This window comes from Callorhinchus milii, unplaced genomic scaffold (genome assembly GCF_018977255.1).
Source record: "Callorhinchus milii isolate IMCB2004 unplaced genomic scaffold, IMCB_Cmil_1.0 Scaffold3, whole genome shotgun sequence".
In the NCBI taxonomy this organism is placed as follows: Eukaryota; Metazoa; Chordata; class Chondrichthyes; order Chimaeriformes; family Callorhinchidae; genus Callorhinchus; species Callorhinchus milii.
The window spans coordinates 53561312-53705490 of record NW_024704744.1 but is presented as its reverse complement, the minus strand read 5'-3'; the positions used below and the strand labels follow the sequence as shown (position 1 = coordinate 53705490).

At 40.6% G+C, this 144179-nt stretch overlaps 1 protein-coding gene across 2 annotated transcripts; it reads right to left on the bottom strand.

The window, feature by feature from the left end:
- Nucleotides 1-48515: 48515 nt before the first annotated feature.
- Nucleotides 48516-111074, bottom strand: mrps5 (mitochondrial ribosomal protein S5). Of its 2 annotated transcripts, XM_042333458.1 has the most exons (11): nt 110998-111074; nt 94465-94608; nt 91084-91209; nt 89516-89749; nt 82808-82842; nt 63524-63614; nt 59500-59546; nt 57607-57664; nt 52551-52613; nt 50637-50773; nt 48516-48922 (listed from the first exon to the last, which is right to left on the bottom strand). In XM_042333458.1, exons 1-11 carry the CDS (start codon nt 111041-111043, stop codon nt 48698-48700), a joined length of 1206 nt encoding a protein of 401 aa, XP_042189392.1. In that variant the 5' UTR covers nt 111044-111074; the 3' UTR covers nt 48516-48697. The 2 variants fall into 2 exon arrangements, with proteins under 2 accessions (XP_042189392.1, XP_042189393.1); XM_042333459.1 differs by lacking the exon at nt 94465-94608.
- Between the last annotated feature and the right edge of the window lie 33105 nt (nt 111075-144179).

Genomic DNA, 144179 nt, shown 5'->3' with positions numbered 1-144179 from the left:
TGAAGTTTGTGAGGATGGAGGGATCGAAGGTATGCTTTTTAAGGAGAGGAGTTATGACAGCGGTTTTAATGATAATAATAATCCTTGCATTTGATATAGCGCCTTATCATGTCTTCAAGACGTCTCAAAGTGCTTCACAGAATATACTGTAAAGAGAATTGACTGTATATTCTGTGGGCGAAACGCAGCAGCCAATTGTGCACAGCAGTATCCCACAAACAGTCATGGATCGAGTGACCAATTTATTATTATTTTTTGATGGAATTTTTGAGGGTGAGTGGTCCAGAGCCTGAGGAGAGGAACTGGTTGATTGTGTGTGCCACCAGTGGCCAGAGGAAGGGGAGTGGAGTGACCAAAAGCTGGGTGGGGAGGGGTCGAGGCAGCAAGTGGTGGGCTTCATCTGGGTGATGGTGGGGGAATGGGAGGAGGGGGAAATGGGTGCAAAGGAGTGTAGGGTGGGGGCTGTGGTAGGAAACCTGCCCGAGAATCGAACCTGGGTACTTTCGCTTGCAAGGCGTGTGCTCTAACCACTATCACTCCAAATTTTGTGCAAATAAAAAGTAGATCCACAAAATTTGAAGTATTTTTGAACAGATTGTAAGCTAAGGAGAAAAACAAAGCCCTGACTGTAATGCCGGTGAATTGTTTCATCACTCGGAGTGATTGTTTGTTAAATTTTCATTGCTGAGCAAGTATGTCTTTTGTAAACCAGCATTAATTGGAGTCCTGTAGCTTAGTGGTTAGAGCACTCGCCTCGCAAGTGAGAGACTTGGTTTCTTTTCTTGGCAGGGTGAAACCTTGGGCAAGTTTCCTTACTCCACACGCCTAATAATAATCCCCCGAAAAAAATACAATAATTTGTTCAGTCAATCCATGACTGTTTGTGGGACACTGCTGTGCCCAATTGGCTGCCACGTTTCACCCACAAACATACAGTCAATTCACTTTACAGTATATTCTGTGAAGCGCTTTGAGACGTCTCAAAGTCGTGAAAAGTGCTATATCAAATACAGGGATGATTATTATTATTTTACTATTATTAGCTCCTAAAGAGGTGCTGTGCAATAATTTCTGGTTAATCACAGGCTGATTCCAGAGCCGTGAATAAGGGAGAAACAAACAGCCCACGTAAACCGGTTTGGGTATCATGAATTATGGTTTTTCTCATTCTTGCTTTAGGTAAAGTGCCATCAAGTCTGATCAGAGTCTGGAAACAAAGACCTTTGTTTATCAATAGATATCAATAGAGATTGAAACAACAATGTAGACCACAGCAAGAGTTTAGCTGAAACTTTTTAGTCAGTTTATTACATTTCAGGAGTGACTTGGTGCAAAAAAAGAAATATATTCGTACAACAACAAAATACAACAAAATGACATTTTAGAGAGCGCCTTTCAAGTCGGGAGGACATCCCAACGCACTGATTGTAGTAAGCTTATTGTAGTGAGACATCACAATGATCGAATACTAGCACACGTGATAATTGTTATTTGGGCTGATTTTCTCTGAACCTCTAATTCAAAGATGCTGCGAATATGTTAGCTTCCCTGCTCCCACCTAGAAGCAATAGACAAAGGAAAATGAGTATTGAGCAATATTGCTCAATCAGTATTCGCAAACTGAGAATAATACAGACTTAATCCAAGTGTAATTATTGATTCAAGCTAAGGATTTAGGTATGTCACCCCTCCTATTCAACCAAAGTAGAATTATGACTTCCTCATTTTCATAAATAATATTTTAAGATAGACTGCATAAGTTAGACCTTTTTCATAGAGAAGAGACATTTAAGAGGGCACCTAATATCATAAAAGAGTTCTGTGAAGTTAACATAAATAGGCTGTTTCCAATGGTTGGGGAATCCATAATCAGCGGATACAAGTATAAGGTACTAGGGGATATAAAAGAGAATTTAGGAGGAACTACTTCCTGAAGAGGATAGCAAGATCTTCCACTTTACAGTAAATCCTGTGAAGCATTTTGATCTTCTTGGCTTGAACCACTCTTCATAGCAACCTGTTCCAGTCATTAATTATTCTCTGGCTAAAGAAAAACTTTTTAAAATCTACTTTGAAATTACCCATTGCAACTTTGAATCTATGTCCTCTTGTTCTACTGTCTTGGTGCATCCTGGGTTTACTTTTTCAATCCAAATTAAAATGCTATACGCCTAGTCGATTGGCGGATCGCTTTTCTGGGTGTAATAATTCCTTCAAAAAAAAATAATAATAAATTGGTCACTTCAATCCACAACTGTTTGTGGGAAGCTGCTGTGTGCAATTGGCTCCCACGTTTCTCAACAGCAACTACTTGGACTTATATAGCACCCTTCACGCAGGGCAGCATCTCAGAGCACTAACAATGGTGGATATCGCTAGGTTCGGTAGAATGTTGGAAAAAAATAAGTACTTGGTAGTAATTTGAAGAGTAATGACATTGAACAATTCACCCTAGATCACAAAGCACCAGAGCAAAGCAGAGCAGGTATCTATTGGGAAATCTGACAGCCACGTCCGAAAATAAGCTTTACTGGGCGGTAAATCCTTCTCTCTGTGATTTATGCAACATGTACTGGTAAATGGATGATAGCATTACATATCACAGTGAATGGACATGGCCAGGACATTCCATGCTGCTGATCTGTCTGCATTTAATGAACAAGTACCAGCTTGGCTCACTTGGTAGCCACTCGCGTGGCTGCATCAGTGAGTAGACTAGTGTAGGCTGACACTTAAGTGCAGCATTTTGGCAGAGTTGCATTGATGGCGATGCCATCTTTGGAAGAGCCGTTAAACTGATCTCCTGTCAGAATGTCCTCTGGTGGACGTTAAAGATCCAATGGCACTATTCAAAAACAAGAAGTGAGTTTCTCTTGGTGTCCTATACAAAGATCCCTAAGGTCATTGTGTATCAGCCTGGGTCAGGTGATAGCACGGTTACATCTGAGTCAGAAGGTTGTGGAATCAAAATCTACGTTGGGACTTGGAATTCATATAATCTAGGTAGAGATTCCAATGTAATGCTGGAGGTGCACTGCAATGTTGGAGGTGCCATTCTTCGGATGAGATGTTAAACCTGTCTGCCTGTTCACGTGGACATTAAAAATCGCACTGCACTACTTGAAAAGCGAAGGGAGTTTCTCCCGGTATCCTGGTCAACAATTCCCAAATAAAATTGGTTATTCACTTTATGGCTCTTTGTCGGACATCTCTGTGTCCTGACCAATAATATTCAGATAAAAGTGACCATTCACCACATGGCTGTTTGTGGAACACTGCATTTTACTCCAAATACATAGTTTCAGTAAATCCTGTGAAAGACTTTGAGACGTTTCAACGATGTGATACTGTGCTGCATAAAATGCAGGGATTATTATTGTTAATCATATTTTCTCTGTTTATTTTACTACCCCAGTAATAGAGATTAACACTTGAGTGCAGCAAAAAACAGGACGGATTTCAATCCGGCAATAGTTTGTAAGGTAAATACCTTAGACAAGGTAGGGCTCTATCTTCAACAATGCAAATGAAAGAGCGACTCTCAACCATTCACTGTCAAGCTCTAAAGTTACACTAACCTGGATCATGACCAAATAAATAGTAATAATAATAATCTTGCATTTGATGTAGTGTTGTATCACATCTTTGAGACGTCTCAAAGCACTTCACAGAATATACTGTATAAAGGGAATTGATTGGCTATACAAATATAATTTTTGTTGTTGTATATTTTGTGGGGAAAATACAGTAGCCAATTGCACACAGCAGTGTCCCACAAACAGTCTTAGATTGAGTGATCACATTTTTTAAAAGAGATAATTACTCCTGGAAAAGAGATCTGCCAACCAACTAACAATCAAGTTACTACTTACTGTATAGGCACAGGTTGGTGAGAGTCAAGGCTTGGGGACCCCAGTGTGTACTTTGGCAAAGCTTGCCATTGAGAGCACTATCTGGCAACCTTCCCATTGCTTTTCTAGCTAGGATCACCCTTCCCATTAGTACTTTATCTTGCATGTTTAACAAGAGTCAAGCAGGGAGAATTCCTGCCCTCAAAGACTGGTCTACCCTTCCATGGCTTGTCAATGTCTTGCCAATGAGTCAGGCTGGCTGTACTGTCATCACCAGTGTCTTGGAGTACAGCGGACATGCCTGGCTCAGGAACTGGCCACAAAAATACCACACGGTAACACCACCCATGCCCCCATCCCTTTCCAGGATTCTCACCTAAACAATTGCAACAATTGCTTCTGCCTTTTTCCTACTTCTTCTAGTGTTTTTCTCCCTCTATTTGCAATCACTGATTTACAGCCATGAGGGGGAGCTGTAGGCAGTGGGGAATTTTAGTCCTGATTTTACTGCAGAATAACTATATTTTCTCTGCAGAATTGCAACATTTGCTGGATCAATCAGGCAGATTCCCATTTCTTTAAACTGGGATGGGGTAGTGAAAGAGCACTTGTTTGCATGGCCGTGGAATGTAGGGAGACCCGAATAACAAGTATTGTGAATGACAAGCTACAAATAAATGTCAACACAGCAGGAATTCTTTGTGCAGAGATTGTCTGCCTTATGCAGGAGATGGGTGTTGAAAGACCTCTGGTGCTATTTCAAAGAAAAGCAAGATTTCTCCTGGTTGTCATGGTTTAAATCCCTCCTTTGACCAAATTCACCCTGCAAAATGTAGATTAATTAGCAATTTATCTCCTTCTTGTTGTAGGTTGATGCTGATGCAAATTAGCTGCCGTGTTTACTGCATGACATTATTTTCTTAATTTCTTAGAATTGCTAATTATTCCCATATTGTAAATCTCCTAATTATTCCCATGTTGTAATCTCCTCTGACAATACTGTAGAATTGTGAGTTGCACGTCTGATGCTAATTCACTCTATTTTGAAATATAAGCAACGGGAAGGAGACAAAAAAGTATAGCATTAAATAATGCATTATGATTTACAATGTGTGGTTTAGGAATACAAAAAGAATACAAAAAGCTGCAGTAATACACAGGGGCTGATAATCCAGTTCATTCATACAGCTGAAGGGAAAGGTTCCAAATTCTTACCACATACCCTGGGGTGCATGTCTGCTTTTGAGATTGCAGCCAGTGTTTCTGTTTTGCTTATTCTATTATTTTTTGGTTGCTAACTGCATGTGGCTCTGGCAGTTGAATCTCAATAGAACCTGTATTTGATTTTGTTTTGGAAACACTCAGCTATGGAGCACCACCTTAACTGAATAGGAGTGTCTAATACCTTGCAAAATTGATGCTGTAATAGGGTGGACGTTCTGAAAGAATGAGATCAGATGAGCTGAAAAGCCTTCTTTATCTGAACTAATCTTGTAATCACATGAATAGGTCGCAGCTCAACCCCTTCAGGAGAAGAGGAGAGAATGGAGAGAAAAAGATTTGAAATTCAAATTAATAATGTTTGCATCACCAAAAAGGAAGGCTGGGTCATGTCAGACGGAGCTTCAAAGAACTGAGCAGAAGTCTTGAGAATGCTTGTGAAGTCCTGTAGTTTAGTGGTTAGAGCATTCGCCTCGCAAGCGAGAGGAACTGGGTTCGATTCCCAGAAGGGATGATATGTTAGGCAAGTTTCCTTACTCCACACGCCTCTGTTTACTTAGCAGTAAGTAGGAACCCAGTTGTTAGTAGATTAGCTCATCACTTTTCTGGGGCTAATAATCTCTTCAAAATAATATTAATAATAATTTGATCACTCAATCCCCGATTGTTTGTGAGACACTTCTGTGCGCAATTGTCTGCTGCGTTTTGCCCACAAAGTACAGTCAATTCACTTAACAACATACTCGGTGAAGCGCTTTGCGTCATCTCAAAGATGTGAAAAGGCAATATATCAAATGCAAGGCTTATTATTATTTTTATTACTATAACAGCAACCGATTGGTAAAGAAATCTATACCGCTCAGTACTCAATACAATACAATATAAATTTACATTTATACAGTGGCTTTCATGTTGGGAGCATGTCCTAAGGCACTGGACAAACCAGAGTTTGCACCCAAGCTGAGTGTGGGAGTCAATGGAGTGAGTGTGGGAGGGTGAGAGGGGAAAAGATAGCCAAAAGTGTGATCAACGAGGAAAGTCTTGAAGCGGACCTTGAAGGAAGCGAGGGAAGGGACGAGCAGAAGGGAGTCTGGGATGAAGAAGGCTCTTTGGCCCACCTGATCTCATCTTTTCAACATATCCACCCTACTGTCATCCTCTTACATCATCAAGCTGTTTCTTGAATAAGCCCAGTGTATTGGCCTTAACTACCCTTTCTGGCATCCTGCTCCACGCATTAACTGTCATTTGGGTGAAGAAACACTTCTTGATGTCTATTGTGAAATTGCTATAAAACAATAGGAAGTTCAGCAACAAGCAAAGCAAATCTTCCTGACGTGGTTATTTAGACTCACATGCAATAAATCAGGGAGGACTGTCACTACTGAGATGAGAATCATTTCCTCCACATTTTTATGTATATATTCATCAGTGAATCTGATACATGGCCTTTTTTCAATGTCAGGTTGTGCAATGCAACTTATCCGAGAGGCAGTGTAACCTGTCTGCTTAAGGGATAAGATCAAAACCGTATCATCACCCATGATTTCTTTAACGAGAACACATCTGCTTTCCAAGGTCAACACATCAACAATGCATTTCAGTGACAGTTGTGGTGCCCTGAGCATGGAACAGGTGATACCATTCCTTGTTGAGAGGTTATGGAAGCGATAAGCGATAAGGAGTGAGGACTGTCACTACTGAGATGAGAATCATTTCCTCCACATTTTTAATGTATATATTCATCAGTGAATCTGATACATGGCCTTTTTTCAATGTCAGGTTGTGCAATGCAACTTATCCGAGAGGCAGTGTAACCTGTCTGCTTAAGGGATAAGATCAAAACCGTATCATCACCCATGATTTCTTTAACGAGAACACATCTGCTTTCCAAGGTCAACACATCAACAATGCCTTTCAGTGACAGTTGTGGTGCCCTGAGCATGGAACAGGTGATACCATTCCTTGTTGAGAGGTTATGGAAGCGATAAGGGAGAGGTTGGAGTATTGCTGACCTGAGGCGTAAACAGAGGGAATTATAGGTAATGAGATCAGTGGACCCTGGCTGAGAAGAGGGATGTGCGTGTTTTAGAGAAAGGAGGGAGGGAGTTCTGCCATATTTTTTGTTCTTGCACACTTTTCCCATTATGTATTCATCCGAACTCTGCCACATTGCATCAATTCTTAACAACCAGTCACTTTTTCTCTGTGTTAGGTAAAATCTCCCCTGGCGTTATTCCCTTTTTCTCAGTTTTATTGTGGTTTTCATTCTATGTCTATTTGTGTCGATGATGGGGGTTGGGATTCTTCCCACTGCTGTTACCATTGCAAGCCAAAGCCTTAGCTGGCCGAGCAGCAGGAAGCTTGCTAGTTAAACTCCAACAATGCCCCAATGCACATTCTGAGGTCCCCAAGACTTGAGTCTTGTAAAACTGCACTTAAAAGTCTCTGGGTAAGCAAGGCACATATCTTTGGGAGAGAGATGTGCCCCGTTTATCATGCAAAGTGAACTTAATATGTGAACCTCTCAGTGATTTGGTTTGGAGACTGTTTAGATTGTGTCAGACATCATGGTGACCAAAAGGCAGTCATCATTGGAGTAACAATTTTGGTGACACCAGGATTTTAAACACTGTTTTGGCCATGTTCATCTTTTAGAATTGGTTATTTATTGCAGTGTTTAAGTTGTAGTTGTTTCGCCCAAAAATATACAGTCAATTCTCTTTACAGTACATTCTGTGAAGTGCTTCAAGATATTTCAATAATGTGATAAGGTGCTATATCAAATGCAAGGATTATATTATTATTATTGTAAGAAGGTTACACTATCCATACCTGACCTTGACCAGGTAATTAGTCACAATCTCCCCAAATATCAAGGGATTCTTTCTGCGATCAAGCCTGATGTTGTACTGGAGAAACCCTTGCGGTTTAGTGCTAAGTAAACAGCGACTGATTCAGATGCTTGCACATAATTCCTTATCGTACAGCAAGTAAATCTGCTTGAACATTGTCCTTGATGCTTGCCCTAGAAGAGGAACATTGTGGGGAGGACAAGTTTGCAGGGCTATGGGGAGAGAGCGGAGGAGTGGAATTGAATTGGATAGCTCTTTTCAAAGCGCTGGCACAGACACGATGGGCCAGATGGCCTCCTTCAGTGTTGTATAATTCTATAATTCTATGATTCTATGAGAGCTGGTGGAGAACTAAAGCAGGTTTATTTGCTCATCCCTCTACACTCCTTTCTGGTGAGTTTATTTTAATAGATTTGCCAACACATTATTGCAACCTTGTAATTTTTCTAACACAAGTAGCAATTGTATTAGACCCATCAAAGCAATGGAAGGGGTTGGGTGGTTTGGAGGGGGGGGCGGGGGGTGCGGAAGCAGGGGAGAGATGTATCTGTGTCTAGTCCTTGACTCTTTTCGTAGTATTTCAGAGCCTGCAAGTTTTGCATTATCCTTAAATTTCAGTCGGAATTTTGAAGCTGTTCTTCTATAGGTTCTTTTACGAACTCCAGGAAACCAGTGCCAAAATTAATACTGAGTTTAAGAATTATTTAAAACTTGTACCCTGCATGTCTATTCACGGGAAGAATTTCTCTTTGCATTCCTGCCCCTGCCTCCCCTCCCTCTGAGTTATGGGTTAGGCTAATAATACATTATTTTACCAACTACAAATAGAGCGCTTGACCAGCAACAACTCTTCACAAAACATCCCGATCAAAACATTCCATGGGTTCATCCAGATGAAAAAATTTCCCAGAGAATATTTACTCAGTGAATAGATCAGTGGGAAGAGATTCTATCGGTGTCTAGATTTACTCTATTTATGTAATGTTTTAAAGGTTCAGAAATTGGCAAATTGCTGAACTCAGTATTTATTTTGAAGATTTTTTTCTGCAATTTTTGCAGAAGCAAAACAGCTTCAAAATTAAATTATGCTTAAGGACGCGCTCATTTCTGGATGCTCTAACAGGTTTCACAAATAGAGTAAATTTAGACTCAGGGGGAATTTCTCCCTAGAAGATGCTAATAAAATGAATACTGTAATACAAATCATAAGATATAAGTGATCCTTTGCTTAATCAGAAAGCAAAGGTTCACTTAATTTAATTCTAAGCGTTTACAGTGTAACCACCATGATCTAATGATGATCACTGCTAATCAAATTAAATAATTGATCTCTTCACAAACCTTAGCACTAGTCTGATTAGATTCAAGACTCAGGGGAGTCCTCTACCTCTCACATTACCGTCTCTCCACTTGAGAAAGCTGACACATTCACTGCTGTGCGTTTGAGCCTTACAGTATCAAACCTCAGGTGGATGCAGATCATTCATAAAGCCGAGGTTAAGTTACCTTAAAAACAAGTTCTTTACACAAAATCCCAAATATTTGACAAATAACCCTCAACTAAAGTAGCTGAGAATCTCCTTGTGCCTGCATGACAATGGAATTTAATTTGTGATATTTGCAAACTGGGTTTGTTGTGTTGGCGGCAACTTGGGATTTGTGATTACTGGTTTGGGAAATAGGCAAAGTCCAAAAAAAGACCCGAGCAAGACAATCTGTCTGCTGTCACATTTTAGTTCCAGAACTCTCTGGACTTTGCTGATCATAGACGGATTTTGTACACTGAACAACAGGAACTGGGAATCACAATTAATTTGACAAGTGTGGTTTGTGAATATTACAAATGCTTTGTTCATAATCATAATCTACTGAGGTTGCCTGAGTATTTTGGATGTACTGATAAAAAAAACTTATATTTGACATAGCATTTTGCATGCCAGGAGGATGTCTCAAAACACTTCATAGGATTTACTGTGTAGTGATTGTGTATTTTGTAGGCAAACACGGCAGGTAATGTATGCATGTATGCGATGTCCCACAAACAGCCTTGAAATGAATGACCAATTTTATTTGGGAATTGTTCGTTCAGGACACCTGGAAAAACCTTCTCTTTTCAGATAGTTGCCATGGAATCTCTCGGTTCAACGTCTCATCTGAAGCATCACAAGATTAGCTTCGATGAAGAAGGCCCTTCAACCCATTTTATTTCATCCTCGCTGAATAACCACCCTACTGCTTCCCACCACAGCAAAGAGCTGTTTTTTTTCAAGAGGCCGGTGTTCTGGCTTCACCCACCTTTCTAGGTAATGAGTTCAAATTGTTAATTGCCCTTTGTAAAGAAATTCTCTGTTTTAAAACTACAACTCAGAAAGTGTCCTCTTGCTCTACTATCCTGGTGTATCTGAAAGTATCTATATTCTCAATCCCATTTATAAGATCCCCTGATGTGATATATCTTTTCAAGGCTGATTAGCCCTCGCTTGTCTAATCAATGCTCATAGCTCAATTATAGGGAATGAAAGATAAAGTACTGTGTGATTATTTTTGGAACTTCTTCTTATGTTGTCCAGATGTTTGCATTTCTTTCTCCCGTGAATGTATAGGAGAGCCATTAATTCTCAGAAAATCCCTCTTCTGATTAACTACTGTTATTTCTCTGCAACTATTTTTCTGCAATCTCCTAATAAGTCTCCTTTCTTGATATTTGTCCTTTCCCATGAATTTTACCCAGCACCAGCTGGTATCAAAACATTATCATCTGTTTTATGTATTAATCGTGTTGTTTAGAGGCAACCTCTTTTCCTTAAAGGTCACACGTGAATTCTATTCTTTATGCTGTAACCCAGTTCTCAGTGAATATATAGACACAGTGTACACAGAAACATTTCCAATTTAGTTACTGAATTTACAGGCATATATTTGAAGATATCCCAAGCAAAAAATGCAGGGGAAAAGGGAAATACATCATGTAAGTGGAAAAGTTTGCTCCTGAGAGACTGGGGCTGATGAGGAGATGCGGGTTATTGCCATGAGCTTTAAATCAAACAGACACAATCCTATTAACTGAGTGCCAGAACAAGTTAACTTTTGCTACCCTGTCACTAGCACTGCTCAGTAATGCTGCACTATCACTGTCTGGAAAGAGCTAGATGCTGAGGTCCCTATAGCAACACACTGAAAGATAGAAAACACACAGGCAGCCAGAACATTAACTCATGAATGTCTAAATAATTCTTGCATTTGATATCACACATCGGGAGGATATCTCAAAGTGTTTCACAGGATATCCTGTAAAATGTAGTGACTGTACATTTTGGAGACAAGTGTGGCAGCCAATTTGTGCACAGCAATGTACCACCAACAGCTAAGAAGCGAATGACCAATTTTATTTGGGTGATTGCTCATCAGGGCACCGGGAAAAATTCCCTTCTCTTTTTGAATAGTACTATGGTATCATTAATGCCCACTTGAACAAGCAGACAAGACTCGGTTTAATGTTTCACCTGGAGGACAGTACCTGCATTGCAGTGCCAGCCTAGAATATATGAGCTCTGTTCCAGACGTGGGGCCTGAAATCAAAATCAGAAGCAGGTTGTCGCCCTATAGAGATAGAAGACTGGTCACGCACTCTTTAAAGAAGCACAAACTTTACTTAAAAATGTTTGTCAAATGGTTTAGATGACATAACTGGTGTGAGGACACTGGTATTTTAAAATTCAAGTAGTTGATTCTGTCCCCATGTTTAACTGACTTCCACATTAAAACAGAAATTAAGAATTTTCCAAAATTTTGCACAATCTTATGAGCAGAGACTGGAGGAACTGCGACTTTTCCACTGGAACAAAAAAGGTTGAGGGGTAACCTGACTGAGAGCTTTAAGATGATGAGGGGTTTTGCTAGGCGTCAAAAGGGAGAAATTATTTCCACTGGTTGGTGAGTCAGTGAGTGGAGGGCATCAATTTAAGATTGCAAACAAGCAAATGGGGGAGTTTAGGTGATTTTTTTTCACTCATAGAGTAGGTAACATATAGAATCACCTGCTGGGAGCTGCGATTGAGGCAAAATCCATATTGGTTTTCAAATGGAACTAAATAAATATCTAAAACGAATTTAAACCACAGGGGTATGGGGAAAGGGCAAGGGAAATGGGACTGAAAAGAACAGCTGCAGACATGATGGGAATAAGAGGGTCTTCATCTGTGCTGTAAATTTCTATGGTTCATACATCATACTTGGTTAAAGCTAAGACTGTGACAAATTTTGGCTTCTGCACTTAAAATATAATATTGTAATAATGCTCACTAACAGTCATATAGTGCAAAAAATGAATTTGCTCACATCATAAAGACTTTGGAGATATCTGAGGATGCTCAGAGTGCTAGTAAGTCCCACCGTTCCTTTATATTGTGAAACAGTGAGTTAAAATTTGTGATATGTGTGGGGTACAAATCTTATTAATGCAGCATTTCAGAATGTGCAGTATTTAGCAAGTTGTTGAATTTAGTTTCAAATTTGAAGCCCATATTCTGTAGTTCTTAAAAGAAACTTATGGAAAGCCGGATTCAAAATTAAACACCACTAAAACTGTGTTGTTTGCAAACAACACAAGCTTTTGTTTTGTTAGATCTAATCGCTGTCAGATTCACCAATCTAACGGCTCTATCTGCTCATGTGAATTAGGTGCATGAGTGGATTTTAAAAAAATTCCTAAAAAACGTTTTTCTGAATCGTAACAATTCCTGACCTTTTATATTTGGGAATCCTGTTGTTTTTCAGGTTTCCATTTCAACCGTAACATTATCGCAGCTTATCTGCTAAGCAATATGTTAGTAGCTCGCGCTCAACCAGCTGGAACTGCTGTTTGGTATTCTGAGTTATGTATTGCCTTTGGTTACTTCTGCATCTGATTGTTTTCACACAATCTGGACTCTGCAGTCAGCCGAGCTGGAGTGTCTGTGTGCAGCAGTACGCAGTAGCGAAGTCGGCACTTAAGAGATGTGGAGGAAAAGGGAATCTTTTCTTCTAATAAAACACAAACACTCTCTATCGCTGGTTGGAAGTTCCAAATGGCTGTGCCAGTGAGAAAATGTGCAAGTGGTAACTGTTGCCAGGAACTAATACCATTAAATGCATCACTCCACAAAAGTTAGGGACAGATCCATCTTAATTATGTTAAGGTAAAACAAACAAAGGAATGACTGAGCCTTCAGATTAGCACAGCACATCCAACCTTGTCTTGGCAATTGTGCCCATTACTCATCAACAAAGGTCTATGTCAACCTGAACGGGCAGCTATAGTGCTGAGGTTACCATGACAGCACAATAAAAAACATTTCAAAATGAAGCAGATCTTCAAACTCATTGGATGACAAAGGTTGAAACTCACTTCCAAAAGGAGTTTCATCAGCTTTCTCTTCTAAAAGGCCTCTTGGTTTTAAGGACAAGTCGTTAAGTGTCATTTTCATTTCTTGCTGCTTATTTTCCATTCACCTCTTTTGCCTTAGGTTTTTCAGTAACGTATATGTAGAAAAATGACTTGGCCAAGGATATGGTAAGCCAAATCTGCAGGTTTGTAGTTGATGCTGAAAATCACTCGGTAGAAGAAATAATGGAGCATAATGTGATCAGATTGAGGAGGATAAAATGAAACAGTCATTCTGCTCAGGGCGATCAGGAATTCAAGATCCTCATCCTCACCTACAAGGCCATTCACGGCCTTGCTCCCTCCTACCTCTCTGACCTACTATCCCCCTACTTACCTGCCTGTACCCTCCGTTCCTCTGGCTCCGGTCTGCTCCACGTCCCCCGCACCAATCGCCCTACCATCGGTGGCCGGGCCTTCAGCCTCTCAGCCCCCAGGCTCTGGAACTCCATCCCCCAGTGCCTTCGCCGCTTCCTCCCTTTCCTCCTTCAAGGCCGGTCTCAAGACCTTTCTCTTTGACTGTGCCTTCAGCTCCCCTCTCGATTCTCTACCCCCTCCTCGCTCCCTCCCTTCCCTCACCCTGACCATTTCCCCCCAATGCTCGGGTCCTGACCCAACTGTACAGCGCCTTGGGACGTCCTCCCGACTTGAAAGGCGCTATATAAATGGAATCATGTTGTTGTTGTTGTTGTTGTTGAAAGAGATATCACAAAATCACAAGATTAGTTTGGATGAGGATGACCCTTCGGCCTTTCTGATCTCATCCTTCTAGAATACCCACCCTACGCTCCTCTCTAAAAGCAATTTTTTAAATAAGTTCAGTGTCACAACCTCAACTACCTTTCCTGGTAACCTGTTCCAGACGTTAATTACCCTCTGAGTAAAGAACTACTTCCTGGATGTAGATACAAGGATTGTTGTTGATGAATCAATTAAACCATCAGTCTACTTCTTTGAGTTAGAATAGGCAGATTGGCTGTATTATGGGAAGGATAGAATCCAACTCAACATATGTTTTGTTGTTTAAATACTGTGTAAGGTCAGAATCTCCAATTCTGCCTATATGTTTTGATCAATTAACCTTAGGAGAGGTAACAGAAGCTTGTGATCAAGATGAGACTAGATCTTGTAAGACTATGTTAGGAGAACGAGTTAAAAAATGTGAGCTTTCTCTCTCTGGCAGATGGAGCTTGAGGTGAACTGACAGAAACTTTCAGATTGTGAAGGTTCGCAAAGTTGATCCAGGCAAATTGATTTATAATAATAATAATCCTTGCATTTGATATAACGCTTTATCACATTGTTGAGAAATCCTGTGCTTCACGGGATATACCGTAAAATGGATCGACTGTGTATTTTGTCAGCAACTAGCTAATAACAGGGGACACAATTTAACAATAAGGAAATTAGGAGCAAGAAAATAGTTAGGCAGAATGGTTTTACATGAAGGGTAAATAATTAAAGAATGATTTATCAGTAAAAGCCATTGAAATGGACAATGTAAATGGATTGCAGAGATAATTAAATGGATTCCTGGAAAATAGAGGATTTGAAGGACATGGTGAGAAGGTAGGTAACTGGGGCTGAACACTACTCGGAAAGGTTTGTGGCACCTCACGGCACTTTGCAATCCCAAAGTATCTTTTGTTCTTATTCACTACCCACTGCCATGAAGCTCACAACTCGCTCAGGGAAGCTCAGGCAAGCCTATAATAAAGGGTACTTTGGCAGCTTTATGAGAGTGGAGAGAGCATAAGCCGAGGAGCAGCTTTAGCTGTGTGCAAATTAAAAGTGTATCGGAATGTAAAATACATTTGAAATCCTATCACTTTTGGTCCGAGCTTGATATTCAACCATATAATACGCTCACTCAGCTGTGACCTGGACGCGAGCCGTGCATTATTTTTTCTCTTCTCTGGTTGTCATCTCACTAGGTACTTGGCTTTAAAAGCTTCTTGATGCTACTCCCCAGAAGGTGTAATAAGCTGCCATTTGAGAAATATAAGGTTATTAGAAGAAAAGAAAAGTTGTCAGCTACTGTCGAAAATCACTTCAGATAGAAGAGCCCAAATCATCCAAGTGACAAAGCTAAGTACTGCTGACTTCTGCAATGCACGTATGATCCAGCTGTTTTTATTGTTTCGTATTTCTATGCCACCAGTCCACCTGATCAGCCATAGAGTCCGCCACCCTTATTTATAATGGAGTCTTTCTCTCTTCTTTGGGTTGGCAGTCCAGTGGCGTATTGGAGGAGGGTTGCATTGATGCATTGATGGAAGCGCAATTTTTTTGATAAGATGTTAAACTTAAGTACTTTGCTCTGTTGCCCTATTAGGATTTCATCACATGACAGTATTTGCGGAATTCAAGCTTCTGAATGCAGATATGAAAGGAAGTGGGTTTTGTCCAGTATCGTGGTCAGGAAAGGAATTTACTTCAACGCTGTTTGTGGGGCTTTGCCGATGTAAATGGCTGCTATGCTTGTTCACATAACTAGTCACTGTAGTGCTACCAACTGAGATGTCTCAAAGTGCTTTACAGGATACACTGTAAAGTGAATTGACTGTGTATTTTATGGGTGAAATGCGGCAGCCAGTTTGTGCCCAGCAAAGTCCCACAATCAGCCATGGTGTAAGTGACCAAATTTATTTGAGGGATTGTTGGTCTTGAGAAATACTGCTCTCTTTACGAATAGTGCCATGGCATCTTTAACATCCACTTCAACTGGCAGATGGGACCTTAATTTAACATCTCATATAAATGATGGCACCCACAACATTGCAGCACCCCCCCCTCACTGCATTGGAGTAGCACCTTAGACTATATGAGCTCCAGCATGGGGCTTGAACCCACAACCTTCTGACTCAGAGGTGAGAGTGCTCCCAACTGAGCCAAGCTGAGACACTTAGTTACCATTATTTTGGGCAGCGGACTTCACAAAACATTCTAGTATTGATTGGTGCACATTGGAAAGTCTGTCAGCATTGCAGTACTTACACTTGATGTTAAAATACCCGCCCATGTGTGGAGCATCAACAACAACAACAACGAATTTCGATTTATATAGCGCCCTCCACGCCGGATGGGGTCTCAGAGAGGTTCACAGTAACGGATCCTGGGGCTGAACCGGGGGAGGGGGAGGAAGATGACCAAAGGCACAGTCGAATAGAACGGTCTTCAGCAGAGACCTGAAAATACAAAGAGAGGGAGTGAGGTGAAGGAAGTGAGGAAGGGAGTTCCAGAGTCTCGGGGCATAGTGCCTGAAGGCACAGCCGCGAGGGTGGAGCGGAGGAATCGGGGGACGAGGAGGAGGCCAGACCCAGAGGAACAAAGGCAATGGGTACTGTTTTGAGGAGAGAGGAGGTCAGAGAGGTAGGGGGTGCAGAGGAGTGGAAGGATTTGAATACAAGAGTGAGGATCTTAAAGTTGATCCTCTCTGGGACTGGCAGCCAGTGCAGTCTGGCAAGGACTGGGGTGATCGGGGAGCCGAGTTTGGTGCACATCAGTAGAGCTTGGAGGAGCATCGCCTAATCTGCTCCTTGTGGAGTTGAAGCTCCTGTATGCAGACGCGATAGGAGATCCAAATCCAAATAGGACTTAGTGAAATTTGGGTCTGAAACAAAATGGCCAATTTACAGTTGAAGTTGCTTCCTGAGGCAGAGTTGTCCCAGGAGACAAATTTATGAAATTAAAGTGATATGAAACTAGGCCAACCTGCACCCACTCCTCCGGCATAAGTCACTTTTGCTGCACCTGGTTGTGTCCTACATTAGCAACACAAAGTATTTTAAAACCAATGTGTAAATAAGTCACCTTCTAAGTAGTGGCTCAGAGGTCAAGAAGTAACAGTCTTACTGAAAATGTCCACATTATGCCTATTTACATTTATTAACTTTGAATTGAACCGTGTTAGATTAGACAAGAAATATCTATTCAGGAAGAGACAAAAATTGTATCCATTACTCATGCATCAGACACAAACTCTGAGACACAATATAAAATTTTATTTCATTTTAGAAACCATGAATAATACAAGAGAAACCATTGCGTTCTTCACACAGTGGAAATGTGCAATTTCTGGTTTACATAGTAGAATGTTTAGAAAACATTTTCTTGATAGCTATGCAATTCTGAGGTGTGAAAATCTATCATGTCCTATCTTGTAAGCCCCTTTTGTCTTTAATTTTAAGATGCCCCAGAGTTGTGGAAAATTCTTGAATTCACTGTTAATTCTTCAGTCTTATCTTTTATTGCAGCCACATGATTCAGTTCCCTGACATTCGCTTTCAATCTCAATCACTTTGTATTCAGCAGTTGATTTTGTTTCTAACAAAAAACATTTGAGCAATGTATTTTTAACCTTATTTATGCAGAAGGTAGAAAGGTCATTGCACGCTATGTAAAAACAATTGCATATATCTCTTTCCAAAGGAACAATATAGTTTGAACACACTAAACGGATCTTTAACATGCACAGCGGGATAAGGGTCATCCCGTTTAATTGGCCTTCCCTTCACTTCATTGCAATGCTGCAGTCTGCTGGGCACATCAGTAGAGCTTGGAGGAACACAGCAGTTACTGGGGCCAGGGATTCTTCCCACTTAGCTCTTGTTAACCCTGCAATCCAAAGCCCTGATGGGTAGATCGGTCATATTTGGACAAGCAGCGGGAAAGCTTGCCAGTGTTATCAATGGCAAGCTATGCAGTTTTAAGTGGATAAACTCTAGAAACACCCGAAAGGGCACTCCGGGCTCCCCGGGCTCCCCAAGTCTTGGCTTTTGCCAACCTGCACTTAATACTCTATGGAATTAGAAAAGCAGGATGCATCCCTCCAGGGATAGAATATGCATTTCATTCCAAACACATGGGATGCATGGAATTCTCAGTTTGGTTTGGATACTCTTAAGCATGGTGATGGGTTTCTCACGTGTCAGACACCTGGCTGACAAAAAAGAAAGTCTTTGTTGGTCCTTGAAAATGATTGCTGCATTTACCTACAAAACCAGTCAGTATATGCTATGCTGATTTCCTTGTCAATCACAGCCTTCGTTAATCACAGCCTTCATTTTGAAGCTGTTTTTCAGTAAATTATTTTAAGAACTCCAGATAACCGATCGCAAAGTTAAGAATGAATTCAGCAATTTGTCAAATTCTGCACTCTGAAAAACTAAGAGAATAGAGTATATTTAGATCCAGGTAGAATTTCTTGCTTTGTGTGGTGAAAGCATTAAGAATCTGTTCAGGGAGAGCGCAAGAATGATGTGACATTTGACCTGACAACCCAAATCGCTGAGTGACTTATTGATGTGTACTTATTGGCTACTATTTACCGCTGTGTTTATTGTGTATAAATATTTGGACCCTGTTTGTTGAATGCTTCATACCTGAACCTCTGGAAATCCCTCCGCCTTGAACCCTCTTTGCCCATTTTCTGATCACATCTGAAGACTTTCCACTTTCTTGCCATCTCAATGTCAAACAATTCTATTGTTAAGTGCTCTGATGTGCTACCTCATACAAAGCGGGCTATATACACGTATTTGTTGTTTTTCAGTAAACAGGTAGTTATACTTCTGTATTGTTTGTAAAGTTTATCTCCTGTCTTTAATTAGATATATGGAGAAACTATTTTGATGTTAACAGGAGAGTCTCTCCTACTAAGCGTTCTATGGTTGATGGGTAGGAGCATGAGCGGCTAAAAGCAGAAGGTTTGAAGCAGTGTCTGTGAATATTGTAATAGTGGGATAATGGTTAGTCCTACAGTTGTTTCTGCAGCTGGTGTTTGAACAGTGTGTGGGAGTGATCACAAGGAGGCCCTGCCTGAGGGAGACCTCATTGAGGAAGACTCAAACAGGAAAATGTAGAAGCAAAAAAGACATTCTTCATCAGTGAACTGAGAAGGGTTTAAAACAAATAAAGAGCCTCTTTACTGAAGAACCTTTCAACCATCACTAACCATTTCACTACTTAACGTGTACACATTGTGCCTTTGGTATCTGTCGCTTACCCTACTGTGTTTTATATTACAATTTGAGTGTTCAAGCTTATCAATGTAGACTAGAGCATAACTATGAAGGAACCACACAGGATGGCTGCATCCTAGACTTGGTACTTGTGAGTGACCTGATATCGACTGTCTAATAGAGAACTATGCCAGGAGAAATCTGTCGAATATATATGGATTTCCTTTAGGAAGCAGGCAGGACAAGCAGCAGGAGTGCAGCAGGAGCAAAAAAACTTACAAATGCTTTAAAATAGATCAATGGGAAATTCAAAAGGAAAATTGATGAAACTTTTAGGGAGAAAGGAGAGCGTGATCATTGAGCTGAGTACAAGACCATACACAATTTTCGTATATATATAAAAACATACAAGTTTCGCCCACAAATATATGGTCAATTCACTTTACAGTATATTCTGTAAAACTCTTTGAGACATCTAGAAGACGTGAAAAGCTCTGCATCAAACGCAAGGATTATTATTATTATTTATAAAAAAAGGTTAAGGGAAGCCAAGAAAAAACTGGAAAGGGACATTAGCAGATGTAAAACAGAGCACCAAAACATTCTAACAATATTACAACATTCAGGGTAATCACCGAGGCACCCAAAGGGAGGTGAAATTGAGGATAAACAGGAGATAGTGAACATATTAAATAACTATTTCTTGGAAGTTCTTAAAACAGGGAGGATACTAAACACTTGCCATCCAACTTCCAACACATGTTGTGTGAGCTGTGGAGACTTGACATGAGTGAGTCAGTGGCTCCAGATAGACATAGAGTTGTAAACTAACGAATGCCCTGAAGCAGCTAAACTATCCCCCAGGGTACTTAGACAAGGCAGGAAATTTGTGAAGCTTTGAACTTGAAGAAAGGTCATAGAGGAAACCTTATTGAGAGATATAAAACTCTTATAAATAAAAAAAATCATTCATTTCATATACTGTCAACAATATCTCAGGGTTGTGTGAGCAGTCTAATGACTGTGTTTGTAAATGAACACACCAGCCAATTTGTACATAGCAATACCACACAAACATGAAGCAAATCTGGACCAATTTACCTGAAGGATTGTGGACCATGACAAATTAAAGTCTATTTGAACAGGCGGGTAAAGCTTTATACTTTATAAAATAAGTTGTTCCTGTGATAGAAATACCAACTGACTCAATCACAGTATTGAATTCACTTTGGATCCTAAGATTCAGTGATAGACACAGTGACGTATTAGGCAGACCTTATAGGCAGACCTGTTATCACTGTTTGGTTTATTTGAGTATCTTGTCTCATGCTGTATTGGTTGTCACTGGTGAGGGGGAGTTCATGTTACAGGGAGTTATTGATATAATCTGTGCCACACATTGAGTGTGTGCATGCTATGGATTGATGAATGGACCAGTGGCTCTAAAATGATAGGCTCGGTAATGGAATGCCAGAATCGAATCGAGCCAACCCACTGTGGTGGTATCGGAAGTTCAGTTCATGAGCTAGGGGGATCTGCAATACTCCAGGACACTGCTGTCGAGAGACCAGAGGCAGACTGGTCACTTACTTCCATTCAGCTCCCATTAACCCTACAAGAGTAGGGTAGTCCTACATTGACAAAAACCAGCAGGAAGCTTGCCAGACAGTACTTTCAATGGCAAGTTTTAGCTGGGAGAGAGTGCACAATCCATTTCAGACACAGGGAAATGTCCAAGTGTAGGTGCAATACACATGTGGAAATTTGTCTGTTTTGGATATTCCTCAGCATGGTTTTCACAGATGTCAGATACTCGGCTGCCCCCACCACCACCCCACCCTGACCAAAAAGGATTTTAGACAAGCAAATAGTACTATGATTGTAGCTTTATCTTAGTGAATCTGTATATTCCACTGTGGAATCTGAATTCCTGGCAGTCCTTAAATCAGAAGCACATGTGGTACCAGTTTCACAATGAAGAGCTTTGTGCTTTACTTCTCTCAACATATAATGATGATATTGTACTTTGACTGTAAAGCATGCATTTGATGGGCTACAGGATGTGGAGTCCTGTAGCTCAGTGGTTAGAGCACTTGCTTTGCAAGCAAGACACCTGGGTTCAATTCCAGGCAGGGCGAAACCTTGGGCAAGTTTCCTTACTCCACACGCCTAATAATAATCCCTCCAAAAAACCCAAAACAATAATAAATTGGTCATTTTCAATCTACGACTGTTTGTGGGACATTGCTGTGCGCAATTGGCTGCCGCGTTCGCCCACAAATATACAGTCAATTCACTTTACAGTATATTCTGTGAAGCGCTTTGGGACGTCCTCCCGACGTGAAAAGCGCTATATCAAATGCAAGGATTATTATTATTATTATTACGTCCAGATCAGGCTTCAATTACAACATTCACTTATCATTTAAAAATCTATTCACTGCTGAAAGCTATATTTATTTGTGAAAGAATAACTCAACCTGTGTGTGTGGTCTGCTGAGAAGAACTGCTGTTTTCCAGTATATCATAGCTTGTTTGGAAACAGGGTCTGAGTTTAGAAACAAAGACTGAGGCAGAGCATTTCAGGATTGAGTCCCTCCAACATGTCTGTTGAGTAGAGATTCACTCAGCCACTAAGAGAAGCTCAGGCATGAATTGATTCCGGAGCATCTCCCAGCATATTAAAAATTACATTCTGGCAGAATTTTCACAGACTCTCAGGAGGAGAATTACATGAAAGGTGTACTTCCCGGTCAAGGTTAGAATTATTAATTGACAATAGTGGTATATACTCTGCTCTGGCAAGTAATTATTCTGAAAGGGAGCAATGTTCCACAAACAGCCAAGAAATGAAGGATCATTTTTATCTAGGGGATTGTTGGCCAGGACACTGGGAGAAACTCTCTTCACAACAACAACAAATTACATTTGTATAGCACCTTTTAGGTCAGGAGGATGTCCCAAAGCACTTTACAGTCAGGGATCCGCATGCAAACTGGTGGTTGTGAATCAACAACAACAACTTGCATTTATAATTTATATAGCGCTCTTCATGGGGGGTAGCGTCCTGGAGCACTTAAACATTGTCATGAGATCTTTAACGTCCACCTGAACAAGCAAATTGGGAGCTTAGTTTAACCTCACATCCGCAGGAATGGCACTTCTGTGAATGCAGCGAGCGGTCACCCCTATTAGCATTTCCTACTTCCACAAATTGGACCACTTGTCCCTTTTCCATATATTGTGTCCCTTGTACTTGCCAATTTCTTGTTATTCATCTTATTTCACTTGTAATGATACCAGCACATCCCTTTCTCTTCTCCCCCCAGTCCTTGCTGAGTTTGCCGATCTAGGCCAGTGATCTCATCTCCCAAGGATTGGGGAGAGAAAACAAGCCAAGTACTTGGTCCTGATCTCTTTAAACCACCCTCCACGAGTACTGCGGGTATATGACAGCCTGGTGAAGAGAGATGAGCTGAGACTGTGACGCCCTCTACAGCTGAACGGCCAACACTTACTGCCAAGGCTCACACATAGTCACTTGGGAAGAGGTATTGGAGGGCTAATGAAACAACACGCCAGGAGGCTGGGGACCAGGAGCAGAGTGGCAAAACCTGATTGGGAAAAAATAAGAAAAATAATAGGACACATTAAATTAAAATAAAGAAAATGTCAAATGACTCCCTGTCATAAAGGGAAAGTAACATTCTCTCCACATTTCCGGATTCTCACCTGAGTTGCTATACAACAACTTGCATTTATACAGCGTCCTTAACACAGGGTAGAGTGTCAGAGCAGTGGTGGAGCCTGACACTGAGGCGGGGTGGGAGGTGTGGTTGGGGTTGGAAGTACAGCATAAAATATGCCTCCGAATATCAATGAGCTAGAGAATCAGGATGGCTACTGCTTGCAATCAGCCTGTTTCTGATTTGTAACATGTAGATTCCTTATAAATATTTACATGTTTTCATTAACTCAGTAGCTCCCATGCTATTTTCACATATCTCAAAGTTGTCTCTGTTGTGCAACAATAATAATAATAAAATAAATTCTAATCCTTGCATTTGATTATAGTGGCTTTCATGTCGGGAGTATGTCTCAAATTTACTATAAATAAATCAATCCTACCCTCATCAATGATTGAGGGCATATTTAGAATCATATTACATACAGAATTACGTGGAAGTTTCAGCAAAGAAATAGGCCATTCAGTTTAACTAGTATTCATACTCCATGAGCCTCCACCCCTCATAATCCCCTCTCCGATACTCCTCTATCCTCTTCTCCCTCATGCATGCATCACAACAACAACAAAATAAATTGCATTTATTTAATTTCAGGTCCATGACCCTTCATCAGAACGTTGACCTGAAACGTTGACTCACTTTCCTTTCTCAATAGATGCTGCCTGACCTGCTGAGTGTTCCCAGCGACTTCTGTTTTTGTTTCAGATTTCCAGCATCTGCAGTATTTTGCATTTATATCTCGCTTTTCACATTGGGAGGATGTCCCAAGGCACTGGACAGTCAAGGGTTGCACCTGAGCTGGAGGTTGGATTCGTGAAGAGTGGGGTTGTGGGTTGGGAGGACGATGACCAAAGGTGGGGTCAAAAAGGAAGGTCTTGAGATGGTTCTTGAAGGAGGTAAGGGTCAAGGCAAAGGAGTTCCAGAGGGTGGGAGCAGAAAAGCTGAAAGCTCGACTGCCGATAAAGATCTAACAGATTGTTATTTCAACCTCATTGAAACTGTAAACCAAAATTTAAATGTGTTTTATATCGAAAGTACAGCTTTACTGCTGTTTCCAATCTCCATTAAAGAGTTGAATTTCCACAAGATTGCAATGTGATGAACACAGGTCAGGGGGCTAACACTGGAAAGCTACAGTATCAGAGAATTCCCATTCCACAGCAACAACCCTCTCAGCTGCTGCAACACAGCATTGCTCCTCTGCGGACACAGCTCTAGTGAATAATTTATAACTAATGCAGCGCTCAAAATGCGCTGAAGTATACTCTTGATCCTCAAAAGAATTTGATTAAACACGTGTTACATAACAAGCTCAAAATGTCCCATTTAAGCTTCGCTAATTAATGTTTAGGCACCACAGCCATTCTGCCTAACTCATGAAAAATTCATTGAAAATATGTAACAATGCTCCACTGCACGGCTACTCAGTGGACTCTGCTTTTTCCAGCATTCATTAGTAAAGCACATGCGTATTGACATGAACAATTAACTCCGCAAAATGTAGATGCTTGCTTTAATAATGCACAGAACACTCAAATTACCAGCTGCAGTTGCCAGCCAAAAAAGTCAGAAAAAATCCTCACATTTGATATAGTGCCTTTCACGTCAGGAGGATGCCTCAAAGCGCTTCACAGGATATACTGTAAAGTGGAGTGTGTATTTTGTGGCTAAATGCTGCAGCCAGTTTGCACGCAGGAACGTCCCACAAAAAGCCATGAAGTGACTGATCACTGTTTTATTTGCGGGATTGTTGGCCTGGACACCGGGAGAAACTCTCTTCGATTTTTGAATAGTGCCATGGGATCTTAATGTCCACCTGAACAGGCAGTTGGGGACTCCGTTTTAACGTTTCATCCAAATGACTGGCACATCCCCAGCACTGCATTGTATTGTCAGCTGAGACTATATGAGCTCCAAGTCCTGATGTAGGCCTTAATCTCACAGCCTTCTAACTCAGAGGTGATAGTGCTACTAACTCAGACACAGAAGCCCTGTTTAGGTTGTGAGGAAAAACAATTCTTAACAACATTTTCAAAAAAATTAGTTGCCTTAGCGTCTCCGGTCACCCAGGGTAAATTTGTGGCATTTCATAGTGATTCAATGTGATATTACACGATGAACTGTTGGAAATTTCATTCCACTGTCATTTTCCTCTGCTCTTCTCAGTTTGCTTCTCAGTTTACCTCTGCGACCTCCTAACTCCCTACCATCCTGCTCGCTCCCTCCACTCAGAGGGCTCTGGCCTGCTTTGCGTCCCCCGCCCCACTCGCCCCACTATTAGTGGGCAAGCCTTCTGCCACTCTGCCCCCACCCTCTGGAACTCCATCCCGCAGTCCCTCTGCCTCATCCCCTCCCTTGCCTCCTTCAAGACCCATCTCAAGACCCTCCTCTTCGACCGTGCTTCCAATCTCCCTGCTTCCCCCCCCGCCCTCCACACTCCCCGACCCTGACTCTCAGCTCAGCTCCAAAACTCTGTCCAGCGCCTTGGGACGTCCTCCCGATGTGAAAGGCGCTATACAAATGTAATCTTGTTGTTGTTGTTGCTATACTTCACTATCACTGTCCTCTTCTAACTTGGCTAAATCCCATTGCTTATGACTTGCTTGAATCACTTGCTATTGCAATTTGGTAGATGCAGTGGACGAGCACAATTAGATTACTTCCCCAGTGGCTCAGTGGATAAATGTACCATGTAGCGGTACATATGTTGGGGATGAACATGTGCTGGTCAGAAAATTGAAGGAAATCACTGCTTGACGGCAGGAAAATAAACATTGAGTTATGAACAACTTCGCTAGGCATCTTGTGGTGTAATGGTCAGAGCCCTCAACTTGCAAGCGAGGCGACCCAAGTTTGATTCCTAGACAGGGCGAAACGTTAGGCTAGTTTGCTTAATCCATATGCTTCTGTTTACCTAGCAATAAGTAGGGATCTGGTTGTTAGTTGATTGGAGGATCACTTTGCAGGTAATAATTCCTCCAAAAAATGAATAATAATTTGGCCACTAAATCCATGACTGTTTGTGGGACACTGCTGTGCGCAATTGGCTGCCGCATTTCACCCACAAAATATACAGTCAATTCACATTTCACAATTCACATTATTGAACATATTCAAGACTGAGATCGATAGATTTTTAAAAAACAAAGGCATTAAGGGATATGGGAATAGGGCAGATAAATGGAATTAGGTTAGAAGATCAGCCACGATCTTATTAAATGGCAGGGCAGGCTCCAGGGGTCGAATGGCCTACTCCTGCTCTTATTTCTTATGTTCTTATGTACATTTCAGAAAATTCTATAAAGCTCTTTGATACGTCTGAACAATTTGATAAGGCTCTACATCAAATGCAAAGATTATTATTATTATGCTTGCAAAGGGGTCTCAGTAGGGACTTTATGAAAGCATATAAGATTCTAAAGTAAATTGTGAAAGCAAACCCAGAGCAATACATTCATATTTAGCCAAAGCAACAGAGCAGGAGTGCAACTCTGATACAAGGAACCAAGAAGGCTGTTCGAGGCCAAGGTGATGGATTTATTTAAAAAACAGCTTGCTGCTATAATGATGGGAAGAGTATTCTGGAGGGATGAGATCAAACGGGTCAAATGGCCAAGTAATTTGAAAGTCTCTTTGAGCCTTTTGACCTTAGCCTGCTTGGCAGAGATACAAGAGGGCAGTGGAGCAGCAGTCTTTATAATATATCAGCATTCAATATACGTACTATTGCAAACCGTTAATGATTTTCTTTCAGTTGGGAAAAGGACAATTTCTTCCAATTATTGAATGAGAAAGCATAAATAAATGATCTGCTCAGACGAGGGGCACTCAAAAATGAAAAAAATATTTTCACTCGTCGGCCAGTACAGGCAATTTGAATTGCTGCCACTTCTCATTTAATTCATAACAGGAAATATAACCTGAAATATAAGCTTAAAAATAGTCTAAGCTACCCTTGTGCAAGTCACTCAATTCATAAACAAGCTTGTAATTTGTGGCACTTACTCTTTCCACAGCACATTGGCCCAAGCAAGCTTGAAACACTCGTAAAAGCTTGGCTCAGTTGATAGCACTCCATGTCAAAAGATTTTGAATTCAGAGTCAAAGCTGCCATTCTAGTGCAAGGTTGGGGAACTGCTGTATTTTTTGGTTGTGCTATTCTTTAGATGAGGTGTTTAAAGATCCCATGATACTATTTGAAAAGAGAAGGCAGTGTGTCCTGGTGAACAATCCTCCAGATAATTTGATCATTGAAATATGCCATTCAACTCATCTCCATCTCCTACCGCCCCTGGAAAAGAATCTCCCTGCACTTCCTCTCCACTGGCCTGGAGTCGTCTGAACTCCTCCCCCTCTGCCCTACCACGCGCACCGATTTATCTTCCTCGGTCACTCTCCTCCACAATTCCCTGCACTATTCTCGATGCCTTTGCCCTCCTCACCTCCCGAACCACCTCCTACTCACGCAACTCACCCTGGTACAACAACAACAACAAGATTCCATTTATTGAGCGCCTTTCACGTCGGGAGGACGTCCCAAGGCGCTGTACAGTTGGGTCAGGACCCGAGTATTGGGGAAATGGTCAGGGTGAGGGGAGGGAAGGGAGGGAGCGAGGAGGGGGTAGAGAGTCGAGAGGGGAGCTGAAGGCTGAAGGTCAAAGAGAACTGGTACACAAGCCACCTCCGCTCACTCAAGGTGTCACTCGCACCTGGCCCAATCTGATTTAATGATCCACCAGCAGATGTAGCTGGACCACATAAAAACTTACTACTCCGCCATCGCCTCAGCTAAACCGTCCTTCTAATCCAAGATAATCTTGGAGGCCAAGGGCAATCCCAGGCATCTCTTCACTACCAACCGGCTCCTCCATCCACTCTCTCATGCCTCACCCATTCTCTACTCCAACTGTGAGATGCTGGATTTCCTCAAGATGGAAATCGAGCAGATCCGTTCTGCCGCCTCTGCCTTCCCATCCGCCACCCCCTCCCCATCTATCCCTCACACTCCAGCCCCTACCCATACTTCCTTCCGTACTTTTGAACCTGTCTCCCCCTCCTCCTCTCACCACTACTGCAGTCTGCATGAAGCCCACCATCTGCTCCCTCGATCCCATCCTTACCCTTCTCCTTACCTCTCAGCTCCACCTCCTTGCCCCTTTACTCTCAGACCTTGTCAAACTTTCCCTGTCAACTGACACCGTTCCCACCCCCTTAAGAACAGCTGTCATCACCCCTATCCTAAAACAAATCTTCCCTGGACTTGTTGGGTTCAGGGCAATGAACAGAATAAAACCCATTTATTCTATTCAGCCCACTTTTAATAAAGGTCCCGAGAACAAAGGAACCAAAGACACTCAGTAACTCCGGCTTTAAAATTTTCTTTACTTTATATGAAATGCAAAGTTTGTTAGTTCAAGTATCACAAAAACAACAGACAGGTCAGTAGCATAGACAAATGTCCGTATCAAAGTCAGTTGGTAAATTCACAAACAACAGGCAAAAGACTTGCATCAGATGAAAGGTCTCTTGCTTCAGACCTGAAACCTCCTGCTTGGGTATATTGATCACAAAGTCAAAGTTAATGATGGACAGCTGAGTTGTGCACTTTAATCGATAATTGTTACACGTTGTAATTCTTCATGATAGTTGTTATGCGTTGTTATTTCTTCTCGACCATTGTTATACATTGTTATCCTTCTCCTCCCATTAATTTTAAAACGATTTCGGAAGTTCAGGAATTTCTGGAGTCTTCTTTCTTCCCGAAATAGCTGGAGTTAACATAAGTCGATGAAACAATGGAATAGTCTAAGTATGGTGGATTTTAACTCCGAAGACAACATATTGGCTTCCCACTTCATATCGTCAAATGAAATATGGCTTTTTGTGTGGTCTGCACCTGATATGCTCTGTCCTAGGCCGAACAAAGTAAAGTTCAGCCATACATCTTTTATAACCGAGTTTCCTCAGGATAAGAGTAAACAATCTATTCTTTTTCACGTACATGAAGCAATTATCTCACATAAAAAAGAATAATAAAATACAATACAGCAGAATTGCTATTACACCTGCAGATTGTTACTGTTATAGAAGAATATGAATTGTTATAAAACTTATATTGTTATAGAAAACATCTTTAACACCGACATGAATTTGTTATGGGGAAAAACCTCTTCAACTACCTCATTATTAACACAACAATGATTAAAAGATGAATTTGTTATGGAAAAACATCTTCAACAATCATAAACAAGTCATCTTGACATTTTTCTGGCTACATCATCATTTTTAACCATTGATCAAAATGTGTCTAATCATCATAAGCATTTCTAACCATTGGTTAAAGTAATTCTTTCGACTACATGGGTTAACATATATTCACAATTTCAGTTATGAAGCGGGATCACAATAGACCCATCTCTGCTCACAAACTATCGCCCCATCTCCAACATCCCTTTCCTGTCCAAGATCCTTGAAAGAGTTGTTGCTTCCCAGCTTCACTCCTTCCTCTCCTGTCACTCCCTTTATGAACCCCACCAATCAGATTTCCGTGAAACAGCTCTGGTCAAGGTGACAAATGACATTCTGTCCATCTGTAACCAAGGCTCCCTCTGTCGCCTTGTCCTCCTTGACCTCTGCTGCCTTCGACACTGTGGACCACTCTATCCTCCTCTACTGCCTCTCCTCTCACCTCAACTTTCAAGGATCCGTCCTTGAATGGTTCAGATCCTATCTCCTACACTGGCTCCACTTTGTCTCCACAAACAGCTTCTCCTCCAGCACCAGCTCTTTCTCATGCGATGTTCCTCAGAACTTTGTCCTTGGTCCTCTCCTCTTCAACTTTACATGCTCCCTCTCGGTGACATCATCCGCAGATATGGGGATCAACTTTCACATTTCACAGATGACACCCAACTCTATCTCTCTGCCTCCACCCTTGACTCAGCGCTTTGGGACCTCCTTCCGACGTGAAAGGCACTCTATAAATGTAATTTGGTTGTTGTTGTTGTTGACTCCAGGACCACTGGTGTCCTACAGACTGTCTGTCAGACATCAAGTCTTGGATGAGAGCCAACATCCTACAGTTGAACGTCAGCAAGAGCGACGCTCTTCTGATTGGCTCCTGTCAGTGCCTCCACACCTCAGGCACTGGCAGCATCAGCATCCACAGATGAACACTCCACCTCACTAAGCCAGTCCAGAACCTACGCGTCTTGTTTGACCCTCAACTGTCTTTTCTCCCCCACATCCATGCCATGTACTGTAGTTTATCATTGTTGTGTTTCAGAGAGGAAGGAATGATATTTGGATCCATGGTCACAATAATCTGAATCCTGTAGCTGCAGTGGTTAGAGCACTCGCTTTGCAAGCGAGAGACCTGAGTTTGATTTCAGGCAGGGTGAAACCTTGGGCAAGTTTCCTTACTCCACACGCCTAATAATAATACCTCCAAAACCAAAAACAATAATAAATTGGTCATTTTCAATCCACGACTGTTTGTGGGACATTGCTGTGCACAATTGGCTGCCGCGTTCGCCCACAAATATACAGTCAATTCACTTTACAGTGTGTTCTGTGAAGCGCTTTGGGATGTCCTCCCGACGTGAAAAGCGCTATATCAAATGCAAGGATTATTATTATTATTATTATTATTACCCGCTCTGCCTTCCTCCACCTCCGTAACATTGCCCAATTCACTACTGCCTCATCCCTATTTTATATTGGATTGGATTGTGTCATTTACCTCCTGGTCATTCATGGGACTTTGCTACATGAAAATTAGCTGCTGTATCACTTTAAGACATTTCAGGCCCTATATAAAATGCAAGAATTATTATTATAAATTAATATGAATGTCCCAATGGCTGCTTTAGCTGCACAGACCTGATCTGCTAGCCAGAGAGTCCTAGTACAAAAACAAAGACTGAAACAAGACTTTTGTCTTAGCATGACCATTCTTTTCCTATGCCACGGCCAAACTCTCTCTGATCATGTTCTCTAACTTCCATCCTCGTCCATTTAACTCTGGGTTGAAAACCAGGCTGATTTATAACACACTCAATATCACATTGAATTAGTTGTGAAACATTGTGTTTTTCATCCCCTCAATCCCCAAAGTTATTGGAGACAACTCCAGATTTCAGTTCCTATTCCCCTGATTGACATTTTCACTTGGCTTCCCTTATTGGTCCACTAGATGGATCACTTTGCATTAACATTACCCTTGCATCTCAGGAGCAAGAAAGAATCTGGTAACAATACTGTCCAACACCTCCTATCTGACACTTGTGAAATGCCCTTTGCAGAATTTAAGGCTGCAGATCTTCGCTCTTTGCAAGAGAGAGTAGAGTGGAGGCAGCAAGGACCCACAGCTACAGATTTAAGGAAAAATATGAATTACAATAATGCTATTAACTCCCTAGCTAATGATTGTAACTGCTGCATTTCTGAGCTTGCTTGAGGCTCCCGATTATATTATTTCCTCATGATTGTCCTCCTCATTGTTCCACAGAGCTATAAGGAAAGGTTGCTATCTGGGACTTTTCTCTCTTGAACAGAGAAACCTGAGGCTTGAAAGACATACTTATGAAGTTTTTCGCAAAACATCTTTATATAACTGCGTTTGTCACCTCCCGTCTGGATTACTCAAACCCACTCCTCTCCTGTTTCCCCAGCTCCACTATTCAAAAAATCCAGCTCATTCAGAACTCTGCTGCCCACATACTGACCAAACTCTATACCCACATCTCATCAGTTCTGGCCAGGCTCCAATGACTCCCCATCACTGAACGGATCAACTTCAAGATCCTCACACTTGTGTTCAAATCCATTCACTCTTTGGCACCTCCCTGTCTCTCATATCTCCTCATTCCCCAATCCACCACCCGGCGCCTTTGCTCGACTGGCACCAGCCTCTTGCTTGTCCCTCGCACCCTCCATTATAGAATTTTTTCATTGGAGGTCACGCTTTCAAAACTTTGGAACACTCTCCCTCGATCCCTCTGCTTGACCCCTCTCTCCCCTTTTTCAAGTCCCGCCTGAAAACCTTTCTTTTCGAGCGTGCTTATGGTCACCTCCCACCCACCCCATCCCAGACTCCGACACTGTTAAGTGCTCTGAGACGCTACCCTGCGTAGAGGGTGCATGTTGTTGGTATTAATGTTATGTCATATGCTTTCAGATTGAACCCTGAAGCACACACTGACACCAGTCACTCCATACATCCATATCTCCATATCCATAGATATTATAAATCCCACCAACCAGAGGACACAACAGTTGCCTGAGGACATAAACTATAAATAGAACACAGCAGATAACCACAGATTCACATGGCACTGGCACTATCATGGATGTATTCAGTGTCACTGAAGGGTAGCATGAAATATGTGCAGCAAAAGAATAGGTGCAGAACTGACCCATCATTGTAATGAGGTCGGTGCTCATCTATGCACGAATCTACATGATCTAGAACACTGTCTTGGGGGATGAGGTACTTAATTTGCTTATATGCTTCAGGAGTTCTGCCTGTAAGACAAGAACATCAGGTCAAATAGAACGGTTATGTTTATTTTTAGACTCGATAGTTGTCCTGGGAATCACTCATTAATGTCTTAATTGGATTTTAGCCAAGTACATTATGTACCAGCAATAGGACACATTTGCAAAATATTGTGTATCCCCCCTCAGCACCCCATCAAGCCCCCTACATTCTATGAATGAACCTGAACAGGCATGAAAAAAATATGACTCTTGCCTTTTCTCAACTGATTGTTTATATTGACTTGATATATTGCAAAACACATACATCCTCCCCTGAGATGTCCAGGCTGAGGACTTACCCTCCCTCAGAGGATTAGAGGTTGCTTAGTGTATACACACATAAAGTTCAGATCACCTCCCTGTGAGGAGAAAAAAGTAAAGGCCCCAGATGATGAATGATCAGCTAAGAGAGCTATTGATCTATGTACAGAGTCACACCTGGAAGCATTTTGTTCCACAGAGGGTAATGAACAGCTTGGAATGGTTTATCAGGAAGATGGCTGAGGCTAGAACTAAGACTGTCCAGCACGGAAACAGGCCATTTGTCTCAACCAGTCTATGCTGGTGTTTATACTCCACATGACCCTTCACCAGTCCTTACTCCCTCCCATACCCTTCTATTCCCTTTCAGTGATGTGAAGAACTGGGCTCATTTAAGAATCAGCCTCATGTTGTTGTAAGAACATGGTAGTTGTTTTTCAGACCTGCAGAAGACAAGCTTTCAAATTAAGACTGAATTTAAGGATTTTCCCAAATTCTGCAAATCATAAATTGTAAGACAATGGTCTCAAGGCTAAGACCATGAGAAATTTATATCTTTGATCACTATCCAGAGGCCTCTGCTAGAAGGTATGTGTGTAATTCAGTTGTGATGAGGAGGAGGCCAGACCCGGAGGAACAAAGGCAACGGGTACTGTTTTGAGGAGAGAGGAGGTCAGAGAGGAAGGGGGGTGCAGAGGAGTGGAGGAATTTGAATACAAGGATGAGGATCTTGAAGTCGATCCTCTCTGGGACAGGCAGCCAGTGCAGTCTGGCAAGGACTGGGGTGATCGGGGAGCGGAGTTTGGTGCGGGTGAGAATGCGGGCGGCTGAGAGTTTTGAATGATGTGGATTTTATGGATGGTAGTGGAGGGGAGACCAGCGAGGAGGGCATTAGAATAGTACAGCTGAGAGGTGACAAAGGCATGGACTAGGATTTCAGCGGCTTTCGGGGAGAGGTATTGGCAGAGAGAAATGTAGTGTGTGTATGGGTGTGGGGGAATTGAATACGAGGAGATATAGTTGTCAAAAATGACCAACACTTTGTTGGATGCTGAAGACAAGGCAGCCTTGTTCGGAACCTTTGCTGTTCCATAAAAAATATCTAAATTAGTTTAAGACGGTTCTGCGAATCTCTGAGACTCTTTGAGGAATGTAAAGCGCTGATTACAAAATACTGTATCTATGCAGGAGGGAAAGAAGAAGAAGGATAATACATCTGGCCACGTCCTCATGAATGATTCATGAGCAAGAATCTGCCGGCACAGACACGATAGGTCAAATGGCCTCCTTCTGCGCTGTATAATTCTATGATTTTACGAGTTCCTGGGGCTCTCAAACTATAACTTCTCTCATCGTGTGATGCAGGGTGCACATAACACATCAGATCTTGATTAACCACTATATAGACAAAAAGAGGCCACATTTTTCACTATAAAAAAACGTAATACATGTAGTATTTGTGGAGTCCTGTACATGTGGAGTCCTGTAGCTCAGTGGTTAGAGCATTCGCCTTGCAAGCAAGAGACTCGGGTTCAGTTCCCAGCAGGGTAAAACCTTGGGCAAATTTCCTTACTCCACATGCCTGATAATAACCCCTCAAGAAAAAAAAGCAATAACAATTTAACTGCCTTGAGAGTCTGAGCTATAAAATATAACCAGTGAAACCTATAAAATCTAAACAGTGCTGTGATAATTTAGCAGCTGTGGAATCAGGCTGTTCCGCTGCATTTTAAGATGTGGAGTCCCGTAGCTCATTGGTTAGAGCACTTGCCTCACAAGTGGGAGGACCCAGCTTCGATTTCTGGGCAGCGAGAAACCTTAGCCAAGTTTCCTTACTCTACACACCTCTGTTTACCTAGCAGTAAGTAGGAACCCGCTTGTAAGTTGATTGGCAGATTGCTTTTCCGGGGGTAATAATCCCTTAAAAGATAAATAAACTGGTCACTGAATCCACGACTGTTTGTAGAACACTGCTGTGTGCAATTGCCTGCCACATTTTGCCCACAAAATACACAGTCAATTAACCTTACAGTATATTCTGTGAAGTGCTTTGAGAGGTTTCAAAGACATGATAAGGCACTATATCAAATGCAAGGATCATTATTATTATTATTATTATTATTATTATTATTATTATTATTATTATGTGCTTGCACTCGATCTTCCTCTGGGATGCACTACCAGAAGTTTCAATGAGCCAAAAATTAACAGGTTGAATTAGAAATACTGTTTACATGATAAAATATTCTGTTTTCTTCCACTGTGCTGTGCTTCCTTTGTCCTTGACCAAGGATTCCCATCTACGATAGTAGACAGGGCCCTTGACTGTGTCTGCCCTATTTCCCGCACCTCTGCTCCCACCCCTTCCTCCTCTTCCCAGAACCTCCCAGGTCCCCTGAGTCCCCAACTTCCACCCCACCAGCATTAATATTCAACAAATAATTTTCCATCATTTCTGGCACCTCCAGCATGATCCAACCACTATGCGTATCTTTCCCTCCCCTCCCCTCTCAGCATTCCGAAGGGACCTTTCCCTTTGTAACTCCCTGGTTCATTCCTCCATCACCACCAACAATTGCTCTCCTCCCCCCGGCATCTTCCCATGCCAGCGCAGGAGATGCAATACCTGCCCTTTACCACCTCCTCCCGTACCACTGTCCAGGGCCCCAAACACAGATTTCAAGTGAGACAGCGATTTTTTGTACTACCACCAATGTAATTTAATGCATTTGCTACTCACGATGTGGTTTCCTCTACACTGGGGAGACCAAACGCAGATTGGGTGACTGATTTGCCGAACACCTCCATTCTGTCCGCAAACACAACCCTGAGCTTCCGGTTTCTTGCTACTTCAACTCTCCCTCCCACTCGCACTCTGACCTCTCCATCCACGGTTTCCTACACTGTTCCAATGAACCACAGCGCAAGCTCAAGGAACAGCACCTCATCTATCTGCTAGGAACCTTACAGCCCTCTGGCCTCAATATTGATTTTAACAATTTCAGATCATAACAGCTTACCTTCCCCCTCCCCCTCTTCTGTGACCATTACCACATCATCTGGGTTCCAGATACACCTTTTCTCTCTCTGGTCTGCCTGTTTTGATGCAATTTCCACCCCCTCCATTTGTGTTGCATCATTAACACCTCTTTAACCCATCATCCACTGTCCTCCACACCATTTTCTCCTTTGTGTTCCTTGCCCTGCCTCCCCCCTCTCTGTTAGCCCCTTTTAAGCCTCTCCCTCCCAACAAGCCCCAGTTCTGACGAAGGGTCATGGACCTGAAACGTTGACTTACTTTCCTTTCTCCATTGATGCTGCCTGACCTGCTGAGTGTTCTCAGCGACTTCTGTTTTGTTTTTGATTTCCAGCATCTGCATATTTTGCGTTTTGCCAATAATCTTCTAATTTGTTTGTCACAGATAAATGGTATTTGATACATTTTTAAACATTTATGAACAGCAGAGAAAACTCAGGGATCTCTTCTCTTCCTTTTAGCATCAGAAATATTGCTGCTTCAACGCTGTACATCCAAGACACCCCTGATAATAATCCTTCAAAAAAATAATAAATTGGTCATTTTCAATCCACGACTGTTTGTGGGACACTGCTGTGTGCAATTGGCTGCCGCATTTCGTCCCCAAAATTCAGTCGATTCACTTTACAGTATATTCTGTGAAGCGCTTTGAGACGTCTAGAAGCACTATATCAAATGCAAGGATTATTATTATTATAAGACGATAATAGTGACTGTCATAGAGTGGATCCCATCTGGAAGGGAACGTGTTATAGAAATTAGACATTGAGACCTTAACCTGTGCCTGTTGACATCGATTTATTAACCATTAGAATCTTCCTCAATAAGATCGGAAAATCTAAGAGAGCCCTGCTCCTCTTATCTAATTTAGCAAAGCGGCAGTGGATGTCAGGAGAACTCTTCAGCCCTGGTTTGTAAAGAACTCAAAAGCATTTCCTACAAATCCATGGGGTACCAAGATTACACAAAGGTAAAGTATTCTGCTTTGCAAAATAGCTTGCAGAAAGCTTTCAATTTGCATTCAAAGAACGCCTTTCATGTCAAGAGGATGTGTCAGTACAATTCACACAGCGCCTAGGCACCTGAGCTGGAGGGAGGGGCAAGAAAGAGATGAGTGGGGAAAGAGATGACCAAAAGCATGGTCAAAGAGGTAAGTCTTAAAGTGGGCTTTAAAAGTGTGACCCCTGTTAACAGGGACATATCCAGGATTTCATCCTGTAGTGGGGTCTGAGCTGCACTTTTTATTACAAAAGTGGTATGTTAAAGCAGCATTTAAGAATGTTAAGAAATGTTACATTTATTCTTTCGAATAGACAAGCAATGGATAATTTTTCAGTCATCGCATATTGAAACTTGCGATTGTGCACCACCTGTTCACTTTCATTTGTCTCCTGTCCTATGGAAATGAAAAATTTCCCGTTGTCTGTATAGGAGTGGTACCCCCATACTGACAGCGGGAAATTCAAAAAAAGAAAGAAGAAAACCCCATTTTGCCTCTCTGTATCCACCAGAGCCTCTAATCTGTCCCTGCCACTCATTGACAGGAGCAGACAGAGACTCCGATAGATAAAGAGATTGTTTTTCATTTATAATTTTAATTTACATTTTTAAAATTTATGTTTTGAATTTGCCACTGTTTGTAATGATGCTGGTGTCAGGGATACCGATCGGCGTCATTATAAACAGCGTAAAAAGCCCTGATTCAAATATAATTGAGGACAGTGCTGAAGGCTAAAGGTGGGGCTTTATTTCTACTGATGTTTAAACATGATCAAAGGTCAAGAAACATTTTATGCTTGAGAAAAACAGCTTAGAAATAAGATAAATACTTTGGTCGGGGTTGGGGACCTGTGATTAATGTAGTATTTCAGAGCGTCCAAAATTTGCAAATTCTTAAACATACCCTTAATGTTGAAGTTGGTTTTCTGTACATTTCTTTTAAGTACAACAGAAAAATGCCTTCAAAGACATTTGACTGGATTCAACTATTTGCCAAATTCTGGACGCTCTGAAATGCTACATAACTTGAATAAACCTTGGTGGGATTTCTCCCCTCTGATTTATAGTAGCATAACAGTCCTTGACTGCTGATGAGATCAAATAATCTGGAATTAATTGTTTGTTAGAAGAAGATCCTTGTAACACTATTCCTTGTAACATTTTTGTGCTATGTTACTCAGTGGCAAAACCTTATTTTCAAAATAATGAACAATCACATCAGCAGCTGTCTTCATAAGACCTGTTGCAAGGCTAGTTTAAGTGGTTACATTTGAATGGCCAGACATTGTTAAGAATAATTAAATCAGGACACACTCGATACTGAATTGAAATATTTTTTTGGACAGAAGAGCAATTTAAATTAAGAATTTTTTTTGCATGTAAATGATACGCTTTGCTGAGAATTCTTAGTGTTGGTGATCCCTATCACTAAGAATGTGGTGCAGACAATTCAATGGCATGTTTGGAGAGAAGAATGAGATCCCGGAATAAAGCTTTAATCAAAAGCTTAATTCAAAATTATTCAACAATTCCATTGGATAATTACTCAAGGCTCATCTGTTGCTGAGAACACTTTTAGAAAAATGCCAAACATTTATAACCATCAGACATTCTGAGATGGCCTGAAGGATACAGCTATTTGGACAAACACAAGCTTAGAATTCTTCAGTAATGTGAATTATGAACTGGTCGAGATCCTTGATTCATCTCTCAGGGGAGATAACAATCTTGTCCAGTCCTGCAGCTACTCTGAATGAGTCCTGAATATAAAACAAGATCAACAACATTATGTTTACATGAGAACGTGCTTTAAACATGGACCCAGTTTCACCTATAGACACATTTTGTGTTGAATTGTAACTTGAGTGACCTCCTCCCTCCCCTGCCCACAGCACAGAGACAGCGCTCGTCAAAGTAACAAATGACATCCTCTCTCTCTCTACCAGGGCTCCCTCTGCCTCCTCGTTCTCCTGGACCTCTCCACGGCGATCAACATAATCAACCACGCCATCCTCCTCCCTCATCCACGTTACTGGGACCGCACTCGCATGGTTCGAGACCTACTTAACCAACCGTCTCCACTTCATCTTGGAAAATAGCTTCTCCTTCCACCCTCGGCTAGTCACCTGAGGGGTACCCCAAGGCTTCATCTTTGGCCTCTTCTTTTCCTTATCTACGTATTTCCTCTCAGTGATGTCATCTGCAGACATGGGATCAACTTCCACATGTACGCGGATGACACTCAAATCTACTTCTCCTCCTCCTCCAGCTGCGAATCCCAATCCTCTTATGTCCTGTCAGCTTGTTTGATGGACATCAAAGCCTGGATGAAAGCAAATTTTCCTGCAGCTGAATTTTGGCAAGATAGGAGCCATACTCTTTGGCTCCAGTCAACATCTTTTCTTCTGTGGGTTTGAACTCCTCAACTTCCCCGGGCTCTCCCTCAGCCTCACCGAAGCCGCATTCAACTTAGGTGTCAGGTTCGATCCCCAGCTTTCCTTTCTACCCCACACCCGTTCCATGACCAGGACCACTTTTTTCCACCTCATTCACATTGTCCACCTTGTACATACCTCATAACCAATACAGCTGAAACCCTCATCCACGCCATCGTCACTTCCTGGCTGGACTATTCCAATGCCCTCCTCGCTGGTCTCCAGCTCCACCATACACTAATATACTATATAATATAATATACTTACACAACTAATTCAAAACTCTGCCGCCCAAATACTCACCTGCACAAAACTCATCACACCAGTCCTTGCCAGGCTCCACTGGCTCTCAATTACCGAATGGATCGATTTCAAGATCCTCTTGCTCATTTTCAAATCCCTTCATGCCCTTGCACTTCCTATGTATCTGACCTGCTAACTCCTCTCTCCACTACCTGCTACCTCTGCTCAGCTGGCTCTGGCCTCCTGTTTGTCCCTTGTCTCCTCCATTCCACCATTGGTGGTCGTGCCTTTAGCCACTGTGCCTCCAAAACTTTGGAACTCCCCCTCAAACCCACTGCTTTTGCCCCTCTCTCCCCACTTTCAAATTCCATGTAAAGACCTTCCTTTTTGATAGTGCTTACGGTCACCTCCCCACTCCCGTCTCCTCCTGGCTCAGCATCAGACTCTGCCACCAAGAAGGACGGTACCCTGCGTGATGGGCACTAGATAAATGCAAGTTGTTGTTGTTGAAGTTGTTGTAGCAAAATTAATTGAAAAATTAATATTTGGGGGATTTCCAGCTATAGGTCTTGTCTATTCTAGAAATCCTTTATAATCCATCCTCCAGATGAGACGTTAAACTAAGGTCTCACCTGCCTGTTCAGGTGGACGTTAAAGATCCTATCGCATTATTCGAAGAGAAGGGCACCTAATTGCAGATTACTTACAAATTTGAGTTCCATCTTGACTGAGATTATACAACCCTGTTCTATTTCGTCAGATAGTTTGCCACTTGAAGCATTGCACACCAATGTCAAAATATGTTCAGGAAAGTGCCAAAAAAACATATTGTGATCAATCCTGCCTTGCATTCAGGTGTCCTAGTGAGAATGCCGCTTAGGCACCAATTTAGCACTCTTACAACCAGTAGAAAGAGGTTTTATGCTGCTGTCTTGTCACCATAAGTAAAAACGGCAGGACAGTAACTCTCAGCACCTCCCAATTCTGGCCTTTGTTATTCAAACCAAAACAGCTGTGAAAAAGTGAAAGCTTACTAGAAATTGCACGTTAATATTTTTACCAAATATCTCATTCCCAGTCTGATTTTAGGAATGTTTCCATTATTTCCAAAGGGAATTCACAGCTATTTTTAGAAATTCTTTGATGGGAAAGGTTTAGGTGATTGTGGGAGCCATCAGCCAACACTCAATTCTCCAGCAGTTCAATCTCAGTAATTCTTTTTTTAGGAAAAGGCAGGCACGTGGAAAATACTGCATTGTTGATGGAACATGGAATGATAATCCTTATATTTGTTACAACGGCTTTCATGTTGGGAGGTGTCTCAAAGCATTTCACAGATTATACTGTAAAATATAGTGACTACGTGTTTTGTAGAAGAACAAGCCAGCAATGTCCTACAAACAGCTATGAAGTAAATGAACAATTATATTTTGGGGATTTTTAGCCTGGACATTGGAAGAAACTCCCTTCTCTTTTCGAATAATGCGATAGGATCTCTAACGCCCACCTGAACAGGCAGGTGAGAACTGTTTAACGTCTCATCTGGAGGACAGATTATAAAGGGCTTCTAGAAGGGACGAGACCTATAGCTGGAAATTAAGTTAAAGATTATTAGTTGATGAGATAGTCGTGTCTTTTGAGAAAGGAATCTTTTGAGAGGTTAGATAGGTACCTGGATGGACCAATTACTTATACTTACCCGGGTATACTTGCCTTGCCTGGTGCTGTTACTAGGTTCCTACTCTGGAGTTCCTTCGATTCACTCTCTCTGTCCCTATATTCAAAACCATCTTCAAGACGTACCTCTTTGACCACGCTTTTTGGTCATTATTGCCCTATCCACACTCTTCGGCTACCATTCCCTGAGCTCGGGTGTTCAACTAGAATTGTGAAGCACGTCTTTCCGATGTGAAAGGTGTTATATAAATGTAAATTGTATAGGTTAATGATCCAACTGGTGACTGAAATTCAGAAGCCAGCTCTCACTTGAATTATATCTGCATTCAGTCATTGTATTTCAGTACAATGCTGAGCAGGCTGGGATATATAATCTCTAAAGAGATGCTGACTTTCAACCATTTAATTAACGAAGTACAAATCTGCTGTTGGCTTTCTCGTTCGTGGAATTAGTTGATTGCTTTACACTATAAACAAGAAATATTATGATGTCTGCACTAAAGTCTAGGTTTCAGACAGTTTTAGTCAGCAAAATTGCCTATTGACATGGAGGTAAAGTCCAGAAGAACACTTTTACAGTTGACACTCCAGGGCAGTGCAGAGGATGTGCTGAATTATCAGAGGTGCCTTCCTTCAGATGAGACGTTAAAGCAATATCCCATCTGCCTGTTCAGTTGGAAGTTAAAGATCCCATGGCACTGTTCAAAAAAAGAAGGGAGTTCTCCTAGTGTCCTGGCCAATAATCCCCCAAATAAAATTAGTTGTTCACTTTATGGCTGTTTGTGGGAGATTGTTGTGCGCAAACTGGCTGCCCCCAATTCACTACGGAGACTTCTGCATCCAGTCATGTTCAGGACATTGCCATTAAGTTTAGTGAGATGTGCCCAGGTCCTCCCTGTTAAACAACATCACATAAGGTGCTGGAAGAGCCGGGTCGATTGTATTGCATTAAAGCAAGGGAAACAATATTGTTTTCTCTATATCTAAGGGGAATACTTTAAAGAGAAACCACGGTATTTCCTCCAGTGTTTATTTCCCCTTAAGCTAATCTTTTTTTAGATGGGAAGTATTTTGATATTCAGTATGGAAGGTTCAATATTGATGTGCCACTGACAAAATCCTCTTAACACTAAAATCAAGTAACATAAAGAATTGTAAATCTTAAACACAATTCAGGAAGCGCATTCTTCCAGGAACAGCCAAGAGATAGAGCTTTTCTCCATAGATCATTAGACTTACCATTAAGGCTATAATAGTTCTCGGGTTAGATGTTTGCAGGATATGATCATAATCCATATAAAGTGGTGATGTCTCCATTCACTGAGCATTACCAGCTGTATTGCCTCCATTTTGCTGGGTGGGATTTCCATAATCATAGTGAGCAAACTATTCAGCTCAGGGTGAATAGCACAATACATAATTATTTTTATTTTTAAATGTAGATATTTACTTCATCCTATTTGTGGAATACCTTCACATACAAATACAATTATTCTACTTCACAGTAAAATCCTGTGAAGCACTTTGAGACACCGTCCCGCCGTAAAAGGCGGTATACCAAACATAAGGATTATTTTTATTATTACGTGCTTGAGCCAATTGGTTGCCTCGTTCACCTTCAGAATGCACACTGGACTCGACAGTAAATCCTATTAAGCACTTTGAGATGTTTTGGCAACATATTAAAACAGTACATCAAATACAAGGGCAATTATTATTAGCTTCAAGATTTATTCATGGTCTGTTGAAATAGACATCATACATTATTGATGAATTTATTGTATTTTTAACAGAGCAAGGAAGGAATAAAGAGTAAAGCACATTTATTCTTTCAATTCGAATGTGAAATATTTTGTTTCAGGACTGTTTGCAGCTGCTGTGTCCACAGCTACTTGAATTTAAGATGAAAACATCTGCCTTGTTAGAAATCATGTCCAAAGGTAGTTTTGAAGCACAGATAAAACTGAGTTTGTGACATACATTTTAATGTGCTATTCACACGACTACTCTCTGTTCTCAGATTGAAATGTAATGTAGTGGAAACTTTCCAGAAGTACACTGAGCTGCAGCAGAGATTGTAAAGATGTTGTGTTGGAGAACAATTGAGTAGTATAAGGGATTGAGTATTGTAGGATAATCTTTAAAATGTGGGAAAAGCCAGCAAGTGATATTTTGGGGCAAAAGAGAACTCAATTTTAGCTTAAAGGCTCAGCTTATTGACCCTATTCTTGGTGTTTGTTGTGGTTAACTAGCTTCCAAATAAGGCTGAATTTGGAGAAATCTTCCCAAATTGTACACAATCTGAAATTTGAATTCAATTATCTCAAGGCTAAAAGCCAGAGATTTACTGGGCCATAGAAGCAAAATTACAGTAATTATATAGTAAACTGTTTTAGAAAACATGATTTACCTCGATATGAACACTTTTAATAATAATATCCTTTTATAAATAATACAGCAACTTATCACATCGTCACAATTGTCACATCTCAACATGTTACAACATCTTCAAAGAATTTACTGTAGAGCATTGTGACTGTGTATTTATAGGTGAATGCAGCAGCCAATTTATTAACAGCAATGTCCCACAAACAGTCACGTATGATGAATTTTATCTGGGGAATTGTTGGCTATGATCCCAGGAGAAACTCCCTTCACTTTCTTTCTAATGGTGCTATGAGATCTCTTTCACACCCACCTTAACAGGCAGATGGGAATTCGGTTTCACAGCTCATTTGAAGGATGGTACTTCATGCATCACAATGTAGCATCTTCACAAAACTGTCCTAGAATATCAGCCTAGACTATGTGGAGTCCTGTAGCTCAGTGGTTAGAGCACTCTCTTTGCAAGCGAGAGACCTGAGTTCAATTCCAGGCACAGGGCGAAACCTTGGGCAAGTTTCGTTACTCAACACGCTTAATAATAATCCCTCCAAAAAAAAAACAATAATAAATTGGTCATTTTCAATCTACGACTGTTTGTGGGACATTGCTGTGCGCAATTGGCTGTCGTGTTCGCCCACAAATATACAGTCAATTCACTTTACAGTATATTCTGTGAAGTGCTTTGGGACGTCTAGAAGACGTGAAAAGCACTATGTCAAATGCAAGGATTATTATTATTATGAGCTAGCTAAGACTCCTGAAGTTGAGTTCGAACCCACAATCTTCTGACTGGTGAGAGTGCTACCAACTGAGCCAGGCTGACACCCTGGCTATTGTACATCTGAATCACCATAAGGATGTTATTTTAAAAGGTTCAGCTTTAAACTTCAAATGGCATGTACAAAGAAAGCACTTGCAGCTAGTAACATAATGATTTATATCTCTGTGCAAATGTGCATTCGAGTTTCAAAAACAATTCAGAAAGTATTCCATTAAACATTGGGCCTCCTTTTAATCACCCACCCACTCCCTCAACACGCTGCCTTACTGCTTACAAACTGCATAAATATTGTTCACGGAAAAATGATTTCTGATTCTGCTATAGTGCACACATTGCGTAAAATATAGATAAGATGTTTGTGTCAAGCTGGCTCATTTAGTAGCACTCTCACTCTGAGTCAGAAAGTTGTGGATTCAAACCCCACGTGACGAATTACAACTCATACACTCTAAGATGACACTCCAATGAGGTGCTGGGGTCTGCTACATTGTTGGAGGTGCCATCATTCGGATGAGATGTTAAACTGAAGCCCTGTCTGCCTGGTCAGGTGGATATCAAAAATCCCATGGCGCTATTGAAAACGAGAAGGGAATTTCTTCCTATATCCTGGCCAACAGTCCCCATAAAAATTGGTCATTCACTTCACGACTGTTTGTGGGACAAATTGGTGCACAAATTGGCTGCTGTGTTTGCCCACAAAACATAGTCACTGCACTTTACAGTATATACTGTTATTATTATTTATTAATCCTGTGCTTTCCAAACAGCGTAATAATCAACAACACATAATGAATGGATGTCTGCAAACCAGTGTGTTATACATTGCTTTAACAAATTGTTTTCTATGCGACAAACAGCAGATAATATGCATGCATCATTTTATCTATCTTCCCTAACTTTACCTAAATGTTCTTCCTTTCCACATTATTTAGTCAATGTGTTGCACTTAACCACAAGCTATATAAGGATGCACACGTTGGATTCCAGCTCCGAGAAGGAGAACAGACAGCTTAGATTTAACTTATTTGCAGAGAGGGTGATGAATGTATGAAATAGACATTCCAGACATTGAAAATATTGGCAAATTCAAAAGGAAATTGGGGATAGATATTTTAGTAAAAGAAAAATAAAATGGTAAAAGACACAGAGGAGTATCTGAGATTCTCAGAATTTTGAGACTGGTCAGACACACCTTAATGTTCTTTCCAGTTGTGCATATTCTTATACAATACTAATAATTCTTGCATTTGATATAGCGCCTTTTGAGGTTGTCGAACTCAACTAAAGACCAGGCACTAAACCAGGCACAAAGCATAACAGTGCAGAAGGCAATTGGATGTACATTTTGGAAATGAGCTGTTATTTTAGAAAATAAGCAGAGGTCAGACATGTGTAGTACATTTAATTATGGTATAAATACATAACCCACTCGCACCCTCCTCCTACCTATAAAGCAAAAGACTGCATCATTCTTTCTCATCTGAAAATGGTGGATGTATACCATCCTTTGGATACACTCACCCACTTGCTCCCCCCTCTCTCCCATTTATCTCAGTCATTTTTTACTTCTGTCTCTCTTTTCCTCTCACACTATGTCTTATTCAATCTAACTCTTCCTTTACATTCACTTTTATATTCTTTTCTCATAATCACTCACTCAACCTCCCATCTATCTTTCAGTGCACTCCTATTTTTTGAATGGGTCTGAATCATTACAACAACAAAATTACATTTGTAAAGCGCCTTTCACGTCGGGAGGACATCCCAAGGCGCTGGACAGTCAGAGTTTCGGACCCGAGCTGGGGGTCGGGATCAGGGAGTGTAGGAGGGGTATCGGGGTGATCAAAAGCACGGTCGAAGAGGAGGGTTTTGAGATGGGTCTTGAAGGTAGCGAGGGAGGGGGTGAGGCGGAGGGACTGCGGGATGGAGTTCCAGAGGGTGGGGACAGAGCGGGCAGAAGGCCTGCCTACCAATAGTGGGGTGAGCAAGGCGGGGGACGTGAAGCAGGCCGGAGCCCGCTGAGTGGAGGGAGTGAGCAGGATGGTAGGAGGTTAGGAGGTCTCAGCGGTACGGGGGAGCAAGACCATGGAGGGCTTTGAAGGTGAGGACCAGGATCTTGAACTGTATCCTATTTGTGATGAGAAGTCAGTGGAGTTGGGTGAGGATGGGGGTGATAGGGTCGTGGAGCCTGGTTGCAGAGTTCTGGATGATCTGCAGCCTGTGGAGGGAGGAGTTGGGGAGGGAGACAAGCAATGAGTTTGCATAGTCGAGCCTTGATGTAATGAAGGTGTGTATGAGGGTTTTGGCGGCCTGTGGTGTGAGACAGTGTCGGAGCCGGGCGATATTGCGGAGATGGGGGAAGGCAGAGCAAGTCATGGCACAGATGAGGGGTAGAAAGGATAGTTGAGGATCAAACAAGACCCCACGGTTCTGGACTGGCTTAGTACGGTGGAGTGTGCAACCATGGATGGTGATGCTGTCAGCGCCTGAGATGAGGAGGAGCTGACGGGAGCCAATCAGGAGAGACTTGGTCTTGTTGACGTTCAACTGATGAAAGTTAGCTCTCATCCAGGACTTGATGTCTGACAGACATTCTGTCAGGACAGCAGTGGTCCTGGAGTCAAGGGTGGAGGCAGAGAGGTAGAGTTGGGTGTCATCCGCGTACATGTGGAAGTTGACCCCATGTCTGCGGATGATGTCACCAAGAGGGAGCATATAGACATTGAAGAGGAGGGGACCAAGGACAGAGCCCCGAGGAACGCTGCATGAGACGGTCCAGGGGCGAGGGAAAAACTTTTGTGGAGATGAAGTGGAGGCAGTGTGAAAGGTACAATCTGAACCAGCCAAATAGTATAATTTATAAATTTTGATTCAACTTTTGTTGATGGAAGAGAGAAAAATCTGAAATGCGGGTGTGTCCTCCATTGAAATTATGTCTAAAGATATTGAATTTTGTGGAGTCCTGCAGCGTATTGGTTAGAGCGCTTGCCTCGTAAGCATGGACCTGAGTTCGATTCCCGGACAGGGTGAAAAGTTAGACAAGTTTCCTTATTCCACACGTCTCTAGCGATAAGAACCTAGTTGTGAGTCAATTGGCGGATATCCCTTTTTCGGGAGTAATACTCCCTTAAAAAAAACTTTGGTCACTCAATCTACAACTGTTTGTGAGACACTGCTGTGCGGGATTGGCTGCCGTGTTTCGTACACAAAAGTCAATTTACTTTACAGTATATTCTGTGAAGTGGTTTGAGACGTCTGACAGCATCAGCATCCAAGGCTGCACTCTCCACCTCTCAAAGTCAGTCAGGAACCTCGGGGTTCTGTTCGACCCTGAGCTGTCCTTTCTCCCTCATATCCGCACCACAACTGGCACCGCCTTCCATCACCTCCGGAATATCGCCAGACTACGGCACTACCTCACCCCTCACGCTGCTGAAACCCTGGTCCACGCCTTTATCACCTCAAGGTTGAACTATGGGAACTCTCTCCTCGCCGGCCTTCCCGCCACCTCCCTCCACACGCTGCAGGTCATTCAGAACTCTGCAGCTCGTGTACTGTCCCGCACCAGGACCACATCACTCCCACCCTCGCTCGCCTCCACTGGCTCCCCATCCCCCAGAGGATTGATTTCAAGATCCTCATCCTCACTTTCAATGCCATCCATGGCCTTGCCCCCTCCTACCTCTCTGACCTGCTGACTCCCTACCAATCTGCCCGCTACCTCCGTTCAGCAGACTCCGGCCTGCTTCATGTCTCCCACCTGACCCGCCCTACCATCGGTGGCCGGGCTTTCAGCCTCTCTGCCCCCACACTCTGGAACTCCATCCCATGGTCCCTTCGCCTCGCTTCCTCCCTTGCCTCCTTCAAGGCCGGTCTCAAGACCCTCCTCTTCGATCATGCCTTCAGTCTCCCTCCCACCTCTCTGCCTTCCCTCACCGATACCCCACCCCTCTCCCATGCTTGGGCCCCGACATCTGACTGTTCAGCACTTTGGGACGTCCTCCTGACATGAAAGGCGCTCTATAAATGTAATTTTGTTGTTGTTGTTGTATTCACAACACCTCATTCAAGCAAATAAAGGATCCACAATACAAATGAAAACTATTTTATTCTTACATTTATTTACTTGTATTCAGGAAAGATATTAAACATACATTAGAATTGTGTGTTTCGCCGAGCTCTGCAGAAATCTTGCGCGCTACCAACTGGGATATCTGCCTTTTAGTTGCAATTTCAGTAAGTGAACTGCCTCCCCAGTACCTGCTCTTCAATTTGAAGTTCTCACCAAACCGCACGCTTTACAGTGGCCCAGGGGGACCGCCTCATGCCCTGAGCTGCCTTGACTTCACTCCAATCCAACTTGGTATCTGGTACTTCGGTTTCAGGCTCTGGCTCTTTCCTGACCACTCCATGAGGGGAGGCAACAACCAGAGGTAAAGGTCCACACTCCCTTCGAAACTCAACTACATGGAGTCCCTTCTTGTCAGCTAGATCTCCGTGAGTCTCCTGAAAGGGGAGAACGAGAGAAGAAAATTAAACCTTAATCCTATAGTCACCTAAGTCACTTAATATGAAGGTCTTACAATATTTCTACAATATGGAACTCTTATGGAATTTCTTTACCTCAGTTACAGGAACAGCTTGAGGCTCACAAGAACTATTCTTAGCAATAGAGGAGAGGGGGCGGGAGGGGTTACCCATTTAATTAATGTAAAGAATGCAAACATTTTAATGTCCCCAATGGCAAAACCTTTTGGTCACAAAACGCAGACCCCACCATCTGAGAATGCAATTACAAGTGGTAATATTAAGAGGCACATTGACAATAAATGATATCATCTCACAATTTACAAGCCGAAAGATCATAGTGAATGAACTCTACCCTTTCCTTGTGCGTACTGGTCCTTGTATCATTAAAGGATGAGACTGCCAGACACGGGCAAGGTACACATCACCTTGTTCAAAGATTAAATGTTACTCTGTGATTTAAGTGTTTACAGCTGCAGCTACACTGAGCTGTCCCTTCTCCATAATGATAAAGGGCGGCAGAGTGAGAGGACCTGATGCTAATCTGCATATATTCTCGGAATATATGTATAAACTGAGTAAATAAATTTAGTGAAATAATTTCTCCGGTTTACTTTATCAACCCCATCATAATTTTAAAAACCACTATCAGGTCTCCTCTCAACCTTCTCTGTTCCAGGGAAAACAGCCTCAGTTTTCCAATCTTTCCTCATAAATAAAACCTTTCATTCCTGGTGTCATTCCAGTAAATCTCTTCTGCACCCTCTGACATTTACGCATGCATTAAATTATTGTGCACAATGCAAGTAATGCAATAACATTGCAGTAGCTTGAGATGTGTAAATAATGTAAATAAATGCATTGTGTTGTGTCATGAATTTGTATATATGCTGTACCTTAGGAGATCTTAGTTTTTTTTGACCTCTGTCTAAATAATAATAGCAGAAGTCAGGAGTTAGATCACTTTCAGATGAAATTCAGGGGATGCTTCTGAATAATGTAATAATAATTTTTCTCTCAGACTTTGTTCCTAGTCCTGCTGCCATAATTTTGGTAGTACAGATCGGGAAAATAAGTTTCAGACAGTTTTGGGTGTGCATGATGGATTTTACCTTTGTGCCACTTATCTGATGGAACTCATACATTCCTGTGCAGATCAGCACCATGTCCTCTCACCCTGGCACTGCCCCTGTTATTATGGATATGGAGCAGCGCAGTATAGACGCAGCTGAAGATGCAACTTCAAGAAAGTCCAAGGTAACAAAACAGTGAGAAATTCAGGCACTTTACATTACAGGTTGCCTGCAGAGGTCTCTACAATCAAACATATTTATGTAAAAGTGGTATAAAGGGGCATAAATGAGGAGTTCGGAAAGTAAAATAAATAATTGATGAATAATACAAGGCCCTTAATATTTAACACGTTATTTAAATGTGTTAAATAATTCTAGAATCTCCCAAACATAATCATTTTAAAATAAAATTAAGCAGATTAATTGTATGGAATAACAGCAATACTCCTTGCATTTGATACAGCACCTTATCACATCTTCGAGATGTCTCAAAGTGCTTCACAGAATATATTGTATTGACTGTATATTTTGTGGGTGAAACATGGCAGCCAATTGCGCACAGCTGTTTCCCAGAAACCGCCATGGATTGAGTGACCACAGTCTTTTAGGTGTAAGTTTACCTGCTTTGATAATCCTTGAAAAAGTGCTCTTGTTAAATTCAATAGATTTGTTGAACCTTGAACCTTTGCGTACATGTCTTCAATGCCAATCAACTTGCTTATTGTAGTAATAGCTCGGTGGCAGCGTAATCCATACCCTAAAAACATACACAAAACAGGTCAAAGAATATTCACACCAGAATCTATACATATACCTGAAAGTACCGGGATACAAACAGGTGTAAAGTAACTTTTGAGAAGATTAGTTGACATATTGCGTCTACAAAGACTTTAAAAATGTCTTAAAACGGTGTGTAAACCTTGAGGAAAAGGTGATTTAATTGTTCTGGCCATTCATTTTGTCATGTCAAAGAACTGACAAACTATGTAATTCATTGGGACATTGATGTACATTGCTCATACTCAATTTTGGGATTGAAAGCTCTGGGACTCTGCCCTGCGTGAGGGGTGCTATATAAATGCAAGTTGTTGTTGATGGGCCGAATGGCTGCCGCCTGCATTTCAAATTTTGATGATTCTATAATTTACCATGTAATATTAGGCCAACAAACCTATAATCAAACAAAACCAAGCCATTCAGATGCATGCCTTGGAGACTGTATTTCTTTTATTTGCCAAAGGTTTATGTTTGTGTGCGTGAGGTGTGTCAATACTAAGGAAGAGCATTTCCACTTGCTTTCGATCCTGATGCAGAACAAACAGATGGAGCCTTCACTGCAGGGCAGTAGATAATCTAAACACATGGCTACCACTGCCCAGTTAGTTGCTGCCTTCTTTAACCTCACTTGTCCTCTCTGCAGTTAATGATATAAGACTTACCTGCTTGTTTTAAAAAGAATGACAAGAACATCTGCCCATCTCCATTCCATTTAATTAGAATTCTGCAGATGCTAGATTATTCACATAATAAAACACCATAACCAGTGCTGGGTATCTCCAGGTTTTGTTTTGATAGCAGGGCAAAATAAATTGTTGAATTTTTTAAAAAAAACTGTAAGCCAGGATTAACCCTAAACTGTTCGGAAAATCTGTTTATGTAGTTCTGATTGTGGAGTACTGCAGCGTAGTAGTTAGCGCCCTTGGCTCGCAAGCGAGAGCACCCAGGTTGCATTGTAACATTTCGTAAACATTCCCATGGAGAATGTGCACAATTCATTTACAATGCAGAAATCATGAACCAAAAATGGGCAAAATCCTTAGTATGGGTCTTCTTAATAACTAAAGCGCACTTCAATGGTGCAAGAGTGTATTTGTTGTGAGAGGGGGATAGAGAGGAGCAAGGCAGAATGTATATCTAACATGAAAAATAAATTACTTAAAAGGGTAATGCATTCTCTCAACCTGCCAATATTAATTTAAAGACAGATCCCCACAATTTCTGGATGACTCTTCATGACCCCAAGCCATTGTGGTTCCTGTTCCAGTGGTTTCATGCCATCAGACTGGTAGTTAGAGACAGCGTGGGAGCAGACACTTGTACCTGAAAGCTCCTCTACAGTAGTATCATGAAGTGAAACAGAAATGTGTGGGCAACACTCACCATATGCAACGTTTACTGTCAGGCGGACTCTAAACAGCAATTTGAATGCAAAGAACACAGAACCAATGGAGGGCTAAGACACAGCGCTAAGCTTTGGCTTTTCCCTTTATATGATTTATGTGACAGCTTGATAAAATACCTTCCTCTTTAATATCTGAAGCAATAAAACATCCATGTATAAATTGAACATCTACAAAAATCTACTTTTGCACAATATTGTATTCTTTGGTACTTTCAAATTAATTGAAAAATCTAAGGAGAGCCTCTCTACTTAAGTGGTGTAATTGGATTTCCACCCTTTCCAATCTGATCCAGACACTTAAATTAATTAGGGTTTTGCTCCCATTTACACACATCAAATGAATTGATCTTACCGTAGTTTTCTTTCTTCATTTTGATTGTTGTCCGTTTGAACGTTGATGTTATATCGTGGTAAACTATATTAGGACAAAATCTAGATCAATTAATGTGTACAAAGTGGTGCAGGCCTATCTGTTTTGATATTTTGTATTATCACACAACTCACAGTGCACATATTGTTGTTGGCGCTTATTGACGTGGGGAGGGAATGTGGGTGTTAGAGAATGGAACACAATTCTACTTTTGGCATTCAGTGTCACCGTCAAACATTCTCGTTAAAACATTGGTGATTGAGGGTTCTTGTCTTGCTTTAATACCCAACCTGAGATATGAACCCTTGATCCCAATGCAACCTCAGGACAACAGTGACTTACATATATTTAGTTCCTGTCAGATAGAAGAATGTCACAAAATAAATGGAGTGTTGGACAGCAAAGTAAAAAATGTAAGAATAAATAATAATAATAATCCTTGTATTTGATATAGCGCTTTTCACGTCTTCTCAATGTCTCAAAGCGCTTCACAGAATAGACTGTAAAGTGAATTGACTGTATATTTGTGGGCAAAACGCGGCAGCCAATTGCGCACAGCAGTGTCCCACAAACAGTAGTGGATTGAAGTGACCAATTTATTTATTTTTTTTGTTTTGGATCGCATTAAAGTCCTAGAAGTTAGGTGAGACAAATGACCTTTCTGCATCCCCGATTTTTCTAAAATTAATTTGTCATTTGAATGTTAAACCAAGCTGAAATTTAACTCTTCAATTAAGCTTTTCTTTACGTATTTATATTAAACTGTGATTTTGACATTGAACTCTAAATAACATTCACAAAACAGTCGTGGGCTATGGAGATGTAAGCTGCCTGTATTAAAGGAATCCTGTATCAGCATGTTTCTACACAAGCTCTTTATAATAATAAAATAATAATCCTTGTATTTGATATAGCGCTTTTCACGTCAGGAGGACGTCCCAAAGCGCTTCACAGAACACACTGTAAAGTGAATTGACTGTATATTTGTGGGCGAATGCGGCAGCCAATTGCGCACAGCAGTGTCCCACAAACAGTCGTAGATTGAAATGACCAATTTATTATTGTTTTGTTTTGGAGGGATTATTATTAGGCGTGTGGAGTAAGGAAACTTGCCTAAGGTTTCGCCCTAACCAAAGACACAATCAAAAAGATAGGCTTTAGCAGGTTTTGAAGACAGACGCATAGCAACACAAACGATTTTTAGCAGTGAGTGCCAGAGGGCAGGGTTTGGTCGCTGAAAGCATAGCCATAAATGGTGGAGAAGTCGGAAGTGGGTAATAAAACACAATCAGAAGTGCAGAGGATATGGGTTGAAAATCGGGCTGCTTTCCAGAGATAAAGTGGGAGCCAGAAGTGGTGGTGGTGGCGGTGGGGGGGTGTGGTGATGAAGGTGCGGTCAAAGAAATAGGTTTTCAAATGGATTTTGAGATAGGGAGGGGAATAGGTGGGGGCATTTTATAACAGAGTTCTAGAGAGCGAGGTCTAAGTGACTCCACTCTAAAATTGCACCACGTGAACAGGAGCACATGGTCATAAGACAAAACAAACTGAATAGAACTAACTGGCAAGGCGCTGTGCCTAGCCTGTGAGCACATCTGTACGTCTGTGGATGTAGAGGCTTCCACATTCTCAGAACAGGAGCATCCTCTTATTTTGCAACCATTAGCAACTAAAATCAGGAGGCGAGAATTTCTCGTAATAACCCTGTAACTTTGCTGACAACCTATCTATTGTCATTTATAATAATAATTGTAATTTAATAATATTTTCTAATATATCCACCCAAGATGTAGACAGAGATATAATTTGTTTAATTGTGTAATGATTGTTTTGTTGAGTGTGATGTGATTCCTTCTTATTTTCCGTTCTCTACCTATGACCTTCACATCTTAAGGGTGCACACAGAAAAATAAATCTGTTAAATCTCAGTGTAGAATTTCCAGATTTCAACAAGATTTTAGACATGGAGAAGTCAATATCCCTTACAGATGCTCACAGCCATAGGCTATGTCCTATATATGTGTACTTGGTATGACCTTGGATTTCAAGACATTATAAAATGCACTTAAATTGGGTCAGTTCTTCAGAGTTCAATAGAGTGCATCCTCATAAGTGTAAAATAAATTATTTGAGATTGGAAAGACAGTCTGTTTGCTTTCACTGCACCTCTTAAATTTCCTGCTAACCCTTACCTGATTGCTAATACTCTATTTGCTAGCACTGTGGAAGGTAAGCTTGCAATAACGCTTGTAATACAGCTCGTAATAAAGCCTGTACTGATTACTGTTCATTATTTGTGTGGTCTATGCTTTTATTCCACTACAGCACTTTACTTCTTTTCCCCAGCAATTTTAAAAGCTCTCAATCAATGCAGAAGAGCAACCATTGAACGAAGAGGGGAGAAGAATAAAAACAAGACATATGTGAGGAAAAGAAAATTGAAAGAAACAAGAAGAGAAGAGACCAGGGGGAGTTAAATAAAAACAGAAATAAATGATAAAATGCAAAATGGTAGTGATATAGAATAACTAAGGCGTTTTAAGTCAAAATGGTGGAAATTTATTAGATTTTACAGTGTACTAGTCCACTAAGGCTGTAAGCCCAGAGGACCCCAATAATTCTCAGCTAAAAGAATCAATGCAGAATCTGTCTTAACTAATAACTCACTCTGGACCAATCCTTACAACAGCTAGAGCTCAGTTCTCCATCTGACCCGGAGCTATAATTTCTCATGAGTTCAAACAAATCTCTTTGCATTGAGTATCAATGAGCATCATACAAATCTAGAGGATTTCCTTCCCGCAATTTTGACACACACGAGAGCTGGAATTGACCCTGGAAGTACATTTCTGAAATTAGTATGCGGACAGCAGATACTATAAGCATGTCTCATGCCTGTAAATTAGATACTGAGAAGCCTGCATGACAAGGTGGTCACATACAGACCTGGTGGCAGCAATGGTCAAAGACGAGGGTAAATGAACTGTGATAACAATCTAACCAAAGGCCTCGATCAATCAATTTCAAATTAAAAAAACAGAAAATGCATTAAGGGACCAAAAATTGATGCTCATGACTTTGCAAACTTGAAAAACTCATAACCCAATTAAAAATGTAAAACTTGGGCTTCAGGAAAAACAAGAATCCAAATAAAATATGAATTAAACACCAGAGCAGAAATTAAGATTGTAAACATCGCTTGGGGTATTGAAAACAGCTGACAATAACAGAAGAAAAGAACTAAGCTTTGCTTCCAAAATAAGCCCAATATATACACAGGAGTGGTGAAGGAAGGACACTCAGTCATTCACTTCATGGCTCTTTGTGGGATCTTGTAGGCACAAATGGTTGCCTTATTAACAATCATGAGTCTTGGTGGTAATTTGTGAAGTACTTTGAGATGTTTCAACATGATAAAGTGCTAAAATAATGAAAGTTTTTTTCTTTTATGTTGATGGAAACAAACTCTTAAAAAAGTGTTAACACCCAACCCCAATTTAAGAAATACACTCTCAACCTCAGAACCCCAGAGCAGAACCTCAGTGTCTTCTTGGACACTCAACTGTGCTTCAAGCCCTGCACCTGGGTTCTTACTTGCTTGCTTTTCTTCAACTCTGCAACATCGCCCGCCTGCGTCCCTACCTTACTTCCCAGTCTCCAAGACCTACATCACACTCGTTTATTCAAATGTCCTGCTCGCCTCAGCTCATCCATTCACAACCTATAGACCACCTAGAACTCTGCAGTCAACTTCCCTCCCACACCAGGCTCTGCAAACCATGCCCCCTACTCCCCCTGCACCCCCAACAGATTGAATTCAAGATCTGAATCCTTAAGTTCAAAATCTCTACTATCTCACCTCCCGCTTAATTCTGTGACCTCCTGCAACTCTACTGCACTGGTTGCTCTCTTCGCTCATCAAACACCGGCCTTCTTTATGTCCTTTTACTCGATCTGTCACATTGCCCATCTCAGTCCCTACCTCACACCCACAGCAGCCGAAATCCTCGTCCACGCCTTTGTCACTTCCCAGCTGGATTTTTCCAATGTCCTCCTCTCTGGTCTTCAACTCCACCATGCACAAAACTCAACTGATTCAAAACTCCGCCACGCAGATACTCACCCGCAAAGAACCCTCTACCCCCATCACACCAGTCCTTGCCAGGCTCCACTGGCTCCCAAATACCAAACGGATCAATTTCAAGATCCTCTCACTTGTTTCCAAATCCCTTCATGCCCTTGCACCTCCCTACCTATCTGATCTGCTTAACCCCCCACTCCACCACCCACTGCCTCCACTTGGCTGACTCTGGCCTCGTTTGTCCCTCTTCCCCTCTTCTCCAACATCGGAGGCCATGCCTTCAGCCACTACACCCCAAAAATCTGTAACTCTCTCCCTCAATCCCTCCGCCTGGTCCCCTCCCTCACCCCTCTTTCAAATCCTGCCTAAAGACCTTCCTTTTCGATTGTACTTACAGTCACCTCCCCACTCCCTCTCCCCTGGCTCAAGGTCAGACTCTGTCACTGTCAAGTGCTCCGGAACACAAGTTTTGTGTTGTATCTGCTTCACTATCGGAGGGCAAGCTTTCAGCCTTTCTACCCTGCCCGCTGGACCTTCACCTTGGAGTCTCTCCACCTTGCCCTCACCTTAGGACCTGTCTTTTCAACTGTGCTTTCTGTCATGTTTCCCTTTCCCAAGCTCGGGCTCCCACTGAGCTGTGTGAAGCCATTTGAGTAATCCTCCTCACATTAAAGTATAGATGCAAATGTTGTATAATGGAGACAATAAGGACAAATATTGGATACTGAGCATCACTCAACCAAATAAGACTGTTCGACAAAGTAAATTGTGTTTCGATGCACAATTGCATTGTCTAGTGACAAACAAGTGGCCACATATTTTATTCAACAGGTGAAAAAATACAATTAAGATTATTTTTGCTCAAGGATGAGCAGAAATGGAGGGTTTGAAGATTTCTATATGAAGTATGGATGGATGGAGTAATTGTTCAATGAAGACAAAACAATGGAAACTTACTGGTGTGGTCTTTGTACCTTTCTATGTAGTACAAGTAGTGAATGGCTCGATTCTTTGCCTATAAATTTAACAAAACAAACTAATTAAAACATTGAATAATACACTGAAAAGTATGAAAAACTAACACCATTATTAAACTATTAGTTCCAGCAATCAAACTTGACTTCCACTCACAACGTACCAAATTTTAAATCACTTAAATGTTCTAGCACATGAACGTCCATCATGTCTGGGTTGAACAGTACTTTCTGTCAGCTCTTAGCTCAGCCATGAGATGGGAATGATGCAGTGGTCACATATTGCCAGTACTGCAATGTAATGGTTTGAATTCCACAAGTGAAGTTAGTATATGAGCTACCTTCTGCTTGTGGGATTCAAACTGGCCACTGAAGGCAGCAAGCACGGTGAGGCTGCTCAGCGTGCCATTGGTGTGTGATAAGAGAGAGGGCTGGACGGAGTTGACGGGCTCGCTGGCCCGCAGAATTTTTTTCAAATGTTTGGTTTCAGGCTAGGTATGAATTCCAGATACCCGGGGGGTTGCTGTAACTTGCTTCAAAAGCACTAACAAATTGATTTATTAGATGAAGAAAAACATATTGAAAGAAAATGAGGAGAATGGAAATGGGGAAATATGCATAAATAAATGGAAGGCACAAGTGCCAAGGCAATGACAGGACAAAGAATTTAAAAACTAAAAAATAATCTCAAAGCAATACTGCAGGATAAATCCCCCCTCCAGTGTCCCAAACTTGTATATTCTGAGTATCACCCCACTCTCTGCCTTCAAGTGTTAAGACCTAGCGTTTCTGCCACCTCCCCCCCCCACCCACCCTCCCTCCCAAGTTCAGGCTCCTAGTTATCCATGTGTAGCTCTTCAAGTGTCCTCCCAACATTAAAGACACTATATAGCCACCGACTGTTGTATATCCTAGAGCATTTGCTCAAAATAACAAATTAATTTGTAAGGTATTTATATTGTGGGAAAAGAGAGATGATTTTCTGGTAAATATTTTTCAGAACTTGTCATATATCACATGCCTGACAATTCTCATACTCTTAGCCTTAAGATCATTGCAATAAATTTTAAGGTTTTGCAGAATCTTGGCGAATTCTTGAATTCTGTCTTATATACTGGTTTTCCTATATACAAAATAATAATAATCCTTGCATTTGATAGAGCGCTTTTCACGTTTTCTAGATGTCTCAAAGCTCTTCACAGAATAATAATAATAATAATCCTTGCATTTGATATAGCGCTTTTCACGTCGGGAGGACGTCCCAAAGCGCTTCACAGAACACACTGTAAAGTGAATTGACTGTATATTTGTGGGCGAAAGGCGACAGCCAATTGCGCACAGCAGTGTCCCACAAACAGTTCATGGATTGAATGATCAAAGTATTTTTTTTTAGCTTCCAAATTAAGACAGAATTGTAAAATTATGGGTAGGGGTTCTGCATTACCTTAATTACTAACGCATTATTCTAGGACTAAGACAATGAGGTGGAATTTTAGGCTCCCAGTCTCCCAATTGGGGTGAACATGTTCTTGTTATTTCTAAGGTTGAATGAATGAATACTATGTTTCCCACTTCACCTTGGCTCCTTGCACATATTAGTGCTCGCTTGTTTCAGTGGGGAAACACAAGGAGCTGTGCAAAGGTTATGTTTTCTTGTTGCCGTCAATTAAATTGGATCAAAGGCAGTTTACTTGCAGTTTGAAGCAAAGGAGGTTCCGTGCTAAGTGCTGAGCCTTAGCAATGAGAAAAGTCATTTGACACTTTTTTTGAACAGATAGATCTGAGGAATAATTTTCTCATAGATAGTCAAACTATCGTAAGACTTTTCCTTTGAGTATTTAATCAAATTTGCAGTTATTGATATAAAAAATCCTACCTTTCGAAGGGCAGTTGTTCGGTCAGCTGCTTTGCCTAATGCAAAACCTGAATAAAATATAAGAGGATATTATTAGTTATACAAAAATATTAATGTAGTGCTACATACAAAGCTCTGGAGGATGCAAAGGGGAAAAAATGCAACTTGGATTCCAAGAGAGGAGACTCCAATTCAAATAAGAAAATCTATTAATTTTTTCATTAATGTTATATGAGAAAAAAAGTGAAAGAAATTATTTATTGAGATAAAAATGAACGTCAATATCTTAAAGTTAATGTTGCAGTTTTCCAATTTTTTAACAAACCATTTGACTTTCATGCTATTTTACAGGAGGGGTGGGTGGCTTCAGCAGCGATGAGATTCACACATTCATTAGCAAAGATGCAAAATAATTTGACCATTATTACTGACCATTTGCTGAAAGCGTTCAGTCAAGATGAGCCTGTTATCAACAAGGGTACCCATATGCAATGTAAAGGCATTTAATTAAATTTTGTAAAGTTACTCTAACCTTGTATAGTGCATTGTTAAGATAATAATGCATGTGATTTGGGGCACCCTATGTCAAAATGAAATCAATGGATTTGAAACAGTTTAGAAAAGGTCAAGAAAGATGACTAAAAATAGAATTACATATACCGAACCTACAGCACTGAAAGAGGCCATTTGGCCCAATTAATGCATGCCGTTGTTTATACTCTACCTGAGCCTCCGCCCATCCTAATCCCCACTCCGATTTCTACCCTTTATTTTGTTCTCTCTTATGTATGTATTTTCTCTCAAACGCTTTGATAGATACTTTCTGCTTCAAACACCTCTGGCAGAGAGTTCCCCATTCTCACCACATTCTTCTCGGTGGTAATTATTCTGGGAATTCTGAGAAATCCACAGAATTTAACTTGTTTCCATTAGGAAAAAGACAACTGTAACGAGACATGTTGAGAGCCAATGTTTTATGTAAATTTGAGCAAGCATTTTAACATGGACTGGGTAAGCATACATAGAAGATACCAGTGCGAAATTAACAAACAAGAATAGAAACTGGAAATTTCTCCCACACATATATGGAAAAAGTTTCAAAAAAAAGTTAATACTGGGTGATGAATTCCTTAAAAAGAGTTAGAAAATTGTGTGAAAATCAATTGACTGTTAAATAAAGTTAGGCAAAATCAAATACTCATGGAACAGGATGGTTCCTGAGCTGCTGGGGCTATGGAAATATCATTAGATGGAGAGCAACTGGTTTCGATAAAGAATGTTGCTCAAAGAGATATTATACAGTTTCCATAATTTCCCTTACTGGGAATCAACTTTGCAGAACTTATCTTCAGGAAATGAAGTGAATCAGACCGAGCTCATGAAAATTCCCATGGACATGATGGGATATTTTACTGTTTTATATTTTCCTATGCTGGTAATACTAATTCTTTACCTTCATTCAACAGCACATTTTAGGAGACTAATCACTTATGTGTATAACAAATGGTCTATGCTTTATTTAAGTGCTTGAATGAAAGACTAGATGGGCTGCCACAAAGATTTAAAAACAGCAATATTTTTCTCTGTACTTTATAAAATGTCCTGATTCAAGCATAATGCTTCTTGCCAAACTAATTGGTTTTTAACATTTTTCAACTGCAGTAATAACACGATACCTCCTTACCCATTTGGACAAGTAATCAGAACGACTGAATTATGATGTGCATCATTTACACGACTCCAAACCTCAGCCTGCTGAACACATTTTCTCAAACTGTGCAACACAGCAGAAAGCGTGGTGGAGTCAAATCATCATACCAGTATCACACCAGTGGCACCCCTGGTGCTGGAGATAGGTGATGTGTTTCAAAGGCAGGCTTTGTATCGCTCTTGACTCTAATTTCCAATTAACTCAGTCAGACCCACACACGTTTGGAGAGAGGAGAACCTTCACCAGTATGATTCCAGTGCGTGGGATTGACACAGCAAGCTGTACACTGGAGAATTGTCAAAAAAATTAGGAATTAATGAGCTTGTGGGAATGAATGCTGCTGTTATTTCTGCACCTGAGCACTGCCATGTTAATTTGAATTGTTCAAGTAATTTGTGTTCACAGAGGAAACCCTGCAAGTCCAGCAACTTTTCTGAATGAGGTCAGCTAGAAATTGCAAACAGAGGAGAGGCAGACATGCTTTAGTTGATTGTAAAATTAGTACTCTCAGTAAATAAATCACTAGTCCATTCACTTCTCTTGCCAGAAGTGGCAAGAAGTCTCTGGCCTTGCTGGTCACTGGATTTCTCCTTGGAGTTACAACGAGATTCACTCATAACAGCTTGAGAGTCATTAACTGATATATTGGTGGCAACAGTCAGCACAACACAGCCTACCTGTGGGAACTCGGTGACCTGCTTCAAACACTATGGAGCAGGAATACCTCAAGTTAATTACAGGCATGACTTGCCCTTAGAGGATCTCAGTTTTCAATCATGAATCTCGTTGCGCAGCCCCACCTTTTCATCCTTATGTGACTTATTTGTATGTTGCAGCTAAACATAATATAGCTTATGCTATTGGTATGAATGGAAATGTTTAGACAGCAGTACAAATATACAAAAATGAGGTACATTATGCACCGAGGGGATTATGCTCCATGTGTAAATGTTGTTAGCACTCTCAATTCCGAGTTAGGAGTAAACAATAATTGGTTTACCTGACTTTGTGTCTGAATTTACCCATGATTTGATTTGTTCAAGTAATTTGTGTTCATAGAGGAAACCTTGCAGTACAAAGATGTTCCATAACCGATCCTTCTCCAAGACCACGTTATCAAGTTTATGACCAGGTTCAATGTGCAGTTGGTGGCAGCTACAAAGCCTATGCCAAACAACCATTTTTTGTAATATACCCAGCCTGGTTAACAGTCACTTTCACCTTCGATCGATTTGTAAGTGTTTGTTGTCAGAAATGAAAAGAAAATATTGCACCAAGCAAGATATGGTTGTGGCTACGGACGGGCACACCCTATCAAGTAATAGTATATTCTCTCTCATTTCGATGCTAATAAAGTCTTCTTATGCCAGACAACTTCTTTGCTAAACACAATGGCCAGGCAATTTTTTTTATTAAATGGATGCTGCTGTTACTTTCTTCTTTATCACCTTCATCTGAGTGGGCGAGGCAGATGAAGTACCCAGTCGTAACTGACCTATCTTGTAACTGACTTAGAAGGTATGTGAGAGTGAGCTGGGATGACTGCCCCCTCTATTTTTTCTTTTTCTTGTTAGGTAGAGCCTAGTAACGTCCTCAAATGAGATGAGTAATTTGCCATGTAGGAAATTATAAGCAAGATTCATCCACTCTTACCAATGTTCTACCAATTCCCCCAAAACAGCATTTACCTGGGTGGACTTCCATGCTCTAATCTAAAACTCAGGGTACAAATGGTACTTGTACATTGCTTAGATAGATTAGATAGTTTTTCCAACATTATGGGATATAGTACACAGGTAGCTCGGGACATATATGTATCCATATATAGCTCGGGACATATATGTATTCATTCGCCCACAAATATACGGTCAATTCACTTTACAGTCTATTCTGTGAAGCGCTTTGAGATGTCGAGAAGATGTGAAAAGCGCTATATGAAATGCAAGGATTATTATTATTATTTATTATATTATGTGTATATGACCGCGAGGAAGGTGGAAGGCAAACTAGATGGACCTTGGTCTTTTTTACTTCTAGCAGTTCTTATGTTCTTAAGTGATACCTGTGAAGTTGAGGATGGATACAAAATAAGTTTGGTTTATGTTAATGGTAATTTGCAGCAGCAGATTATTCTTCACATGTCAGTAATGTTGGTTCAAACCCATAATCTATGGAAAATACTACGATAGTAATTATTTTCCCTAAAGCCAACTTTTTGATCAATGCCATATGATCAGTTCCAAAATTTTGCAAATAAAGCCATATTGTTACGTTCACTTTTGATAGCTCTGAAAGAGAAATGAATTGCCTGGTTATTGCCTCTCCAATACTTACCAGCAGCTCCGTTTCTGTTTCCAACTACCACCAGAGCACTGACAGATCGCTTCCTTCCTTCCTTTGCAGTCATGTTGAACACACTTTTAACCTGTCAAATAAAGAATATGGCTTATCAACTCTTTAAAAAACAACTTGAAAACAGGTCTTTATTTTTAAAATCAGCTTAGGTCACACTGAGACTCTAAAATAGAAGACATTTGAGACTGAAGCATAAAATAATAAACAGAATGTTTTGCGTATGAATCTTTCCAGCCTTATGTTGTTTCAGCGACAGGAATTATGGAATTTTATAAGGCGGCTGTGTGCTGCTACACAGCTGTCTGCAGAAACTTTTGTAAGACAAATAAACAAGAATTATTTAACTCATTCACCTGATAAATTTATTTTGTTTTATACTTATACCGCTCTTGCCCTGTTCTTCAGCCCACTAATTTATTGTTTGGTCTATTTCTTGTGCCTTCTTCACTCTAACATTGCAGGCCCATCTTAAGTCAACATGCCCTGCCTCTATAACACACTTCTAAAAACCCCTGTATTTTGCTTTCTTTCACCCTGCCTATAAAACTCTCTTAAAAATATTTTTTTTCAACTGTGCTTTTTGGCAACATCTTAATTCTCCCTTCCTCTTTTTGCACAATGCTTCTTATCGTATCTCTTAAGTATTTTGAAACATTTATTGTATGTAAAAGGCACAATGTAAATGCTAAACATAACTGGAATTCTACCTGGACTCAGAAGGCAAATGCATTTTTGTATTCCTTATCATGTCAAAATGACTCAAAGTTCTTTGCAGGTAATCACTGTCAAGTTGTCACTATCACTGTCTTGTGTAGGTAATATCAGCAATTGCTGGTGACAGCAAGGACTCACAAACAGCCATTGGAAATATGGGATCAAGCTGCAATATACTAGATGTAAACAGAAGCATCTCCATGTAATAGCTCCATTCCACTTATCATGCCCATCATTTTTAAGTTACTGAGGCCACAAGTTGTGGATCAAGTGCAAAATGTTTAAAGATAAATAGTATAACATTCAGCGGGTTCTCAATGCAGGAATTTTCAGAAGTAGATCTCTGTTTGAGGAGGGTTTGTTTAAAATATTGTGTAAAATACTTTTTGTTTGTTGAGATCAAAAGTTGGTACTCACAAATAGTTGTACACACATATACACAGAAGACAAGTCCATTATAATATACATTGCCAAAATACAGGTTTGTTTATGACATAATTGGGTTCTGGACCATAAGGTTTTGTATGTAGTTCCCTACTTGTCCATCATCGTTGAGTTCAAAAGCTGGATTATATGAGCAATTATAACAGTTTGAAATAATGCACATCCTAAAACTCAATGGGTCTAAGGTACTATTTTGACTCTAGGTATTGTACTGTAGTTGGCACAACATAAACCCACAATGAGGCTACCACTTTGGGCAATCCTTACTATTCCTGACTGGTACAACTCTTGAGCAATATCCACACCCAACAATCTCCATGATGCAGAAGCATTTGCAGTCAATTTTTAGTGTTGCATTTTCCATGCTAGCAACAATCATGTGGTGCTTAGAGACCAAGTATAATGAGCACACTTGTTTCACAGCATCTGCTGAAAGGAATCTCATGATTCTATGTGACAGGATTCTCTGTCAAAAAAAGATTAATTCAACTGAACATTACTGCGACATTAGATCAATCAGTTCAAGTTTAAAACAAATACAAACATTTCCCCTTAAAAATCTAGTTTAAAAATTAAAACCCATTTATTGCAATGACTCAGAAGTTGAAGAGAACATGTTCATTTGAAATTTCAAAGATGTTTATGGGCCAACAAAGAGCTACTCATTCAAAGTACCAGTCAAATGCGCGTGTGATTGTGAATGAGTGGATGGTTGGGCGGGGAAAAAGAAAAAAAAGTACTTTTGATATATAGTACTTCATTCCCAAGTTTGATAATGTGAAAATAATAAAAGAAAATACATTATTCTTTCCTCTTCCCTGCAGAGACCAGCCATTTTGGATCTCCACGTATAGCTGGGAATTGTTCTATGTCGTCAGGCATATTGGACAGTCACTGAATGTTCCTGACTGGTACAACTCTTGAGCTGTAGCCACACCCAATAGTCTGCAAGATGTTTAGTGGAGACACTTGAAATGGCACGTCTCTGTAGAGAGAGAAGTATAATTTAAAACGGCAATTGTGCAAGCTGGCAGGAGATTTCTTTTCTATATCTCTCATTACCTATATGAAAGGGGGAGGAATGAGTGAGACTTACTTCGTTCTGAAAGGTCTTAACTTACACATGCTTAAAGAGTAAATCTTATTCAATTCTTGAAAGGTAACAATTGCCATTGAAGTTACATTAACATGTACAAATAGCATTAGTGAATATTTATGTATTTTATTGTTGTTGTTACGTATTTTGATAAGTTAAACTGGCCAAAATCTGTGTACTGCAACAGTTTGGGTGAAATCGTTCAGCAATACAAACGGTTTAAGTCAATAAGCAAATAAATTGCAACATGGTAAAACAAAAAAACAGGTTATTTAAATGCAGTACATCACCAAATGGAGTTCAGGTTTCACGTAACAGCACAGATCCATAAGGGGGCAGTAAAAGTACATTACTCCCAACAACAGTCCAAAACATGCCTACATCAGACACTTCTATTGGATTGCTTTAGATTAAAATTTAGTCACTGAACCATCAAATTCATACCTAATACATTTCCTTTCACCTCATAGAAAGTATTTCTCAAGACTTGAAATGGGACAAATTTGCAATAGCTTTAATCAAGTCTTCAAGGCATATTCTTCCTGTCAGATTTTCCCTATTTAATCTCAAACATTAACTGACTAGAGAAAACCCTGGCACACTCTGTTTATGTAGCAATTAAATAATAAGTTATACTATTTTCATTTTTATCAGTTTTTAAAATACCAATGTTCCTTTTTGTACTTTTGTAAAAAATAGTTGATTAAAATTCAGATCAGAAGTCCACGAAAATATTTAACAAGTTGTTTCTTTGAATTAAAGTCTTAAATTGCAAAATGGATGTCCCATTAAGAATATAACTGATCTTAATGATAGAATGGTCGAAATATCAAATCCGTTTTTTTGTCTCATCCCACTTGGAAACAAAAGCACGGCTCTCTCAAACTCATGAACCAAGATAAAGCATTCAGATGTCCATTCTACAAACCTCATGGTACAGGATAATAATAATAATAACAAAAGAAGTTTATTTCCTTTCAATTGTTGGGAATGCAGCTCTATGATGGAGCAGGTAGCACCTGATCACATTTCACAAAGGTGTCAGGATAGCTCTGTTTCACAAAGGCATCAGCCATATTTAAAGCATGCTGCCAAAATACAGCAGCAAAACAGCAGGACACGTTAACCTGAATAAAATCTCTGTTACTATCATCAGCATAGTACACCTGCACTGACATTAAGATTTAAGAACAAACCTCTACCTATTATAATTACCTATTATAATATTTAAGTCATCCTTGCAGACAATCAATTGGATAAGAGTTAATCACACATTCCCCAGCTACATTACTGAATATTACTTCATACGTTCTCTTATGCATAAAACAATCCATTTTTAATCACAGGCAGGAAGACACATGTGAATGATAATTGCACTACTCTTACACACTGTGCAAGCAATTTTGCTTTTCCATTATGGCATGCTGACCTTCATCAGAATGTAATGCAGCTGTCTATCAGACACTTTTTCATCTGTAGCCTATTAAATACTGTACTAGGCACTGCAGTCGCTCAATAAGCACTCCATTGAGATTTGTTAAATGCTTTTTGAGGTTGGTTTTAAGACTTAACACTGCAAGATAAGAACATGTACTCCCTCTGAATAGAAGTTTAAAAAGCCTTTCCAGCTGAAACCTTAAACTCTTTAGCCCTCCCTGACTTCAACATCTATACATGAAGGCTTTTTTTAGGCGATACTGGCACATGGACATAAATGGAAGGTAATACTGCCGTAATAAACAGCTGCCTCACAGTTTCTCAGTCTTAGACCAGCCATTTTAGGAGCACAAATTTGTGCACCTCAATTTGGATCTCTTATTAGATCTTAATGTTTTACACTGAGTACAAAATAGAAAATGTTCACTATTCAGATAATTTTGTGAAAACTGACATCACTTCCGATAAGTTGTGCATGTGCCACAAAGTTCCACTCATGTAATTTTTTTTGCAAAGTGATGTTGGAGGTAATTTCTGTGCACAGAAAATGACATCAGCTATATAGGAAGCGATGTAAACTGACCTGACTACCTGGGAGAATTTAGCGCAGGAAACTGAGTGTACTGCTTCAACTTAGCAAAGCCAGATGAATCCTGAATTCTATGGTATGATGGCCAGAGTAATGCTGTGAAGATGTGCAGTGCCACAAACATTGGTTTATTAATGCCTCTCATAGTTAAAATATTAAATGCACTGATGCAGCACTCTTGAGACACCTAACATTTACCTAATGTGCCCATTCAAAATATAGGTGGGAATATTTTCCATAAATAATTTGATAAATCAAGTTACATATTATTTGAATGGCTGTATATTGAAATTATCTGACCAAATTCTTCAGTGTACCAATTTGGTCACTCAATCCACCATTGTTGTGGGACACTGCTGTGTGCAATTGTCTGCTGCGTTTCGCCCACAAAATATACAGTCAATTCATTTTACAGTCTATTCTGTGAAAAACCTTGAGAAGTCATAAGGCGCTAGATCAAATGTAAGGATTATTATTATTAAAATAAAAATCGCATTAAAGTCCTAGAAGTTAGGTGAGACAAATGACCTTTCTGCATCCCCGATTTTTCTAAAATTAATTTGTCATTTGAATGTTAAACCAAGCTGAAATTTAACTCTTCAATTAAGCTTTTCTTTACGTATTTATATTAAACTGTGATTTTGACATTGAACTCTAAATAACATTCACAAAACAGTCGTGGGCTATGGAGATGTAAGCTGCCTGTATTAAAGGAATCCTGTATCAGCATGTTTCTACACAAGCTCTTTATAATAATAAAATAATAATCCTTGTATTTGATATAGCGCTTTTCACGTCAGGAGGACGTCCCAAAGCGCTTCACAGAACACACTGTAAAGTGAATTGACTGTATATTTGTGGGCGAATGCGGCAGCCAATTGCGCACAGCAATGTCCCACAAACAGTCGTAGATTGAAAATGACCAATTTATTATTGTTTTGTTTTTGGAGGGATTATTATTAGGTGTGTGGAGTAAGGAAACTTGCCCAAGGTTTCGCCCTCTGCCTGGAATTGAACTCAGGTCTCTCACTTGCAAAGCGAGAGCTCTAACCACTGAGCTACAGGACTCAAAGGACTCTTTGATTAATAAATAGGTAAAGAGGGAGTTAAAAAGGAACTCACAAAATTGAAGCACTTAGAAGCTGACAGGAAAGCTCAACAGATTTTATACAATCTTAACCCAGAGCCTTCTTTTTTGAAAGAGAGAAATATGAAATGCTCAATTTATAAATATGGAATACCATTTTAATTCCATGAATGAGGCAAATCATATAAATTTTGAATGATGTGATAGAGGGATAAATGTGATTTCATAGTGGATCATTGAGCATTCCATTTATAGTAGGATTTTTTAAAAAAGGACAAGCTCTGCAATAAAACTCATTTCATTTTCATATACAGTGGGGGACCACTGTAAAATTTGCGAAGTGTATGAACTTAATTTCACCACATTTTTTGTCTAAACATTCATTAAGCATGAATCTAAGTCAAGGTTTTCAGATTCTGCAATCCCTAAAATAAGAAAAATAATGATTTTATTGCGGATTACGAAACAAGTAAAAACAAACTTGAACACTGTGACTGTAAATATTTTTAGATATACTTTAGTTTCAACAATTCACTTAAGTGCCTTGAGATGATTCTATTATGTGATAAGCACTATATCAATTTGTAAAGATTATATTATCATCAATCTTCTGATCAATTAGTCCATTGAAATTTAAAATTATAACCCTTGCATTTGATATAGCACCTTATGTATGCAATTGGCTGCATACAGCAATATCCGACAACCAGTCACGTCCTCCTGACGTGAAAGGCGCTTTATAAATGGAATCTTGTTGTTGTTGTTGTTGTATTGAGTGACTACATCATTATTATTAATTTGTTTTTTGAAGGGATTATTACCTCCGGAAAAGTGATGCACCAATCGACTAACAACCGGGCTCCTACTTACTGCAAGGTGTAGAGTAAGGAAACTTGCCTAAGGTTTCGGGCCGCCTGGGATTCAAACTCGGGTCCTCTCGCTATGAGGCGAGCATGCTAACCAATATGTTACAGGACTCCCCAATAAATGTAATAAAAACAGAAAATGCTGGAAATGAATGAGGGGTTGACCAAAAGATAGGTTCACATTTCAGGTCTAAATCCCTCTGTGGAAATCTAGAGGCCAAGGGATATGTGCCATACCATAATGACAGTCTAAGAATGCATTTCTTACTGCTAAAAATAAAGTACAAAATAGATTTACAAAGGTAGGAAAAGAAAGAGAAAACAGGCAGAATTGGCAGAGGGCAAATTGTACATTGCAATTATTTCAAGGAGAAAAAAATGTGACTATAAATAAATTACTTATTGTTGATCCCCAAATAAGAACTATAATGTAGAAAAGAACAGCACCACCTCCTGTCCTTCAGTTCTGTAGCGAAGAGAGTTTTGCATTCCATGAAATGCTGTAACCACCTTATTTATCTATATGCATCTTATGGTATACCTATGATCTGACATTCTGTATACACCATTTAAAAAAAATCAAAAACTTATTATGATATTAAAAATGTATTTGTGGTATTAAATTTCATCAAATTTTAATTACCAAGGATGTAGATGTTTACAGTTCAGTCAGAAGAAAATAGCCTGCAAACACTATATGACTTTGAAGCAAGCATGAATGTCACAAGTCTCTTCATTCTATTATGGTTAGTAATGAAAATGCCTGACTACTTTGTTCCTTACAGCCTCATTAGATTATATAAAAATATGAATACAATGTGAATTCTTTAACAAATATATTTTCCATCCGAATTCTACTCAAAACAAGTTAAAAGATTTCAATACCAGTAGCTATGTTCAACTCTTTTCACAATGATGCAATAACAAAAATAAACAATTCCCTCCGGTTTAAGTATCATAACCATGTCAATCATCATATTACTTTAGGAAAATTAATTTGGTCCAAAAGTGAAAAACAATGTCTTGTAATACTGGATATCTGTGGTTGCGTCTCTGATAAAATGACTACCCAATGTCCACACTATCTTGGAATTTAATATTAGATTAAGAAGCTAGTCTACTGTTAAGTGCTCTGAGACGCTACCCTGCATGGAGGGCGCTATATAAGTGCAAGTTATTGTTGTTGTTGTATATGTTTTTGAAAATCAAACACTGATGTAAATTCTAATCTGGTTAATCCCCCCCATTCTCTGTCTCCATTTCTGAAGGCATTTTGATTCATTTTTCCTTCTAATAGGATATGGTTCAACAGACACTTATCAGCCTCCAGTACCTAGCCCAAGTGTTTATTTTTGTATGTAAATCTTGATAATCGCTGTTGACTATCTGTCCACGTGTGCCATCAGTCAAACTTGAGTGTGTCCTCAGCCAAAGTCCCGCCACATACATTTCTAGCAGTAACTTGAGGTGACTCTCCCACACCCCCAAACTAGGATATTGAGGTCAAGTCTAGTTGAGATTAGCCAACAGCACGGACTCAAGGTTGAGAGGGGGACCTTCCTAGATATAAATCTCATCTACTAAATAAACTTACAAATTCATTCACTTAGCACCAGTAGTTGCTTGCGAGTGGCCTGAGGCATCAAGAGTTAATGCTGTCCATTCTTTGCTCAGACAAAGCTGAGCATTGCAAATGTATGCTTCAACACATGAAAAGCTATGCTCATCGGCACTTTAAGATTTTGTAAAACAAACTTAACATTAAGAAAGAAAAAACTCTATTCAAGGGCACAAAACCAGTGTGTACCCTTTATTAATCACAGTTCATACTCAATACAAAACATACCAAATCATAATATTTCTAACCTCCAGATAAGAAAGGCTTCACAAGTTCTGTCAATCAAATACATGTATAATATGTGAGACCCAGAGTTTTTGCCAGCAATCAAGTCCTGACTATTTCTTGCTAAACAGTTCATCACTTCCACTATTTTTTCACTATGAATAACATCACAAACTAACATGGAATGTAGTAGAGAAATAGAACTTGGAAATGAATACTCCAGGAACTCCCTTGATATTGATATTATACAATAAAACAACAACAAAATTACATTTGTATAGCACCTTTCACGTCAGGAGGACATCCCAATGGTAATACTGTATAGACATCCTGGAGTGATTTCAAGGCTGTGACCTCATGAAGGAGTTCAGATAACTGCTACAAACTCCTTGCGATTTGCGGTGTCACCTGGACCCAAATGAATAAATACCTGCCATAGAATTACGTCCATACTTCTCTGCACAACACATATATTTAAATGCAAGTTAATATTATTATCCTGTAGCTTAACAGTTAGAGCATTCGCCTGGGTTTCATTCCCTGGCGGGACAAAACCTTAGGCAAGTTTCCTTACTCCATACACACAAGTCTGTTTATCTAGCAGTGAGTAGGAACCCGGTTGTTAAGTTGATTAGCGGATTGCTTTCCGGGGATAATAATTCTTAAAAAAACAAAATTTGGTCACTCAATCCATGACTGTTTGTGGGACACTGCTGTGCGCAATTGTTGCCGCGTTTCTCCCACAAAATATAGTCAATTCACTTTACAGTATATTCTGTGAAGAGCTTTGAGACATCTCAAAGACATGGTAAGGCGCTATGTAAAATGCAAGTATTATTATGGCATACATTTTTCAAGAACTAAATGATACATTATTTTTGTATATAAAGAATTTCACACATTTTGATTTTTAAAAAAAAACATCTTGGTATGGTGACATTTTCTATATTTTATTAGGGCACAATTTAATGCCACACACACTCCATTAACGATCTGTTTGTGTATAAATGACACTTGTTTCCCACAAAGGAACTGTATAAGATAATTCGATACAATGAAATAATCTTAACAAGGAATGTGAAAGACAAAATTAGGTGTCTTGCCTTTGAATTCAAAGTCATCAGAAGAAAAATTACACCACTCAATTTATTTAAAAATTAACTACTAGACTTTTTTACTCATTAAAAGGTTCATAATTCCAGATAGAAGAGCGAAGAATATCTATGACAGATCTATAATTAAGTAGATTCACTAAGATTTTGAATGTATAATTACATTACTATATGTGCCGCTTACTTGCCCCAGGGTGTTCTGATCTAGGAGTTCACTGATATGTATCTCTGCAGATTAGTAAAGCCTTCATCACCAAGATGCAAATAAGATTACAACACTTGAAACCAAATAATTTTGCTGCCTCTTTCACTCCTTCAATCCTTTATACTTTGAACAATTTGCTGAAACACACTGACAATTTTAGAGCGCTCACTACATTTTTTTTCAGAAAAAAATGTTATAAAACATGGTTAATATTCCTAGATAGTGAAAGAAGTGCATGCAGCAAAGACTCAAGCACTGATAAGTTATAATTAGAAATTTAAATTACAGTATATCTTTTATCTGAATGGCCATTTGAAACTACTGAATCATCCTCACCTACGTGCCCACTAGGGACACAGTTATCAACGGTCTCAATATACGCCAAATTGTGCACGCACTTTTTCATCATTAATTAGACCAGGGTGGTCTAATCTTTCGGCTATCGTGGGCTGCATTCCCTATTTGAGAAAGGTCTGCGGGCCACATCCAGCATAGGCCCGAGACCATTTCCAACATTCCAACCTGCTCCTTCGCTGGTGAATGTCCTCCCAGGGCAGCGGCAGGAGCTGGTGGTTGGGAGGAACCTTTACTGCAGTGTGTCAGGGAAATCAAATGCATCTCTCACCAACCATGTCTATAGCAACCAACCGCTGGCTACTGTCCCTGCAGATAATGACCCACGCTGGGAGAGAGTTTGGGGGGAGAGAAAGGTAGGGAGAGAGAGAGGTGGGGAGAGAGGGGATGTTCACCAGAGAGGGAGGTAGTGGAAGCTGGAATGGTGGAAATGGTCGCGGGCCGCATAAAATCACTCGGTGGTTGCCGCCTGTTAGACCACACTGAATTAATTATTAAATACAAAGATTCTTACAGAAGTATTTAGAATCTTTGTTATCCTCTTGGATTGAAGATCACTTAAAATGTAATAATGTTTGCAATTTGGCAACATTTCTGATATAAAATGTGAAAAATTGGTTTCCAGTTCTTTTTCAGTTCTGAGGAACATTGGATTCTAAATTAAGACTGAATCTGAATTAAGACTATTTTCTGAAATTTCACACTCAAATTTTAAGGCATACGTTTTAAGCCTAATAACATGAGAAATGTTAGGCTGTTGCCACTTATCAACTATGTGCTACAGAAAAGAGCCTGCAGTGTTGTAAATATTTAAAAAAAACCACTTTGTTTTCACACCATGTACTGCATATTAAAAAATTAGTGATATGGTATAGTAATAACCGATTCAATCCAAAAAGCTACATATTTTAAATAAACTTTTCAAACTAGCATTGCAATTCATGGGTAATGATGCAGCACATTTTGGAGTGGGGTCCCTAACTGTTACTATACCAAAGAATTATCTGAAGTATCTCCAGGTGGGATACTGTTTTTTTAAAAAAATAGTTTCATACTTGCAAGCCTTTAGCATCAATTCAGCAATTTTCATGTTCAATCAAAATCAACTGTTGGAGGCACAGACATGATTCATTGCCCTCCTCCTGAAACCAACTCAGGAAGTGGTTTTGGAAACCAAATTAACGCCCGTAGTCCACTGTATAAATGTGGTTTATACTGCACCCAATTTTAAAGAATTTATTTTAAACATTCGAACACTGGTGACTGCTCTTAAGCTTTTTAAATGTTATGAAAGAGATGATCACATTTCCAGGTTTTTAAGCTTGTCAGCCTAGCTCAGACTCTGAGTCACAAGACTGTGGGTTCAAGCTCCATGTTAGGACTTGAGCTCATAGTCTAGGTTGGGGCAGCACTGCATTGTCAGGGTGTAATTCTTTAGATGAAATATTTAACCGAGGTCTTGTCTGCCTGTTCGGGTGGATGTTAAAGATCTCATGACTACTTGAAAAAAAAAGGTACTCTTCTTGGTATCCTGGCCAACAATCCTCCAGATGAAATTGTTCATTCACTGCATGGCTGTTTGCAGGATATTGCTGTGTGCATATTTGCTGCACATTTGCCGACAAATACATTGTCACTACCCTTCACAGTAAATGCTGTGAAGCATTTGGATAAAGTGACAAGGTGCTAGACCAAAGGCAAGGATTATTATTATTTTAAGCAACAGATGAAGGACCTACACTTGGCCCTAGACAGCAGAGCTCTGTACATGTCCTCAGCCTCAGGCTATGAGCGACTGCAATTCACTCTGGTGTTAGAAGCAAGTGACATTGCTTGCTGCAGAATAAAATCCACCCATCATATTTATGAGCTAGTTTTCTAAGTCTTAACATAGATTCCATTCACCCACTCATTTATATTGAGGCAATGTTTGAGTTATTTAACAGCATAAACCAGGTTTGAGCCCTAGAGAGCATGAGCCCAGTTTGTGAGATAAAAATAAATCTCTACTTTTGATGTAGCGTCTTTCACATCAGGAGGACGCCTCAAAGTGCGTAACAGGATATCTGTAAAGTGTATTGATTGTGTATTTTTGCAGCAGATTGCGGCACCCAATCAGCAAACATAAACATTGATGAAGCGAATAACTATTTTTATTTGGGGACTGTTGGCTGGGACACTGGGAGAAACTTCCTTCTCTTTTCAAATAGTGCCAAATGATTTTTAACAACCATCTGAACTGGTAGATGGGACCTTGGACCTTAATTTAATGTTTCATCCCTAGGATGACATCTCGGTCAATGCAGCATATCTCCAGCACTGGAGTGTTAGCCTAGACTCTAGGAGTTCACAGTCCTGATCTGGGGCTTCTAACAACCGCCTTCTGACTCAGAGGCGAGAGTACCAACTGAACCAGACTGACACTCAAATGGCAGAAATATTCAAGATCCCCTTGAGAAGAAAACTGGGACTTGATAACAGAATTGGTCATATAATTGATTACCAGTGGGCTATCCATGTTGTCAGCATTGGCCACCTGGTTTAAAATTTACGATCAATGGAATGAAATATGTTCTCTGTAAGTTTATATTGTATTTTTTAGCCCTCGCCAAATGATTACAATTACGCACAATGAAAGCATAAATCTCTGACACTATCTTTTTCATTTTTGACCAACCATGTAGGAGATTATCCATTTTACTTGTCTGTGCTTGTTCCAGTTTTCTGACCTAATAGTTCTTTCGGAGTTGAGTGCCATTTCAGGAAATGATAAAAACTGATCATTGTCCAAACTAAATTTCTATTTCAGCTTTCACAGAAAGAGAAACTTGTTTTACTTTGGAGGTCTTGAACTGCAGTAATATCTGCAAAAATTCACACTGTAGTGTCGACTTGGTTTGCCCAAAGAGTCACAAGTTTCTCCTCTCCATTGAAGTCCTTCAGTTTGCCTTAAAAACTGTAATGAGTAGTTGATATGCAGTAAGAATAGATAGATTGTTGATCTAGTGAAGACTTAAGAAAATAAAACACAAGCAAATAAATAGTAGGACCTACATATATGTACATGAATGATTTATTTTCTGGATTTAAATGCAAGGATACCTGACAATAGTTGAGAAGTGATTCCCACGAAATGGGCTAGATGTGATTTGATTTGCACCAATACAAAATATTATTACGACCACAATCTGTGATTATTTTTCAGTCACACTATGCATTTATATTCATCACCACTCCCACACAGCAGTGGCTTTGTTTGTGTCATGGTGTTATGGAGTATTAAACGTAATACCCGAGGCAGCTGCAATGTGCGCTTATTAATTTTAAATGTGCAAATTTAAAAGTTCTTTTGCTCCCATGGTGCACATCTACCATCTAAGAATAATTACATCTTTAATCTGATCTGAATTTCAACCACCATAATCTATCCCTCTTTCAAGATTAGATTCATTCGCCCCCAGAAAAATGTCCACTTACAGTGTGGCTTCATCTTCACAAACTTCAATCATCCCAATGTTCTTCACCCCGAGGTCTATGCCATTCAAGGTTATGTACTAACATTACTTATGTCTTCCCCAACCTCTACTGACTCCCTATGTCTCAGTGGATTCAAGATTCCTCCATGATAAATGAGTAAGTTTCCACAGCCCACACTCTCCACTTTTCTCATACTGATTCACTGCTCATACTCCTCTGCCTCAGTCACGCCTCTGCTTTTAGTTCCCTGTAAAACATTCTTGCCAACTCTTTCCTGGATTTCAAAAACCTCAAAAGTTTATCTCTTCAACAAAACATTCAGTGGTCTCCCTGCCATTTTTGCTAAATTTGATTCATCAAGGTTGAGGATCCAATTATGAGTGACGTAATTCATCTTTTTTTTAAAAAAATCAATGGACCCAAACTACTGAATAATACAATGGTTTAGATTATATATTCAGATCTACAAATCACAGCGAGCTACTAAAGCACCAGAATATCTGATTTGGGTTATACCGACTGTGGTGAATGCTTTAGGTACTCAGGCATTATCACAAGGGTATGCCACTGGAGACTACCCCACTCCTCCTCCAAAAATAATCAGTAAATGTCTCCTTTTAATGGCATTACGTTAATAGTACAGAATTACATATTTACTTTACAGGCCCTCAATACTTAACAATATTAGATACAATTCCCCAAACTAACAAAACCTGTCATGGATTTATTAGTTGTGGAAGCTTTCCCAGTTTCTCATCATAGAGATAGCTTATTATGTTGAGATGAGCTAATCTTTCTCAAAATGTACATGGTTCATTAAAATAAATTACCTCAGGTTAAAACTAACTTTTAGGTTATTTAATTTCCTGGCAGTTACAATAACATAATGATACTTTACAGCAGTTCTCAGATTTTAAAGCCAATGAAACATTTTTGACCATGAACTTCATGAATTATGAATGCAGCATCTGGTGGATTAAAGTACCTTTACCATAAAATACTTTAGGCCATATCCCAAACATTTTTATTTCCAGGAAAATATGTCAAATCTTCATTATTCAATTAAAACTACAAAAAAAAAATAATTGAAGCTGTTGCAGCAGAGAGGTTTCTCCCCTACCTCTGCCACCTCCTATCCCCCTACCAACCTGCCCGCTCCCTTTGCTCAGTGGGCTCTGGCCTGCTTCATGTCCCCTACCTCGCCTGTCCCACCATTGGCGGGCGGGCCTTCATCCACTCAACCCCCACCCTCTGGAACTCCATTCCACAGTCCCCCCACCTCACACCCCTCCTTTGCCTTCTTCAATGCCCATCACAGGACCCTCCTCTTCGACCATGCCTTCAAACACTCTCACTCTCCCCCTTAGCCTACACCCTCCCCGATCCTGACCCCCAGCTCGGGTCCGAAACACTGTTTGTCCAGTCCGTTGGGCTGGTCAATTTAACCCATAGTCCAAGATGACATTCCAATGCAGTGCTGGTGGAGCGCTGCATTGTTGGAGGTGCTGTCCTTTGGATGAGATGTTAAACCGAGGTCCCATCTCCCTGTTCAGATGGACACTAAAGATCCCATGGCACTATTTGAAAAAAGAGGGTGTTTCTTTCAGTGCTTTGGCCAATAATTCCTAAAAAAAACTGGTCATTCGTTTCATGGCAGTTTATGAGATACTGCTCTTTATAATAAATTCTGTGAAGCGCTTTGAGATGTTCAGATGACGTTATAAGGGTCTACATCAAAATGTAAGGATTATTATCATATTTATAATTGGATATCCTTTCAACTGCAATGAAGATTGATATTATGGTGAAAATATCCTAGAAATTTAGGTATTTCAGAGCCTCATCTACACCTACACAGTACAGTTTATGTAGTGATAAATCAGCAGATAGATACTGACCTGAAAAGGTGAACTAAACCTTTCCTGTATTATTTTTGCAGATTCATATTCAATTGATCCTAAAGCAAGCAATATTATTTACTTCAAGCAATTTCAAACTGAATATGTTCAGAATTTGTCACAAGGTCCTTACACATATTAAATTAACTGGCCACCTCTTAAATCATCTGAACAGGAATAAAGCAATTATATAGTGAAGCATGTCTTAAAACCCTCGGTGACCCCATTAGTCCCCAAATCAGCCCTTGTAGATTGGCTTCACCCATTCATTTATAATGTATAAAGTATTATACCTCGGTAAAGCAGAGGCTATTATAGAACATATGTTACCTGGTGGTCAATTTAGATTGTCATTTAATGAACATGCAAGGAAGTTTCGCCCAGAAAATATAGTCAATCCACTTTACAGTTTATTCTGTGAAGTGCTTCACAGAATGGAATGCACATTCTCTCTTCAGGGGCATACCCTGCTTGCCTACTTTCTGAAAGTATGAAGTACAGATTGGCAACAGCTTTGGAGATCCCAGAGTATGTATTGGGATGCTGCTGAAGTTTAACTAGCTAAAACCGAATATTATTGCTATTATGAATACAGTCTGGAAAATTCCCTGCTACTTGTCCAACTAGGACCACTTTACCAGTTATGGCTTTGGCTTGCATGAGCCAAATGGGAAAAGTCCCTGCCCCCAGTGACTTGTCTATTCCTCCAGGTCCTGTCGACAAGGCGGGAAGGCTGGTCTATCATCAGCAGTCCTTTGGGGTACTGTGAATCTATCTGTTTCAGGATGACTGAGACTCCCACAGAGGATTGACTCAATTCCAATATTCAATTGCCAGGCACATAACCTTGGAATCTGTTCAAACCTGAAGAGACCCTGCTTACCTCTCCCCAAAGGAGGATAGTGCATTGTTATGAATGTCATCATCCATCAACAAACAGCACAGTCCATTACTTGACATCTACCACTAGCAAATGCAACATAGAACTACCGCACTGACTTGGCAGTTTATTAAAAATGGTTACATGGGGTGATATTATCAACAACAACTTGTATTTATCTAACGGCCTTCACACAGGGTAAAGTCTTGGGGTGCTTTTTAAGGCAGTACTGCAATATTGTTTTTTTACTGGACGATAAACTGCTTGTGCTTTGCTTCACCTACACCTTCAATAAGATATGATAATTCCTGCATATCATTAGGTCTCATATGATATTCTCCAAACTAAAATAGATAATTTCTGAGTAAGATTTTCTCTTCCCAATGGAAAACTCTCCAATTCCCCTGAGTTCATGCCATCTGATATGGAGGTTTGTTGGTGCCTCAGAGGTTATGACAACAATAAAGTTGTCTTTTCTTGAAACATGTACATAACCACAGAATTTTCCAGTAATATTTACAGAAGTTTACTGTGGTGGGAAGCTCAGCTGTGCTTAAACTAAAATGAAAGATTAATGAGCTGTTGAGCAGTGGTTTCCCAGCTATTGGCACCAAGTGATCCTTGGTGCAGTACCTGGGAGATAGTATCTTGCTGACTTTTTATTCAGTCTAATTCAGAAGTCGATTTTTTTTTAAGTGTGGAAATTGCTTTCAAAATAAGATTGGAACAAAAAAATTTCCAAAATTGTGTGACCTCAAATTTTCAGATAAAATCGTTTTACAGGTTAACATTCGATGAAATTTCATGCCTCTGGTGCTCTTGTCTTCTAAAGCAACATTTTCAAAAAGATACTACACATTGGGGTCCTAAAGGTAATAATATATAGGTCTAGGAAAAATAAGGGATTTTAGATTAGAGCCGATTGCTTCAGTGAAAAGAGCTACCTCAAGTTTAGGCTGTATGGGCTAGATGGCCTCCTCCTGTGTTAACTTCTAAACATGTCCATGATTGCATAACTACTTTAAATGGAGTGGGGGGGGGGCGTGCGGGAGTGTGAGAATAGGAAATGTGTGTTGAGCGCAAACGATGCCTGGAAACATTTTCAAGTAGAAACACATTCCTGGGCAGTTGCTATTCCCAGGACTTCACACCAACACCACCCAGCAACTTATCAGCAAATACTTTATTTTCAGTGCGCTCACATTTACATGAAACACTTACTGATTAATATTCTGAAAATCAGCGAACAGAATGACTTTGTTAACAAATGTAGTGGCACAAACACGATGAACTGAATGACCTTCTTCTGTGACAAGGCAGAGGGACTCCAGGAGGGAGTTCAAGAGAGCAGGGACAGAATACCTAAAAACATGCTCTCCGATGGCAACCTGGAGCCGGCAGGGTATGTGAAGCAGGATAATTTGGTTTTCGCCCTGCCCGCAGCAGAGAGACAGCGCTTGTCAAAGTCACAAAGGACGTTGTCTCTACTGTGACCAGGGCTCCCTCTGCATCCTCGTCCTGCTGGATCTCTCTGCCGCGTTTGACACAGTCGATCACGCCATCCTCCTCCACTGCCTGTCCTCCCTCAACCACCTCAGTGGGTCCGCACTCGCATGCTTCGAGTGCTACTTAACCAACTGCCTCCACTTCATCTAGGCAAATGGTTTCACTTTCCGGCCCTGCCCAGTCACCTGCGGGGTACCCCAGGGCTCCATCATTGGCCCTCTTCTTTCCTCATCTATATGCTCCCTCTGGGTGATGTCATCCGCAGACACGGGGTAAACTTCCACATGTATGCGGATGACAAACAAATCTACTTTGCCTCCTCCAGTACCAATTCCAGGTCCGTCGATGTTCTATCAGCTTGTCTGGCAGACATCAGGGCCTGGATGAGAGCAAACTTCCTGCAGCTGAATGTGGATAAGACAGAAGCCATACTAGTTGGGTCCCGTTAACCTTTTCACTCCTGCGGATCTGAACTCCTCAACCTCCCTGAGCTCTCCCTCACTCACCGAACCAGTGCAATCTATGCATTCAGTTTGATCCCCAGCTGTCCTTCCTTTCCCACATGCAGTTCCTGACCAGGACCAGCTTCCTCCACCTCCGTCACATTGCCCGCCTCTGGCCTCTGACCATGCCTTACCCCAAATGCAGCTGAAACCTCCGTGCATGCGTTTGAACTTCCTGTCTGGATTACTCAAATGCACTCCTTGCCAGTCTCCCCAGCTCCACTCTTCAAAAAATCCAGCTAATTCAGAACTGCTGCTCGCGTACTTACCCAGACCAAACTCTGTACCCCAATCTCACCAGTTCCTGCCAGGCTCCACTGGCTCCCCAACACCGAACGGATCGACTGCAAGATCCTCACACTTGTGTTCAAATCCCTTTCCTGCCACCTCCCTACCTCTCCGACTTCCTCACTCCCCAATCCACCGCCTGGCGCCTCCGCTCGACTGGCACCGGACTTTTTAGAAAGAAATGCTTGATCAAAGCAAATGCTCATGGATTTTTTACTGTTTGCTGCTTTGAAACTTGTTTTTCTTATATATGCATTTTTTTTTGCAGAAAAGATCTTGTGCTATTCCTGCAAATCAAATTATATCATTGATTATAAATTGTTGTTTATTTGTCAAGGGAGTTTTTTTTAAGCAGAGGTATAATAAAGGGCAGCAATTTTTTTCTGGTACACTTTAAGTGGCCAATAGGATCAGACTTTTAAGTAGTATGACGAAATACATTTCACTGCCATACAATGGAGTATAAAGAAAACACCTCTCATATCTGTGTACGATAACATGGAGCAACTTGATGTGTGAGTGCTGAAACCATGTCCTGTCTGACTTCTATCTTAAATGCCTTGTCCATTTCAGTATCACTAAAAATGGTCCTACAGAGAGAACTTGAGCCTGTACAAATGATAAGAGTTCTATTAAAAGAGAAGTAACTGTATGGAAGCTACCATACTGATTATTATTTAAGATATCTGAATATTTAATCCTTCAGTATAAAGACTTGTGCAACATTCTTAAAAATTCTGATTCAGTTGCGATAGTTTTTGAAACTCCTGTTTCAAATATCATTTTATTACGTCCAACATGTCAATATAGTCGCCCTGATTGTTATTTCTATTTTATTTTCAACTGAATTATCTTGAATAATTTTAGATGAAATAGACAAATGTGATTATTTCCCTCAGAGTAATATTAATCCAATTTATCTACTGTATATATTTCAATGAAATATGGAAGAATGCCATCTTACCTCAATTACCCTGGAGTCAAATTCTTCATAGGTTTCTGTAAATAAAATGAAATGAATTTTCATTTGGACAAATGTCTTGATAATTCAATCAAAACATACCATTTTAGATTAATACCAATTTCAGAAAAGAAGTGTAATTAACAATTAGATCATTGGCAGTTCCTGGGAATTCCAGTCTCCAGAGAATGGTTGTTTTATATTTCCAGCTCACATGCTATAATGCTGAAAACCCCTAATATTACTGTAAGAAACACATTTGATGTGAGAGATGCATTATTGCTTTGTTATTATCCTATACAAAATACTTTAAAACATTTTATACACAATGTTTAAAAAAAAACTTCTACTCTTTTGATTTTTTCATCATTCTTTCACTTCTATTTTAATCATTCCTACCAAAATATATTCCATTCTACACCTTTTTTTATTAAAATAAGTATTAAATATTTTTAGTTACTTTTTTCTGTGCCTGTTATAATCTTTTTTGGAGGTGGAACACACAAATACGAGATTGGCCTTTGATTGCTTTAAAAACCTGCTGAAATTAGTATGGAGTCCAGTAGCTCAGTGGTTAGAGCACTCGCTTTGCAAGTGAGAGACCTGAGTTCAATTCCAGGCAGAGGGCGAAACCTTGGGCAAGTTTCCTTACTCCACACAGAGCCTAATAATAATCCCTCCAAAACAAAACAATAATAAATTGGTCATTTTCAATCTACAACTGTTTGTGGGACACTGCTGTGCGCAATTGGTTGCCGCGTTCGCCCACAAATATAGTCAATTCACTTTACAGTATATTCTGTGAAGCGCTTTGGGACGTCTAGAAGACATGAAAAGCATTATATCAAATGCAAGGATTATTATTATTATAATTAAGACCTAGAATTATGATATGACCATAACAAAGTGCCTAGGTCAACTTTGAATGCTACTGTATTTTTCAGCATTGAGCTGAGTGAACATTCATACGCTCCATAATGTAACATCTTGCAAAGCTATGTGAAAAAAACATACTGTACAGACTACACAACAGGCAACTGCTGCATCCATCCACTTGTATCATTGATAACAGTTGCCCACAAAGGCTCACATTGTACTATGTATATTATACACCATCGAATAATATATGAATACTTGACAGGGTTTTGCAACTGAAAAATAATTGCAAAATAACAAGTGCTACCAAAGAATGAGTTATCACGTCTAGTACCAGCCGCTTATTTGCTCCTGAATGAGATAAGTGTTTTCTGCCCCCCACCCACCCTGTCCCCATAAGAATTAAGAATCAATTGTCAGTTTTCTTAGTAGTCCTAAAGGGAAGATCACTACTTCAGCTGTAATTCTTTTATATCTCAAGGAGAAATTATCCATTTTGAGGACTGTTTTGTTACCTAATATTGTCACGAACGCTAAAGTGAAATGAGTTTGCACAGTCTCAACACAGTTCCTTGGGAAATGAGTCCCTAGCATGCAATGCTCACCTTTACCAATAATTTGTACTCGCTCAGAGAGGCTGTAGGAATGGTGATGTGGGAACTTACAGTCATATTAACGTTGCTTGATACTGGGGAGTTAAGACCAATTACCAGGGCAGGAAACAGGGAGATTTACCCTTTCTCTGTTCTATGTGGTACCTGAATCAAGAATAATTTATCTTAACACCTGATTCAAACAGTTTTCATTCCTCATTTTTAAATTCTGCTTCAGATGAATTAAATTTCATCCCTGTTATCGAATTGAAATCATGTTTATTACTTATAAGATGAACAAGTTCCTTCTAGAGTTGGCAAATATATTCTGCAATGAAAGCAGGAACATGCATACTGCAGTTGGTGAATATTTATACACCTGAAGACATTAATTTTACCACTAGATTGTTTTATTGAATTTTATATATTTAAGAGACTTCTGGATCCATCGTCACATCGTTTATCATGAATTATTTACGACAACTGGATTCCTATGATCAATATTCTATTGTCAGTGGACTTTCTTTGTAGTATAATGGCATCAGATCATTAGATGTAATTAATCTAGAACTATCAAAATAACAGTTAGATTGCCAAACTATTGATCAAAGGTTCTGAATCTATCGTATTCTTTGTGCACCAATCTGTATCAGCAAACAACAATCAATAAATGCCAATACCATCATGAAATTATGGTACAACATTGATTGGAGAAGAAACATCAGGATACTTGATAGTTACGACATTGTAAAGAAGGTAACCCTAAAATCAGAATGTAAACATTGACTTGCTCTTTGCTTTTGTGACTCTATGCTATATAATTTACATAAACAAATTCCACTAGTTTTGTTATCCCAATAGAGACATAACACTGCAGCTGTAGCTGCATTGAAACTCCTACACTAACTGTACATTGTACTATAAATTATCCAAATAAGGGCCATATTATTGCTGGTGGGTGGACATGAGTGATTAAGGATTTTAGTTATTTTTCTCATAGACAGTGACTCAACTAGTAACTAAATTATCTCATCATTCATAGAGATTTAAGTTAAGAGTGGACATTAGGCTTACACCAAGATTTAATCTATATCTACAGACAGGGAAAAAAAATCGCTCTACACAGAAGTAGCAGAGATATCAAAATAACTACTGGAGAGATATTCTTTGAACAGTGCATTATATTTGATTTATTACAGACCCAACAAAATACCGTACAATTTTAAAGGTCTGCACTCTAAAATGTCAATCACGAGGAGCCATCCTGAATTGCTTTTTTCATTACAAGAATAGAAAGTTGTTGTAAGTTTCCAAAAATCTCTTTTGTTTTGCACTATTCTGTAACTCCCTACCAAACAGCTGGAAAATAATTGTGAAAAACATATAAGTGAAGCATTAAAGTTTCTCCACGACAGTATGCAAATTGAATATGGAAACTGCTCAACTAGGGACCTCAGAGATGGACCAATTTTCTTTAACTTGATTTAATTGATAAAACGACTGAAACATAGTAATTTACTACTGCAATACAACTTCAACATACCACTTATTTTGTTTTTTAATTTGAAATCATTGCACTCATGTGTACAATTTTTTTAAAGTTCTGCTCCCATCATTCCAGGCTAATTTGGGTCAAGTAACATGCTCCCAAGAGTCTGCCAATTTTCCATTACTCCCTGTGAGAAACTGGTGTATCTTGAAATCACACCTGAGAATTTACAATGTGGGAAGCCATAAACATAAACCTGGAATCCAAATACAAAATTGAGACACGCTTTGTAAAATGAAAAACATACCCTTATTTAGCTATATACTGCAGCACAGACTGATTAGAATCTGGTTCATTTCCCAGCCACCAAGTGCACTCTGGTACCTTGTGCAAGTTGCTATTCATCATGTCTAGACCTTTTTGGTTGGCCAACAAAATACATTTTCTTGATTGAATATTTCTTGATTATGTCATAAACCAAATCATTTGTCATAAACAAATTGGAAACGCTATTGATTGAATACGGACTTACCTAGACTAGTGAGAATGTTCGGCAGACCACTTGCGGTCCAGGGGCTATGGGTTGGCCACCACTGGTCTAGACAGTGGTGGCCGCAGACTATTTGATTACAAGAGTCACTGTAGTCAAGTAAGCCCAAGTAAGGTGATAGATTTTGAGTCTATTGTGAGTTTCAAGAGAGAAGTAGACAGGTCTATGAAAGTTGGAAGCTTGAAGGGGTATGGGGATAGGACAGGGCAATAGAATTGAAAGAACAACTTGCTTTGTAGACTTGATGGGTCAAATGCTCCCCTTCTGCACTGTATGATATGAATTTCCTTGATGCTTTGAATTCTGACCTCCTATGGGGTCCACATTTGAGTACTTTCCACTTTCAATTTGCATACCCTTGAGAAATAAGCTTTAATGTTCCATATACATCTTTTTATTATTGTAGTATTTATAAAATTATTTTTAAAATTAATTATTATTTTTGGAAGGGAGTTACAGAATAGTACAAAGGGTGAAAAATGATTTATTTTAGATGTAAAAACATGGGACTCATTAAAATTGTTCACATTACTTTTTTTTGAAAAAGGGATTATTAAGTACTTTCTCTTTTAATTTGTTTTTATCCACTGAAAACAATCCAAATATTCAGAATCGCAGAGCAGCTCGTTGTTGACATGTTTTGAGTTGCTCATCCAAACTGGAGCCAGTTTGTTGCCAATTAGTCAGTCCTGTCAGTGAGTGGTCCCAGATCCTGATGATCCAACTCTATTAAAAAGGACAGTGAGCCATGCAGAATGGTAGGGATGCATCATAAGTAAGTGCTGAGTTAATTGATCTCAGATTGGGCAGCAGAAGGAATTTAGGGTTCCTGCTCCTTATCACAATCCAGTGACCCCTGTTGAAAGATGCAATGTGCTGGGTTCAGCTTTGATGCACCACTTGGATGAACGGTCTTTTCATTACAAAACTCACATACGAATACTCATTTCCACAGACAGCTGAATAAACAACATAAATTTCACTTGACTTTCCATACTACTGTAGAAAATATCAGTTAGTGCAGGTAACAATGTGTTATTTGTACAGATTCCATTTCCAATGTCAGTTATTATAACTAAAAATGTAGATTATGATTGAAATAGTAATGCAGTTTTTAAACCCTTTTTTAAAAGTCATCAATTTTTATATTAATAATAATCCTTCCATTTGGTATAGCGCCTTATCACGTTGGAAGGATGTCTCAAAGAGCTTCACAGGATTTACTGTAAAGAGAATTGACTGTATTTTTGTAGGCAAACTTAACTTGGAATGAAAAATAAAGCAGTGCAATCACAATTCCTTTCAGAATTGCAATGTTCCTATTAAGCCGAGAAATAAATCTGGACTCACTGGTTTGTATTTTTTGGACATATAGTGACTTGCAGTTTAGTTACCTGAAGATTTGTTAAAAGAGGAATATGTAAACTGCCATCTTCACTGATGGTCAGTTATTACTTACAAATAATGGCATTTACAGATTAGTGAAATATATTTTGTAAATGCAATGAACAGGAGGAACAGCTTCTTAATCGTTGAATTGGAAATCAGTTGCCTCCGGCTAATCAAACAGTTTATATTACTCACTAGATTGCCAAAATAGTAGCTATTTATTTATTCATGCAACTGGGCAGCAACAAATGTTTTTCTGGCTACATATATAGTACATTACATAATCCACTTGCTGTAAAGGCATTTCAACAAAAGATAAAAAAGTAACAACTGAATATAGATCAAGTCAATCAAAGTGGTATTCACACAGCTCACTGCCCATCACTGCTTCTGAATCAATTTACTTACACGTCTTTCCCCACAAAAAAATCTGTATGAATTCATATGTCTTAGCTGAACTGTAATGTGTCAGTTATAAAACAAAATATTGACTGGAATAAAACTCGACAATACACTAAAAATACTTTTAAGCTATAATTAGGCTTTAGTTAGCTTGGATGAGCTGACAGTCATGAACCCACCTTGTTTTTACAATTCTACTCTTTTACAATGGGATTAGACCAGGGGGTTTCAAGCTGGGGATGAGGGGGTGCAAACAGGTTTTCTTGCTTTTCAGTATTTTAGTGTGATTACAGACCCGGCCTTGGGAGAGAGAAAATACTGGTTCATCCTGTTTCCTCTAACTGAAATATCAGTCGCTAACCAGCCATGGAGAGACAAGCCCATACTTCCCAAGGAGCGCACAAACATAGTATGTTCTAAAAAGACGGTAACATGCATGGGACATTAAGCTCCGAAGGGGAGCGCTGCGCAAAAAAGTTTGAAAGCTGCTGGTTTAGACTAAATGGCAGTCTTTTTGATGGTAAACTCAAAGTCATGAAAAAGCCATTTTTAGCTGTACCTGATTTGGTGCTGGTGCTTTCCCTGTCTTTACCCTCTAGCACCATTGGTCCAAACTGATCAATATTGGTGATAGTAGAAAGGATGTAACAATGTTATATATGATATCCCTGATTCTGCACAGGCACAAAAACTAGCCTAAATGGGACCGCAGTTTTTAAAATAAAAAGCAAAAATTGCATGATTAGTGATGTTCAGCATCCCATTTTTTGGTAAGCATGTTCCAAAGATTGCCCTCCCTCTTGTAACCCTCTGTTGGAGAATATTAAAACACTAATAAAAATCCTTGAAGTCGATATAGCTCCTTACCATATCATCAAAATGTCTCAATGTAAAGTGTAGGGATTGTGTATTTGTAGGCAAATGTAGCAGCCAAATTGTTCATAGATTGTACTGTTGTCCCACCAACAGCCATAAAGTGAATGATCATTTTGATTTACCCTGGGGGTGGAGATTGTGTTTGGCTTTTTATTGAGAAATTCTTGACAGCACCAAAGTAACAAATCATTTCAATGAAAATATAAATACATATGTTAATATTCCAACTGTCAACTTGATTTATTAAAAATCAAACAAAATGACCTAACTTCAAACCCAGAAGCTTGTGATCAAAATCATACTTGACAGATATTGTACTTATATCAGTTTCACTCTCAGGTTTTGGGCTATTCCAGAGGGTGCTTTTCTACTCTGGGATGGGTGCACTTAAAGAACCAGTGCAGAAGCATGCCTCGAGTCAGTCAATTACACAGCAGTAGCGGAGACATCTGTGGCTTAAGACTATTCAGCCCCATCATTTTTGGCAATATTTTACATTCTTTTTCAGCCAAAGTTTCCAAAATACTTTCTCTTACCTCCATTTGGCCCAGGTTCAGGAGAACCTAAGCTGATTCCTCCCCAAGAGTTGCCAGTCCAGCCTCTTTCTCTTTTGATTTTCATTGCCCTCCTCTTTTCCCATTCTTCCCTTTGTCGAAACACTTCAGCCTGCAGCTCTTCCTGCTGCGCTTGTTCTCGCTTTCCTATTGACTGAATGGTTCCATCTTTCACAACCGGAGCATTTAAACCAGGCCAGAGGAACCCAGCTCGTCCTTAAAAAACAGGGATTGTATTAGATTGATGAGTAAGCCATTAAAATCTCTAAATCAACAAGGCCATTGTGACACAAAATCTTGAAGATTAGTACTTTCACACTACATTTCCACCATCAGTTTTCCATCATAATAAAGGTGGAAAGTAATACAAATTATTTTGATGGGTGAGATTCTCAAGTAATGTCCAAATCCCTAGCTCTCTCTCTCGCTCACACTTCAGGCTCATAAATACTTAATTACCTTCCTTATTCTCCACATTATCTATCTATATATATATATATTCTTATTCCCATTTTCTTCTTCTGTCTTTCTTTTTAATAAATCTCATCCCTCATTCAAGATGATCTCATCTATTAGTAGAAATTTTCCTAAAAGAGCTCCTTCTGTCTAATATCTAGTAAACATAGATACTGATATACATTAAGAGAGAAAAAAAATTAAAGTTGCTTGGTATGAACCCCCAAAAATCCATGTAATTGGTGAACCTACAGATCAGTCAGGAACTGCTATTTCTGGGTGGGCTGAAAGCTTGATCCCTGATGGAGGGACCAGAGATATGAAATTAGTCAGTTCCAATTAGTCAAGGAGTGGATGTCGCAGACGTAGGATGGGGTAAGACAGTAGAGAGAATTAAAAGTGAGGACGCCAATTTGAATGGGAATAACTTTCTAAATTATTTTCAGACACATTTAAGACACTGGCTGGAGGCCACATGATGGCACAGCACCCTGGTGCTTCAATAGTCCCACTAGAGTGGAGGCATATGAGTTGCCATTTCTGATTTTCCTCATAGGAACTTCCGAAGCTCAAGGGAGGGATAACATACAGCGCTGATGTCTCTATAAAGAGGTTGGAGAAGAAACCAACCCATCCAGGGTGAAGGGGAGAGAGAGAAAGAGGTGGGGGAGGAGACTGAGACAGAGTGACTCTGCTGGTTGAAGTCCAGCAGAGAGAAGTGGTAGGTTGCTCGCATACCTCTTAGTATAAGAATGGTGCATATCCGGGGGGGAAAAATAGAAAAAATTAAAATTAGGAAGAGAAAATCAAAGAATTGAAGGCCTGTCTGTAATGACATTTGAAAGTTTTGAACATAAGGACATAAGAATTAGGAGCAGGAGTAGGCCATTCGGCCCCTCGAGTCTGCCCCGCCATTTGATAAGATCACGGCTGATCTTCAGACCCAACTCTAATTACCTGCCCTATCCCCATATCCCCTAATACCTCTATTTTTTAAAAAATCTATCAGTCTCAGCCTTGAAGACGTTCAAGGACCGAGCATCTACAGCCTTCTGGGGTAGTGAATTCCATAAATTCAAAACATTGTTACTTACCCTCACCAACCAACTGTCCTCTATTCAAATCTTTCTTTACTTTTCTCTTGGTTCTCTTGCCCCTGCCCTTTCGTGCTCCAGCCCCAGTTTCTGCCAGCACACCTCGCCATAATTCATCTGCTGTCACTGCAGAAAGACATATTTTCTGCATGAGGAAGCCACTCAGCATTTGAGATTAGCATACTATTTGTTTGTAGACTTGGTTCAACATCTTACAAATACACATTACTTCGACCTCAAGATCTTACGCCTTTTGTTTTATATTGTAGGAATTTCTGTTTGGTATAAAAATGAACATGTAAATCAATGTTGTAAATAATAACATAGAATTGTAAATGGTCAGAAATGGCCATTGTAGTCTATCTTCCTCGTCCCACAGTAAAATATACCAATAATATTTACAATAACCCCTCAATTGATTTCTTCTGAAAATATCTCTCTACTTTCCTCTTGAATTTCTTGATATATCCAGATCTACCACCTCCCCGGGTTGTCCAACAACAACAAAAACAACTTGCACTTTTGTAGATCCCTCCACGCAGGATAGCGTCTCAGAGCGCTGTCCATTCCACCCATTTATTGTTTTCCATGTAAAATAATTCAAAACTTTCCCTCTACTGAGGGAAAGCCTTGTCCCTTGATGTAGCGCTTGTGACTAGTTAAGCAGTACTAAGGTTCAGTTTATTATTATACCCTTTAGGATCATTAATATTTCTCCCTGAACCTTCTTTTTTCCAGTGTGAACTCCCCATCCCTCCCACCTCTGTAGTCCTTGAAGCTTACGTGCCTAACTCAGCTAACAATTTAATTCTCCTTTTTATCTCCATTATAAAGGTGTCTAATATAAAATGCTGAATAAGTTCATAATCACTTCATGCAACTTATTCAAGAAATCCAATTTGCTCTCTTCAGTGAGGCTCACACTGCGCTGATTGTTCCATCGGGATCCAAGAAATTCAATTTATATGTTTTAGCAGATGAAAGCCAATGACAACAGATTGTATGCCAAGTAGTGAAGAATAAAATTTTTAGGCCAACATAGCTGTGGCCTGTTTCTTTATAGTCAGAATAATAGGAAACAAAACCAGTGAAAGTTTAATGGGTTTTTTTCAGTATCACTCTGGAAATGAAGCAACATAATTTTGTCCTTTGCTATAAACAGTCTGCATGATATCCCCAAAAATGTGCAATGTAGCATGTCAGACAAAAAGCTTTGAAATGGCAGTTCTTATTGTTAACCTCTTCATCAACATAAGGTATAATTCTATTGAAGCACTCAATACACTACTAATTTCCCATTATGTCAAACTCACAGAAGCTTGCGTGACTGTTACTGACAAATTTTGCAATTTTCTTGAAAATCCCAACTAATTACATGTTTTAATGTGCACTTTATTTGCAAGATTTCAAACAAGCCAGATATGACGGTGTTTAGTCGATCAACAGATAAAAGTCAACAAGTTAGATCATCTTGATCCCTTTTTTCTTTGCACCAGTTTGAAACCCTTCTTTCAGTGCCTTATTTGGAGTCCTGTAGCTCAGTGGTTAGAGCACTCGCTTTGCAAGTGAGAGACCTGGGTTCAATTCCAGGCAGAGGGCGAAACCTTGGGCAAGTTTCCTTACTCCACACAGAGCCTAATAATAATCCCTCCAAAAAAAACCAATAATAAATTGGTCATTTTCAATCAATGACTGTTTGTGGGACACTGCTGTGCGCAATTGGCTGCCGCGTTTGCCCACAAATATACAGTCAATTCACTTTACAGTATATTCTGTGAAGCGCTTTGGGACGTCTAGAAGACGTGAAAAGCGCTATATCAAATGCAAGGATTATTATTATTAAGGATTATTATTATTTGTTCTGAAATTTCATGGTATTAATCTAATTTCATTCTATGACTTTAAAAGTTTTAAAAAAACTACTTGAATACTGATCTCAAGAATAATGCACTATCACTGTTGTGCTGACTGGAAGGTCGGCAACAAGCTGCAAACAAAAATAACTCTTCATTATAAATTGGAAGGTCCCCTTTTCTGAATGTGTCCGCAGAGAGGTGGCAGCCAGCCAACACAGCTAAGTGACAGTCGCTGCTGAAAATGGAGCTTCAACCTCAATGCCACTTCTAGTTTCCATTAGCGTTAAAGAAATATTTGCAATGTCAGATTCCATTAATTATGTACCCTATGCTACAAATATGTCATATTGGAGGTTGAATCCCTACACTTCGTTAACAATACAAGTACAGCATAAAGAAAAAAAGGGGCACTGAATAATGTTAACATTTATTTCACTGCCTTTATGATAATTTTTAAAAGTAAAATTTGTTTATACTAGAGTTATGAAATGATGCTCCTTTGAATAAGTCTAGAATTTATTTTTGTGCATTGTACTAGATATAAAATCGGCTTATTTTCAAAGTAAGTTTTCCTTTTTTATTAAAAAAAAGTACTCAAAGCTTAATTGCCAACATTTTATTTAAAACCTTAAATATCGGCGGTTTATGCCATTAACCTGTAATAATCCTTGAACTAGATATAGCGTTTTTCATGTCAGGTGAACGACTCAAAGCACCTCCAGGATTTACTGCAAAGTGTAGTGACTGCATATTCTGTAAGCATTTACAGTTTATCATATTCCACAATCAAAATTGAATTTTTCTGCTCTCTGGCAAAATCATTTGTAAAAGAAAGACGGCTAGAAATGATTTAGAACACTGCTGGAAATTGAGATAACGGCATCATTTTTCAGGTGGATAATTAGCATTTTTCAGGTCAAATTCCATTTCCCCATTGCGGTAAACTCTGATAATTCATTTCAACCCCTTAGAATGCCCATGTCTTGTAAAATACTTTAAAAAATGTAGCTCATATGTTTTTTTTAAACAGAATTGCATGTGGCTACCTTTGAAATAAAGCCTAGAGGCTGAAGGTTTCCCAGTTTCTGAATCATTAAAGACTGTCAAGAATAAGCAGCAAGGAAATAATTCTTTCAATTTGAATATAATTATATTAAAATATTCTGGGACTGCCAAAAAAAAAGACATTGTGGGGGGGGCATGCTATGACTACAAAAGGAAACCAGCAACAACCAATCAAAGAGAGATCAGACTGTTCCAGGGTGCAAACCCCTCATTGTTCAGCACCTCTGGACATCCTCCTGATGTCAAAGGTGCTATATAAATGCTATGTGTTGTTGTTGCTTCCTAACTTCCCTCTGTTTTAGTAGTACAATACACTGTAGACTTTGCCCTTCTCTTGGATGCGTCAATTAAAAGTAGCCCTTCTGGCTATTATAAGTCTAAGCTCTGCAGAATAATGACAAAAAAATGAAATGGCTCGGCCATTCAGTCAACACACTTACTGCCATCAAAAGAGACTTACATTTATTGAAGAAACTGGTGTACCTAAACTGCTGCAACACAAACGATGGTGGTGTAGATATTGGCAATCCAGCACGTGGAACCCAAGAGCAGTGAAAGAAGGGGCAGTTAGTCCACTTTCTAGTTGCTGACACGGATATACCACCTGTAAAAAAAAATGTGGACAGTTTTTTTTGCATTTATACAAGCAAATAGCACTTACATACAAATGACAGAAGGAAATTAGTTACCAGGAATCAAACTAACATGAAAATTGATGAGACTACAAGAACATGGAACAATGGAATATGATTTAGGTACCACCAGTAACCTGATCCCATAACTCACAAAAAGATCAAACTAAACATTATGATTGATCCCACAAGAGAGATACCATTTCTCACATCTTCTCCCAACATTATTAAATCACTAATTAAGCTGTAAAGAAGTATTTTTTCATAATATGTTCCTTGGGGCTCTGTTCTTGGGCCTCTCCTCTTCAAGATGTACATGCCCCCTCTTGGTGACATCATCCGCAGACATGGGGTCAACTTTCACTTCCACATGTGGATAACATCGAACTCTTAATAATAATAATCCTTGCATTTGATATAGCGCTTTTCACGTCGGGAGGACGTCCCAAAGCGCTTCACAGAATATACTGTAAGTGAATTGACTGTATATTTGTGGGCGAACGCGGCAGCCAATTGCGCACAGCAATGTCCCACAAACAGTTGTGGATTGAAAATGACCAATTGATTATTGTTTTTTTTTTGAGGGATTATTATTAGGCTCTGTGTGGAGTAAGGAAACTTGCCCAAGGTTTCGCCCTGACCTGTCTGGAGTTGAACTCGGGTCTCTCACTTGCAAAGCGAGTGCTCTAACCATTGAGCTACAGGACTCCTCTTATCTCTCTGCCTCCACCCTTGACTCCAGGACCACTGCTGTTCTGACAGAATGGCTGTCAGACATCAAGTCCTGGACGAGAGCTAACTTTCTACAGTTGAACGTCAACAAGACCAATGCCCTCCTGATTGGCTCCGTCAGTGCCTCCACACCTCAGGCACTGGCAGCATCACCATCATAGATGCACACTCCACCTCACTGAGCCAGTCCGTAACCTTGGCGTCTTGTTTGACCCTCAACTATCCTTTCTACTCCACATCCGTGCCTGCCTTCCCCCACCTCCTCAACATCGCCCGGCTCCACTACTGTCTCACCCCTCAGTCTGCCGAAACCCTCATCCAAGTATTTATCACATTTAAGCTCAACTACACCATCCTTGCTTGTTGGTCTTCCCAACTCTACCTCCACAAGCTGCAAATCATCCAGAACTCGCAGCTCATGTCCTCTCCCGCACCAGGCTCCGTTACCCTATCACCCCTACCGTTGCCTGACTCCACAGGCTCTCCATCCCCTAGAGGATAAAGTTAAAAATCCTCATCCGCGCCTTCAAGGCCCTCCACGGCCTTGCCCCCTCCTGCCTCTTTGATTTGCTAACCATATATCAACCTGTCCGTTCCCTCTGCTCAGCAGGCTCTGGCCTGCTCCATGACCCCCGCCCGGCCCGCCCCACCATCGGCGGTCAGGCCTTCAGCCTCTCTGCCTCCACCCTTTGGAACTCTATCCCACAGTCCCTTTGCCTCGCTCCCTCCCCTGCCTCCTTCAAGGCATGTCTCAAGACCCTCCCCTTCGACCATGCCTTCGGACACGCTCCTACTCTCCACCCTCTCTGATCCATCCACCCTGTTCGGGTCCAAATCTCTGACTGTCCAGCGCCTTGGGATGTCCTCCTGACGTGAAAGGTGCTACACAAATTCAATTTTGTATTGTAATTTTGTATTGTATAAAATGTCATTGGAACAACTTGCATTTTTATAGTGCCCTTCACGTCGGACGGCGTCTCGGGAGCGCTTAACATTGGTGGAGCCCGATGCTGAGCCAGAAGCAGGGGGAAGGTGACTGTAGGCGGAGAGAGGGGGGAGGTGAAGCGATTGGGGAAGAGAGTATCATAGCTTTGGAGCGTAGTGGCTGAAAGCACTGCCGCCAATGGTGGGGCGAAGGGTCCAGGGGACAAGGAGGAGGCCAGAGCCAGTCGAGTTGAGGCAGCAGGTAGTAGTGTAGGGAGAGAGCAGGTTGGAGAGATGGGGGGGTGGCAAGGTATGACGGGATTTAAATACAAGAGTGAGGATCTTGAAATCGATCCGCTCTATAACAGGAAGCCAATGCAGTTTGACAAGGACTGGGATAACAACTTAGAATGAACACATTCATATCTCAGCCTTGGAACATTCCAGCTATGTGCTCACCACAGCTGGACTCTTTCTGTTTTTCTATATTGTTAAATGTCAGGAGAAGAAACATAAATGCAACCGTCACTATAGCAGCACAGTGGTAACTTAAAAATCACTTAAAGTGGAGAAAAAAAGCTAAGTACTATATAAGTACTTTGATCAATCCACCAATAAAACAAATAGTCACCAGTGAGCAGAGTTTTGTTAAAAGCAAGATAATGTTATTCACTCTCTACTCCTATTTATGATACTTCAAATACCTGTACTTCAAATACCTGTGTTTTTTTTAAAAAATGAACAGAACTACTCTAATCTGACAATCGTTTCTCATACTGTGATTCTGTAAGGCTTTTACCTTGACAGTGTTTGACAGTGTATAAGATCCTGTTGTGTCCATTAGGGCACAGATTACAACATGCTGATTACACTCTTGTGTTTTCACACACAGTAAAACTCACATAAGTCGTATCAGTCGGGACAATAACAATTAATATGCATTTAATATAACTGTATTATTATTTAATATAACGCAAAGTATGTTTAAATCGTATAAAATCTAATTTAATCAATAATCTACACTGCGCTTATGAACTTCAAGTGCGCAAGTTTTGACATGTCAGACCATTTCCCATGTTATGATTGCGGTAAGTCCGTTACGACTTAGGAGATGATTTGCTTCATAAAATAGGACTAGTGCAATCTAAGAAATCTAAGTGGTAATTGGTAGGAAACTGAATGGAACTCGGGTGCATGTACGATTTAGGTAATTATATGATTTATAAAGGTAAGACTTATGCAAGTTTTACTGTAGATGCTTCTGCAGGTATTAGATGTGTTGGAAAAGCTGTTCTCACCTGCCTAAAGTACTCTACAACTTATATAATAATAATATTAATATTCCTTGCATTTGATATAGCGCTTTTCAGTCTTCTCGGCATCTCAAAGCGCTTCACAGAATAGACTGTAAAGTCTAGACTATAAAACTTGTGTCAAAGCCCTCATTTTCACAATGCCTGTGGCATTTTTTCTACCATATTCATCTGTCACCTTTGACATTGACAAATGTTCTACTCTGCTGAGTTACTGGAGAAGTTTGTTCAGCATGTATTTATTCCTAATTACACTATTCAAACTCTTTCGCCAAGCTGTGCATCTGCTCTAACACAATCAATGTGGGAGAAAGTTCCAGATTTCCACCACCATTTGGGTGAAAAAACTACCTCCTGGTTTCACATTGTGTTACCACAACACAATGCATCAAATAGCCTCTGCTGTAAACTTTTTATGATGCTAACGTGAGGCCCTTCAATACTTGCCCAAGTGCCCAGGGGAGCTATGAGCCCCCATTCTCACGCTACAAAATACAGTTGCTACACTTCACAGAATATTATGTGAAGCACTCTGAGATATATTCCTGATGTGAAATGTGATATTTCACACATCAGAATTATTATTACAGCTCAGTTTAAAGCCTCCCGACCAAAGGAACATTTGACCAGTCAATAAGTACCAGCAGCACTTTTGAAATGTACTGAACATTGTCACACCTGTACCATATGTATCTGTAGGTTCCATGCGCTTCAATTCCACCACAGAATTATCAGCTCATCAATCCTTGGTTAAATAAATATAAAGTGTCATAGCTAGACTGAGAACATGGAAAAGTACGCAACAAAACAAAGGCCAATTAGTCCACCAAAGACAAAGTTTCAGCCCAGCTCAGCTGGTAGCGCTCGTCTGCATCAAAGGTTGTGGGCTCACGTTCCATGTTGGGCTGTGAATTCCCAGTGCAGGCTGACATTCCATTGCAGTGCTAGGGAAGCACTGCGTTGTCGGAGGTGCTGGCCTTCAAATGAGCCTGTTCAAGTGGATGTTAAAGATCCCATTGCACTGGTTGAAAATAGAAAGGAGTCTCTCCCTGCTCCCTAACCAACTTGGGCTAAGGCACAGGGAGAGACCCCAGTCGAGTTGGTGATTTATGGCTGTTTGTGGAACAATGCTGTGTGCAAATTGGTGGCTGCATTTGCTTACAAATTATATAGTCACTGCACTTTACAGTAAATCCTATGGAGTGCTTTGAGATGTTGTCCCAATTTGATAGACGCTATATCAAAGACAAGGATTATTACTGTGATGATTAAAATTCGGCAAAGTATCTGTATCTCCTCCAAAGACAGTTAATTAAAACTTCACAATATTTGCCCAGCAGAAAGTTATGGAGTGCTGGTGCATCTCTGTTTACACAATATTTATAACATTAAAATTCTACTTTTATATTTAGCATTTTTTTAAAAATAAGTGAGAAACCTAGCTGCAAGGCCAAGGCTGAAATTGCAGGCATACTCAGCACACAAAATAACTACTTTTACTGGGAGTATGTTCTAGATATCCATTGTGGGGGGTAAAGTTCTCTCGACCTCTGGTCTCCTCTGAGACTTGTTAATTTTGTAATTATGTTCTCTAGTTCTGCAATCGTATTTCTAATAGTCTGCTACATCTACATTATTTGTCTCTCAATATTTTAAAAGCCTTCATCAGATCCATTTTAATTTTTTTCTAAAAATAAAACACTGCTGCATTGTAGGAACTGCTATGCATTTGAACCACAGCTTGGTAGGGTGGTCCCAGCTGGACAAGGAGCGGGAAAGCCTGTCAGACAGTGATATCAATGGAAAGCTCTGCAGTTATAGGTGATTTGGACTCCAGCAGCACTCCAATGCACACTCTGAAGTCCTCGAGGCTTGTTTCTTGCCAACCTCTGCCTAATACTCTCCAGATTCCAACAATCTATCTCTGCAATTTCCATGTGTATGTGGGATGCATGGAAATCTCAGTTTGGTTTGGATACTTCTAAGCGTGGTGATGGGTTTCCGCATATGTCAGGCACCCAGCTGACCAAAAAAACGTGTTAAACCAATATCCTGTCTGCTGATTCATGTGACTAAAGATCCCCATGGCACTATTTGGAAAAAAGATTTTCTTCTAGTGTCCTGGCCAACAATCACGTCATGGCTGTTTCGTGGGACCTGCAGCATACAAACTGACCAACGCATTTGCCTACAAACACAGTCACTACACTTGATAGTAATTACCAGTGAAGTACTAAGGCGTTTCAATGTTATAGGCACTATATTGTATTGTCGGAAAGGTTAATTAGTTTGATACATTGATTTCATGACATACTGCATCAGTTATGCAGTATTAGTCAAGATATTGAATTTCACAATGCACATTTAATCACAATAACCATTTTGTTAATATCTCATTTGAACACAGTCACAGAATCATTCTGGATTGGAATCTTGCTCATGAGGATATATTGAGCTGAAATGTTAAATATCACAGTTTTTATGTAACAGAGGTTGTATACAGGGACACATTATTCTCACATGGCAGGAACAGGCCTTGAAATTAATGCTGATACAGCTAGACATAATGGGCTGGCCAAAGAGCAGCTGAAACCGCCGTTCACACCTTCAGTAATCCCAACTTGACCATATTCCTTGATGGTCCACTAGTTCCACTATCCATAAGCTCTGGCTAAAACAGAATTCTGCTACCCTCAACCTCACCAAACTATATGTCCAGCATTCCAGTTCTTACCATGCTTCGCTGTCCCTGTCTCTCAACAGATTGACTTCAAGATACTCACCCTCACATTTAAATCCATTCATGCCCTAACATTGCCCTATCAATGTTGTCTTCCCCACCACTCAGATAACTTGCACCTGCTGCGCATCCCCCACCTCCTAGCATGGGTTGCTGAGCTTTCAGCAACTGTGCTTCTAATTTCTGGAACACCCTCCGTCTATGCTCCCATCTCCTCTCTAACTGCTTTTAATTCCCACTTAGAAACCTACATCTTTGACCATGCCAACAATCCCCACCTCCTTTTCAGATCCAACCCTGTCCTGAAATGCTCCAAGACGTTAGTTTTCCTATTCTATGTGAAGTTTGCCATATAAAATTGTTGGTTGGGACCTGGGTCAAGCATTAGTGGGGATCAGTCAGGGAATGGTGTGTAGAAACCTTGGTGGGTAGGTAAATAATAAAGTAAAAGTTAATGACTAAACATTATAGCAAATTTGTCTCTGGCTCAATATGAAAAAAACGCAAAGAGATTGACTTCTTAAATCTGTGTGCCACATTTGGTTGAAATCATTAAACATTTTTTTCAGATAATATTAATTCATGGCTGTAGTTATTTCATTACTATAATTAGTCTCTCCTCTCTCCCTTCTGCTCTCCTTTGAAGTAAATAGCTAGTAGCGGCAATTAATATTGTTTTTAATGGGTTCTTGTAAATGGCAAAGTTAATAAAATATCTAGTAAAATAATGCTGAAATAAAATCTTACATCACCAATTAACATCAATTGAAATAGGTTGAATGAATGGACAATGTTACATTAATAATTAATAATAATAATTAATATAAGTAGTGTTACACGTTTCTTAGCATCCACTCATACCACAACAGCTGTTCATCATGCTGCAGCCTTAAATAATGATAAAGTTGTATTTTTTNGTGTTTTTTTACGTCAAAACATGTCAAAGATTTACAGGAACCTTGTGAAGTGTTTTGAGACGTTCTCAACAATATAACGTTATATCAAATGCAAGGATTATTATTATAAAGTGCTCCACAGTGACATTATTTGTTAGCGAACGTGATAGTCATTTGACCAACACGGTCCAATAAACAGATTGACCAATATATTTGAAGAATAGATCACCAGGAGAAACTTCCTTCTCTTTTTGATTAAGTGTCATGGGATCGTTAACATCCATCTGAACAGGGAGATGATTAGACTTTAGGGCTATTTCTGGGATAGAAAACTGAGGTGAACAACAATTACTCAAAAGTTTTCTTCTGCTCAGTTTAGCAAAATAGAACGTTCAATATTTATCAGATCAAATGTTCTCCAGGTGTGTGTGGCGGAGGCTGTCTCCATAGCAATGGCTGTGAAGCTTGGGTTTGTGGATCTGGACTTCCATCTCCTAGCAATCGAATGCCAGTCGGAGGGATACTGATTACTCTGTAAGATAGAAGTCAGGTGTGATGGATGTAGCTTCATGTTTGTACCCACTGAGAACAGCGTAACCTGAAGAACAATAATTGTGGTAAATATTGAATACATCACTGAATTAGCTCCAATGTCAACACAAAACGGGGGAAAAAATCAAGAACTAGGAAAAGAATTAAGATCCCACGACAAGAAATGCTAATTGGGGATATAAAAAGTTCAACTGTCACACAATGATCGAAAGTATCTTTACAAAATTTGTTTGATTTCTGAATACACATGAAATAAATGTCAGATATAATATATGATATTGCCAGCAAACTTCAGCAATATTGTAGTTCAGTTATTCATAGATTCATAGAAAGTTACGGCACAGAAGGAGGCCATTCGGCCCATCGAGTCTGTGCGGCTCTTTGACAGAGCAAGTCACTTCCACTAACCCCAATCACCAGCTTTCTCCCCATAACTCTGCAAACCCGTCTTCCCCAGATACCTATCCAGTTCTCTCTTAAAAGCTGTTATCGAATCGGACTTCACGACCCTTTCAGGCAGATCATTCCAAATTCGAACAACTCGCTGAGTGAAAAAATTTCTTCTAACCTCCCCTCTGCTTCTTTTGGTAGATATCTTAAGACTGTGACCACAGGCCACAGACACACTGACCAGCAGAAACAGCTTTTCCTTATCTAGTCTGTCGAAACCTTTCATGATCTTGAAGACCTCTATCAGGTCCCCCCCACGTAACCTTCTCTGCTCTAATGGGAAAAGTCCTAACTTCTCCAGCCAGTCCTCATAGCTGGTTACAGTCCTCCTCACTATTTACTACCCTACCTAACTTTGTATCATCTGCAAACTTGGAAATAGTGCTCTCTATGCCCAAGTCCAGATCATTAATATATATTAGAAAGAGCAGTGGTCCCAATACCGATCCCTGGGGGACACCACTGCACACCTCCTTCCATTTCGAGAAACACCCATTAACCACCACCCTCTGCTTTCTGTCACTCAGCCAGTTCTTAATCCAAAATGCCACTGTCCCCTTAATACTGTGGGCCTCTCATTTTTTTTATTCATCTCTTATGTGGTACTGTGTCAAAAGCCTTTTTGAAATCCATGTAAATAACTTCCACCGTATTTCCCTCATCAACCCTCGCAGTCACCTATTCAAAAAATTCTATTAGATTTGTTAGGCAAGATTTGCCTTTAACAAATCCATGTTGGCTGTCTCTAATTACCTCATGTTCCTCTAAGAAGAGACTTATTCTGTCCCGAATTATGGTCTCCAGTAGTTTTCCTATTACCGAAGTTAGGCTGACTGGCCTGTAATTTCTGGGTTTGTCTTTCTGCCCCTTTTTGTAGAGGGGGGTAACATTAGCCACTTTCCAGTCTCTTGGCACCACTCCTGTGTCCAATGAAGATTGAAATATAATGGCCAAAGCCTCCGATATTTGAACCCATATCTCCCACAGCAACCTTGGGTGAAACCCATCTGGTCCTGGTGACTTATCAATTTTGAGCCCAGTCAATCTTTTCAGAACTTCCTCTCTGTCTCTAGTAATCTGATCTATTTCCTCTACCCTCTAATCCAATACTGCGGCATTTGGGGCATCTATTTCCGTTGTGAAGACAGATGCAAAGTACTCGTTCATGCTTCATACTCGTTCATGCTTCATACTCGTTATGAAGCATTTGCTTTGCTTTTGTGTGCCTTCTGAGTATTATAAGGAGTCCTGTAGCTCAGTGGTCAGAGCACTCGCCTCACAAGCGAGAGACCTGGGTTTGATTCCTGGCAGGACAAAACCTTGGGCAAGTTTCCTTACTCCACATGCCTGATAATAATCCCTCAAGCAAAAAAATAAATTGGTCACTTCAATCCACGACTGTTTGTGGGAAGCTGTTGTGCGCAATTGGCTGCCGCGTTTCGCCCACAAATACACAGTCAATTCACTTTACAGTATATTCTGTGAAGCACTTTGAGACGTCTAGAAGACATGAAAAGCACTATATCAAATGCAAGGATTATTATTATTATAAAAAGCTTGGTGTTCAACATAGTTTTGAGCAGGTTTTTATAAACTTCAAATCTGCAGGCATGAAATATAACCAACCCAATGCAAACAATCAATTAACCTTTCAGCAATCTAAATTGTGTCCTTTTTGACTGATATGCTGCTTTTTCAGAATACTTGCAATGTTTTGCATAATCATGGTTATTAAACAAGGTAATTCTACTAGCATGTATTATTAATGAAAGTAATTACTCATCATCTATTACTCCCCCATATTTACTCTAAATGATTTATATTTACATCAACCTGCAAAAATATTTAGTTTATTGGTACATTGTGATTCATGCTGATACAAAAAACAATTTCAACTCAACCCTAAATGCATGGATAACCATGAGCAGCCTAGTGCAGTAATCTTAATTTTATCAAACAGTGGAGTAGATGTACAGGTCAATAGATTTCCCGTAGTGTATGTCCACTTCATTCATTTAGCTTTTATTTTGTCTCTGATGAAACGTCAGTCAGTAAAGACTTTGAAGTAAAAAAAGCATGCAGTCTGAGCCAACCAATGTTTTGGAGTAATGGATATGTAAAGTACTGACTTGAGAGAGCAAATTGAACCACATTGAAGCTGCTCTCAAAAGCAAATTGAATGAATAGATTTTGTAAATACTTCAAGAACCAGCTGTAGTTATTCCATACAATTCTACACAAGAAGAAATGTACTAGTGTGATATTAATATGATTTTTGTGTAGAGAAATGTTTAAAAAACAAAGACTTTGGCTATTCCATCTTCATCACAGTAAATTTTAGCTATTCCATCTGCACTCCCAATTAATTTCAGCCTTGGTGGTGTCACACACTGTGAGATTTGGTCTTCAGCTATATTTCTCAATGGGACAACTGTGGAAATTACATGTATATTTTTAGTCCTATTGTTTTTACAAACAAATGTTTGAGGACAGATAATAACAGCAGTCCGTTTCTGTTCAGTCTGTACTTGATACAGTAATACTCAAATAAATTGTACCAGTCAGAACCATAACATTTAATATGATTTACACAAGTCCGAGTTACAGGCAAACTGTGTAAGTCGTATAAAATACGATTTAATCAATAATGTACAACGCATGGATAATTCAATGCGTCCGGTAAGTGTACATGTGGTAGTTCATCATTGCAGCCGATAAGTGTGTGCGCGGTGATGTGTCAAGACCGCATTTCCTGAGATTCAATGCATCTTAACCCGTCAACACATGCGCACTTACCTGCAACCATTAGAATCGCAATGAATCGCAGGAAATGAAGTTCTTCTGTACATGTGTACGACAGATTAAGACCACGTATCCCACGATCAGCCGTCCAGTAAATACTCGCGCATCCACCAGTCAGGATGGCATTATGCTCAATTCAATGAAGCCAATAAATGCAACTCAGTTGAATGAATGTATGACTTAGATGATTATACGATTTATAAAGATAAGACTTATGCGTGTTTTACTCTATATGGACACACAATCAATGAGAGTCACATAGTCACTGCATGTTTACCAAGTGATGTATGATGGATTTAGACTCTTGTGGGAGGACTCCTATCGGTCACTGACCTGATCTGTGTGTGCATATTATATATAATCCTGTATGTATGTATGTATGTATGTATGTATGTGTGTGTGTGTGTGTATATATATATTTATCCTGTGTGTATCAGTCACTAACCTGTTCTCTGTGTATGTACAGTATATATAGTATGTATTATCCAGTGAGTGTCACAGTCACTGACCTGTTCTGTGTGTATATATAATATATATTATCCTGTGTGTGTGTATATAGCGTGTATAATATATATTATCCTATGTATATATATTATTATAATATATTATCTTGTGTATATACAGTATGTATTATATATTATCCAGTGTGTATATACAGTATATAATAGATTAACTTCTGTGTATATACAGTATATAATGTATTTTATCCTGTGTGCATATACAGCATAATATAAATTATCCTGTGCGTGTATATACAGTATATAATATAGATTATCCTGTGTGTATATATTCAGTATATAATATAGATTATCCTGTGTTTATATACAACAACAAAATTACATTTGTAAAGCGCCTTTCATGTCGGGAGGACGTCCCAACGTGCTGGACAGAGAGAGTTATGGACCCGAGCTGGGGGTCGGGGTCGAGGAGGGTGGAGGGCTGGGGGGGAAGCAGGGAGATCAAAAGCATGGTTGAAGAGGAGGGTCTTGAGATGGGTGGCAACGGAAGGGGTGAGGCGGAGGGACGGCGGGATGGAGTTCCAGAAGGTGGGGGCAGAGTGGCAGAAGGCCTACCTGCCAATAGTGGGGCGAGCGGGGCGGGGAATGTGAAGTAGGTCTGAGCCCGCTGAGCGGAGGGAGCGAGTAGGATGGTAGGGGGTTTTGGAGCCGCAGAGGTAGGGGGGAGCAAGACGATGGAGGGCTTTGAAGGTGAGGACCAGGATCTTGAACTGTATCCTCTGTGAGATGGGAAGCCAGTGGAGTCGGGCGAGGATGGGGGTGATAGGGTCACGGAGCCTGGTGCAGGAAAGGACATGGACTGCAGAGTTCTGGATGATCTGCAGCCTTTGGAGGGAGGAGTTGGGGAGGTCGACAAGCAGTGAGTTTGCAAAGTCAAGCCTCAATGTAATGAAGGTGTGTATGAGGGTTTCGGTGGCCTGCAGATGGAGACAATGTCGGAGCCGGGCGACTTTGCGGAGGTGGGAGAAGGTAGAGCGGGTCATGGCACAGATGTGGGGTAGAAAGGATAGTTGAGGATCAAACAAGACCCCAAGGTTCTGGACTGGCTCGGTGAGGTGGAGTGTGCAGCCATGGATGGTGATGCTATCAGCGCCTGAGGTGAGGAGGCGCTGACGGGAGCCAATCAGGAGAGCCTCGGTCTTGTTGACATTCAACTGAAGAAAGTTAGCTCTCATCCAGGACTTGATGTCTGACAGACATTCTGTCAGGACAGCAGTGCTCCTGGTGTCAAGGGCAGAGAAATAGAGTTGGGTGTCATCAGCATACATGTGGAAGTTGACCCCATGTCTGCGGATGATGTCGCCAAGAGGGAGCATATAGATAGTGAAGAGGAGGGGACTAAGGACAGAGCCCTGAGGAACGCCACACAAGACGGTGCAGGGGCTAGAAGAGAAGCCATTTGAGGAGATGAAGCGCAGGTGGTGTGAGAGGTACGATTTGAACCAATCAAGGACAGAACCGTGAAAGTTGAGGTGAGAGGAGAGGTGGTGGATGAGGACAGAGTGGTCGACAGTGTCAAAGGCAGCAGAGAGGTCAAGGAGGACGAGGAGGCAGAGGGAGCCCTGGTCAGATGTCACTTTGTCACTTTGACCAGGGCTGTTTCTTGCTGTGGGCGGCACGGAAACCCGATTGGAGGGGTTCGAGAAGGGAGTGGCGGGATAGAAGGAGCGAAGCGGAGAAGCAACAACTGGTTCCAGGACCTTGGAGAGGAAGGGGAGGTTGGAGATGGGGGGTAGTTAGGGAGTAGAGAAGAGTCCAGGGAGGGTTCTTTCAAGATAGGAGTGATGACAGCGGCGTTTAATGGGGTGGGAACAGTACTGGAGAACAGAAAAGTTTACGATGTCAGGGAGTAGAGGGGTAAGGAGGTGGAGCTGGGAGGTAAGGAGAGGGATGGGGTCGAGGGAGTAGGTTTCATACGGGTTATGGTGGTGATGAGAGAGGAGGGGGAGACAGGTTCAAAGGTGTGGAGGAAGGGATGGATAGGGGTCGGGGGAGGAGGAGATGGGGAGGGGGAAACAGATGCAGTGGCAGAGGCAGCTGAGCAGATACATATGTCATCCTGTGCGTATACAGCGCAAAATATATATTATCCTGTGCGTGTGTACATATATAGTGTATATTATAGATTATCCTGTGTGTGCATACAGTATAGTATACAGTGTGTATATACAGTATAGTGTAGTTTGTATATACAGAATATATTGTATGGTATTCATGTATATACAGTATATACAGTATAGTATACTATGTGTATATACAGTGTATATTGTATAGTATACTGTGTGTATATACTGTGTATATTGTATAGTATACTGAGTGTGTATACAGTATAGTATACAGTGTGGTATACAGTGTGTATATAGTACAGTGTGGAGTCCTGTAGCTCAGTGGTTAGAGCACTCGCCTTGCAAGCGAGACACCTGGGTTCAATTCCAGGCAGAGGGCGAAACCTTGGGCAAGTTTCCTTACTCCACACAGAGCCTAATAATAATCCCTCCAAAATACAAAACAATAATAAATTGGTCATTTTCAATCCACAGCTGTTTGTGGGACACTGCTGTGCGCAATTGGCTGCCACGTTTCGCCCACAAATATAGTATCCAGTGTGTATAGTATAGTATCCAGTGTTTATTCACTATAGTATCCAGTATGTATATACAGTGTGTACACAGTATGGTATCCAGTGTGTATATACAGTGTGTATACAGTATTGTATCCAGTGTGTATATAGTATAGTATCCAGTGTTTACAGTATAGTATCCAGTGTGTATACAGTATAGTATAGTGTATATAGTAACCGGTGTATACAGTATAGTATCCAGTGTATATAGTATCCAGTGTGTATCCAGTATAGTATACACTGTGTACATAGTATAGTATATAGTGTGTATATAGTATAGTATATAGTGTATATACAATGTGTATAGTGTAGTATACAGTGTATATAGTGTATATAGTATAATACACAGTGTATATACAGTGTGTATAGTACAGTGGATATAGTATGTATGGTATAATGTATATAGAGTATAGTATACAGTGTATATACAGTGTATAGCATAGTGTGTATATGGCATAGTATAGTGTGTATCGTATAGTATACAGTGTATATAGTGTGTATAATATAGCATATACACAGTGTCTATAGTATGATACAGAGTATATGCATTGTGTATAGTAGTGTATATAGTACAGTATACAGTGTGTATATAGTATAGTATACAGTGTATATACAGTGTGTATATAGTAGTGTCTATATACTGTGTATATAGTATAAACAGTGTGTGTAGTATACAGTGTGGATAGTATGGTGTGTGTACTATATAGTAATCATAATAATAATAATAATCCTTGCATTTGATATAGCGCTTTTCACATCTTCTAGACGTCCCAAAGCGCTTCACAGAATATACTGTAAAGTGAATTGACTGTATATTTGTGGGCGAACGCGGCAGCCAATTGCGCACAGCAGTGTCCCACAAACAGTCATTGATTAAAAATGACCAATTTATTATTGTTTTTGGTTTTGGAGGGATTATTATTAGGCTCTGTGTGGAGTAAGGAAACTTGCCGAAGGTTTCGCCCTCTGCCTGGAATTGAACTCAAGTCTCTCACTTGCAAAGCGAGTGCTCTAACCACTGAGCTACAGGACTCCATAGTGTGTATAGTATACAGTGTGTATGTAGTATATACAGTGTGTATAGTCTAGTGTTTATATAGTATACACAGTGTGTGTATTATACAATGTGTATAGTATAGTGTGTGTACTATATAGTGTGTATAGTATACAGTGTGTATGTAGTCTATGCAGTGTGTATAGTATAGTGTGTATATAGTGTGTACAGTGTGTGTAGTATATAGTGTGTATAGTATAGTGTGTATATAGTGTGTATAGTAGTGTGTATATAGTGTGTATAGCAGTGTGTATAGTATAGTGTATATAGTATACAGTGTATAGTATAGTGTGTATATACTGTATACAGTGTATAGTATAGTGTGTATATACTGTATACGGTGTATAGTATAGTGTGTATATACTGTATACAGTGTATAGTATAGTGTGTATATACTGTATACAGTGTATAGTATAGTGTGTATATAGTATACAGTGTATAGTATAGTGTGTATATAGTATACAGTGTATAGTATAGTGTGCATATAGTATACAGTGTATAGTAGTGTGTATATAGTATACAGTGTATAGTATAGTGCGTATAGTGTGTACAGTGTATAGTATAGTGTGTATATACTGTATACAGTGTATAGTATATTGTGTATATAGTATACAGTGTATAGTATAATGCGTTAGTATGTACAGTGTACAGTATAGTGTGTGTATAGTATACAGTGTATAGTATAGTGTGTATATGGTATACCGTGTATAGTAGTGTGTATATACTGTATACAGTGTATAGTATACAGTGTATAGTATAGTGTGTATATGGTATACAGTGTATAGTATAGTGTGTATATGGTATACAGTGTATAGTATAGTGTGTATATACTGTATACAGTGTATAGTATAGTGTGTGTATGGTATACAGTGCATAGTACAGTGTGTATAGTATAGTGTGTATATAGTATACAGTGTATAGTGTGTATAGTATGTACAGTGTATAGTATAGTGTATATATAGTATACAGTGTATAGTATAGTGTGTATATAGTATACAGTGTATAGTGTGTATAGTATGTACAGTGTATAGTATAGTGTGTATATAGTATACAGTGTATAGTACAGTGTGTATAGTATGTACAGTGTATAGTATAGTGTGTATATAGTATACGGTGTATAGTAGTGTGTATAGTATAGTGTGTATATAGTATACAGTGTATAGTGTGTATAGTATGTACAGTGTATAGTATAGTGTGTGTATAGTATACAGTGTATAGTATAGTGTGTATATAATATACAGTGTATAGTATAGTGTGTATATGGTATACAGTGTATAGTATAGTGTGTATATAATATACAGTGTATAGTATAGTGTGTATATGGTATACAGTGTATAGTATAGTGTGTATATAATATACAGTGTATAGTATAGTGTGTATATAGTATACAGTGTATAGTATAGTGTGTATATGGTATACAGTGTATAGTATAGTGTGTATATAATATACAGTGTATAGTATAGTGTGTATATAGTATACAGTGTATAGTATAGTGTGTATATGGTATACAGTGTATAGTATAGTGTGTATATAATATACAGTGTATAGTATAGTGTGTATATAGTATACAGTGTATAGTACAGTGTGTATAGTATGTACAGTGTATAGTATAGTGTGTATATAGTATACAGTGTATAGTATAGTGTGTATATAGTATACAGTGTATAGTATAGTGTGTATATAGTATACAGTGTATAGTGTGTATAGTATGTACAGTGTATAGTATAGTGTGTACAGTGTACAGTGTGTGAGGCACTGACCTGATCTCAGACTCAGGATCGCAGCTCGAGCACCAACCGCCGCCATCACCAGCCACAGCAGGACCCCGACAAGCAGCCGCCACACTCCGCCTGCTCTCACTCACACATACACACCCTCTCTGTGAACTCTCGGCACCGTCCATTTCTTTTTTTGTTTCTTGGTTTTAATAATATGCAGAAATGAGTTGGCTCAACCAGGTGTCTTTTCGGGGGAATTTTTTTTAAGAAAAGAGAGAACATTAGGCATCTGCGAGGACGCCTTGTGAGTGTGTGGCGAGTGGGTCTCAGTGCCGTTACAGTGACCACGTGCTGTGGAGCCGTGTGTCACTGGGACTCAGCTCAACCCCTCCCCCACTCCCCCTCAACCCTCCTCAACCCCTCAACCCACCTCCACCCCCCCTCCCCCTCCCTCCCCACCTCCACCCCCCCTCCCCCTCCCTCCCCACCTCCACCCCCCCCCCCTCCCTCCCCACCTCCACCCCCCTCCCCCTCCCTCCCCCTCCTCAACCCACCTCCACCCCCTTCCACCCTCCTCAACCCCCTCCTCAACCCACCTCCACCCCCCTCCCCCTCCCTCCCCACCTCCACCCCTCAACCCTCCTCAACCCCCCTGCCCACCTCCACCCCCCCTCCCCCTCCCTCCCCCTCAACCCTCCTCAGCCCTCAACACTCCTCAGCCCTCAACACTCCTCAACCCTCCTCAACCCTCCTCCCCCTCAACCCTCCTCCCCACCTCCACCCCCTCCCTCCCCCTCCTCAACCCTCCACCCCTCAACCCTCCTCAACCCTCCTCCCCACCTCCACCCCTCAACCCTCCTCAAACCCCCCTCCCCACCTCCACCCCTCAACCCTCCTCCCCACCTCAACCCTCCTCAACCCTCCTCCCCACCTCCACCCCTCTCCCCCTCCCTCCCCACCTCAACCCTCCTCAACCCTCCTCCCCACCTCCACCCCCCTCCTCAACCCTCCTCCCCCCCTCAACCCTCCTCCCCACCTCCACCCCTCAACCCTCCTCAACCCTCCTCCCCACCTCCACCCCTCAACCCTCCTCAACCCACCTCCACCCCCCCTCCCCCTCCCTCCCCCCTCCTCAACCCTCCACCCCTCAACCCTCAACCCTCCTCCACACCTCCACCCCTCAACCCTCCTCCCCACCTCCCCCTCCTCAACCCTCCACCCCTCAACCCCCCTCCCCACCTCCACCCCTCCCTCCCCCTCAACCCTCCTCAACCCCCCTCCCCCCCTCAACCCTCCTCAACCCTCCCTCCCCCCTCAACCCTCCTCAACCCCCCTCCCCACCTCCACCCCCCCTCCCCCTCCCTCCCCCCTCCTCAACCCTCCTCCCCCCTCAACCCTCCTCAACCCCCTCCCCACCTCCACCCCTCCCTCCCCCTCCCCCTCCCCCTCCCTCCCTCCTCAACCCCCCCTCCCCACCTCCCCTCAACCCTCCTCAACCCCCCTCCCCACCTCCCCCTCAACCCTCCTCAACCCCCCCTCCCCACCTCCCCCTCAACCCCCCCTCCCCACCTCCCCCTCAACCCTCCTCAACCCCCCCTCCCCACCTCCCCTCAACCCTCCTCAATCCCCCCTCCCCACCTCCCCCTCAACCCTCCTCAACCCCCCCTCCCCACCTCCCCCTCAACCCTCCTCAACCCCCCTCCCCTCCTCCACCCCCCCTCCCCCTCCCCCTCCCTCCCCGCTCAACCCTCCTCCCCCTCAACCCTCCTCAAACCCCCTCCCCCTCAACCTCCTCAACCCCCCCTCCACCCCTCCCCCTCCCTCCCCCCTCAACCCTCCTCAACCCCCCTCCACCCTCAACCCCCTCACCCCCTCCCCCATGCCCTCCCCTCAACCCCCCCCTCCCCCCTCAACCCCCCTCCCCTCTCAACCCCCCTCCCCACCTCCCCCTCAACCCCCCTCCCCCCCACCCCTCATCCCTCACCGCCCCTCACCAGCAAGACAGAGGCAATGGTCAAGGCAATAGACTGCTGGTCCATTGTGCCGCTCGCACACACACACAGGGCGTGGATCCCAGCCTCATCGGGGCTGTAGCAGTTACAATGGAACAAATGGCTGCTTCCTGATTTGTAAAATAACAGTATTTCTCACTAGCAAGACTGAACAACAAAATACAAATTGCAATACAATTTCAACTTGTATAAGTGCCTTTCACACAGCGAGGATATCCCTGACAAATTCTGGCCATGCTGAAGGTGGGAGGCAAGGGGGTGAGGAGGGGAAAGATGACCGAACTTGTGGTCAATGAGATGTTCTGGCGTGTGCCTTGAACGGGGAGGGTGGGGTTGTGGGGAGGAAAGGACAAACTAGAAATCCGTTTGAAAACATTTAACTGCTGTTTTTTAAAAAAGAATGGGATCTTAAAATTAGAACATTTTTTAAATCAATAGTTGTTTGTCACTTGTTTTGTAGACTTAAGGAATAAGAAATTACATGCACGTATCCCTTATTTTGTAAGTTAATACGTTAATTTTTGAGGTGTACAAAATTTGCATAGGAAAATGTGTTGGCGTACTTCAGAAAGACTAGGTTGGAAGTCGAGCCATGGGTGGGTAGGGGGCGGTAAGTTGACGGTAGTTATGGTTGACCATATGTTTCAGGGAGGATTTAGAGACCCGAGTGGAAGAAAGATGAACGAGTTTCAGAGATTATGGGCATAGTTGTTGGGACCTTAGTTAACACCTCATCAGAAGCATTGGTCATTCACTTCATGGCTGTTTGTGGGTCAATGCAGTACACAAATTGGCTGCTGTGTTTGCCTATAAAATATACTTTGCAGTAAATCCTGTGAGGTACCTTGAGATGTCTTGGAAGGCATAACAAGGTGCTGTGTCAAATACAAGGATATTATTAAGGACAGCACCTCTAACCATGCAATACCCCCCCAGTATTGTATTCGAGTATCAGCCGAGACTACATGAGTTCTGATGTGGGGCTTAAAACCATACTTACCTCTGCACTGTGGTTTGCAGATCTTGCAGATCTTGCAGCAATTGAGAGGCAATATTGCTCACCCAACATGGAGCTGGAGATGGAAGTGGGGTTTCAGCATTTGGATGACTAATATTTCATGAAGTCAACAATTGCTGTTGTAATTGCACATTTTTGGAACACAAATGAATGTGAACAAAGAGTGTTCACCATCCCCGCGCATTAAAGCTGGCAATTCACTTTGTGGCAGTGTGCAAAATGGTTGCTGTTTTTGCTTACAAAATACACAGTCACTGTACTTTGCAGTAAATCCCTTGAAGCACTTTAAGATGTTCTCCCAACATGAAAGGCACAATATGAAACACAAGTATCTTCTATTGTGAAATTCTTTATTGTGCAATTATACATTTGAATTGCACACTGTTTGTAATGAACCAGGAATATGCTCTGTACCTTGATGCTCCATTTTCACTTCAATATTTACATCCTCAGCCTTCAAGATGGATTCTCTGATAAACGTCAACCATCCAGGCTTAACCGCTTTTGTGATGCTGGCCTTCCTCCAGCCCTCTACCTCTGAGCATAATTACATGCCAATGCAGCATAAAGAGTGCAAAATATGCTATTACTAATATGAATGCTCTCGTTCAACAGTGCATGCCAGAACAATGTTAGTTAAGCTGAACTATAATTTAATCGCTATTGATTATCATTGACATTATGTAGCTTAACTTCATTATGACAAATTAGGCTGGCCGCAGCTGTAATAGCGCAAACCTCACTTTAGTTAGTTGCTGAACTAACTCATTCTGATCATTACCACAAGATGCTTTTGATTCACTATCCAGCTTTTGCCACAAGTAATGCAATGTAGGCAATGCATTAGTCCCATCACAAATTACCACACTATTCACGGATTGCTACACATTTGTCACATACTGACAATCCTACATGTGCGCAGAACTCATGTTTCACAGTCGTTGAGGTAAATAGACGCTCAGTTTACAATCATTCTTTGGCAAATGACTTAGAATTGAAACACAAATCCATGTGTTTTGCCAAGTATTAGGTGATTTGGATTCATGGAAAGAGGAGTAATGTCCTAAGAAACTAATTTCTTATTCATTTTGATCTTATTCCTGTGTCAGAATGACAGATGCCACTTTCTGCGCCTATTGCGAGGTTGGTTATCACTTCAACTGAGCAATGGCCTGAGTGCATTTGAGTTTTAAAATCCTCAAAGAATAGCTGCTTCAAGGATGAATGATGACCCTTCCATTTCCACCAGACCTGGAAGAAAGAGAATGATTGAAGAAAGGGATTTTCCATTATTTTGTTTATTTGCTGTTCTGCTCGTCTCCACTCCACGTGGATACATTGCTTTCTGTTGCAAAGCTCCCAGATCTTAATTGGGATTTTACCTTTATGCCTATTTTTCCCTACATTTTTCTGCACAAGAGGGAGAGGTCACCAACAGAGCACTGACAACCAATCTGTTAATGTTGGTGCTTCTGATTGCCAGCTAGTGTTGCCAGAAGGGCAGCTGTAAAGATATTGTGTGGGGACAGGATAAGGCAATAGCTTCCATGATTGAATATGCTACCGATACAAACTTTGGGCATGAAGGTGAAGAATGGACACTGCAATGTGGTAATAGGGGGTTGGTGTTCTTTATTAAACCTAGTCCAAGGATGAGTCACTGCCTTCGGGAGAGGAGATAGAAGGAAGATGAACTGCAGGCAATTTTATTTCAGGTTATAGAATTAATTAAACTGCTATTGGGGAAAGTATGAATTTGTGATTTGGGCTTGAAAAGTTCAATTTAATTTTTTTAAAAAAACTTTTCATTCAGAATTTTTTAATTGACAGTTTATTCAGTTTATTAAACTTATTTCTCTTTGATTCTTTTTCATTACTTCTTTTTGCTTTCTCTCTGTTGGCTATTTCTCTGTCTTTGTGTCATCTAAAGTTTTTATCTTTGCCTTCCCCTCCAACTCTGAGAAATTAAACTCAAGATGTCTGATCAATCCTTGCAAAACACTTAAGCACATGTGTTCTTTGTTCTTTGTAATGTCCTTCTTTTACCTGATCTGTTCCCTTCCCACTATATTTCTTTCGTACACATTATAGCATCTTGTTTATGTGTAATTTTCTTTCAGTAATTAGGTTTTGGTAGAAAGTGTACATACTGAACATTAAGATAAGCAGCCCTGTTGCGTTTTAAACAAATATACTGTTAAATGTAAAAAGGACTGGCATAACAAGGGCATTAGAGCTAGTATTAATTTCGCCATACAAAGACAGATGTATCAGTTTGCTGCAAAGGAATTAGCATTTTAATTGCACCAGAAGCTCATAAAATAGCCATCATGATTCTCGAAGGTGATGTGAAAAAATGTCTGTGAGCTTTTTATTGGCTTCCAGCTTGAAAGAACCATATATTTCCTTAGTCATACTGATCAAATGGAATCAGAAGTGACTGTGCCCAATCACATAAAATAGTATGTAATACCCAATTCTCCTATTAAATATGAGAATTCCTCTTTGACCGCCCTTTCGGCCATCTTCTGTGGATTCCTGGGTCCTCTGACATCATAATCTTTAAGCAGAAGAAAATGAGGATTGCCAGCATCAGCTAGGATTTTTTCTTTTTGTTGTTAAATAGTCAATGGGCTCTGATGTGTCAATTGTTATGGCTACAATTTTTAAAAATTTATTGTGCCTATCTGAGTGTACTTCCTGGTAAATAATCCTCCAGATTAATTATTCATCCAATCCCTCATGGCTAGCTAAAATGGTCCCTGCATCTGCTCACAAAAACAGTCTGCACTTGTAGGTAATTACCTGTTTGAGATATTTTCATGTTATTAAGGCCCAATAATTATTATTAATAAATACATTCTTTTTTTCTTGTCCTTTATGTGAGACGTTAAACTGAGGTTATGTCTGTCTGTTCAGGTGGACGGTAAAAATCCCATGGTACTATTCAAAAAGAGAAGGGAATTTCTCCTGGTGTCACGGCCAACAGATTGGTCATTCCCTTTATGTCTGTTTGGGGGACCCTGGTGAATGCAAATTTGTTGCCACATTCACCTTCACATACACGTGGAGTCCTGTAGCTCAGTGGTTAGAGCAGTCGCCTCGCAAGTGAGAGACCTGGGTTCGATTCCCAGCAGGACGAAATGTTGGGCAAGTTTCCTTACACTATACGCCTCTGTTTACCTAGCAGTACGTAAGAACAATGCCAGAGCATATTAGACTCCATTGTCTTGTTAACAGCGGAAGAAAGCAGAACAAGCATAGCCCATTCAGTCTATCAAACCTTTCCATACACCACATGTGACACACCCCATCAGGGACCTTCCACTCCTCAGGGAAAGCTCTGCATAGCTACTCGATGAACCCAAATAATCATCAAGTAAAATCGGTAGAATATTTATCTATCCTGGCATCTTCACTGCTCAATTCCCCCATTGACAGTACCTCCATGTGTTCCATTATATTCCAGATGATATACAGAAGGCAAGAATAAGTTATTTCGACTTGAAGTCAAATGCTGTATTCTCAAGAGGCAACCTAGTATTTCATTACCTTTGTTGGCAACAGCTTTACATTGACTGGAAATGTTCAGTGAATGATCAATAATCACATCCAAATACCCTTCCTTCTCCACCTCTGCTAATGTATCCCCCTTCACTTATGCACATACAGTATTTACAGTTTCTCTTCCAATATGCATTATCTTGGATTTATCTCCATTAAAATCAATCTGTCATTCTCTGGCTCATCCGCTCAATTAGCCCAAATCTTCTTGCATACTAATTATCCTCCTATTGGACTCTAGCCCATATCATTTTCATTTATTTTATTTCTAGATTCTTGCTGACTTCATCTTAATGCACAAAAAAGATTCCTCATGTAGTTGTATTTTTATAGTTATATAGTTATTTATTGTATTTTTATTTTATTGTATTTTTATAGTTATATAGTTATTTTATAGTTATATAGTTATAGTTATATATACAACTATAAGAGGCTATATTTGTATAGCCTCTTATAGTTGTATTTTTGCTTCATTGATCTTGTGTGTCACAACAGGGACATTCTGTTATTCAGAAATTCTTATTTCATTTTATGGTTTTGAGGGTTGTTTCAAGAGGACTAACTCAGTGATTTTGACTCTTGTAATATTTCTGACTCTTGCTTTTTGCAGGTAGATTTCCATCTGCTGAACAAAGGTCACATCTAGCCTTGTGGAGAGGAAGTCTTTCCAGGAAAATTAAATATTTTTTTCAGTATCCACTTCTACTATTCCAAGCATACAAAATGTCAAATTTGTACATGATTATGCATGCAAATGTAACCTGATTACTAGTCAAATTCAATCAAGCTGAAAAAACATGTATCAATGTCATTCACACTTGCATGATCATTTCCATTAGAGTGACTGTATCAGCATCAAGCCTTCACTTTGACCAGTATGTGGCATGTTAGTATAGCATTTAATGTGGAGGGAGGCCGGGAGCTAATTGCTGTCAATTATGTAATATTAGTTGTGGAAACTTCTCTGCTGATGAGCTACATAAGTTTGATTGCAATACCGCCTTGCAAATACTGTATTTCTATAACTTATTGACTTTTTTTAGTATTTATCCACTTGTTGCGTTTACTTCCCAGTTGAAGAAATCTAGGAACCAGATGTAGCTTCCATTAAAGGTTTGGGGGCATTTGCTTCCTCCAGCTAATGAACCCTGGAAGCCAAGCTTAGCTGCATAAAGATTTCTATATTTGATGTTTGCTCTACTTTAGCATTTCAGTATCACTTGATATTTTATCATAAAGGACCCAGCAGCAATCACTCCAGCCGCTACCAGCCATTAACCAAAAAAATACTGTTACAGTTAGGAACATAGGAACAAGGAGGAGGCCATTCAGGCCATCAAGCTTTTTGTGCCAATTTATTAAATCATGGCAGATCATTTAATCCCATTTCGCTGACTTTTTTCCATATCCCTTACAATTTTGGTCAGATTTATTGTGTTTGATCAAGGTGCTTGGGAGAGAAAATACCTTAATGCATGTAATTCCAAGTATCTTTCCCTTTGAGCCTGGCTCAGTGGTAGCACTCTCACCTCTGAGTCAGAAGGTTGTGGGTTCAAGCCCCATGTTGGAATTCAGAATCACAGAGTTTAAGATGATGCTCCAATACAGTGCTGGGTTGTGCTGCATTGTTGGAAGTGCTTTCCTTTGGATGAGATATTAAACTGAGATTCTGTCTGCCTGTCCAGGTGGATGTTAAAGATAATATTCCAATTTCTCCCAGTGTCCTGGCCAATAAATCCCCCAAATAAAATTGGTCACTCACTCCATGGCTTTTGTGAGACATTGATCGCCCACAAAATAGTTAATCCGGGTTATAGTATATTCTGAGAAACGCTTTAAGATGTCTCGAAAATGTAATAAGACACTATATCAAATCCGGACATTATTATTATCTAAATTGATTTAGCCTCTCTGTCCTTCCGGAGCAATTTATTGCATACTTTCACAATGTGAAGAATTTTTAAAGTCTCAGTTCTAACCACTCTAACTGTAATTTTAAGAATACATCTTGAATGTTTTGTCATTGTGGATCAGTTTGCACCACTTTTGCCTCTGTGGATTCAAACTACATATTGAGACTTTGCTAGGCTGACACTCTAATGTGGTGCTGTCCCATTGATGAAATGTTAAACAAAAGTCTCCTTTTCCTCTGGCATGCTGATCCCTTTCAAACCTGCCTTTCTCAAAAAACACACCCTTGATCCCTTCAAAAGTTCTAGCTATTGCCAACCTGCCCTTTCTCTCCAAGGTACTGGAATGTATTGTGACCTCCCAGTAGGAGGATGGAGTGTCAGAGACAACTTCAAATAGTCACTCATACATTAGTACGATTGTGATGATTGCGGTAGGAGTCTTACACATTGCTGAAACATAAAAAAAATCCAAAAAGATTTGACTCATCTTCGGTGACAAAAAATGGTCTGCAGCTCAATGGATGAGTAAGCACATTAGTTAATTGGATAGTCTGATCAGAATGTACGTTTCCTCTCCCCCGTACTTGAACCTGAATCAAATATAGTAAATCTGAACACTAACTGTAATTTCCTTTGTGAGCATGTTTTGGACTAGAGATATTAAAGCACATTATGAATTCCACACCATATTTCCTCCCTCTTACACTTCTGTGGTATCAGATCTTTCTTCTTCCAGTTGTCCTGCATTTTCACTGTATCTCCTCTACATAAGAACTGAACAGAACTGTACACAGTACTCTATAAGAACATAAGAAATGCTAGACTAAAAAAGACCAAGGTCCACCTAGTTTGCCTTCCACCTTCCTGGCGGTCACATGCACATATGTCCCAAACTACTTATGTACTATATCCCATAATGTTAATTCCTAAAAAAATCTAATCTGTCTTTGAAAGAATCAACACTTCCTGCTTCAACCGACTCCCAAGGGAGTTTGTTCCACAGGTTCACTATTCGCTCACTGAAATAACGTTTACATAGACTTCTTCTGAATTTAATCCCCTTCAATCGCAGACCGTGTTCTCTGGACAAATTGAAACAGCCTGTCATGATCTATATTGTCTAGCCCCTTTAGAATCTTAAAGACAGCAATTATGTCATCTCTCAATCTTCTCATTTCAAACGTGAACATGCCCAATTTACTTAGTTGCTCCTCATAGTCCATTCCCTCCGTTCCTTCAATCATTTTGGTTGCTCTCCTCTTTATCTTCTTGATTTTTCCAATATCCTTTTGTACTGCGGTGACCAGAACAGTATAATGTCTTCTCCTCCTGCCATGCACAGTTAAGTGCAGTGATCTTCAGGGTTCTATCCTTGTCTACTTGCTCCACTTAGTGACAGTATCAGTAGACCTGTAGTCCAAGTCTACATGTGGCACCAGACTCTCCTTTACTGCCTAAACCCTTGATTGCAAGACTACTGTGGTCCTGATAGGCTGCCTGTCAGACATCAAGGCCTGGTGAAGCTTTAACATCCTTCAATGTAATATAAAAAAACAAAGCCATCTTACCTGGTTCCTGCCAATGCCTCCTCATCTCTGTTCCAATGGTTTCAACCTTCCTCACTGCTCAGTCCACTTCACAGAGCTTGTCACAATGTTGGTGTTTTTTTGACCCTGAGCTCTATCTTAAACAAGTCACCCAGTCCATCAAAAAAGTCCATAAACAAGTGCACTTTCCTCCACCTCTGCAATATCGACAGCTTCCATCCATATTGCATCCCCAATTGCAGCCAAAATTCGCATTCATACTTTCATCTCCTCCAGACTTGAATGCCCTTCTCAGCTCAACCCTCTAACAGCTCCAGATTATGGAGCACTGAACAGCCTTTATTGTTTTTTCATGTTTTCCACTTCCTCTGCCCCATCAACACTTGCTGTGCGTGAAATGGTCACAAACTTTTAGGCTCTTTTGATCTTTCTCTCTGGAACTCTCTCCCCAAATCTCTTGTCCTCCTGCTCTTCTTACAAAATCCACATAGAAACATATTTCTTCGACTGCTCTTTCCTTCACTGTGGCTTCCCTTTTCTCTCTTTAAAGTAGTTTGAAATATCCTACATGAAAAGTTCAAGTGCTTGTTGTATAATCTGCAATGGTTCAGTGAGCATTTGCAACTTAGACATTTGCTATATGTGACATATGAGGCACAGTTCATAGAGGAAGTTAACATCATTCACCTTCCGCTTTGGCAATTTAACAGCAGTTTTAGCACTTTGGGATTTCTAACAATGGTATACATGCCCTTTCCATTCCAAAACTTTTAGTCTCTAGGCAGAATAAAATGTTCCAAAGCAATGTCAAAGTGCTGTCAAAGTGCAATGATAAGTATGAATATAATAATGAGCCAAAAACATCAAATGCTTTAAAACTCAACATTTCTATTCCATTGGGCCAAACCCAGGTTTCATTCATCTCAGTTGGACTTCTTGTTCATTGACCTTTTGAGCTTTAAAAAGGAGAACGATGTTTAGTTTCAACTCTCTACTTTTTGTAGAGTGAAGCAACCTTCCCTGTGCTCTTCCCAATGTACATCAATCCCATCATCAAATTGAGTGATTTTTCCTTTTTTTCACCATGGCTCTGAATGATTAGTATTGAGTTATCAGGGAGGGTGGAGGGCAGAGGGGGAAGCAGGGAGATCAAAAGCGCGGTTGAAGAGGAGGGTCTTGAGATCGGTGTTGAAGGAAGCGAGAGAGGGGGTGAGACGGAGGGATTGCGGGATGGAGTTCCAGAGGGTGGGGGCAGAGTGGCAGAAGGCCTACCCGCCAATAGTGGGGCGAGCGGGGCGGGGAATGTGAAGTAGGTCTGAGCCCGCTGAGCGGAGGGAGCGAGTAGGATGGTAGGGGGTTTTGGAGCCGCAGAGGTAGGGGGGAGCAAGACGATGGAGGGCTTTGAAGGTGAGGACCAGGATCTTGAACTGTATCCTCTGTGAGATGGGAAGCCAGTGGAGTCGGGCGAGGTTGGGAGTGATAGGGTCATGGTGCGGGAGAGGACACGGGCTGCAGAGTTCTGGATGATCTGCAGCCTATTGAGGGAGGAGTTGGGGAGGGAGACAAGCAATGAGTTTGCATAGTCAAGCCTCGATGTAACAAAAGCATGTATAAGGGTTTCGGCGGCCTATGGTGTGAGACAGTGTGAGGGAAGGCAGAGCGGGTCATGTCACACGTGGGGTAGAAAGGATAGTTGAAGGTCAAACAGGACGACAAGGTTCCGGACGTGTGCATGCAAGGTGGAGTGTGCAGCCATGGATGGTGATGCTGTCAGTGCCTGAGGTGAGGAGGCACTGACGGGAGCCAATCAGGAGAGCCTCAGTCTTGTTGACGTTCAACTAAAGAAAGTTAGCTCTCATTCAGGACTTGATGTCTGACAGACATTCTGTCAGGACAGCAGGTGGTGGGGCAGAAAGATGCCTTTCTGTCATGTCATGTCTGTGGATAATATCACCAAGAGGGAGCATATAGATATTGAAGAGGAGGGGACCAAGGACAGAGCTTGAGGAATGCGCACGAGCCTTTATCGAAACATAAAAAAGTGTGGGAGCTAGAGGAGAAGCCGTTTGTGGAGATGAAGTGGAGACTGTATAAGAGGTATGATCTGAACCAATCAAGGACAGAGCCGTGAAGGTTGAGGTGAGAGGAGAGGTGGTGGATGAGGATAGAGTGGTCGACGGTGTCAAAGGTAGCAGAGAGGTCAAGGCAGTACAGTATCTCCTAGCACAAACCAACACTTTCAGGAAAGGAGAGGACGAAACTGAGGATACAAACTTTTTCTGGTGCTGGTAAGTACCAGATTAAAGTTAACAATTCAGAGTACTCAGTTGCCTTTAATCCCAAACCACAGAATTCACATTTCTTTAAAACACATAGTAAATAAACTATATTTTCAATCAACTCTTTAAAGAATAAAAACGGCATCAGGAACACCCAGATTTCAGCTTGCCTGACAGCTATCATCATAAATGCCCACCCAAAGTATTCACAAATCAGACCAAAAGCCATAACGGACTAATGTCAGTGAGCATCAAGGGTAAAATATTGCCTTGGATTAGTAACTGGCTAAAGGGAAGCAAGTACAGAATAGTTGAAAGGGGAGTTAATTAAAAATGGAGGGAGAAATTGAGTGGGGTACTTTAGAGCAGCTGAGCTAGGATTTCTGCTTTCCTGGTATACATAAATAACCTGGATTTGTAGACTCAGTGCAAAATGGTTACATTTGCTGTTGAGACCAAGCTGAGAAGAGGGAGAGGTACTCTGGAATCAGAGGAGGCAGAAAAATCTTACAAAGAGAGTTTGACAGGGTATGCACCTAGGCTGATCACTGACTGGTAATCGAAGTTCAATGCTGATATATGCAAAGTACTGAACTTGCTAACAGGAACTTGAAATAGACCTAGGAATGTCAGTTGACTTGTTTCTTGCATTGTTCAAACAGTGTGAGGTATCAATAAATAAGGTAAACAGAGTACTGGCTTACATTTGCCAAATAAGTTCAGATTCACTGAGGTCAACCTCAAACTGTGTAATGGTCAGCCAGTGCTTAAAATACTATCCACAGTTCTGGTCATTGCAACATAAAAGGACTACTCAGGTCCTAGAGGCAGTGAAAAAGAGATCAACAAGACTTATCCCCAGTGTAGAGAGATGAGCTGTGAAGAATGTTGAAATAAGCTAGGAATCTTCAACGTTGGAAAGAGAGATCTCAGTGAGCACCTTATGTAAAAGGTAGAATATGTTAAATTTAAACCTAGTAAACCTCCCCATTTCAAACCTTCCTTTTCTATCAAAGATCATGAAACGAGTCATCGCTTCCCAGTTTTGCTCTTTCCTCTCCCAGCACTCCCTCCATGAACCCATCCAATCTGGGTTTTGTGCTGCTCAGAGCACAGAGACAGCACTGGGCAAAGTGACAAATGACATTCTGTCCATCTGCGACCAGGGATCCCTGTCTCTTTGTCCTTCTCGACCGCTTTCGATACTGTTGACCACTCTATTCTTCTCCACCACCTCTCCTCTCACCTCCACCTCAATGGATCTGTTTTTGCCTGGTTCCAAACCTACCTTTCCCACTGTCTGCACTTTGTGGCCACCAACGGTTTCTCCTCTAGCCCCTGCACTGTCATGTGTGGTGTCCCTCAGGGCTCTGTCCTCGGTCCCCTCATCTTCAATCTATATATGCTCCTGCTCAGCGAGGTCATCCACAGGCATGGGGTCAATTTCCACATGTATGCGGATGACACCCAACTCTATCTCGCCGCCTCCACCCTAGACTCCAGGACCGTTGATGTCATGGCTAATTGTCATCTGAAATCAAGTGCTGGACGAGAGCCAATTTTCTCCAGCGTAATATTGGCAAGACAGAGGCCCTCTGCTTGGTTCCCGGCAGTGCCTCCTCACCTCAGCCACTGACACTATCACCATTTATGGCTCCACTCTTCACCTCACTAAGCCTATCCAAATCCTCGGTATCCTTTTTGACCCTTAGCTATTCTTCAAACCCCACATTTGTGTCATGACCCGTTCTGCCTTTCCACACTTTCCACAACATTGCCCGCCTCCACCACTGTCTTTCACCGCAGACTACCGAGACGATGATCCACGCTTTTGTTACGTCCCGGCTTGACTACGCCAATTGCCTGCTCACTGGACTTCTCCACTCTTCCCTTCACCAGCTACAGATTATTCAGAACTCTGCAGCTTGTGTCCTCTCCCACACCGGGTGAAAAAATTTTAGAGTGGAGCAGATTAAATGTTTATCATGATGGTGATATTTATATAGCGCTGACCTATATAAATCAGTAGTAGCTTTGCTGCTCACGTAGGGCGTCTCACTCAATCAATAAACAGTCACACCTTAAGCTATCTCCGTTTACCAAAAACAAACATAAAATCATTGTAGGCTAGTTTTAAGAAAAAAATGTTTTTCCTTTGGCTTTATTTTTGTCACTGGTTTTCCGACTCCTTCAGTGATACTGAATGAAATTATTACGCAGAAAGACATTTATCATCTGGTAAAGGTTGAGATAATTTGAGTTTTCATAATCCCACACAGGCTGTGCAACCAACATGAATTGGGTTCAAAGTAAAGGAAACAAATTAGGCAAACTCGCGTTAAACATACAACGAGTTTGGAATGTCACAAGATACAGATTGCTTTTGCAATTATAGATTTTTGTGTACAGCTAGTCTAAAATTTTCGCTAATGCCTGTATGAAGCCAAACAAATCAAATGGTTCAGGAAGCTTATATAATTGGCTTATAACATAGAATTTCTGGAAAGTGATTTTCTTGCTGCGCAGGGATGAAATCATTCTGTTACGTGGCAAGAATTTAAAGCTGTAATTTGTGGCCTTTTACAGTTTAGCAACCTTGCATGAATCATATAAAGCTCATAGAAATTCTTCCTGAACGCTAATGTTCTTGTTTATTCTCAATGTAGGCTTGCTTTTGGAGCCTCTGAGCAAGCTCATTTAGAAAAGACACAATTCATTGTATTTTTCATTATCAGCAAAGGATTTATTTAAATTATTCAGATTTTAAATATTAACACTCATAAACCCTACGTTCAGAATCTTTTTTCCTTTGAGATTTGTGATGTCTGGAATGTCCGACTGGCAGTAACAAGTTCCTGTCAGCTTGGCTCAGTGGTAGTACACTCGCCTAAGAGTCAAAAGGTTGTGGGTTCAAGCCCCATGTTTGGACTTGGAATCACATTGTCTAAGGTGACACTCTAATGCAGTTCTGGGGTGTGCTGCCTTGTCAGAGGTGCCATCCTTTTAAACCAATGTCCCATCTACCTGTTCAGGTGGATGTTAAAGATCCCACGGCATTATTCAAAAAAAGAAAGGAGTTTCTCCCGGTGTCCTGGCCAACAATCCCCCTAATAAAATTGGTCATTTGTTTCATGGCTGTTTGTGGGACATTGCTGTGTGTAATTATGTTGCGGTGTTTGCCAATAAATACACATTTATGAGGTATCCTTCGGACATGATTATGGCTTTATACCAAATGCAAGTATTTGTAGAATTGTGAATGAACAGAGACATAAAATCAACTTATACTTTGTGTTTTCTATTTTTGCATCTAGGTCTCCTCATATTGCCAGTTATTGAAGCAAGAAGGTGACAATGCTATGCTCAAACTGTAAACTGCAGTTTACTTCAATTGAGTTTGCATCAACTGTTCCAGGAGCTCTGAACAAACACAAAGTAGTGAAGAGCAAAAAAGACATTAGTGCTGGATATCTGAAGATGCTAGAGATGAACAGCAGGTCATTTACTCAGCTTTTGGCCAAAGGAAAGGTAGGAAAAGGTAATTATTTGTATGTCCTTCGACTGAGCCTTCAGCCACCTCCCCATCACTTCCCTCCATCTTCCTCTCAGCTTGGACTCACATAAAGCACTTTGTGACATTTGCTACATGAAAATTGCTTTATTAGTGCAAATTGTTGTTGTGGTTGTCAGGGAAGCTGGTTGAAATTAGGAACATGGGAAGCCCTAGGGATCGATATTGGGACTCTTCCAGTTCCTAGAAGGCAGCCAAGTTCTTACAGACAGCTCAACAGGGTATGTGATTGGTCTGGATACTAGCACTTTTGGAGGTTAGCTGGGTGTGTGATACACATAGAAACCCATCACCATGCTGAAGAGAATATGATCCAAACTACTGAGAGTTACAAGTATGTATGAAATTTCCCTTTGTCTGCTATGGAGTGCAACTCTCTCCCCCAAGGAATGTTCCTTGGTCATCTAATAACTTACGATAATGCTAATACTCATCTGATACTAGCAAATGAAGTGAGTGTGCTCAAGTATAGTGATCAGACTATAGCTCCTGACAGTAATTTGCACATACTAATTTTTCAAAGGAAACACTGGAGCGAAAATTGGTTTCAGAGTGTCAGGGATAGGGAGGGAGTGAAATATCAACCAGGGATCTCAATCCTAAAAATAATCTATTAAGCCTCATAAAGTTTTCATTATGTGGTTATTGAATGAGACAACATCAGGCTCAATTGCGATGTGTCCCTCCTCCTCCTATGGTTGAGTGCTGACCCTCTGCTGACACTGCCTGTGTTCCCATGTTAAATAATGACCTCTTGGGTGTGGTAGCAGAGAATGGAAACATACCTTAATAATGTGAGGCAACATCTTCAGGAGATAAAAAGGGGTGGGAGAAAGATTAAAGGACTTTAAAGAAAATAAGAACATTTGCCAACTAATTCACTCTTATTCTGATATCCTCTAAAGATTATTTAAACAGTGCAATTATCCTTCTACAAGCCTAGCCTTAGGATGTTTTATAAAAAGCAAAGGATTTAGCTTTGCTTGTATGGGGATGTGTAAAATGTTGACTTTAAAGTTGGTTGTAAAATGTAGCTGGACTGATCTTCCTCCATTGGTGCTTTGCAATTTAATGTTGTTTAAATGGGAATGAATTTGTGTAGTGGAAAATTTTAGAGGTTCCATCAATGTTTACGGTTTTCTGCGCTAAAACAAAAACACTAATATTCTATACATTTGTGAGTCAAAAGTTTGACACTTGTAACAGCTCTGACCAGTATAATAATAATTCTTGCATTTGATATAGTGTCTAACATGTCAGGAGGATGTCTCAAAGAGCTTCACAGAATTTACTATAAAATGTAATAACTGTGCATCTTGTAAATGAACATGGCAATTACAATACAATATACACTTGTACAATATCTTTCACATTGGGAAAACATCTCAAAGTGCTTGACAGTGCTGGCTGGTCAGATTGTGCACAGCAATGTCCCATAAACAACCATGAAATGAACAACAAATTTTTATTTAAGGGATTATTGTCCAGAACACTTGGAGAAACTTTCTTATCTTTATAAATAGTGCTATGGGATCTTAACATCCATCTGAATATTCAGAAAGGACCTTGGTTTAACATCTCATCTAGAGGACAGCACCTCCAATGATGCAGCACTTCCCCAGTGTAAGCCTAGACTGTGGGCTCCCAAGTCGCGATGTAGGACTTGAACACACAACCTTGTGACTCAGAGGCTAGAGTGCTAAGAACTGAACCAGGCTGATACGCAATAATGATTCAAATCTTTTATAGAGGTGTAGCAGTTCTCTACAGTATATGTAATATAATGATGCAGTGTATTCTACAGAGGTGCAATAGTCCTGTACAGTAAACAGTATGTTTACCGAGCAGTTAGTAGGAAGCTGGTTGTTAGTCGATTGGTGAATTGCTTTTCTTTATGCCTCAAAAAAAATGTGGTCACTCAATCCATGACTGTTTGTGGGACACTGCTGTGCACAATTGGCTGCCGTGTTTTGCCCACAAAATATGCAATCAATTCACTTTACAGTATATTCTTTGAAGGGCTTTGAGACGTCTCAACAAGGTGATAAGGAGCTATATCAAATACAAGGATTATTATTATTGTTATATTATCATATGTTGATGCAGTGTGTTTTACAGAGATGTAATAGTCTAGCATATATTAAATAATAACAATTACATTTCACGGAGGTGTAGGACTCTTGGATGTGTTATCCTGTTTTTATAAATTGTGAAATTAAATTCCAGAGCTTTCTCAGTCCTCAGGCCACAACATAATGGAGTTATTCAGGCTTTCCTCCCACATCTTATTAATGTTTAAGAAACTAGTACTTGTGTTGTGTTGCAAATAGATGCATATGGTCTTGGCTTTTGTGTTCCTTGGTTGGAGGCCCACAACCTTGATGTTGGAGATTGAATGTAGTTTTACAACTGAGCTGTTTCAAGTACTGAAAATTTCCCCAGTGGGTGACAATAGCCTTTGTATAGAACTAGTTAATTAAACAAACACTGGGGTTGAAAAAGTGCCTTTCAGGAAACCGGTGGTGGTACTGATGCCTTGTCACTGAAAGAAATGGTTTGCAATGTAATTTGTGACTTCAGCAGGGAACCCAATACATCTCACGGTGACTAGCGAGACTTTAGCACAGTGATCTCAAGTCAGGACTGAGGTCTTAGGGGATAGTCAGTATGACATATGGGGAGTGGGGTGAAGGGGGAAAATGTTCAGCAAATTTCCTTACTCCTCTGTTTACCTAGAAGTAAGTAGGAACCCGGTTGTTAGTTGATTGATGGATTGCTTTTCTGGGGGTAATAATCACTTCAAAATAAAGAAATAAATACAAATGATAATAATTTGGTCAATTAATCCATGACTATTTGTGGAACACTGCTGTGTGCTTCACAATCAATTCACTTCACAGTATATTCCATAAGAAGGACTTTGAGACGTCTCAACAATGTGATTAGGCCCTATATCAAATGCAAGGCTTATTATTATGTTATTATATCATGTGCTGATACCTAGTAAAGAATGTCTACATCTGCAAATCACAAACATGGGTCAGATAAATCGTCAGTCTCATTTGAAGGATGACATCTCTGATAGTGCAACATATCCTCCAGCACTGTAGTGGACCTCCTGGCCCCCTACCACTCTGTCCGCTCCCTCCACTCAGTGGGCTCTGGCCTGCTTCACGTCCCCTGCCTTGCCCGCCCCACCATTGGCGGACGGGCCTTCAGCTTCTCTGTCCCCACTCTTTGGAACTCCATCCCACATACCCTCCACCTCGCCCCCTCCCTCCTTCAAGACCCGTCTCAGGACCTTCTTTTTCGACTGTGCCTTCGGTCACTCTCCCTTCCCACCCCACTATTGGTACCTGGCACTTTCCATTCCACCATTGGCGATTGGGTATTCAGCATCTCTACCCCTGCACTCTGGAACTCTATCCCACAATCTGATGGTGGAGTGGAGGAGATGAGGGACAAACAGGAAGTTGGAGCCAGCCGAGCAGAGGCAGCGGGTGATAGAGTAGGGTATAAGCAGGTCTGACAGGTAAGGAAGTGCGAGGGCATGAAGGTACAGCTGAATCAGAGGATTAGCTTAGAGCAGCTAGGCTCAATGCATCTTCAATGTCAGTAACTTTAATAGGATGATCTTGCTTCTCTCCATGTTACCAATCAAGCTACCCTAGGACATCACAATTCTCTGCCAGAAGGAGTGGGTGGTCTGAACAATAAAGCAACTCATTTGTAATTTGAATATAAATGATGAGGTAACTGGAATAATTGGTAACAGTAAGAGATTTGTACTTGTATTGTCGGAAAAAACCTTATTTTGTTATATTTAAGTACAGGCTTTTATTTCACAATAATTGCATTAGACTACAGACAGAATGAATAATGCATTGCTTTGCAGAATAAAGGAAAGCTATAATTTAATTCATTTTGCTCAGTCTTCTCAGGTGTACAGAGAAGTATCCTTCTTTCCATATTTCTTCCCGAATGTTCAGTGGTAACCCCATTTTGCCTGATTACCAGTTCTCAGGTAATATGTGCCCACATTAGGCACCTGTTTAGTGTAAATTCATACTAGTGAATGTTAGATTCATTCCTGGTGGATATCAGCCATCCATTTCCAGTGGATGCATTTAGAAGACAAGGAGCAAGTCACCCATCTCCCCTTAGATTCTCTAAAACATCAGCATTACCACTAATGAGGATCCTGAACTGTCACCTGTTGTAAAAGGTGTAACTTCCAACAACAAGTTGCATTCCAAGCTGTAAGTCCTTTAAATCCTCTTCCTTTAAATAAATTTTATTTATGCAAAACTAAAATTTTAGCCTATAAGTCCATCTTGCCTTAAATTTTAAGATGGTGCATCGTGGACTCTTGTTAGACTTAGAGGGACTGCGGGATGGAGTTCCAGAGAGTGGGGGCAGAGTGGCAGAAGGCCCACCTGCCAATGGTGGAGCGGGTGAGGTGAGGGACGAGAAGCAAGCCGGAGCACGCTGAGCAGAGGGAACGAGTAGGATGGTAGGAGGTTAGGATGTTGCAGAGCTAGGGGGGAGCAAGATCATGGATCAAGATCAAGATGAGGACCAGGATCTTGAACTGTATCCTCTGTGTGATGGGGAGCCAGTGGAGTTGGGCGAGGATGGGAGTGATAGGGTCACGGAGCCTAGTGTGGGAGAGGACGCGGGTTGCAGAGTTCTGAATGATCTGCAGCCTGTGGAGGGAGGAATTGGGGAGGCCGACAAGCAAGCAGTTTGCATAGTCAAGCCTGGATGTTATGAATGCGCGTATGAAGGTTTCGGCGGCCTGCAGTATGAGACAGTGGCAGAACGATATTGTGGAGGTGGGGGAAGGCAGAGCAGGTCATGGTATGGTTGTGGGGTAGAAAGGATAGTTGAGGGTCAAACAAGACACAAAGGTTCTGGACTGGTTTAGCAAAGTGGAGTGTGCGACCACGGATGGTGCTGCTATCAGCACCTGAGGGCTGGAGGCGCTGACGGGAACCAATCAGGAGAGCCTTGATCTTGATGACGTTCAACTGAAGAAAGTTAGCTCTCATTCAGGACTTGATGTCCGACAGACATTCAGTGAGGAAAGCAGTGGTCCTGGAATCAATGGTGGAGGCAGAGAGGTAGAGTTGGGTATTATCCATCCGCATACACGTGGACGTTGACCCCATGTCTGCAGATGATGTCATGTAGAGGGAGCATACAGATATTGAAGAGGAGGGGACCAAGAACAGAACCCTGATGAACACTGCACGAGATGGTGCGGAGGCTAGAGGAGGAACCGTTTGTGGAGATGAAGTGGAGGCGGTGTGAGAGGTACGATCTGAACCAGTCAAGGACAGAGCCGTGAAGTTTGAGGTGAGAGGCAATGCGATGGATGAGAATAGAGTGGTCAACGGTGTCGAAGACAGCAGAGAGGTCAAGGAAGACGAAGAGGCAGAGGGAGCCCTGGTTACAGATGTACAAAATGTAATTTGTCATTTTGACCAGGGCTGTTTCTGTGCTGTGGGCAGCACGGAAAGCCGTTTGGAAAGGTTCATGAAGTGAGTGCCAGGAGAGGAAGGAGTGAAGCTGGGAAGCAACAACTCGTTCCAGGACCTTGGAGAGGAAAGGGAGGTTGGAGATGGGGTGGCAGCTTGAGAGCAGGAATGGGTCCAGGGAGGGTTTTTTTAAGGATAGGAGTGATAACGGCCGTTTTTAAAGAGGTGGGAATGGTATCAGTGGACAGGTAGAGGTTTATGATATCTGTGAGTAGAGGGGCAAGGAGGTGAAGCTGGGAGGTAAGGAAAGGGGTAGGGATGGGATTGAGGAAGAACAAAGTCAGTTTCACGCGTGTTATAGTGGTGGTGAGAGAGGAGTGAGAGACTGGTTTGAAGGTGTGGAGGGAGGGATGAGGAGGGGCCGGGTTGTGAGGGGGAGATGGGGAGGGGGTAGATGGGAAGGCTGAGACAGCTGAGCGGAATCCCTTGACTTTGGATTCAAGGAAGTCCAGCATCGCCTCGCAGTTGGCATTGGAGGTGAGGATGGGCGAGGCGTGAGAGGGTGGGTGGAGGAGCCGGTTGGTGATGGAGAAGCAGAGCCTGGGGTTGTCCTTGGCCTCCAAGATTGTCTTGGAGTAGAACGATGATTTAGCAGAGGCAAGGGCGGAGTGGTAAGATTTGCGAAGGTCCAGCCAGATCTGCTGATGGACCGTTAAGTTCGTTTTAAGCCAGGTGTATTCAGCGTCTACCATGAAGACTTCCATGAGTAGGAGATAGTTTGGGAAGTGAGGGGAGCAAGGGAATTGAGAGTGGTGGAGAAGGAGCTGTGGAGAAGAGTGACCGAGGAGGATAGGTCATTGCAGGAGGGAGCCCAGAGGGGAAGGAGTTCAGATGACTCCAAGGCAGCGGAGAGGGTGTGGGAGGAGATTTTTTTCCAGGGCGGTAGGAGATGGAAGTGGGTTGAGGGCCGGTAGGGAGAGGGATTGAGAAGTTAATGGAGATGAAATGATGGTCCGAGATTGCTTTGTCAATGATGGTGGGGTCCAAGACGGTGAGGCCCCGAGTGATCACCAGGTTGAGGGGATGACTGCGGATGGGGTGGCGGAGAGAACGTGGAGGGAGAAGTTGAGGGAGGAGATAAGGGAGGAGAAGTCAGCAGAGGTATAGCAGGAGAGGGTAAAGTGAAGGTTGAAATTGTCTAAGATGAGGAGGCGTTTGGGGGAGAGTGAAGATTGGAGGGTGGAGATGTCAGGGATGAAAGTGGGGAAGGGAATGGGGCGTTGATAGATAAGGTAAATATTGAGGGAAATGTTGGAGGGGTGATAAAGGGTAAGGTGCTCAAAGGAGGGGAAGGTTCCAGAGGAGTAAAGGGATAGGCCAAGTGGTGACTGGGAGATGAGAGCTACACCGCCACCATGGCTGTTAGGTCGTGGGGTATGATGGAAGCTGAAGCCGGGTGGTGTGGCCCCTCTCAAGGGGAAGGTGTCACCTGGAGTGATCCAGGTTTCAACGAGGGCAAAAATGTTGATGTTTTCATTGACAATGAGATCTTGTATGGTGAATTTTTTATTGGAGAGGGAGCGGACATTTTGTAGCCGATGCGGAGGGGATGCTTGGTAGCAGAAGGTGGAGGGTGAGGGTGGGGAGGGGGAGGATTGAAAGAGAGGAAGTGGATCAGGGAGGAGAGGTTTGCTCCTGTGGTCAGGGACCGATGGGCCTTGCGGTGAGAATGGGGGATAGGTCAGTCAGAGTGGCTGCTGTTGGACAGCCAGCTGTGTTGGACACAATGGCCTGATGGAGGAATCACAGGCTGGAGCAGATGGTGGCTGTGGGACAGTCGAGCAGGGATAGGAGTTGGGGAGGGCGGCAGGAAAGGAGGACTGAGCAGGAGTAATGGAGGGTAGAGGACAGGGGTGGGAGCATTTTAGTGAAACAGCTCGGGTCGGTGGCAGCAGCCAAAATGCATACCCCGAGACTACGAGGAAACGGGGGTGGGGGTCCTGCATGGTTAGCCCGCTGCAGAGCTAGAGTTGCAACCATTTGGATGAGATGTTAAACCAAGGTGAACCTGCCTGTTCAGGTGAATGTTATAGATCTCATGACATTAGTTGGAAAGTGAAGGGAGTTTCTCCCGGTTATCGAGGCCAACAATCTAACAAATAAAAAGAATGATTATTCACTTCATGACTTTTTTGCGAGACGTTGCTGTGCATAAATTGGCTGTTTACAAATGCAGTCACTACACTATACAGAAATCTCTGTGCAGTGTTTTGAGATATTTCAATGTGATAAGACGTAATTACAGAGAATATTATTATTAAGAAATATGGAAAATTAAACCCCAATGATCTCCCTAGTTAATCAGTTATCTGGCATCTAGTTGCTTCCATAAATCTCCTGGCCAGCCCAGAATTTAGCAGGGGTAAAAGAGGCAAGGGAGTTACCAGGGAAACTGGCAGACTCAATCCTGATTGATTTAGCATTCTTTAGCACCAGGACATTAAGAGAACTGCAGTTTTTCATATTAAGCCAAATAAATGGTGCACAGATAAATCATGTTGTGCACAGATAAATAATTGATCTTTGATAGTGTCCAGGACCTTCACAAAGTGAAGTGGGAAAGAATATCTCTTTGGTTCTCTGGGGACCAAAATACAATATTTGCAACAGGATTCGATAACGGTTTGTAAAAATTACAAATAAAAGAAAATACACTTCCTATGGATCAGTGTGACCTATATCTGGTTGTTTCCAGAGTACCATCTTTACGAATCCTTTTCAAATCCTGTTGTGAATACTGCAATATGTGTCCCTCTGTTGTCTCTATGGAGACACTAAAGTGCCCTCCTGAGCAAAGCAGCAGTGCCTTTGGACATTGTTGAACACACACATTGTTGAACACACTTCAAGCATGACCTGAAGATGAGGAAGGTGTGGGCAAGGTTGAGGGAATGAGGGAGAGTGTTCCAGAGTTTCGAGAGGTAGTGGCTGAAAGGGTGACCACCGATGGTGGAACGGAGAGTACAAGGGATAAGCAGGAGGCCGGAGCCAGTCGAGCAGAGGCAATGGGTAGTGGGTTGGTGAGTAAGCAGGTTGGCGAGGTAGTGAGGTGCCAAGGCATGAAGGGATTTGAAGACAAGTGTGAGGATCTTGAAATTGAAGTACAAAGTATACAGTCAACACACGTCACAAACAATGCAATGTCATCTGTATCAACTGTACAGCTCAGAACACAAAACGCTTGAATGAACTGAAGTACAGTGTAACATTTCAGAACTTCAGGTACAAATGGATAGATTATGTAGTGAAATAGCCTATTAATAAATAAACATATCTGTTATAAAAAGCTAATTACATTGATTTGAATGCTTTTGAAATAGATAGTATTCTTTATTAATGTGGACAAAAAACTAATACAAAAATAATAGAATTGAAATGGAAATCGTTTTCAAGTTCATTTTAAAGTAAGTTTCAAAATGTTGTGTTGATATGTTGATATCATAATAATCACTGTACAAAATATCTATATAATGTAAAGTATGCCATTTCCCTGAAGTTTGAGTCACCAAATACAAGCTGACCATAAAATAGAAACATAATTTGTTTCCTGAAGTAGCATTTTTTAGTCAAGCTACCTAGATTTGAGAAGCAGAGTGACAATGCTTCAGTATTTTCCTATTATACTGCCAGCATTTTTTGTGCTTTTGTTAGTTTTGACACTTAATTTTTCTGTTTATGTACTCCTGGTAAACGATTCCCCTATAAATATCGACACCCACCTGAAACAACAACAACAACAAAATTACATTTATAGAGCGCCTTTCACATCGGGAGGACGTCCCAAAGCGCTGAACAGTCAGATGTCGGGGCCGAGCATGGGGGAGGGGTGGTGTAGGGGTGAGGGATGGCAGAGAGGTGGGAGGGAGACCAAAGGCACGATTGAAGAGAAGGGCCTTGAGACCAGCCTTGATGGATGCGAGGGAGGAAGCGAGGCGAAGGGACCGTGGGATGGAGTTCCAGAGTGTGGGGGCAGAGAGGCTGAAAGTTCGGCCACCGATGGTAGGGCGGGTTGGGCGGGAGACATGGAGCAGACCGGAGCCTGATGAGCGGAGCGAGGGGTCAGGTTGGTAGGGAGTCAGAAAACCAAAAGAAGCTGTTCCACTCCATTCATTAGATACTTGCAATTTGTTGATATTAGCAGGGCTGTTCAACTCCAATTACTAAGTTTGGAAAATGTGTCACTGTTATAAATAAACACATACTCGATTTATATTTTAAATTTACATTTTAAAATTGTGTTACTTTATTTATGAGACTAACTTGTGTACTTCTCTGAAGAGAGTAGTAACAGCATTTAAACTATGTCATTGAATTTGTTACTTGGGGCGAGCAGAGCAGGCATAGCTCTCAAGGTTTCTATAGACATTATTTTAGAATAGTTTTCATCAGTCAATAACGTTTCAAATTTGTTTTGTGTATAATAATATATTTGCCTACAAAATAGTCACTACACTCTACAATAAATCCTGTGAAGCACTTTGAGACCTGTTGAAGACATGGTAAGTCACTTTATCAAATGCAAGATTTTTATTGTTACCATTATTATTTTTATTACTAAGTAACTCAATTGAGTACTGGTCAGAGACCATTATAACATGTACAAATATCTCACAAAACTAACCTCGACATGGCTGGGAAAATGAAAGATTTACAAAAATTGCATTCATGTAAGGATGGCATGGCAATCTTAAGCGCTACAAATAGTCCTGATGTATTATTATTTGAAGAGGGCTCATAGCCAGGGTATCCTTATGATGAGGAGAGACTTTAACACAAACTATGCAATCCTTGTCAAGTCCACTAGTCTGTATGATCGGGTGACCATATATTATAAACCAAATCTAGGGACACATATACATTTTTTTAACTCACCACAATTACTGGTGCTGGCAATACTGGAGAAGCTTGTTGGATTAATGGCTGTATTTCCCTGGTGAGTGTATCTGTTTTAGAGTTTCATTGTTCTTGCTCAGTTTGTTGCTCAATTCAAGATGGGGCACATTTGGTCCCAGGATCCAATACCTCATCCAGGAACTGTCCCTGGGAATTGAGGACATATGGTCACCCTAGTGTATAAACTATGATGAGGCTAGGAGCAAAAGATGAGCTTTCTCTGCAACCCTCCAAACACAGCATGTTCCATCCATGGGTGGACATGGGCTCTATAAAAGCTTCCAGTCATGGATATGATCAAGATTCCTTGAAGATTCTTTTGTACCATCTCTAGTGGTCACCTTTACCTGTTCAACAGAAAGTAGATCAGATGTGATTATAGGGTAGAAGAGGATGGAGACGATCAATGTTAATATCTCTCAACACATTATTCACTTTGCCTTCTGAACACTCAGGAGAACACAGTTTTACCTGCCATTCTTTAATTCACTCTATATCTGACCTCAGTGATCCTTTTGCTGCATGTCTTTCAATTGGAAAACTAAATACAGTAAACCTCACATAAGCCATATCAGTTGAAACCATACATTTAATATTGTTTATGCAAAGTATGAGTTATGTCAAAGATGCATAAAATATAAATTCTTGAGTGGGGCTTAGGCAGTTGTACGATTTAGGTAATTATACAATTTATACAGATCAGATTTATGCAAGTTTTACTGAGTGGAGTCCTGTAGCTCAATAGTTAGAGCAGTCACCTTGCAAGCGAGACACCTGGGTTCAATTCCAGGTAGGGTGAGTTGGGCAAGTTTCCTTACTCCACGCCTAATAATAATCCCTCCAAAAAACAAAACAATAATAAATTGGTCATTTTCAATCCATGATTGTTTGTGGGACACTGCTGTGCGCAATTGGCTGCTGCATTTCGCCCACAAATATACAGTCAATTCACTTGACAGTCTATTCAGTGAACAACAACAAAATTACATTTATAGAGCGCCTTTCACGTCGGGAGGACGTCCCAAAGCGCTGAACAGTCAGGTGTCGGGTTCCGAGCATGGGGGAGGGGTGGTGTAGGGGTGAGGGAAGGCAGAGAGGTGGGAAGGAGACCAAAGGCACGGTAGAAGAGAAAGGTCTTGAGACAGGCCATGAAGGAGGCAAGGGAGGAAGCGATGCAAAATTACCATGGGATGGAGTTCCAGAGTATGGGGGCAGAGAGGCTGAAAGTCCGGCCACCGATGGTAGGGTGGGTCGGGCGGGAGACATGGAGCAGGCCGGAGCCAGATGAATGGAGGGAGCGGACAGGCTCGTAGGGGTCAGCAGGTCAGAGAGGTAGGAGGGGGCAAGGCCATGGATGGCCTTAAAGGTGAGGACAAGGATCTTGAACTCAAGGTGAGGATGAGGATCTTGAATAATTGTTGCAAAACTCTTGGAATTGCATTACAGTGGTTGGGAAGCTACTTTTTACAGAAGATGTCGAGAAGATTTGAAAAGTGCTATATCAAATGCAAGGATTATTATTATTATTTCACACCGGGTGTTGAGAATGGCATGTCCTTTGATGACAACTGGTGGGTTATTGATGAAGACATGATGGAGAGTTAGTGAAGGCATTCTACCTTGAGGTATCCCTGCATAAACATTGTGATAAAAATGAGACAATAGGAAGAATGCCTGTTCACTACGAACTGATGCTTGATTCTCTGAGGATTATGAATGTTCAGTTCAGCAGCTCTTAAATATGCCACAGAAGACTTTGTGATGAGGCAGGGATGATATATCCTATTGAGCACTCCACAATATTAAGTGAGACTACTCAAGTCTTGCTGGAATAGGGGGAGAATCACCCCATATCCAGATCAAAAACAGATTACAAATCGACTGACATGCTTGTAAATGAAATTTGTGAACAGACAGCAGCTCCTTGGGGATTGAGATGTAAAAAGCAGCTTCTGATGCAATTCCAAGAGTTTTGCAACAATTATTTGCAGTTATCAGCGTCTGTTTTCAATCCCTTTTTAAAAGATGTTTGCTAGTTGCCATTCAGATGAGACAATCCCTTGGCAGAAATAGTTGAAATAAATAGGTCAAGGGACCAGTTAGTTCCTCATATGATGGAAGCTTTGGGAATCTGAGCACCTGTAGCCTGAGGGCCAAAGCCTTTCTTGGATTAAGGTAACAAAGGAGATAAACTTGATCTTGAGCCATCTAAATTGGATTGTTACACATGAACTGAGTATTTGGTAGCTGATTTTCAATTTAAAGTGACGTTTCACCAACTGTGCTGGTCAATTTAGCTCTGTTTAGTGACAGAAATCTGGCAGAAAACTACATCCTTTGATGTGAAGGGTCAAACAGGGTAGGTCCTGATGTTAGATACACATTAGACTATTTTTTGCCTGTGAGCGGAGTCTGTCTGAGAGCCAGACTGAACCAGCTAGTGAGGTTAATAGCAGCTGGGAATAAAGTCTCAGTGGTCTGTTTTCTTGCTCCTTATCCAATTCTTATGGCAGCAATTCAAGTTTCCAATCTGAAGAATGGTACATCTAATCAAACAGAAAGGAACCAGCGTACTCGACTCAAGGGAATTTATGTATGTTCCCTCATTCAATGGTAATATCTTAATGATGTAAAATGTTTTATGATAGTCTTTCTTTTCCATCTGGACTTCTCTTTTTTACTCTCAGTATCTGTACTAATCTATCTCCTAAATCTAAATGTCATCTGTTCCAAATAATTGTAAATATCAGGTCTGAACAGAGGTCCTCTCAACAAGGACATGAGACCAAAAATTCCACCTAGTCTCAGCCTGTAAGACTATTGCATCCTAAATTTTAAGTTTGAGCAGAATTTGTGGAATATTCTTCAATGCAGTCTTAAATTGGAAGCTGTTTTTCTGATTTAAGACATAATATAAGAGATTTCCAGGATTCTGCATAATCTAAAATTGTCTTTGAGGTGGAAGATCAGGTGGAATTTTGAGTCTGTGATCCTTAAGGTACTTTCACATGTTGGTATACAAAAGTGGGATTCTGTTGCTATACCTCTTTGCTGTTACACATCTGTTATATTTATTTTAAGATCATTAAAATGTAAAACAAAATGGAAATGTTTGTACTGGACTTGCTGTTTTCACTAGTAATTTATGGCACTGGTAATTATTCTATTGATTTAAAACCACATGGTAATTACTTTGCTCTCTCATAAGGCAAATGCAGTAACAACATCCTGCTCCTGTGGTGCTTCTCCCCCACTCAGTCCCCTTCCCCACTCAGTCCTGCCTCCTCCTTTGCAAATTCAGCCCTGCTTCATGTCCCCGGCCCTTCCGCTTTGCCCTTTGCAGTCAAGGTTTCAGCCACTTTGCCCTCGTTCTCTGGAACTCTCTCCCTTCACTCACGCCCTACCTTCTGGAACCGTCTATCATTTCCTTTCGAATTCTGCTGCCACCTTCCATGATGCTTGAGCTCCTATTCCATATCTATGAAACACTTTGAGACATTTCAAAGGTGAAAAGCCACTGTTCAAGTGCAAGTTGTTTTTGTATAATATATAATCAAACATTAGAGTTCAACTGGTTAACAATGAGAACAGAAACTATGTCTTCAGTTTTTTTATTTTTGCAGCAAATCACAGAGTATCACAGCCAAATCACTAATAGTTCAAACAAATCCGGTTTGCAAATGCTGCATATTCAACCCTATTATTGGGGGACATTTCAGTGTGCAGAATGACTGCTGCATCCATCTACTAACTTGCAATTACTACACCTAACAGTAATTGCCTGTGAAGCACTTTGAGACATTTTAACTTTACATGTGCTATATCAAATGCAAACATTATTATTTATTTTCAATAGCTTTTGTTGGGTGTCTGCTCCACATATTCACTACTCTGTGAGGAGAAACAAATCCTTCTAATCTATAATATTACTTGATCTTTGTTAATCTTAAAGCTATATTCCATTGTTCTTGCAGAGCAAGTCAAATAACATCCAAATGTCTCTCAGCATTTTGAAGATCTCCTCATTCGTCTTTTGTCAAGCTTAACTCTATGAGCCTTTCCTTATAACATGGAGCCCTCTGCTCTAAGATAATCCCTTTCTCTATTCTCTCAATCCTCTCCAATGCTTCAATTTATTTCTGAAGTTATGATGCCCCAAAATACTGATAATGTGCAAAACTACAGCCTCACCAGTGATCTATCCACGGGTATTTAATATGCTATATTTCTTATATGATTTCTGTTTATCCATGATCAATATAATATCCATATAATCAATGCAATACAATATAATATAATAATCATCTCAGACTTGGAAGTAGGCCTTCACCCTGTCCACCTCTGCAAGTGGATACACTTTCACTGAAACTCTTTCTCTGTGCTTACTTTGCTGGAAAACTTCCTCAGTATAAAATGTATATTATTTTCTTCTGCAGTATAGCTGGAGGAGTCCCTTTAAATTGAAGCATTCAGTCTGTTGGATATTCACATCAAGGGGTATTCTAAATAATGAGTGCTTCTAACAAGACTTAACAATATAAAGCACAGTAACAAATGATACCCACGATGCAGCAGTAGAGATAACTTCTCTCAAAGCATTTAAGATTAAGGGTTACTTGAAATTAATATATCTGTAACCTTTTCAAGTATGTGGGGAAAGTGAACTCGCCTGAAGTAAAGATGAAATGAAGCTCTGGGAAGAATAGCAGCATGTTCAAACACAACAAGATTACAAGTTTGCATTATCTCCTCAGATCCTCTGTGATAAAGAGACATGTGCCCAGCTGGACTTCTTATCAGTCTATAACACACAGTTACCATTTTCATTTTCACAATATTATTTTAAGAAATATGATACACTGGAAATTGTTCAGATCTCAATCACAAAGTGTCCAGTTAATGCTATAATAACAACAACAATTTGCACTTATATAGAACCCCTCACACAGGATAGCGTCCCAGAGTGATTAATAGTAAATCATGATCCTCTGTTCCATGGTTTATATATACTCTATAATCTAAAAATAATTTGTATTAAACATGTTGTCCATTGCAGGGATCTTAGTCAATTCCTATGTAAAAAAAAAGCAAATCCTACAATAGTAATAATAATAATTCCTTAAATTTGATATAGCACCACATAATGTTGACATGCTTCCAAGTGCTTCACAGAATTATCATAAAAGTGTACTGACTGTATATGTAGCCAAACACGACAGTCAGTTTGCACACAGCAATATCTCAACAACAGCTACAAAGTGAATAATCAATTTATCTGGAGGATTGTTGGCCAGGTCACCAGAAATTCCTTTCTCTTTTCTAAATGTGTTACAGGATCTTTACCATCTACCTGAAAAGACAAATGGGACCTTGGTTTAAATATTTCACCCAAAGTACAGCTATCTCTGACAATCCAGTGATCCCCCAGCACTGCACTGGACTAGGAACTCAAAGTCCCAATATGAGGCCAGTCTTCCATAACTCTCAATTGATTTTTTTTCACCAATTGATTCATCTTAAGTTTATTTCTGTACAAGACATTCCATCATTGGAAACTTAACTGTGGTTTTGCCAAAGTTCCTGATGTCACCTTCAGTTGAAATGGTTAATTTTTAAAGTTCAAACATTAACTATAATTATTTTTGTTTTAATAACATCCAGATCATAGTTATATCTTTTTTTAAAAAAATTCAACTACACTGAAATTGTGCCAAGCTTATGTTTAATTAAATCGTGCAGCGATTGTATTAAAGCTTTGCTGGACTCAACCATGTGTAGAACAGTCTGTAAATAATCAATTTTTTTTGGTTGTGCCTGCCAAAACTTCATCACTAACCAAGAGTTGTGAAAGCGATGATATATTTACTTGGGGTGTGCAAGTATATTGTTCAGCATCTGGAATGAAAAAAATACTAGGTGGGGAATCACCAAACAGTTTTTATGTATTCACTCAGGAGGGTGACCACATTTGTCACTCGTGACTTCTGTCACCAGTGAGTTATCGTGTAATCAAAATTCATAGGGATATAGTATCTCACAACTGACCTTGATGTCTCCTCTATGTTGGCCTCAAATTATTCCAATAACAGAACTCCATTGTGGGCTGATAAATATTACAGTGAGTGCCTGTGAGACATAAGATGCTCCTAGTGAGATATTTCTTGAATCTTCAATTGCCAGAACAATAGTAGCACAATGGTTTTGCTGAAATCTGTATATACACACACACATACAGACATGCACAACACACACAACATACACACACCAATCACACAACACTCACACCACACATACAAAACACACACACAAAACACAAACACAAAACAACCACATGAGATGCATACACACAAACAATATACACATGCAAGAAACATACACACAAAACAATGCTACAAAAAATACACAACACATACGAAAACACACACTCATGGATACATAAATAAATTTTATATATAAGCATACACATCTGAATTCTTACAGGTAAAACAATCACAAAGAGTCAGATGAAACTTTTAGTAAACCTATGTGAAAATCTATCTCATTCTCTGGTGCTCTATGATACAACATTTTTTCATAATCTGCGGAAGTAATGAATTCTCAAGAAGAGGAGTCCCAGATGAGCAGAATGGATTTATAACAATGTCTGACCGATGCCACATTCACATCTCAAACTCATATACAACAGTACTTGCCAATCAGATCCTCTCCTTCATCCTTACCTCTAATCTATCTAATCTACCTAATGCACTATAAAATGACAAGATGACAAAATTAATCCGGATAGGCCTTTGCCTACTTGATTTCATCTTTCCAGAATATCCACACATTCTTTTTCCATCACAGTATCTAGCTGTGTTTTAAACGAATCCAGTGGCCTGGCCCCAACC

What these genes read in the sequence shown, in the direction of transcription:
- mrps5 (XM_042333458.1), bottom strand. Translation starts at nt 111,043, where the DNA reads ATGGCGGCGGTTGGTGCTCGAGCTGCGATCCTGAGTCTGAGATCAG. An exon ending in TGAACCTGGGCCAAATGGAG is followed by an intron (nt 82,843 to 89,515) that starts GTAAGAGAAAGT and finishes TTTTATTTACAG; the next exon opens with AAACCTATGAAGAATTTGAC. An exon ending in AATGAAGAAAGAAAACTACG is followed by an intron (nt 50,774 to 52,550) that starts GTAAGATCAATT and finishes GTATGTTTTTAG; the next exon opens with GGTATGGATTACGCTGCCAC.